This window comes from Lemur catta, chromosome 1 (genome assembly GCF_020740605.2).
Source record: "Lemur catta isolate mLemCat1 chromosome 1, mLemCat1.pri, whole genome shotgun sequence".
Lineage (NCBI taxonomy): Eukaryota > Metazoa > Chordata > Mammalia > Primates > Lemuridae > Lemur > Lemur catta.
Window position 1 is genome coordinate 180,888,835 of NC_059128.1, and position 133,634 is coordinate 181,022,468.

A 133,634-nucleotide genomic window follows, 5' to 3' on the forward strand; every position below is an offset into this window, starting at 1 on the left:
TTTGTTCACTAAAGGTTGGGTTTTCTGCAAACACATTTCCCAGGAAGTGTCCCCAAATGGCATGTGATCTTTCCATTTTAGACAAGCTGCCTTGATCAGGTGTCACCCAACTGACCTGCTTTTTTTTCTGCCTTTATTCTGAACACAATGTTGTCTCTACAGACTATCCACTAAGTCCTGGTTTTTCTTCACTGAATTCCATTCTCAGCCCTATCCCTACACCACACTTGACACATGCACTGGTTGCTAACATACCTTTTATTATTCCCTCTTGATTCTTACTGGGCCTCTGAGCAACCTTGAAATGCTGTGGTCATTTCCCCAGTGTTCTCTTCCAAGACTTAGGCCCTACGGAGCTTGGCTTCCGGTTTGTCATCACCTCATTTACTTTTTTAGTTTCCAGTTGGCTGGGAGCCAGCCCTCTGCTCTCTGCCCCAGGCTTACCTTGCAAGCTACCTATCCAGGTCATGAGTTTTATTTATGTCTCTCACTATTTGCGGGAGTAAATCCAACCCAAAGCAGTGAAGATGAATGACAGGGGAAGAAACTGAACAGGGCTCTAAGATGCTCTTAGACCCTAGATCATAGAGCAGCAGGGGTACTAGATGCCATCTAGTCCAAGTCTATCATTTTATGATGACAGAGTTGGGACCTCAGAATCTAAAGTCATAGGCCATTCAAATGAATTAGTGCAAGAGCTGCAAGGACGAGCATTTCCAAGTGGTTAAAATCTTTGACTTTGGAATCATATAGACCTGTGTTCAAATCCCAAGCCGTGTGGCCTTGTACAATTAATGTAAACCCACTAATCCACAGTATCCTTACCTATCAAAATGGGGATGATAACGACTGTCCTACTGGGTTGTAGAGCTGGATATATGATTGCTATTAATTATTAACTAGAATCCAGCTCTGTTGACTTTTAGTCAGATGCTCTTTACAAGATAATGCTGCTATTATGGTTCTAGTAATAATCTTCCAAGATTCCATTTCTAACCTTTACTAATGGTGGTCTGACTTTGAACAACTTATTTACAAAACTATGCTTCAGCTGATTAATCCATAATATCAAGCTAATAATAATACCTAATATATTGGTAGTTGTAAGGACTAAATAGATAATTCTTATAAATATAGCATTTCACACAGTGTCTGGCATGTAGAAAACAACAAAGCATTGAAGAGTTCTATATAGTCTCAAATGCCCAGAACAAATGCATGAATGATCAGGATATTCTCCTCCCATGTACCCTCAGAAACAGATCCAAGGTTATACACTTGGTTCTCTTTGCCCCACAGTGATCATATTTATTCATTCAAACTGGGCCTTTAAGCAATAGCAAGCATTAGAGCATGTAGAGATGGAAAAAAAGACGTTTACCACCAAAGCAACAGCTATGAGCACAGGATAGAAAGGGGGAGGTGCATGGTGGGTCTCTTAAACGCTAAGGAATTAATTCTGTTTGGTTTCAAAGGCTTTGAATTGGCCTGCCCATCTGCACTTTCATCCCCTCCTTGCTGCTGTCAGAAATAAAATACTAATTTGAACATGGTTACGATCTTTCCAATTGTACTTCTCTTCATCAAATCCAGAATAAAGTCCCAATTCCTAGCACATCCTTCAGGCTTGTCACCATCTCTCCTTGCCTGACTTGCCAGCCTCAACTTCTCTACTCAGCCCACCACCCTCTCTGAGCTACTTGGACTTGTCTGAATCATCTGATTTACTTTCAGCCCTTTGCATGGGCTATTTCCTTGGCCAAAAACACTGTCCTACTTGGCCTTCAAAACTAGTTCAGATTTGCCTGTGGGAAGTCTTTGACACCTTTTGCCTACTCCCAACACTCCTCTCCACTCATGAGCAGAATTCCTCCTCGGAGGTCCTGTAGCATCCTGTGTTTACCTCAAGCACGGCTAGTAAAGCACAGGTTTACATGTTTGCATCTCTCTCCCTTAGAAGACAAGTTCCCTGTCCACAGAGGCTGGGTCTTTTAAAGAACCTACCATGGCCAAGCACTGTTGTAGGAACTAGAAAACAAAGGACAAGAGACACAAAGTCTCTGATGTCTTGGAGCTTACAGTCCAGTGCAGTAAGACAAACAATTAAAAAATAGATAAATGAATAAATAAATACTTTCAGATAGTGACAACTGCTATGAAGATAATAAAATGGTGTAGTGTCCAAAGAGTAGTGAGTGCTGGGAGGCCAAGGTGGGAGGATCATGTGAGGTCAGGAGTTCGAGACCAGCCTGAGCAAGAGCGAGACCCCATCTCTACTGAAAATAGAAAAAATCAGCCAGATGTGGTGGTGCACACCTGTAGTCCCAGCTACTCGAGAGGCTGAGGCAGGAGGATCGCTTGAGCCCAGGAGGCTGAGGTTGCTGTGAGCTAGGCCGACACCATGGCACTCTAGCCCAGACAAATGAGTGAGACTCCATCTCAAAATAAATATATAAAGAGTAGTAAGTGAGGGGAAGGACAACACAGGGTAAAATGGTCTAATCACAGCAGAGAACTGAGGAGGAGCCAGCCAGGCCTGGGAATACCAAGGGCAAGACAGTTTGAGACTAAGGGAACAGTAAGAGCTTATAAATATTTGTTGAAGGCAGGAGGGGATTGGTTGGGATCTAATTCAAGGATGTAAAGGGGACTCAACCTCCTCCCATTTAGAAACCAGGAGTACAGTAACTTTTCAGTCCAGGAATATAAAGCAGAGAAAAGCACCAAAATTATCAGGTCTATTTCAGATTTGGGACCTTGGGAAGGGTGGTCAGAACTGGTGATCTTAGGACAAAACAGGTTTACATAAGCCAAGACTGCTTGAAGAATGTTCCCGAAACACTGGACTAGACCCTGAAGTTGTCATGAAGTCTCAGTTTGGGAAATACTGCTCTTCCAACCCCCACGCCACCATCACGGGCACTCACGATGCACATTTGCATATTAAAGGCTCTGAATATCTTGGCTTTAGGAAAACCTGGTTAACTTTTATTTTCCAAATTAATTTGACCACCATATGCTTTTTGGTTTGTTTGTTTTGTTTTGTTTGAACACAACACTGTCTTAATCCTGTGAGCCAGTATTTTGTAAAACACACTTTTGGAAGCTCTGGTCCAAATTCCTCTCCACAACCCACAAGCCTCACTGTGGTAATTTCTACCTTCCAGTTCCATTTTGCTCAGTGGAAGCATTAAAACAAATAAGGTGATAGGATTTTTAAAAAGATATAATAGTTTGGTTTGCATGTGTGAAAGTAAAAGGTGCAAGAGTCCCAGTATCTCATTTCACCACATTTATACACCTTAAAATAATTTCAACAGAATTAAAAATGGTTAATACCTGTAAAGATAAATATGTATAAATATATACTAATATAAGTTCTATGAAAAAAGAAATTTAATTACTAAAGGTTAAAATCCAATTTGAATGCATTTTTATGCACTGCAGATTAATCAGATTTTTTAAATTAAAATTAATAATTTCTGCTCAACCAAGTGCAAAACAAATTAAGTTTATTCATCACAAACCCATCTTATTTTGATTAAACCATTTTAAATGGCAGAACTATTAGGCACTGTAAGATTAATTTTTAAAAATCAAATACATTAGACTTCATAATAATATAAATACTTAATAGAGAGAAAAAAATTCCATGTCAAAGGCTAATTAATACAACTGACACTTTCCCAGTAGCTAAAAATAAGACTAATAGCAAGTTTCTCCAGTATCAGGGTATATTATAATAAATTTAAAGTCCATTTGGAAATTTACTTTATACTCCTTTTATTAGAATAAATCTAACCATACAAGATGGTTGTTCTAACCATTCAAAAATGTTGAATTTCAATCATAAAGTTCACATATATGAATGATAATGTATATCATTAGAATATATGGAACCCACTTCCTAAGTAAGTTTTGATTATAACCCATCATTGTCACATAACTTTTCATAAGTTTCCATTTTTTTAATACTTTTAAAATTATGAGTCATTTCAAATAAAGTTACCTCAAAATAAGCCACTGAGAGAATGAATGCTAGTAGTGTAGTAGCAACAAATGTTAATAGTGTAATTTATCCTAGAGCCAAGTTTTCTGGTAAATATCAAATATTTGGCCTGGCATCCCTGTAATTCCAGCACTCTGGTAGGCCAAGGTGGGAGGATCACTTGAGAGCAGGAGTTCCAGATCAGCCTGGGCAACATATGGAGACCCCAACCTCCCACCCCCCCACCCCATCTCTACCAAAAAAATTTTTTTAACTAGCCAGGCATGGTGACTTGAGCCTGTAGTCCCAGCTATTTGGGAAGCTGAGGCAGGAGGGAGAATCACTTGAGCCCAGGAGTTGGAGGCTGCAGTGAGCTGTGACTGTGCCACTGCACCCCAGCCTGGGCCACAGAGTGAAACCCTGTCTCTAAAAAAGAAAAAAAAATCAAATAATTTGCTACACTCTCCAAACTGGTCTTCAAAATATAAAACAGTAGCTTAATTATTCAGCTGATTAATATACATCTAATAAAATAAGATCAACATCACTGTTAACTAGAATTACCCTAAGCCCCCTCAAAAATATTGATTTATGCAAGCTTGCAGTCCAAATTCACTTTTTAGAATCTACCTTTTATTTGCCTTATAACAGTCAATTCAGAATTGTAACTAAGAATTTTATCATATTTTAATAAATACTTGGTTGTTTTCAGCATTTTGATACTTATTCTTTATAAAGTACTTTAGCACTCATTTCAGTAGTATCTCTTCTTTTTTCTTTTTGTCACTCAAGCCAAATATCAAGGGAAAATAAATAAGAAAATATTCAACTAAAAATCTCCCTTGACTGGTTAAATGTCACATCTAGGTGATGGAATACCATGGACCCCTTAAAACTCACATCGTATGAGGAGAGAATGGTCTTTCCAATAAATGATAACAGGTTGATTAGACAAACATATGAAAAATGATTGTGATTTCTACCTCAAATGATACATAAAAATCAATTTTAGATGTATTGTAGATCTAAATGTGAAAGGTAAGATAATATGACTTTTAGAATAAAACATAAGAGAATATTTTCATGTCCTTAAAATAGGCAAAGATTTCTCAAACAGAACACAGAAAGCATTAATCACAAAAAAGAAAATATTGATAAATTGGACTACATTAAAATTAAGAACTTCTATTACATGAGAAGTTACTATTAAGAGTGAAAAGGCAAGCCACAGAGTAGGAAAAGATATTTCCACTGCACATTTGGCAAAGGACTCATCCAGAATATATAAAAAGCTCCTGTAAGTCAATATGAAAAACAGAAAACTCCATAGAAATATAAAAAAAAGACTTCAACAGGCGTTTCAACAAAACAAGATATCCAAATGACTGATAAACATACCAAATGGAAATTACAGCCCCGATGGGAGCCACTACTTACCCACAAAAGTAACCAAAAATTTCCTAGATTTAAGTACATATATCACATTATAATTTTTAAAAATATATATTATCTATATGCTCCTGCTTATGCAAAAGGAACAAATATATGTACTTTGTCTGTCTAGGTAAAAAAAATAATTTCAAGCAATTACCTTCAATGGCCTGGCCTTTTTAGACTGAAAATACCAAGTGTTAGCAAGAATATAAAACAACTAAAACTCAAACATTACTAGTAAGAGTGTAAAATTGGTGTAACTACTTTGGAAAATGTTTGGCATTATCTATTAAAACTAAACATATGTTTACTACATAACCTAGCACTCCCTTTCCTAGGAAAGAAAGGAGTACATATCTCCACTAGAAGATATGTATAAAGATGTTCATAGCAGCACCATTTATGATAGCTCAGGATGTGCAAACAACACAAGTGCTCATTAAAAATGGAATGGTTAAATAAATTTTGTTATATTCATACAATGGAATACTAAAGAACAATGAAAAGGAACCATACACAAAAACTGAGTGACTCTCACAATCATGATGAGAGAATTTAGACCAAAAAAAAAAAAAAAAACCACACTGCATACTATATGATTCCATTTTTTTTTTTTTTTTTGAGACAGAGTCTCGCTTTGTTGCCCAGGCTAGAGTGCCGTGGTGTCAGCCTAACTCACAGCAACCTCAAACTCCTGGGCTTAAGCCATCCTACTGCCTCAGCCTCCTGAGTAACTGGGACTACAGGCATGCGCCACCATGCCTGGCTAATTTTTTCTACATATATTTTTAGTTGGCCAGATAATTTCTTTCTATTTTTAGTAGAGACGGGTTCTCACTCTTGCTCAGGCTGTTCTCGAACTCCTGACCTCGAGCGATCCACCCGCCTCGGCCTCCCAGAGTGCTAGGATTACAGGCATGAGCCACCATGCCTGGCCTATGATTCCATTTATATATATTACAAAACCAGAGGGGGATATCTACACTTTAAAAGTCAAGATAGTGGTAACACTTTCTTGCATAGCACCTGGAAGGGGGCATGAGGGAGCCTTTTGGGGTGTTGTTATGTTCTACTTCTGGGGTGCTGTTCTATTCCATTGGTTACATGGGTGTGCTCACTTTGTGGCAGTTTATTTATGTTATACTGCAATAAAATTTGTATTTTAAAAATCCTGTTATACATATTCCTTTGTATAACATATTTTATTTTCTTTTTTGTACTTTTCTATAATATATTTCCTAGATTTCCTTAAGTGAACATATCATCATTGTATTTAAAAAGATAAATATTATCTATATGCTCTTGCCAGGATTTATACAAAGAGAATAAATTAATCAGATTTATCACCATATAGGTCTTGCCTGCCTAGGCAAAAGAAAAAGTTTTAAGCTATTTCCCTCAATAGCCTGGAAAACTGAGTCAAAACATCAAATTGATATGAAATACATCTCATATGAAATGTATTATTGACGAGCTGTAAAGTAAACTTGGATAAATATGGCCAAAAAATAACCGTCTCTTCAACATCAGGAACTTCCTACTTTGGGAAGCATCTGAAAAATGACCTCATTTTGCCCATAAAATTCTAACATGTCAATAGTTCATATACCAATTGGACATTTTAAATACTTCACCAGAAGTCCAATGAAATGCATTTTAATGAAATAAATCACAGGATACCCCAGCCTTTCTTCTAACATATGAAATAAATGAAAGAGCAAATGTGTCCTCATTCTTTCCTTCTCTTCTCCCTCTTTGCTTGTCTCTTCTCTCTCTCCCCTTCTTCCTCTTCCTAGGACTGCCTTGGCAGCTCCTGTTTTTCCTTCCTTACTCTATTTGATCTCAGTCTTGAGTGTGCCAATGAGGCTGGAAGGTCTTAAGCTTAGTTCTCCTAGTGTTTGAAACACAAGCTGAAGTGGAGGCCCCTGTTATAGCTGGGAGATTTGCCGCTAGCCTATCTAAAACTGGAAGTGCAAAGAGAGAAGGGAAAGTGAACAATTATCTGTTTCTTCTCCCCTCTCCAGCTCCCGCCCCTCCCCCTCAGTTCCCCAGCCCAGGCCTAACTATAGGTCAAAACGAATGCAGCTGGCAACACTGTGACGCGAGCTTGTTCACACTGACTGACACTTTTCTCTCGTTCACGTGGTAGGTCACAGAGCAGTAGGGGAAAGGGAAGTGGTGATGCAATATCTAATAGCCATGCTAGGGATGGGGGACCAGAAAGTTGTTAGGAAAAAACCTAACTTCGAACAGTGAAATGGAGCTTGTATCAATCACAGTGGAAGAGAGTAGCCCTTCTCACCTACAGTCGTAGAAAGAGCAAACCAGGCACTACCCGCATTACAAAAGAACAATAAAAAAACTGCACAAATGAAATAATGTATTTCCAAGTTATTTGAAAACCCCGAAATTCTCCAAATAGCACAGATTAATTACAGTTATAATGCTAAATGCTTTAGGGACTTTCAGAGCGCAACTTGTATATTTAAAAGGGGATAGAAAAACTCCAAAATTAATAGACATCCTAGAAAGTCCCCCCAACAGAAACTCTGAAACCTGCATCTAGACTTTCCATATCACAGGACAGGAAAGGTAGGGGTAGGGGGTAGGGGGGTTTCCACTGGGTCGGACAGAAGAGAGCAGAAAGGTCACCTCTTCCCAATCTGTGAGTATCTGAAATCCCCTTAGGGAGGATTGTGATACGAGGTTGGAAGACTCAGGGCACCTAGGAGGAGACCTCAGGCCAGAGCCAGGAGGTCGCTGACAAATGACCTGTGGAAGCTGCTTTTCTGGTGCTCCTGGCAGCACCAACCCCCAGAACAGCAGTGCTGAGGCAAGGTGGGTGGTGGGGTGAGAAAATGTCCTGAGGGTGCTGACTAGATTGGACCATTTGCTGTCTGAGGGGGATTTGCCGTGAGGCAGAGAACACAATGACTTGATACAAAAACCATAAAGGCAAATGAAAGACACAAGCTAGAAGAGGGAATGCTAACTAGAGGAAAGCGATTGTGGGTAGGTTGAGAGATAGGCACAGGGACAAAAAAAAAAAAAAAAGGAAAGTGGTTAATGTTTGAGGGGTAGGAGGAAATCATTCTCAGAGGACCAGAACTCACTTCTATCTAAAGCTCATATCTGAAATAGATTCACACATTGTTCAGGCCCAAGAGTTGTGGTTTAGGTGCCATTACTATATTGGGCTCAGAGGGTTTTTTGTTTTTTGTTTTTTTTTTAATAAATTTACCATAAATGATCCAAAAAATTCTTAAAAACTTTTTATTATTAAAAATCAAACATACAAAAAAGTAAGCAGAATATAATGACCTTCGTTTGCCCAGTACTCTGATCCAAAAATTGTCAAATCCTGGTCAACATGCCATTCAACCACATCTATTTTCTTCCTTCTCGTATTATTTTTTTTAAAATTATTGTGGTTAGATATATTCTCATAGTAGTCCAAAGCACATTCCAGATACTATATCATTCCATCCATAAATATTACAGTATACATTATGCATCTCTCTGAGGATACAGGGATAAACAAACTCAGTTTCTCCTACTATACTCTCACAGCACGTTTTTGACATCAGATGTGTGTCCTCTAATTCCAGTCAATTCTGACAGTATCTACCTGGAGATAGAATCAGATCCCACAGGCTGAGGGCTCGGTCCCCAAGACTTACCCCCTTTCCCAACTTCCGATACCAATTGCCAGCCCCAGATTTTTCACCTGTGTTTCTGACTGACCGGCTATAAATCGAGGTTCTCATGACCCCATCCCCGGGCTTGATTAATTTGTTAGAGCAGCTCACAGAACTCAGGGAAAATAAATAATAAATTACGTTTACCAGTTTATTGTAAAGGATATTACAAAGGATACAGATGAAGAGATGCACAGAGAAGGACATGTGGGAAGGGGTGCAGATCTCCCATGACCTCTCTGGGCACACTACCCTCCAGGGACCTCTATATGTTCAGCTATCCAGAAGCTGTCTGGAACCCTTTCCTTTTGGGTTTTTATGAAGGCTTCATTACATAGGTGTGAATGATTAAATCATTGGCCATTGGTGATCAACTTAACCTTCAGCCCTTCTCCCCTCCCCCAGAGGTTGGGGGATGGGGCTGCAAAGTCCCAACCCTCTAATCATGCTTTGATTTTTCCGGTGACCAGTCCCCATCCTGAAGCTACCAAGGGCCTGCCAGCCCTCTATCAACTCATTAGCATAAAAAGACACTTATTACTTTGAAGATTCCAGACATTTTAATTGTATGCCAGGAAATGGGGACAAAGACCAAATATATATTTCATAATATCACAGTCTCTAAAAGATAATCATTCCTTTTATATTTTTACAAAATAACCATAATATCATTATACCTAAAAAGTGATGTCTTACTATCATTAAACATTGGGGAATATTTTAAAGGCATTTCTACATTAAAGCCTCCCTGTTGCTGTACCCAAAATTGCTTGTGCATTTGAGAAGACCTTAAATGGGTGAGAGAAGGGACCAGGAGATGAAGCTGCATCGGGAATCCTGGGTAGGGCAAAGACCCAGCAAGAGAGGCTGTATCCCATGGTTAGCCACAGAATAAGGCTGTGGAGTGTAGGACAAGCATCTTGCAGGACTCCATACTTGGCTCTAGACAAGTCTGCAGCAATCGGTAGACATCAAAAAGCCAACCTTGGAGCTGCTCTCACTGAAAGCAGAGAATTAGGGGACCTATTTTATGGGGAAAAGGATGTTTTCTGTTCTGTCCACGCCCTCTCCAAATCTGTTGTATTAATATGTGTACCATAAAATATTTTAAAAGATATCATTTACAGATACAATTAAAAAATAGAAATAAAGTTCTCATATTTTTCCCACACACTAATAAATCACTGTGGGCCCTTCACTTTGGAGACCACAGAGCTTGTTTGTCACAGTTTATCCCAAGAGCAGTATTTAAATGGGTGACAGGGAAGGCAGGTTTGGCAGGTTGACAAAGAGCCTGGGGATACCTGTGGAAAGGACAGTAGAGCTCAGTGGTCTCAACGCTGATGTACATTAGAGTCAGCCTGGGAAGGAGGTTTTAAGAAATGTGAACACTCAGGCCCCACCTCATACCAATCAAATCAGTGATTCTGTGGTGAAGTCTGCATTGGCATTTTTTTTAAAGTTCCCCGGGTGATTCTAATGTGCAGGCAGAGTTGAAAAACCACGGGTATGGGTATCTAAAAAAAATCAGTTGCTTAACGTGAGAATATTAGTTCTGACTTAAAAGCATTTTATTCTACTACTTTCTCATCTAAAAGAGGGGAAAATGTTTCACTCTCTTATAAAGAAAGGATGTAGGAAAATGAGAGGAAAAAAAGGACAGAAAAACTTTAAAGTAAAAATCATACCTAATAGAATAGTGATATTCTCTCAGAAAAGGATGGTTTTCATTTCCATATTCCAGGTTCTAACTTACTATATCTTACACTGATCCAAAATTTTGACAGACTTTATTTTCACTCAACCAAAAGCACTTATCCTATTAGATTATTCAAATTACCTAATGACTATTTCATATGGCAATCATATGTTATTTCATATGTCAAAATAATTAATTCTGGCTACTTAAATGTTTTCTTTTTTATCATGTTTATCTCTCAATTGGGAAAAATAACAAATCTGATCTTTAAAAAATAGAAATACATGTTATATATCTGAGGAACTGACTTCATCAAATTATCCTGGAGGGAAAAGCCAGTCTAAAAATGTGAACTACAGGCAGCTGGAAAGCAAAATTCTCCACAATGAATGACACACCAAATCCTGCAGGGAAATATGCACCACAATACATTGTTTCCTGTGGTTTCCTGCCTGAGGAACACTAAAGAACAGTAAAAATTCTTCTAGAAATGATTTCCTCAGCTGTCTCATAGATGGATTTAGCATAGCTATTTGGTCAAAATGTTAAATCACTGTCAAATCCAAACATGTATATTTATAAATGTTTACACATGTAATCATAAGTTCCTACAAATGAAGGTTAAAAGAAACTTGAACTGGATTCCATTTTATCACAAGCCTGGAATGCTGAAAATGCTGTGGCAAAGTCATCAATTCATTCATCTAAGTGAAAGCCTATGAAAACACAGGCATCTTTAGCCACATCCTTAAATTTCAACATTTTACCAATTCCCCAAAAGATATATTGACATTATCTTTCGTGCTAGAAGCAAAGTTAATTGTCTTCTGCAGGATACTTAAAATAAAATGGGCAATCTAAGTTGATTTTATGCTGTTTAAAGAGGCTAAAATGAGCTTGTTCCACAAATAGCCTTTGTAATAAATCCTGAGAAGTCACAAGAGGACTGAGTGATGGCAGCACATACCTACCATAGATGGCATTGTGCGTTAGCTTGGCCACAGGGAAGTATTTATTAAACTGGGGGTGGGTTGTCACAACAGACTCTAAGCTAGGGCAGCTAATTAACATCAATAATTAATATCTTTTTCAGATTTTACATGGTACTTTACATTTTTAAGTGATTTATAATTACTTATCATCCCTCCTTGACATGTTTATTGCCATAACTCAGGACCTCAGTGTCTCTTACCTGGACTCCTGACTAGTCTCTCATCTCACTCCAGCCCATCCTCTCTGTCAACAGTGTTCCTTTGACAATGCATCTTGGAACCTGTCACTCCTGTTACCATTCTATGGGATGTTCCAACCCTCATTTCTTGTTTCTTTCCTCCTATTATCTCCCCACATTCACTCCTTACCCCAACTACATGGAGCTTCCAGCTAGTCCCCAAACATAGCATTTGGTTCTAAACTCTGTTTCTTTGCTACTCTTCACAAAGATCTTCAAGGTCTCCTTTGCCTGACTGATAAACTCTCACTGTTTGAGATTAAGCTAAAACTTCACCTCTTCTATGGAAGCCTTTTTGGAAAGCTCTGGGCTTTCTAGCTTTTGTGTTATCTTAACCCTTGTACATACTTTTATTGTCATTCTTATCACCATTGTCTCCAAATCTGGGTCCCTCTCTCTCCAGTATCCCCCCTAACTAAAAATGAGCTCCTCCAGGGCAGCTCCCCTGTCACAGTCATTGCGGCATCCCCAGAGTCCCGCAGGTACTCAATTCAAGAAACTAATGCATTCAATTGATGAATTATTGAAAGAATTTTTGTTCATGTTTGAGGTAGAGAAAATGGATTGATACAAAGTAGACACTTAATGTTATTTCACAAAGGTTAAGGCTGAGAAATCTATTTCACTGTAAGCCAATTATGGAAAATTAAAAATGTTCACTGGCTGCTTTTTAAAAAATATATAAAATGAAAATGTTTTTATCAAATTAAAGAATTTCAATGTGAAAATAGGCATTTCCTGTTATAGGCACTACAGTTAATACCTGAGCAGATTTCAGAAGTAGTAACATAGTTTCCTGATCTTAGATCCTGAAATCCATTTCAGGAAGTATCACAAAGCCAAGAAGTGGCAGGTTGCTCTTCATCAACCAGGATCATTTATTCTTGGCATCAAGTCTTGGCACTTGGATTATGGAGGAACACAGGACCACATAAGTCCTTGTTCCTTGAGGAGGCCTTTCTTCAAAGGCTGACTTTTCTTTGCCATCCTCTCTCTACAAGGGCCTCTTCAGCCTCTCTATCTTAGCTTTCCTCCCCCTTCTCCATTTCTGTGAGCCAGGTTGATACTTAGCAAAGCAAAAAAAAAAAAAAAATTAAAGTTGTTCTTTAGCAGCCTCACACAAATAACACCCTAGGGGAAATGCCTGTATCTGTGAATAGTTGTTTATATACTATGATTCACAGGGTCTCAAGGGGTTATGTAGCAATTTGGGAGACTGGTTAGATGGGGCATGTTTTGACTATTCCATCATCTGTAGGCCTTGAGCATTTCTGAAGTCTTCTCACAGTATTAGGTCAACATAACAACAGTCAAGTTGTGTCTACAGGACGTCAAAAAAGCTATCTAATTCGAACAAGTCAATTATTTTTAAAGCATATCTACCTAGGATAGGAAAACTAGGTTGTTTTGTATTATGTGAAAGGTGAAACAAGTAGATATTTAAATATATATTTTAATTATCTACCTCATTGTATTAGACTAATTCTCTATTCTATATATATTTTTTTAAATCTTTCTCTGATCGTATTATACATCATCCTAATACAATTCAAATGATTACTGCTCTGAACCTGTGAGATTACTACCTCCGAGAGGAGAGACCTGATATTTTGAAGTATCTACCAAGCACTTTATAAATATAATTTCATTTAATCAATCAGTACTGCTATGAGGTGGATATCACATAGCCCCATTATACAGATGAGGAAATTGAAGATTGATTAAGAGAGGTTAGGTAACTTTTCTGAGGTCACATAAATGCATATGATTGAGCAGGCATTTGACCATAGGCCTGTGTGTCTACAAATCGAGTGCCCTGTCCACACCATACCTCTGCCAGAGGCCCACAGAGTTAAAAGGAATCCAGAAGATGAGCCAGGGCAATGCATGTGGCCTTACTCCACAACTGTACATAAACCATGCCAGAATGCCAAATGTGGACTGCTGGTCCCATGTGGTTCCAGGAAGGGAAATGCCTCAACTGTTTAGAAACTCCAGTGCAGCAGTCCTTACCAAAACACAGCATCGAACCAAAATCTTGACTTTACAAATACAACAAGCAGTTGTCATCACCCTGAGAAAAGACTAATTTCCTCACATTTGGAAATTATTAGGTCACCCCTTAATAACTATATTTTTATGTAGTTAAATAATTTGATTTCTTTTTGTCTTAATAAAGTTATACAGGCACATAAAGGATTCAGTTATAAGGTTTAATGTGAAAAATAGTGGTCCCTTGTGCCTCCCCCAGGTGCATTTCTCACCACTCCAAAGGCAACCACGTTCAACATTTTTAGGGATCTGGTTTCATTTGATTGGTTGATTGGTGTTTTGGGTGTTTGCTTCCACAAATTTTTTATGATATATCTGCTTATGTTTTTAATTCTATTTTTAAAGTAGGCATTTTCCATGACTTCTCACTGGGGAATATAAGGGCATAGCTTTCTTTCACTGCCCTTTCCCTCCCCATCCCACACATACACCCTTCCCATCTCTTCATCCACTCAAACTACCATAATTTTGATTAGATTAATGCTTAGTATTTACATTATAGTTATACAAGTGTTATTTATAGCTAAGCTCTGTAGTATAGGTACTATAATTCTTCTTCTTTTCCTTTTGGCTCAAACTTTTGTTTCCCTAGAGTTGGTTTTTATTTGTTTTTCCAAATATTCTGTGTGCGATCACTAATTTAACCCCAAACTCTCCATAAACTGTTTAACCTTTTTCTTTCTCTTTTTTTAGAGACAGGGTCTCACTATATTGCCCAGGCTGGAGGGCAGTGGATCTTCAGCTATTCACAGGTGCAATCATAGCTCACTGCGGCCTTGAACGCTGGGACTGAAGTGATCCTCCTATCTCAGCCTCCCAAGTAGCTAGGATTACAGGTGTATGCCACCATACTCTATTTCTTAAAATATGCAAACACATCAAGAATTCTTTCATTTTCCTCTTCTTGAAAAAAAAAAATCTCTCCTCACACCTCATAACATGTATTGACTGAACAGATGGCCCTGGACGCCAGATGCACACTTGCCACCCAGGCTCTCCCTTCCTTATGCCTAGGAACTCCCTTTGCCTGTCTCCTGTGTTCATTGTCTTCCTCTGCCTTGCTTCATTTCCTCATTTTGATGGAGTACATCCTTGAGTAGCTTCTGAGAATATGAGAGGTAAAAACTGGAGACATTACCTGACTAAAATTCCACTTATTTTCTTTGTTATCATGTTCCAAAATTTCTAACCTTCAACTATTTTCTATATCCTCTAAGTCTCGTCAAATTTGTTACAAATCTCTTAAACTGGTAGGCCTGAAATTGACCAAAGTATTCCAGCAATAGTCTGAAGAATGTAATACAATAATTACTTTGTGACTCCTGATTTTGGTAATTTGGTATTGTAAGTTCTTTCCTGCCACAGTTGCATATTGCAGTTATCATACATTTGTCTTTTCTCCTACATGTGTTCCTATTTAGGATTAACACCTCTCAATTTTTCCAGGGTCATTTTGAATTCCATTCTTGTATTCTGAAGTGCTCATAACCCTGTCTCTTCACATCGGCCACACTGAGCTTCATAAACATCATACAAATTACTGATACAGTGTACAATGTACGTCTAGACCCTCAAACTTGCTGTTATCACTTCTAATGGATAATTTAAAATGATTCCAAACTATTAAATAATGGGAAAGCTTGACACATATTACAAAATGGTTTCTTCATAAACAAAAGAATGCTTTGGTGATTGAGTATTGAGGTATCTGAGTTCTGGGAAATTTATCCTGGTGTTTTTGCAAGGGTGTCCAGCATCTACCTTTCAAAGGTAATCTCTTCCCTTATTTAAAAAATTATGCAGTACCAGTACATAATTCTTTTTCCAGAATTCAAGCATCCATCCTGTTAACACTAAACAGGAATAATTACAGAGGCAGTAAGGCATACTGCGAGAGCACTTGCTCAAAGGGTAACAAGACTAATACTACAAATTCTTATTTGTGACCCAATATTTGCTGGATCTGCTAATAATCCAATATTTACTAATCCATCAAATATGTATTGAGCACCTATTGTGTGCTAGGTACTATACTAGGCACTGGTCCTATAGAATGAAAAAGATAGACAGTACTTGTTTAATGGGACTACAGATACTGAGCAACTGATAACAAGTTGATCATTATAACCTAACCTCCATGAGACTCAGTTTTCTCGTGTGTAAAATAAAGAAAATAATAATACCACCTCATAGGTTGAAATGAGGTCACATTGCAGAAAAAAAGCCTCTATAAGCTCTCTTTTTCCAGATAAACTACAAGCATCTTCTACCAGCTTTCGATTTTCCAGGGCCACAGAACATATCTTACTCATCTTTGTAACCTCAGCAAGTGAGTCCAGTGCTTGTCAAATTAGCAGGAACTCAACATGTATCTGCTGAGCAAGCAACAACTCCAAAAGAAGACAAATTTCTATTTTCTTAAAATTAAGACTTTTCATTTTCTTGCCAAGATTATCTACCCATTCATGAACTTATGAACCTTATGCAGTAGAAAAGCATAAGGTAAGACTACAGTAAGATGTCTATAGTTAGTATGTATTCGTCATGAAGGTGTTTATGTTGAATAACTGAAATAATGTTTAAATTTTCATCTATTTGATATCACATCACAAGAAATTGATCCCCAAAATAAACTTTGAGGGTGGAATGTAATTTTTGGAGTGTTTGACAAAATTATTTGTGGTTTAAAAAGTACCTAAAATATTCTAACATTTAGTCTTGTTTAAAACAAAAGAAAGAAAGAAAAAGCCACCTAAATAGAATGTCCAAAACAAGTTATTATATTTATTTTAAATTTCAACATGAGATATAAAAATAAAATTGAATTAACTCCTAGCAAAGTTTCACCCTACAGAAAAATTTTCTAACAATGCTAAAACACAGTCAAATAAGTGTATGGGAGTCCCAACAGACCTGCTTCCTAGCAAGTCTACAGGATAGGTGAATTTTAAATCTTTGAAACACTATAATTTATACAGCAGACAGACCTTTATCATGGAAGATCACTGTTTTTGGTTTTGTACCCCCTAGAGGGCTTAAGGGATAAACTGTAATTTCTTTTCTCTTCATAGAAGACTGGACGGGGGTCTAGAATTGTCCAGTTCAGCCTCCTTATTTTTCAGAGGAGGAAAAACAGAGGCCCAGAGAGGTGAGGTGACCTGCCAGTTGCAGAGTTGGGGCTAGAACCAAAGTGTCCTCTTCTCTAGGACAGGAAGCAGTAACAGCCTACCGCAAACATTGCCTGGTATCCCGGGAATTTGCTTGTCTGCTGTGTGGAGATAATCTGACCCTGGAGAGTCTAATTCCAAGACAGTTACACATACATTCCAGATAAAAATGCATCTTCATTTGAATTGAAATAGAATGACAGACCAACATAACCCCCTTTTTTAGGAATAAAAAAGCAAAATTTCTTTACCTAATATTATAAAATCTCCACTCCTTAATATAAGGGAGCAGGAAAATCCTCCAGAGATCTTCATCCAACCACAGGAGCAGTTCCCAACATACCAGCATAGTTAACTGGTATACCCCAAAGCCTGCACTGGTCCATTGCTTCTTTCACTTGGCAAGCAGCTACTTTCTGCTTACTTTATTCCTTAGTCAAGAACCTCACTATCAGCTGCCCTTCTTCTCACATTCATCCACATCAGGTATATCACTCAGATCCTGTTCAAATGTGGCTCTAATTATAAACTCTAAGGAAATCCTCAATCTCTTGGAAGTTCAATTTCTTTATCTCTAAACTAGAGATAATAACGCTTACCCCACAGAGTTGTTGCAGAGATTAAATGAAGACACACTGCCTGGCTCATGTTAGACACCCATTCCTTTCCATTTTTCTCTGCCGCTTCCTTTTGCTCCTGGTTCTAGGAAACGAGCTGAACACACAAGTATTGTCATTTATTATGCAATTCTCTCTACTTTTATACATATTTGATAATTTCCATTATAATAAAAAAGTAAAAATAAAATAATTTGGAATGATCATTTTCTGACATTAATGATGTTTAGTAAATATAAATAATCTTTCAATCACATGCATTTGGGTAACATTTTAAATAACAAACAATGATTCAAAAGCTAGGGAATGTTTCATTGAAACTGAGACATCATATAAAATATCTGATGTTCTTTAGGCAGTTTATTCTAATATGTAAGTTACATGAAATATTAGTGACAAAGCTGACTACCTCAACTATTGCTTATGCAACATTATTCCAAATATATACATACATTTTGAAAATATTATTTTTATCAAAAATATTACTGATTTCTCTTTTCAGTGTATTTAATTCATAATAATTCTGGGATTAATCACCTCAAAATTGGGCATCTTTTCAAATAAATTGGTTGTCATCCATTGTCATATGTAGCCTGAATATTGATCAATAACTAACAATATCATATTCACTTTGACACAAAATTAATGAGTTCATGGTTCAGAATGAATACTTGATTATATTTTTTAGAAAGCAATATTCTCCACTTATGAGGCAATATTTTGCCCTTTGTAATAAAACCTCATGCTTCTTATCTAAACAATAAAATGTCAACCTTTTAATCCATGGTTCTATGTATTTCTCAGGACCAATGTGATATTAAATGTTTAGGGCCAACTCATTTAGTCTCTCTAAATTTTAGTTTCCCAAGGTAGATAAATAATAAAACCTTACCTTTATAACAATATCTTTCTTTTAAAGAGTTCATAATGCACTGAACTACTCTATTATTAATTCTGAAGCATTCCTATAGACTTACTAGAGGACATCTATTAAACCCACCTTACCAAAAAGGAGCCATGGGCTGAGGTCGTATAGATATAGGGTTATAAAGATTGAATCATATGATACATGGCAAAAGTTTGACAAACATAGAGTGCTACATTTATGCAGTGACCAGAGATATGAACCGATCTGTGATGAGTTTTTACAGTTATTGACTACTATTCTTAATAGTCTTTTCCCTTGACCTTATAGCCAAAACTATAATAATTCATGCCATCAAAATATCTTATAGAAAATAGTGAGAAATAATGAGAACTTGGGAAGTGTACAGAACTCCTTGGAAATATGATGTCATATACATTTTAGGGATGTTAACAGTGACCCTACTATCAAGGTAGCCTGTACAACTCATTTATACATTTATTTTTTTAAAGAAAAAAACAATTAAGTTTGGGATTCTGACCAAACTCTAACTTGGAGATTGACTTTCAATACTTTTGAATCTCTCCTGCTGAGTCCACTAAATTTCCTACTTGGCTGAAAAATTACTGAGAAATCTTTTAGTGCATTTTAAGTACTTGCTACATGATGCCCTTATATAACTACAGAATATCAACAAAACTTGTGTATTATTTTTCCTGATTCTCAGAACTGTTTCAGAGTATAATGAGCTGCTTCAAAGGGGTCTGAAGGCTTCTAGTGAAAGGTGTTTAGGACATGCCAAATACCATGGTTGCTATGAAAATTATCAACCAACTAGAAACATTGGCTATTTTATGCCAAAAAACAGTATTTTAATAATGATTCATTCCTGGTCATTAGCTGATTATCCTGGGTTCTCATTATCCTGAAACTGTATTAGCACCAAGGAAAAATATGTTTCCAAATTTGGTTTCTTTTATGTGATGGTTCCATCTCTCATGTACCAACCATAAATTCTTTGCCTCTGGGACTACAAATGCTTCGGTAGGTAATGGAAAGTTAGTATCACATGGCAAGACATTTGTTCCCATTGCAGACTGAGGCCGCTCTGAAATTCAAACCCTAATGAGAACAAGTATGTAAACAAGAGCAGCCAAACCAAGCAGATGAAGAGAACAAAACCCAAGGAGTCTATAAAAGACATTTTTTAAACCTAGGTATTCATTAATCCATAGTGTTTAGACTCTATGAATTCAAAATAGAGCTTTTTTGCCCCAATAGTTTGTTACTATAGTGACATATCTATAGACCTACGTTTAAAAAACTAAATAAGAACTTTTTACCCTTAAAGTGGCTCTATTTATTATATTTTTCTATGTAAAGGAAATGTCATTTAAACTAGCTATTATACCAAATATTTAAAATATTGCAATGTACCTTGAATTAAACATGATTAAGAATGGCTAGTATTGGCCAGGCATGGTGGCTCAAGCCTGTAATCCCAGTGCTTTGGGAGGCCAAGGAGGGAGGATTGTTTGAGACCAGGAGTTTCAGACCAGCCTGGGCAACATAATGAGACCCTATCTCTACAAAAAATTAAAAAATTAGCCAAGTGTGGTGGTGTGTGCCTGTAGTCCTAGCTACTTGGGAGGCTGAGGGAGGAGGATTGCTTTAGCCCAGGAGTTTAAGGCTGCAGTAAGCTATGATCACACCACTGCACTCTAGCCTGGGCAAAAGAGCAAGACCCTGCTAATGTCAAAGTAACGTGAATTCTTGATCAAAATTTCAATCTTGTACTTTTTTTTTTTTGAGACAGGGTCTAGCTCTGTTGCCCAGACTAGAATACAGTGACGTTATCATAGCTCACTGCAACCTCAAACTCCTGGGCTCAAGCAATCCTCCACCTTGTCCTCCCAAAGTGCTGGGATTATAGGCATGAGCCACCGTGCCCAGCCTCTCAATCTTACACTTTCTAAAGATGATGTATTCTGAAAGACTTCTGCATGATCTAACACATAGCTTTCATATATTCTGAAATTTTGCAAAGAACAAAATGCATCAATAAAATGGTAAAGAAACCACTTTTGTCTAACAATTAAAATGGTCTCTCTCTTTTTTTTTTCCTTTTAAAGACACGTTTACAAAAGTACCTGTCTTTGTAGGGAATTTCCCTTTGTACCCATGTTCCATGATTTTAGGCATGTTTATCACTTTACTCTCATAAATATTGAATGAAAATGTTGTAGGATATTTTAAACATAGAACTTTCATTTATTTACACAATATTTACTGAGATTTCAATATGTGCCAGGTTCTGTTATTGACTCTGGGAATATAAGAACCCTTGCCCTCCGAGAGTAATCCATTTTAGTATGAGAAGATAGACAACAAACAAAATAAGTAAATAATATAGTATATTAGAAGGTGATAAGCGCTATAGAGAAAAATAAAGCAGGAAAGAGGGATGGATTGCAGTTTTAAATAGTGTAGTTAGGGGTAGGCCTCACTGAAAAGGTGACATGTGAGCAAAGACTTGAAGGAGGTGAGGGAATTACCCATGTAAATATCTTAGAGAATAAGCAGAAGGTGCAGCAAATACAAATGTCCTATATCAGGAGGGTATTCAGTAATTTTTCAGCCAAGTAGGAAATTTAGTGGACTCAGTAGGACAGAATAGCAAAGAGACAATAGTGTATGGAGCAGAGTAAGCACAGCACAAATGGCATACGTTATTGTCAGAACTTTCACTCTTAGTAAGATGGAAAATTATGGCTTTGAGCAAAGTTGTAGGAATCAGAAAAATTTAAATCACTTGTATATGTTCACCTAGTCCTGGCAGGAAATTGAAGGCACAGTTCAATGGGGATTTTGAGGACAAACTAATAAAAAGAACAATTACAGAAAAATGCACAGAGTTAAGAGACCCAACAAGGAATACTGAGGCATCATGGGCTAGTACATTGGGATGCTGTTACCACACTTGGATCTGAAGGAGCCCATTGAGAGTTGGAGCCATGGAAGGGGATCTGATAGGAGCTATAGTTATAGAAGAATACCATCACTACCAGAATCCCAGCCCAGCTGAAAAAGAGTGGGGAAGAAATACCCGGAGCTCTCTCTTCTACTGCCTCTGATCTCCCACCAGCAGCTCTCATTGGCTGAACTCAACTAGAAGCCAGAGGACAAGGGATCCCTTGTGGTTAGGGCCATAGCACCCCATTCCTGGAATGCAGGGAAGTGCATGGAAGAACAAGGAAAGGATAAAGATGAGAAAGGAGGCAACAACCAGCACACTTGAGTGTTACCAAAGCTGAGGCAAAGACATTTTGCGAACCCATTTATACGTTGACTGTTACATACAAAACCAAGAATCCAAACTTGTTCTTTGCAAACCTATTAATAGATTCTCCAAATCTTAGCAATAAAAATAATCATCTCCTTAGTCAATCCTTTTATTTTACAGTTAAAGAAACTGAGACCCAGAGAGGATATGACCTGTTCAAGGACGCACAGCTAAACAGAATGCTGCAGAGCCTGCAACAGAACAAAGGTTTCCTGATGTCCCATTTTCTCTCAACTTTGCTTGTTCATATTTTAATTCTTTTTCTGTCCTTTATGTCCTTGTTATTCCTTTCTAAATTCCCTTTGTATTTCATAAACTAACTCAAAAGTTTCTCTGCATTAGTTAGATTCAACTGAAAAGACACTAATTATTCCTCATATTATCTTTGATGGCGTTCAAATACATACTATTCTTAGGGGCAATTTATCTTTGGATAGCATTTATGAAGTGTCACCTATCACATCTCAATAACTAAAACTATAGTCTTGTCTGTTGTTATAACTTTACAGTTACTTTGGGTCTAGACTAGAGTCTGTGGGTACCTTTAATATATAAAAGTAATACATTTAGATAAAATAATGTGATTGTTGTAGAAAATTTGAAAAATATAAAAATATATAAAGCAAAAAAGCCTACAATCCCATCACTCAGGGATAGCAATTATTAAAATCAGGATGTATTTACCCCCAAATTCTTTTCCTATGCATCATGTAATTTTCTTTTAAAGATGAGATACAATTTTAATTTTTTTAACTTGGTATTCTACCATATTTAGCATTTTTTAAAAATTTCATCAAATGATGGCATATGTTTATCTTCAAAATGGTTAAGATTTTTGAAACTAGAAGTCATAATGGGTGCTAATGTAAAGTAATATGATAATATTTATAAGCTTTAAAATTAAGTTGTAAAATAATCTAAGAGTTTTAGGATGATATTTAACAAAAATGCAACACTGGAACATATGTATGCCTTTTAAAGAATTTGTGCAATAACTTTGGCATGCTACCCTTTTCTTTTAGTCTTAATGCTTTATAATCATATCTTATTAATTCCATCAAATAATAATCAATAAATTTCAAACGAATTGGATAAGATAAGCAAACTTTCTTCTTCTTTTTTTTTTTTTTTTGGAATTTATACGAGCCTGTTCACATTTACATTGGAGCCTACGGTACTAAAAATCTAGGTATTTCTTCTCCCACATTCAGTTAAGAAAACAGATTACCTTTGTGTGCTCCAGAGAAAGTAATAATGGCCCATCTCAAGTGAAGTTTTCCGACATCGTGGCTCTATTTTAAATTTTACCTTGGTATGAGAAAATTAAACCTTCACACATATAGGTCTGAAATTGGGAGAGATAAAGGAAGAGTGAAGAAAACGACCAGGCCAGATGTCCCCACTGGTGCACCAGAGTGTAACCTTACTAATAAGAAATAGCCCATGAAACAGAATAGAAATCACCCACTGTTCAATTGCACCTTACAAGGAAAAAAAAGTAGTTTTTAAAAGAAAAGTAACCCACCAATACCAAAATGCATGGCCTTGCCACCTGCCACTTCCAGACAGATCCCTCCTTCTATGGCCCTTTTCTGACTTGACTGCTTAAACTCTTCAAAATGTTCCTAGACTTGCCTATGTGTATTTTTTATCTCATTGAAAAAATAAGTCTCAGCTCCGAGCCTCCCTAAAATTAGTTCTACTTGTTGGAAGTTCTCTTTGTCAGGTGGTTCTATCACAACTAATAATTACATTTAAACAAAATGACTTCTTTTTCACAGTTTGTTCAGAGTTTTTGTTTTATTTTAAGTGAGGCATTTCAAGTGTCTCTTTAGTAATCAAAATCACTGCTCTCTTAGCCAGACGTGGTAGCACACACCTATAGTCCCAGCTACTGGGGAGGCTGAAGCAGGATTGCTTGAGTCCAGGAGTTTGAGGTTGCAGTGAGCTGTGATGACGCCACTGCACTCCAGCCTGGGTGACAGAGGGAGACCCTATCCCGAGAATAAAAAATAATTAAAAAATTTTTTTTTAAATCACTGCCCTTAATTTAGAGTTTTATTTAGAAAAAGATTTCTCTTAATTAGTTGTTGTGCTACAAAGCTATTAAATCTCTATGTAAGAATTGTCATATATAGATTGTTAAATATTTCCATCATTTTGTTATGACACAAATATTATGGCTCTATAAAAAGAAACTTATCTTTGATCATGTAAGAAAAGTTATTTTTAGGTCTTTCTAAACATAATACACAATGTATTCTAAACTATTAGAGCTTACTAAGACTAAAAAACATTTCTTTTTAAATGTAAATCAGATCATGTTAATCCTCTGCTTATAACCCTCCTGTGGTACATTTAAAATAAAATACATGTTCCTTCACTTAGTCAACAAAGTCCACATGATGGTCTTTGCCTACTTCTCAGATTCCCCCAGCTCCCTCCCTGCCACACACTGGTTTCCACAAGGCCATTGTCCTCACCTGTCTCCCTTCCTAAAATGTTCTTCCCTTTGATATTGATGAGCTTCTCTCAGGCTCAAAGAGCCCTTCCTCACGCTCACCTGCAGGACATCTATCTAAGTAAGGTACACTGCCCCCCAAACCTTGCACTGGTTTTTGTTGTGAATATGTGAAATTACCACAATTTTTTGTTTATTTTTTTGATGTGTCTCCCCTACTAAAATATAAGACCTAGTAGAACAAGGACTTTCCTTTTCTTACCCAGTTCATAACTGTCTTCCCCAAGTCCAGCAAAAAGGCCAACATAGCTTCTAAACACATGTTGAATGAATGAACAAGCAGAGCTGGTATTATTATATTCGGAACTGTTTGTTCAAGACACAGTCTTCATTCTACTATGAGAAATTATTTTCTTACACCAAAATAAAATATATCAAATGAAATATTAATACATAAAATTATTCTAAACACAGTAGTTAAGCTTAAAGAAATTCGGTGGTGAATACTTAAATAATATGAATGAATCATCACCACATAATTTATCTTTCTTATAATTATGCACTGCTGTGGGAGGAGTTGATTTTTTTTTCCTTATGGGGTAGAATCATTGGATTGGTGGAGTATCAATAAAATGAGCAAAAATGAAATGTTCATAAGCTAAAAATCTAGAATTAGATCAGTTGTTGAATGAACATATATAAAATGCAAATAAGAAAGATTAGTATAAAAATCCAGAAAAAATTAAGAAGGATAAAAATTCTGAACATCTGAAGATGAAAATATATTTACATTTAGTCAATTGAGTTTAACAATAGGTAAATGCCACAAAATGGGTGTCAAAACAATACTGTTGCTATTATTCATTAGGGATTTGATGGCCAAAATTGCAACAAACCTCTGGTTAACTTTTCACCTTGATTTTGCAGTTCTCTCCTTTGTCTTTAGTGACTTCCTTCTCCTTTAAAAATCCCAGGTTAAGGATGGGGGAAGGGAGTGAGTATTAATTTGCAGAGAAGCAGTTCATTACATGACCATTTTAAGCAACACCCAAATCCTTATGCAAACACAAATCATAGGTTGGGCTTTTAATGAGTATGAATGCTTTCAAAGTGGGATTTCAAGTATTCTAAAGTTAAATGTTAAAAATGTTTTGTTTCCAGTGACTAAAGAGCTGGTTATTTTGGAATTATAACTAGGAATGCAAGGTAGTCAAGATTCTATCTGTGTCTTTCAACCCTTGGCTCCTATGAATTAAAAGTAGTCTAATCAACCAGGTTAGAATGACCCTCAGATTATTAATCAAGAACATTTAGGGCCGGGGGCGGTGGCTCACGCCTGTAATCCTAGCACTCTGGGAGGCCGAGGCGGGTGGATTGCTCGAGGTCAGGAGTTTGAGACCAGCCTGAGCAAGAGTGAGACCCCGTCTCTACTAAAAATAGAAAGAAATTATATGGCCAACTAAAAATCTATATAGAAAAAATTAGCCGGGCATAGTGGCGCATGCCTGTAGTCCCAGCTACTCGGGAGGCTGAGGCAGTAGGATCGCTTAAGCCGAGGAGTCTGAGGTTGCTGTGAGCTAGGCTGACACCATGGCACTCATTCTAGCCTGGGCAACAAAGCGAGACTCTGTCTCAAAAAAAAAAAAAAAAGAACATTTAGGCCATCTTTCATTATATCTAAATTCAGTTTATACAAGTATCTACACTCCCATGCATTTTTTAAACTTTATAAGCTGATAGTATTAATAGTAACAGAAAGAGGGAATTATAACCCAGAAGTCTAGAAATTGGCAATGATTTTCAATGTTCTTTTGTGAGTATTAAAGTTTTACAAGTTACAATTATGGGTATATTACCACTTTAAGCTATAAACCAAATTCATACACAAGAAAGACAGAATAGATGGCAATGATTCACCTTATCAAAGGATGTGCCATTGAATGTAAAGAACTAGCTCATTCATGACAGAATATTGCATCTTCATAAAATCATAGCTGTCTAGTCACTGCTTTCATTTTTATTAGCAAATGGTATTGAAAATGGTTTTGCCAATAGTATCACATTGAGTGGCTTGATAGATTTGTCAGCAAAACAGGTTTATAGCAAAACTGGAGTTTACTCTTGATCTCTCTCATTAGGAAATGCAGATTTTTAAAATTTTATCTCAAGTACCCACATAAAATGTTAAATAAAAAAAGAAATAGTCTTTTATAGATTGTCTATGTTGCCCTACATTGTAGCACATAAACTAGACTGTACAACTACAGAACTAATATTTTAGATTCTAAATTAAATTCCATAATAAAATAAAACAGGATTTAATAGGACATTATATCTATTATTAGTTCAAAATGCACCATTTTCTTTCTCCAAATTGCTATGTTTTGCCTGAACTTCAAAGGTCTTTGGTACTCAAGGAAATCTTCACTATTAAAAAAAAAAGATATCATCGTTTTATAGTATATCAAACTCTAAAAGAGCATCTAATAGAAGTTCTTTTTTTAATGTGGAAATCTTAAACATCTCATTCTCAAGTAAGAATTTATGCATCTCAAATTATGTGCATCTCACATTATGTTTTCCTTTATAAAAGTATTCCTGAAATTTCATTACCTTTAGTCCTTTTTCATTGCATTATTTTCTCCTTTTTGGATAATATCACACAATGGTCTCACTGCAAGAGTTTATTAATATGATATATTCCAGAAATGGAACCCCAGGAAAATCATAGAAATAAATGAAGTACTACTTGTTTAGACAACTGATATTTATTTCTAAATGCTTTTTGGAACCTGCAAACTATTCCTCCATTTTATATTTTTCTAATAATTTGATGATAAAAACATAGAAAATAAACATAAGCTATTTCTAAATCTCAGGAAAACTTGTTGGCTGGGATACAAGCTGTCCGATTCTTAACGTACACAGGGAATGTTTAATAAATGTGTCTAGCTTATAGTCTTAATGCTAAAGGGTTTCTTCTCTTAGCATAGGCAGTTACTTAATTTTTTACATAAAGTATAATTTTCTTTACTCTATCCCAGAATGTTTAGATTAATGTGTCATTATTATTTTAAGTATAATACACATTAATTGAAAAAAAAGTCAGGTTTTTGTATCTGCAGTTTACATTCCAGGATCTTGTGACTGCAAAATAATTCACCATCTGGTACTGATATGGTTAGATAATAACCTAGTAAAATTTGGGGTATGATGTTTACAAATAATAAAAACATCTTGCTGCAGCAGGTTTTTTTTTTTTTTATCAGTAGAAACAGTCTTTAGTTTTTAAAGGCTTTTTTTATCCCTGCATTGTTCTTCCTAAATGCACTTCCCATACATTGCTGTAATTTGAAATCTTTGAGCAAAATACCATGTATAGCAGCGGTCTCCAACCTTTTTGGCACCAGGGACTGGTTTCACGGAAGACAATGTTTCCACAGATGGAGGTAGGGATGATTTCTGACTAATTTAAGCACATTTATTGTGCAGGCAAACCTCTCTGCTAATAACAATCTGTATTTGCAGCCACTCCCCAATGCTAGCATCACCACCTCAGCTCCACCTCAGATCAGCAGGCATTAGATTCTCATAAGGAGGGCAACCTAGATCTCTCCCATGTGCCATTTACAGTAGGGTTCACACTTCTGTGAGAATCTAATGCCACCAATGATCTGACAGGAGGCAGAGCTCAGGCAGTGATGCAAGGGATGGGGAGCGGCTGTAAATACAGATGAAGCTTCGCTCACTCACCACTGCTCACTTCCTGCTGTGGGGCTGGTTCCTAACAGGCCACGGACCAGTACTCACCAGTAGCCCGGGTGTTGGGGCCACAGATGTATAGGACAGTCAAATTGGAGGCTCTTAGAAGTAGTTAAGGATTCACACAGCCTCCATGTATTGTTTCTGGGTGCAGGCATGGAACCAGATAACTGCATTGACTCCTAGTCTTGAAGTTTGGGACTCCAGGGACCTCTTCATTCTAGTGAGTTAGACGACCATGTTACTTAATAACTCCCCATACACAGAGAGTATGTACTAGCACAATATCTCCTGCTTTCTATTATCTTAATAAGTTATTTAAAGGCTTTTAATTCTTTGTGGACCGATTTATGAATTACATAGATTTTTATCATTTGGATATACTTATATCAATTTCTGTCCTCTGTACATTAATTTCAGACTTACTTGCAACAATCAGATTTCTTATTATTTCTTCATAGCTGTTTGATGCAATAAATTCTCCATATCTTTTAAGGGCAAATGTATAAAAATAGCTAGGGCCTTTAAACTTTTGGAAAACATTACTTTTAAGAGAACACATACAAATCCTTAACCATCTAAATGAAACATTTTAATTTTATAAAGCATATTTTTTTAAAGATGTCTTTTAACATCTTTAACCTACTTCTTACCATTTAGCCCAATTCTTGATCTCTTCTAAATTATCTTTCCCTATTTTCATTTCACAATAAATCCTTTATATATTCTTTAAGGAGAAATGGCCTTACAGACTACTTCAAGATTTTTCCTTGAAATGTGTGATTTAAGAGTATCATAACAGGCTGGGCACGGTGGCTCACTCCTTTAATCCTAGCAATCTGGGAGGCCGAGGTGGGAGGATCGTTTGAGCTTGGGAGTTCAAGACCAGCCTGAGCAAGAGCGAGACCCCGTTTCTACTAAAAAAATATAGAAAGAAATTAGCTGGACAACTAAAAATATATAGAGAAAAAATTAGCCGGGCATGGTGGCGCATGCCTGTAGTCCCAGCTACTCGGGAGGCTGAGGCAGGAGTATTGCTTGAGCCCAGGAGTTTGAGGTTGCTGTGAGCTAGGCTGATGCCACAGCACTCTAGCCTGGGCAACAGAGTGAGACTCTGTCTCCAAAAAAAAAGAGTATCATAAGTAATTTAGAAGTTTATGTGGTAAGATAACATAAAGGGATAAGCAGGCATACCATACTTATTTCCCCAAAGGCCACACTATCAACACCACCCATTGATAACCATTTTAAACAATCTGGTAAATCAATCCAAAATTAAATTAATCTTTTATAAATTCATACTGGATTTAACAAGTTGATCCAATTTCTTGATGGAAAACTGTCTCTAACAATTACTGAAATTTCAGATTTAGAAGATAATGAAACATTCCATTAGCTATCTCTTGCCACAATAGCAGCATAATGTTACACTTTGTTCCTTTACTTTATCCCACCCCCTTAATAAACAGGGATGTTATGTGGTCTTATTTCACATCCTGACCTCATTCACTTGGGTTTGGAGAACATGGTTTTTACTAAGGTTAAAAGACCTACCTCTATATATTGCTTACAACTAAGCACCTAAACAATTCTCTGCAAATTTTAATTCTCAAAACATCTTTTGGGATAAAAAGTATTTCTTGTCTTCAAAGATTAGAGAACTGAGTAGAACGATTTACTGATTCAGGTCATCATGATGTGACTGCTAAAGCGGCAGTAAACATGAAATCTGGATTTCCACTAAGACTTCTTAGATTTAACCTAAATGATGACTTCTTTAGTCTGTCAAAGTTCAAGAGCCCACCCTCAATTTGTTAACTGTTTAAAAGAATGGCCTTACCATTTTCTTTGGCCAGAAAGTAGCTACAAGATGATAAATTTGCCAGTACTTTCATAGCTGCTTTTTGTATTAGGACAGGAAAGGGTGCTTTCTGACTTTATGGTTGTTCATGGCCCAATCCAAACCATATCACACCTTGGCTCCAACTAAGAGTTTTAGAATAAACAAAAGGAAGAACTATAACTATTTAACGCAGTAGGTTCTACATTTATGGAGCCTGTAAGCTGATTTCGTGCTGAAAGTAAAAACAGTCCAAGAGTTTAAATGAACTCTTCGATCCTGCAATCACAGCAAATTCGGGAAATTTAGGAATATGTTGGTAACCCCTAATCTTTTTCTAAACCGACTTCACTCTGGGCAAGTAACTATCCTCTGATGCCGTTGTTGGAGACAGCATTTCTGGCTGAAAAATCATTTTTCTGACTCAATCTGGCTTGCTGTTCTTGATTAATCATCCCCACTTCTCTCGACAGTTCACCCCTCTAACTACAGTGGTCAACATTTTTTTTTTCAGGACTTTTTAAGTGATTCGGTTACTCCAGCCGTATCCCTCTTTATTCCATCTAACCCCCCCCCCAGCCCCCATTCCTACCGCCCTCGTTTCACTAAGATTTTGCTAAACATTAGACGCAGCACATGACCTCCCGTCTTCCAGTGTCTCATAACAAACCGATATAAAAACATTTGGTTAGTGCAACTGTAAGCTTCTCTTCGTTTGGAATTTAAAATTGTCTTTCGCTCTTCAACACTTAAAGAACCTTCAGCGCAAATTTTAAATTTAAAAATTTTAAATAAAGAAACCGCTCCCCTTTTTTAACCTTTAGCCCCGCCCACCGCCTCCCCCCCCTCAAGCCTCCACGCGAAACTGCAGGAAACCAGAGGGGGCGGGGCGCTGACGTCACGACGCCGGTGCGTCACGGAACGGCGGCGGCTGCGGCGCTGGCGGTGGCTGCGGCAGCGGCGGCATTTTAGTCGGCAGCGGCGGCGGCCACGGGGCTGCTGCTCCTCCCAGCATCCCTGGCGCGGCCATTTCAGCCCCATCTTGGCCGAGGGGAGGGAGCTGCAGCCGCCGCTTCAGCAGTTTGAATTTCAGTTTCTCTTGGTACGAATCCGGCGCACCAAGGAGTCGAAGAAGCAACCACCGCTACCTCACACGGCGGAGCGCCTCCGCTCGCTAGCCTGCGGTCTGCCGCCGCCCCTCACTCTCTCGAGAGCGCGAGGGGAGGCCGAGACCGCCGCCGCCGCCCGCGGGGGTGGCTCCCCCTGTAAGGGGAGGACCGAGCCGGCTTTCTCCTCCCCCAGAGCGGGTTTCCGCCAGAGACAGTCGACATGTCCCTGGGGCTGAGCTCCGGCTAGAGCCGGGGAGGGAGGGCCGCCCGCCCGCGCCGCAGCCCCGCCGCCTGCCCGCGGACCTTCAGCCAAGTCGGCCCGCGGTTTCTGGCTGAATTAGGAATCTTCGGCTCCGGACACGCCACTCCTTCCCCTTCTTCCCTCAGTCTGAGAGCTCGGAGCGGACGCCGGCACTGGCCTGAGGAGCCTGAGCGGGGCAGCACCGCCCCTCACGCCGCCGCCGCCTCCTCCTCCCCCTCCCTCCCACTCCCACCCCCAGTCAAGGCCTGCTGACCGCGCGGAGCTGGACTGAACACGGCGGCCCGAGACGGGAGAGGAAGCAGCCGGCCCGCCCCTGAGATCGCGCTCTCGCCGCCACTGAGGGTATTGAATTGAGGCGCCGCGGCTGCGGGAGGTGAAAAGGAGGGAGGAGCCGCCGCGGGACTGAGACGGGGGCAGAGCCGAAGAGACCGACACTGAAGGAAACGGGGAGGAGGATGTCTCACCGCGCGGCCGGGGCCCGAATCAGCCTGTGACTCTTACAGCGGCGGGCCTCACACCCCAGCGCGGACTCGGACTTTGTCTTTGGGGGACCGTGCTCTGCCCTCCCTAGTTTCCGGCAGGATCCCAGAGGAGCCGGCGTGCCTCTCTGCTCTCCAGCCTTCACCATGTCCAAGATGCCGGCCAAGAAGAAGAGCTGCTTTCAGATCACCAGTGTCACCACGGCCCAGGTGGCCACTAGCATCACGGAGGACACCGAAAGCCTGGACGACCCGGACGAGTCACGCACAGAGGACGTCTCCTCAGAGATTTTCGACGTCTCTCGGGCCACGGATTATGGCCCTGAGGAGGTCTGCGAGCGCAGCTCCTCTGAAGAGACGCTCAACAATGTTGGGGATGCAGAGACTCCTGGGACCGTCTCCCCAAATCTACTCCTGGATGGGCAGCTGGCGGCCGCAGCGGCTGCTCCCGCCAACGGAGGAGGAGCCGTTTCAGTCCGGAGTGTGGCTGGGGCGCTCGCCAATACCCTGGCGGCGGCTGCCACCTCAGCCCCCGCCTCCGGAGCACCGGGCGGGGGCCCATCCGCCGGGCCGGGGACTGCAGCCCCGGCTCAGCCTCCCACGACTTGTAGTTCCCGTTTTCGCGTGATCAAGCTGGACCACGGGAGCGGGGAACCCTATCGACGCGGCCGATGGACGTGTATGGAATACTATGAGCGGGATTCAGACAGCAGCGTCCTAACCAGGTCCGGGGATTGCATTAGACACAGCAATACTTTTGACCAGACTGCAGAGCGGGACAGCGGCCTGGGCGCCACCGGAGGGTCGGTGGTGGTAGTGGTGGCCTCCATGCAGGGGGCGCACGGGCCCGACTCGGGAACTGACAGCTCCTTGACTGCTGTGTCACAGCTACCCCCGTCAGAGAAAATGAGCCAGCCCACTCCGGCCCAGCCGCAGAGTTTTAGCGTTGGGCAGCCACAGCCGCCGCCGCCCGTAGGTGGGGCTGTGGCTCAAAGCTCGGCTCCACCACCGCCGTTCTCGGGAGCCGCGGCCGGGCCTCAGCCAATGATGACAGCCGCGCAACTAAGCCAGCCCCAGGGAACGGGGCCGGGTGGACAGGGTCTGCCGCCGACGAATGTAACCCTGGCGCAGCCGGCCATGCCCCTGCCTTCGCAGCAGGGCCTGACCGTCGGCGCTTCTGCAACGCAGCAGCCCCAGCAGTTTGCGTATCCCCAGCCGCAGATACCGCCGGGACATTTGCTGCCCGTCCAGCCCTCCGGCCAAAGTGAGTATCTGCAGCAGCACGTGGCCGGCCTGCAGCCGCCAAGCCCCGCACAGCCCTCGTCCACGGGTGCCGGAGCGAGCCCTGCCTCGGCGGCCAGCCTTCCCGTGGGCACCGGCCAGAATGTCTCCTCAGCGGGCGCGCAGATAATGGGCGCGTCTTCCCTGCCCAGTGAAGCCGTAGCCCCGGGGCCAGGACCAGCGCAAGGCGGACAGGCGGCGCCTTGTCAGCCGGCTGGAGTGCCCCCAGCTGCTGTGGGAGGCGTGGTGCAGCCTTGCTTGGGTCCTACAGGGGCAGGGCAGCCCCAGTCCGTGCCTCCGCCGCAGTTGGGTGGCAGTGGTCAGCTGCCAGCCGTACCTGGTGGCCCTCACGCCATGGTGCCCGGAGTTCCAAACGTGCCTGCAGCCGTGCCCGCTCCAAGCGTGCCTAGTGTGTCTACCGCTTCTGTTACTATGCCAAATGTACCCGCGCCTCTGGCCCAGTCGCAACAGCAGAGCAGCCATACACCGGTTAGCAGGAGCAGCAGCATAATCCAGCATGTTGGGCTGCCCTTAGTGCAAGGCACACACAGTGCACCAACAAGTCTACCACAGTCTGACCTAAGCCAGTTTCAGACTCAGACTCAGCCTTTAGTCGGGCAAGTTGACGATACTAGAAGAAAATCAGAACCCCTACCTCAACCACCACTTTCTCTCATTGCTGAAAATAAGCCTGTTGTGAAGCCTCCTGTTGCAGATGCCCTGGCAAACCCCCTTCAGTTAACACCTATGAACAGTCTGGCCACCTCTGTGTTCGGCATAGCTATTCCCGTTGATGGTGATGAAGACAGGTATGGAAATCTTTATTTTAAATATTTGTTAGAAATGCTTGGCCTATGTTGTTGTTTAGGTTGCAACTTTAGGGAGATTTCTTTTTTCAATTGAGGCCCTTAGCATTTTTAAATATAAAACTTAGTTTGTGTATGGTAAAATTGATTTAGGTTGCTGATATAAAAGTGTAATGAGAGAATTGGTCTTGTCACAGTTGTTTAAAAGCACTAAAATGGGTAGGGATGCATTGTGTATCCAAAAGGTGAATTTTAGCTTAATCCTTATCATTTAAAGGTGGCAGCTAGTATGTTATGCTTCCATAGGATTGTCCATTTCTTAGATATTAATCACACTTGACCACTTAAGGGCAGAGAGTTTTATCAGTGTGAGTTTTGAGGCTGAGACATAAAATTATTTACAAATTTTCCATTCTGGAAAACCAGAAGGACCTCTAGTGAAGAGATCCGTGTAAGGAATCTCCTCCAGTGTGGCTGGAAAGGCTGGAGAGATAATGGTGAAATGTCAAATCCAGCTTTGAAGATCATGCTTAGTTCAGCCTTTTAATAAAAAGGGGCAGAAGGTCATGAGGCTTCCCAAGATATTACTTTTTTTTCTTTTGGTTAAGCAAAAAAATGTATTGGAAAGATGTTCTTATCTCCCACCAGCCATTTTACTATAGGAAAGGGAGGTAGAGATTCTTTGACAGTAGTAAAAGCTGTAGTTCTTGAAATTGAGTAACTTTACAATAAAAGTATAAATGTCAATAATTGGCTCCCTGTATTTAGGGATGCTTTTTTAAGGGTTTAAGTGAAAATTAGTGTTTTGCTGCACCAGTTCTACAACAGTTGATGTATGGTTTGATGAGAAATTTTAGTGATTTTTAAGGAAATGTCACATGGATATTCTGTGTGTGTGTATGAATATATAGCAAATTTTTGAAAGCTGACTTGTTACAGTGTTTTTAAATTACATTTAAAAATTACAGAAAACGTTTCAGGTATTTTACTAGACATTTATTTGCTAGGGTTTTTGTTTTGTGAGTGGTTAATTTTAGGTGTTTTTAAAAGATCAAAATTAATGTTATGGATTTCTAGAGTAATTGATATGTAGAAGAATACAATGAGATAACTATGTTAAAGCTTTTTCTTTCTCTGTTTCTTCTGAGTTCCTTCACATTTTTTTAACTTCGCATTTCTTGTATTTTTGTTGTATACTTCTATTGGTTTGAAAGATGTTCACTGAAATTCATTTATCCTCAAAGTTCATCTTTTATTGTAGGCGACTTGTTTATGGGGAGTCTTTCTTCCACTTGAGAATGCTTAGAGAATACCACGTGTCCATAAGTGAGCTCAGCTAGCCAGTCATTGAGAAATTTTTTATGGATGGGACTACCAAGTAAAGAAACTGACTCCACAGGCCACTCAGGAAAATCCCTCTACTTTTATAGTTGGTCCCATTTTCACACATAGGGGCACACTTGAAATGCAGATTGAGTTTATTTTTTCACCTTTGGTAATAGTCAACGGGCATCTTCCCTTCTGTAGCTGCCAGAAGCCAATTTTCTGAGGAGTTGGTAAATAACCTTTTCCTTACCTCTCTCTTCCTGTATACTGCCCCATATCTCTTCAAGAAATGATGACTGGTTTCCCGACCTCCCACCCTTTCCATACACACACACACACACACACACACACACACACACACACACACACGCAGGCATGCACACGTGAATGAAGAATACATTTTCCCTCCTCTTCACACCTCAGTTTACAGTGTACGTAATTACATTCTTCAGAACTTAAGTATGATGATACAGCGTGAAGTAGAGAGTTCTGTAGGTAAATGGAAACTCTGAGATATATTCTTTAGAGTATGACCTCAAAGATGCATTTATTTCTCCTCTTCGGTAATCCTAAAAATCTCATTTCCAAACTTATTAATATTTGAACTACAGATACTACTGTATCAGTGTTCTTATCAATTGCAACAGTTAATTAATCCAGGGCAGGGGTTTTGATGTTTGTGTAGTCCCATTTTAAACATGGTACTTCCTTCCCTTACCCTAATCTTGTAAAATCTACATTGTTTATCAAATGTGCATTTCTAATTTTTGTTATAGTCTTTCATTGGTTTTTTATTTAACATGCTGGTTTCCAAGATGTAATTTTACACATTTGACTGTTTTGTCACTGGACCAACATACCTGGTGAAGGAATAAATCCATTAAGTAGAAACAGTATTTTGTTGTTTTTTTGTTGTTTTTTTTTTTTTTTTTTTTTTTTTTTTAGTGGAAAGCCTTTGTAAAAGAGAGCATTTTGAAGTTTTATGTTGGAAATTAAATAACACAGTTTTCCAGGCATATGTTTAAATTACCGAGATGAGTACTTTTGAGGAGATAGTACTAACAAAAAATCTTAATTTTAATATGATGATTTTGAGTTGCCTTGCTTAGGTAAAATCTGAATGCAGTTTTATATGCAGTCATTCATAAGTGAAATAAAACAAATTGGAGTGAGAGGTCTTGAGTAATTAAAGACTTAAACTTTGTGAATAGGTTGATAAATTTGAGATCCTAAGGAAATATTTGTAAAAAATCTTTGCTTTTGAAAAAAATTTAAGACTTCAGTAAATAGTCTATTTCTTTGAGAAAAGGGAGGAGAGTGGAAGATTAACAAAGGGATTGAGGTGATTTAGGTTGATATATTGAAAACTCTTATCTTGTGATTTTGGTTACATTCCCTAGTACAAGGCTCTATATTGGTTCAATTTTGAGATTGTTTATATTAAAAAACAAGCAATATATTAATAATGCATCTCAATATTATCACACCTTTAAAAGAGTTGTTGGTTGTATATGCAAAAAGTCCTCAATTATCATTACCTATTGACCCTAAAATATTAGTTACCATAGAGTTTATACATCTTTCTAGCCATTTTCCTTAGAAAGGTTAATGGTCAGTTGTTGAGACTCTTCAAATTGATTTTGTATAAACCGGTGGATATAATGATGGTCGAAAATATAGTTCATTAAAAAAATGTGTAGCCACTTTTACAGTGAACATTACAAAATTTGTTTAAACTACCTACACACTTAACAGATTCCTTTTCTGTTAATGAGGGGAGGTGCAAAATGTTACTGTCCCTTTTGGAAAAGGAACACAGTACAGATTGCTTTCCATAGATAGCTGACCAATGTGAACTCTGTAGGCCACATTCCAGGAACTCTTATGAATGGCTGCAATTGTGATCTGCAGTAAAAGACTAAACCTGATTTTAAGGATCCTTTGGTGGCAAATATCTCTATATCATCCTGTTAATGGTTTTATTTGTGTAGTTTGCTAATGACTTCTGATAAAGAAAATTGTGACTGTTCAGTGGTGTGTCCTGGTATATGCTATAAATACGAATTTTATTTGTACATTTTTTTATATATGTATTTTAAATGAAATTCTCCTTTTTTTTTTTTTTACTTAAAGTTTAAGTGAGAAGATTATGTAAATGTATACCAGGAGTCAGAACTGTTAATCTTTGCTGTAAAACCTATAGGTAATTCTTAGAGCTCTGTTGTTATTTAATACATGAAAGTCTCACTGCATTTAAATGTTTAAAAATGAAAGATCCTTACTTGAATTTGTATTTCTTGAGAGCTTACATTGATCTCTTGAATTGTGGAGGTAATTTAGGTCTTTCCCCTATTACACTTGATGTGTCAATCACACGGTAGGTACCAGCTTATGCTTATCTAAGCCCTTGAGAGAGAATATTCTTATGGAGGAGTTAGTAATCAAAATGTAAAATCATATATATGTGACATTATTGTTTAGTATAAAAACTGATATTGGTGCATTCATCAGTGATGCCACACTAATTACTAAAATATACTTTATCCATAAACATGGCTCTAAAGGAAATTAAATATTTCCAAAAAGGCTTATGATTTTCCAAAATACCTGAAAGGCCCAAAATTGAAAGCTGTATTAGTAGGAGCATGGCCATTAATATTCACAGTGACATGTTGTTTATAATTTTATGTGAACTGAATCATATAGGCCAAACACTGGTTAATTTTTTTAGGAAAACATAGGTGCTTATGTGTCATGGATAATACAGATTCCAAGTAGCTATTTGAGTAGCACTTGTATTTTCTCTGTAGGGGAAGAGATGGTATGAGATTACAAGTCTTGAACTAATCATCATCTTTATGAGAAGTCATTTTATATAAGACTGGTAGTAGGGATATATATATTCGCTACTTCTTGAGGATAAATGTAACACCAATCCATTTGTTCTTCTAGAATTCTGTTAGCACTAATTTGGGAATAGTAAAATATGGCACTGGATTTATGGATGTGGTACTTGGTAATTTGGAATGGGAGTTTATCTTCTCTGTACTAGAAAAGATTGGAAGCAGCCATGGCTCTCTTGTGTCCTCCAGTAAAGAAGAGCAGCCCCACCAGTCAGAATGTAAAGATACTAAAATGAATCTCTTTCTTCATAGAGGAATGATAGTTAGGAGAGTATAAAAGGATTCCGACTTTCCTGTCCTAAAATGGCCGGAGTTGAGGGAAGTGTAGAGTGATAGCAGGTAACCAAGAAGAAAATACAGTAGAATAACATGAAATGTGGTCTCAGAAGGAACAGGAACACTTCTTAATGGTGAGGAACAGTGTTCTAGTTCCTTCTTGGAATAATTGTTTTAGACCAATATGTATTTTCTGTAGAGATATTGTTTATTTTTTCATTGCATTACTCTTTAAATACTTAAGTATGAGGAAGGAGAGGGTCTATAAAAGCAGGTCTGCTGGTTAAATGTAGCCTGATTAATGTTCCCTAAGTAACTATTAATGGGAAGAGCAGATTTTTAATAAATATTAATCGTTGACAGTATTTAAGGAGTATGTATGCAAAACTCCTGAATGGGAATAAATTCTTTAAGCTTATGGTTTTTCTTTATACTAAACCTGTGGGCTTGTGATTTGAGACTACTATTTTAGATGGTATAATACTAATTACTGCATCCACAAAAAATATGCATATCTGAATCATTGGTATAATGTCTTTCCCATAGCAATTCTTGAACATACCAAATTATTCAATATTTGTTATATTAATCTGGCATTGGTTAGGGCAAAAATTGGGTCTGTCTCATAAAGATTTAGGAACAGTAGCCAGTTTGCATCATTCCAGTACATCACTTCATGACTTGACTTTGATGTGTACACTTCAAATTTGGTATTATTAAAGGTATAGTCATAGGCTACTTTATCTCTAAAAAATATGCGCACAATTTCTACTTTTAAATCAGGTGGATTAAATTTCAACTGTGCTGTTCTGGATTGCTTTTCAAATTTAAAAGTCCAGATCAGATTTAAGTCTTTAGGTTTATTCATTGTACCCAACCTGACATCTGTTTAAAGAAAAAAAAGTAAGCTCTCATCCTTTTATAGATTGTATATCTATATAGGATCGTTAAGTGAAAATTCTGCAGATAACTGAGGGGGGTTCTTGATCAAATAAAACTAGTAATGTTTTTAATTATGTCCTAACTTATCGTATGAGTGACCATTACAGATGGTGGAGTCAGACATACGTTGTCTAAATTCCAACCATGCTGCCTAGTAGAGGCATTTGACCTTGAGCTAGTTGCTTAGTTCTCTTGTTTACTCATGGAAAATGGAGGTAAAACTACCTTGGAGAGTTTTAAAGGATTAAAAGAGAGATATACAAGCAATTTGTGAACAGTGCATAACGTAAGACAATATGTATGGCAAACTGTATCACAGAAATGTTAGTATTTCAGTGTCCAAACTGCTCTCCCAAGTCACTCCTTTGCATGCTATAAATCATACTAGGAGTCTTTGATTTTAATCTGAAAATGTAATTGTATAGTATGGATGTAGTCAGAGAAAAGATTAGGCCAGAGATTAGTAAGAAATATGGCATATTGTGTTCTACTTCTAGTTTTCCTACCCCTTAGCTGATTTCTTAGATCAGGTCGTTTAACTTCTGTTTTTCTCATTGGTAAAATTAGATTTTAAGACATGGTCAAATTTTAAGGTTCCTTCTAGCTCTATGTGTATGAGTTCATATGTTCAGACGTACTTTGTGAGAGAGCTGCCAACTTAAACCTTCCTCTTGTCAAACCCCTTTCCTGCCATGGACTATTGTGTGACAATAAATGAAATTCACAAGTACTCATTAAGTAGGTTGAGTGCCCTAGAAAACATTTAAAACAACAGTGTGTCAGTCATTCAGCTTTTATTGTACTCTCCAAGTAGTGAGCAGTGGCATACAGAAATAAGACTACCCTGCCCTCCAAGGCCAGGCTATATGAAAATGATGATCAAATGTATACTTTGATATATATTGTAGGCCATGATAAAGTAAATATAAAATACTAGTGGGAACAATTGGGATATCAAATCAGATTGGGGTTGGGAGGTAGTAGTTAGACTGACTTCTGTTTAAAAATTCTCTGTGTAGATGATATACAGTTAAAAACTGAAGATATATAAAAGTATAAAATGAAAGCCTCTCTGCCCCCTCTGTCTTCCAGCCACCCAGTTTCTGTCCTCAGAAGCAACCCATTATTACTTATGCATTCTTTGAGGCTAAATCTTAAACTGAATCTTAAGAGGGTCATTCACATTAGGTCACTGATAAAAGAAAGGGATGGTTGTCCAAGCAGAGGTGGAAGGCACTTTATATAATGAGTGGAAGAGTGAAAAACTATTACATTATCATATTTGGAAAATGATGTGATTAATTTGATAGGAACCAGAGTGAAGGGCTAAGAAATTTAGATTTTTATAGTAAATTTATTTTATTATTAAAGGTGTTTTTTGAAGCTTTCATTGTCAAAGTAATATGTACCTTGGAACCGTTTCAGTACCTTTTTCAGTGATTATTGTGGAATTATAATCTTATGACAAAGTTGTGTTTGGGGAACACCTAGGGGAGCACCGAGTCCCCAAAATCAGAATTGTAATCCAATGAAATGTGCTAAATAGTTTGATACCCTTAGCTCTAAGTTTAAGTATTCTGTTTGTCTCAATATATTACCTTGATGATGATGACAAAACATTGGATACATGTTAAGGTCTCTACCAAAATTTGATTATTATGCAGCATAATATGGAAACTATAATCCTGTATTAAACACAAACTAAGCTTATGTCAGGCCCTGTAAATATATAATCTCATTAGATTTTTTTAAGTAACCTGTAAGGAAGTGTTTTTTTCCCCTTTTTTATTGATTAAAGAAACTGAGGCTCTGAGAATTTGAGTCACATAGCTATTATAAGTGACCAAGTGTAGACTTACATTCAGACCTTTGATCCCAAAGCCAATGCTCTTGAATATTCTCAGGATTAGAAGTCTGTTTTATTACTTGGCAGACAGTAAGATGGGAGGAAGGAAAAGCCACTATAGCCACTGATTTGTTGTATGGTAACCTTTTATCTAAAGGATATTTTTAATCACTTAAAATCTCCAGATAATAATATTGGAGATGGCCTTTGGTGATCTGTTTATTGTATTTCCCTGGTTTCTAATTAGAGATCTCTGAAGCTGAATTTTGCCATAGACAAGAAAAAGAGGTGTCCACTGAGTTCAGAACTCACATCCGTCTTGCTTTAAGCTTGGACAGTTTTTAGGTTAGTTTTGAAGTATGGGGTGTATGTGTGTTTTTCCTCCCTGTTATGCTTAGTTACCCTACAAAGATAGTATCTTGCTAAAGCAAGTAGACATACCAACAACATGCTTTGAGTCACTTTCTGATGTGCTGCTTTCATATACTTGGAAATTAACAGACTGTTTAGTATATAAAGTCAGGGAGAAAGAATATTTTTTTTCAGTGATTTTGAAAAATGTCTAAAGATAAGAAAACCGCATTTTCATTTAGTTGGCTGAAATAAATTTAGTATAAACCATACCTCAGTCTTCCTAAGAGTTGCTTCATTGACTCTATATTTAGACTGGTAGTTTATATTAACATCAAATAAATTGTTAGAAAACTGGCTTAAAATTTTATTTTTTGTGCAGAAGAGAATTTGTGACCAAAGCTGCATAAAATTTAGTATTTCCTTCTGATAAAATTTTGAATTTCAGTTGCCTCTTGATACCTTCAGGTTTCATTGACTATAACCTTGAAATTATCCCATTAAGAGCGTTTTTCTTGGGCTCTTAATCTCAATTTTATGCAATTCCAAAATTGAAGTCTCTGATGATCAGGTCTTTCAGTATTTACAAATGGCTCTTTTCACCTCTACCTCCTTGATGAGCTAGTTTTTCACAGACTTGACTCCTTTAATCTATGCCTGTTAATCTATGTTTTGAGACTATTGTTGCTATTTGCTAAAAATCCCTAAGTTTAAGGATAACATCCCAGTTGAAGTATTCCAGAAACAAAAAAATTCGTATCTTATAATAAGACTGTCTAAATTTTTATCCTTCGAATCTAGACTGTTTAAAATTCTCAATAGTACATTGTATAACTCCAAGTGGTTTCTTCATTTTGAGTATATGTAGAAAGAGTGATTGTTAATTGTCAGTTTTTGCAACTTAAGTGTATTCTAGTATGTTCCAAAAACTTTAGGTCCATTTATAGTATTTTATTTCACAGGTTTTTGCACATTCCAAGATTTACTACTAACTGCAGATATGTTATCTTTTTCGCTTATGGGAAATATTTCACTATTATGCTATAAAAATGCTGGTTTCATAGCTTAAATCATATGACTTCATTTGAAACTAATTTATTTGGCATATGAATTTGATTCAAATTAAATATTTATATTTCCAGAGTCAGAGGATTTAAAAGTTCTTTTAAAGAATGTCATCCTTAAAATATATTGTGAATACTTTTTAATGAATATTTAATTCCAGACTTGCAGAATAGCTTCCAAGTTTACCTTTTGTTATTCTCATGTATTTTATTACCTTCCTTTTTGAGTCACTCAGTTTAAACCTGATGTCTCCAAACAGACCTGTGAGGATAGCAAACTAGTTCCCATATGGTCCTAGGCAGGCCTGGTTTAAAAAAAAAAAAAAAAAAGCCAGATTGAATTTTCAGTTGATTCAGTTGGTTTTCTTTTTATTTGGCAGGTTGATCTCTAAGTACAATGAAAAAAGTGGCTTGACACATTCTTAAGAGGATGTAAGCTGTTTAAATAAACTGTAGTTAAAAGCCCCTTAAGCTTTTTTTGTTATTAGCAGGTCTAACCAGCACCTTTGATTGCCTTAGACCTAGTTAAGAGAAAAGTAGAGAAAGGGTTAAAAGAATAGAAAGGAGTTGAAGTAGGGCTTTTGGATTATCTAAGAGGTACCTACTGGTTAAAATTAAAAATGCCTTCTAAAAAATGATACTTAAAAATTTGATATAACAACTTAATGACTCTCAATTTGAGTTTTGAAATCATGGAATTCTATCGTGTATTTGTTTTGTTTGATATCATTGATATTTGATTGCTGTTCCAGTAGACCCTGGAAATAGTTCTCTTATTGTACTAATGTAGCAACATTAAGGCACTTATTAGGGCCTCAGAATTGTCATGTTGCATCTAAATTTTGCTTTGTAGATAAAAATCATAGCTAAGGAGCACTGACTGTATGCTAGGAGCTTTACATAAAGTCTCAATTCTTCAACCATCTACCAGGCTAGATAGTAATATCACCATTTAACAGATAAAGAGACAGACCTAGAGAGGTCGAAATTTAACTCTGCTATATGTTTAGTATAGTAGTATTAGAGCATAAACTCTGGGACCAGATTGCCATCTACTAACTCTGTGACATAAGGCAAGTTACTTATGTCTCAGCCAGTTTTTTCATCTGTGAGATGGGAATAATAATGGCACCTACCTCTTAGGGCTGTTGTCAGAATTGACTTAATAAATGTAAAGCACTTAGAATAGTGTGTGTGGTACATAATCAAAACTTATATTCTTAGCTGATGCTATTATCCTGCTATAGCATGGGCTAAGAATTTTAAAAGTGTGTGGCAAGTTTTTGTTAGGCCCCAAAGGTACAGGTTGATGGTGGGGGGGAAACTAGAAGTGTGGTGAGGAGGAAGGAAAACTGTTTAGGAAGCAGCTTTGTCAAAAGTTTAGTTCCCTATGAAACCATTCCTGAGGTGTGAGGTGAATCATACATACTGGAAGCTTGCCCAGATAAGCCCATCAGTTAAGAGTCTATGATGATTGCCCTAGGGAATGGTAGAAATGAATGATAATTATGTTAAATAGGCTTTTACCCCTTTAAGGGGCACTGTGCTAATACAAGAAGTCAGAAAGCTGCTATGCAATTGCTGTGCCGTTTTTTTTGGCCTGGGAGAGAAACCACACATAAATAAATGGATTCTGAAGGTGAAAATATGTCACGGCCAACCCAGGGAAGAACTCTTCAATGTTCATTTTGAAACCCTTTTCACTTATAACAGAGCCTAAGAATATACCTTTATGTTGTGAAGGTATAGTTTATTTTACGTGAATACTATGAGAACAGCTTTGTTATACTGCTAAGCCAATAGATATTTATAAAGGCATCTGATACAGAATAGTGTTGATTAGGCTATGAATTAGTCATATTCATGTGCACACAAAAAATTGGATGCTACTTAGTATTTAATTTTATCTGTATTACCACTTTATTTTAGAACTGTGATCCTGCGTTATTGGGATCTTCTGGATTTCATCCAGTTTTTAATTTCTTTAAAAGTGTTGTTTTAAATAAGCTTATATGGTTTTTTTTCCTCTTTTTTTATTAAAGCTGTTACACTGTATTAGAAATCTAAAATCTTCCATTTTTTTTTTTAAAAGTAGTGATTTACTGTATATTCTCAACCTCATTTCCATTTGATTCTTGGATCTCACAGGAATCCTTCAACTGCTTTCTACCAAGCGTTCCATTTGAACACGTTTCAGGAATCAAAGAGCCTCTGGGATAGGTATGAATACTTACATATGGAATGCATACATGCAAAAGTGTATGCATGAATTGCCTTGCACTGTACTGGTTTCTCGTCATTAAAACTGATCTTTATTTGTTATTTTGGAGGGGGGATCATGTGGTATCTAGCATGGGACAAAGCAGCAAAATAAACCAAAAGGACCATCTAGATTTTATATAGAAAAGAAAATGCTTTTCTTTTTACTGTATTTTGTGCACCTTAAATATGTTTATATTTTGAAGGATTTACATATTCTACTTTTATAATATGAAATAATGACTCCCCCAGTGTATTTTAATGCAAAAATATGGTATATAACATAAACTATCCACAGTTATTTTAATTTTTGTGCTGTTTTATGTGGTTTCTCTGTAAAAGCCATAGTGACTCAAAGCAAAATGTTATTTCAAATTAAGAAATTGAAGGAGGGACAAAACCAAGGTATCAAAGTAGTCATTGTTTAATTTTTGGCAAGAAACTTCAACATCAAGTTTGTTTACTAGAATACATTAGATCTGCATTACTGGTTTGTAAGCCCCTAAAACAGTTTGCTTTCTCACAGAAATGTAGTATAGATTTTATTTTTAACTTTTCAAATATAGAATGAAGTCTTGGAGTTCATTTATGGCAAAAGATACTTTGGTTTATCTTTCTGCTTAACACACATTTTAAGCAGCATATGCTCTGTTCAGTTATTTTGCTGAATATTTATTAGCACTCCATCATTTTGTGTTTAATTAATAGAACTTGAGCACAAACAGTGTTTCTAAAATTCACACAAAGCTTGTTAGATTCTTTTAACTCTGCCTGGCAACGCATTTGTGTCTTCTGGCATAGTTTTGGATTATGCTCATGAACTCAACTCTGTCTCTTTCTTTAGAAAAGAGTACTGCTAAGTGCATGTACATGTCATATTAAGACATGATCTACGTTGCCTAGAATGCTAAAACAGTCTTAATTCTTAGGCTTGATTTGCTTGTGTGTCACTCTAGAGAAATTTTCTAACAAAGTATCTTTTAGATGGTGTGTCCCTTAACCAAAAATGTTTTAAAATAATTACTTTTAGAATAAGAAGTTTTAAAATGTGTAGTACCATGATTATACATTTTTAAATAGTTCTATAGTAATATAAATTATTATGTAAATGTAAATTATGACATGAAACAAGCATGAAGTTTTAATCATTCAAATAGCTTACCAAATGTAGCCAGAATGTGAGCACTTTGGGATATGCTTTATACTTTCCCCATAGAAAAAGGAAAAAATAGCACTCCAGAAATGTAATTAAGAGTAGTTTTCAAATTCAAATGTATGGTAATTTATTTCAAATAGCTAACTTTTGTGAGCTGACCTGATACCAATATGAATGATCAAAACAGTATAGAAAGGTTTGAGCTTTATTTTTTATAATTTGGATCTAATATTAAAGGTTTCTTTTGTTTCATTATAAGGCAACTATAGACATTGCCTGCACATCATTTGTTGTTTCACCTAAAATACTCCTTATCTGTTTTCTTTTTTAGATACCAGAAACTTTTTAAGGTATCAGAAATGAGGCAAGTTGCTGTATCTGTAGTTTCTCATGGGTTGAAAATATTTTCACTTCTTCTTGGAGGCTGTTGTCCAGAGCCAAAGAAGTTAACGGATACATGTCTATAGTATGTTAATGCCAAAATATAATCAGAACTTAATATTCTAGATCAGTCATTCTTTACTGTAACAGGACCAAGGTGACAAGCCAAACCCAGAAGAAACAGACTAATGGCTTCCTTTGAACTTTTTAACTAGTTTATTAAATTTTCAATTGAAAGGAGCAATAATGGCTAGCTTTATTAATATCTACAGAGTTGTTAAAAAGTGTATCAACTAATAAAGTGTTGTGGGACTGTTTATTCATTGCAGACAGGGGTTGAAACTTTGCGTGTGTTAAGCTTTAAAAAATATTAAATATAACTTCTGACCTTGTTTTAGACCTCACCAAATTACCTTGTTCATTTTTGACTATTACAAATTTAGGATTATTTTTTTTACCATTAATTTGGCAAGTATTTTGCAAGGGTGATTCTACTTTTCAATAGAAGCATTCAGGAGTTTAAGGGACTATAAGTCCCTTACATCTGCGGACCACCCACCCCCCACCCCCTGCCCATGGAAAAATTATCTTCCGTGAAGCCAGTCCCTGGTGCCAAAAAGGTTGGGGACTGCTGCCTTACATAATCTACTGCATTATCAAGTTACTTTGAGGCATAAATTTGCCTCAGTGTTGCTAAATACCATATTCCAGGCTCCTATTTATGAAATGTTGGAAATCATTTTCAGTAGAGGGAGCTTCTGTTCCCTACTCCAATTTTCATTAAACCTGCCCTAAATAGCTGAAGATCCCTGATTTTGCCTTACTTGAAAGACTGGACTTTCCAGGGAAATTCTTTCAGTTTAGCAGAATATCTTTTAATCAAAATTTAAGTAACTAATATACTTTTCTCATATTGACTTAAAGTTCTCTAATGGCCCATTTGTTTCCTTCCATATTTAAATTAGAATTAGCAAGGCGAAAGACTTTACCAACCTCTGAAAATAGTCTGTCTCTGCCTGTATTTAGATATTCTCTCCTTTTACTGATAGCCAGTATTCTACTCAGTTATTGTAATAAAATTGAGCTACTCTCAAACCTTCCTTTCCCTTTTCCTGTAGGTCCCATCATGGTTTCTGTCTTCTTTATTTGTTTGCAGAGTCCTCAAGGAATCAGTCAGCTAAAACCATCTTCAAATAAGGAGAGTAGATACTAATCGCTCAAATATTTTCTTCAGAAGCCCAAACTGTTTAACTGTTCATTAAAATGAATAATGTAGCTTTCCTCATCCACTTTCTAGGAGATTATCTTATTATGAAGAAGTTAATTTTTAGTAATGTCTTAGCCTATTGGCATTTCAGAGTTAGTAACTTTAAATTTTAACTTCCTTTTATTTAAAGAACAGCTTTCCAAAGTTAATTCTTGGTATTGCTTTGTTAAATGGACAGATTTAGTTTAGAAACCTATCCTGATGATCACTGGGGAGCAGGTTGTCATTGGAGTCCTTTTTTGCAAAAGCTCAACATAAGAATTGGTAGCAAACAATTTTACTCTCTTCTAAATATCAGGTCAGTAAACTAAAGGAGTACGAGAGAGAAGAAACTTTAGTTCACATAAACTAAAAGAAGGGATCAGATAACTTATAAAGATTTAACCTCATTAATAAGCACTTATGTTTTTGTCTTCATACAGAAAATATATAAATGAGAGTAACAGTTGCTAGGTGCACTATCCCTTTCAGTCTGCTTGTCTTTTTTTATGATGGCTCCAATATTTAAAGAGAAATTAATAAAGAAAGTAATAGACATGGGTCATTGATTTAAAATGAATGTCTAAGTTTATCAGACATGTTTTACTAGATGATGATTTCTGTCTTTTTTTTTTTTTTTTTTTGAGAGAGAGTCTCACTCTGTTGCCTGGATTGGAGTGAGTGCCGTGGCGTCAGCCTAGCTCACAGCAACCTCAAACTCCTGGGCTTAAGCGATCCTACTGCCTCAGCCTCCCAAGTAGCTGGGACTACAGGCATGTGCCACCATGCCCGGTTAATTTTTTTCTATATATATTTTTAGTTGGCCAGATCATTTCTTTCTACTTTTAGTAGAGACGGGGTCTCACTCTTGCTCAGGCTGGCCTCAGCCTCCCAGAGTGCTAGGATTACAGGCGTGAGCCACCGCGCCCGGCTGATTTCTGTCAATTTTTTTGCAGTAATTATTCACTTACATCTAGTTTAAAAATTATTGGATAAAAAATGTGTTCTTATTTAAATAACCTCAAGTGTTTTGTGTTAGAAAAGACTTCCAGTGTTTCCTCTCAACGTGCCTGGTGAGATTTTATTTTTGAGGCTAGGAGTAAGTTAGAACTAAGCCGCCTATGAATACTGTGGGTACCATATGAGACAATTTATTTTGTTTTACTTATCCCCTAAGAGGCTTGGGTCTATCATTAGCATCTACCAGTACTTGTTAACCTGAATGGTAAGATTTAGGTTTTGCAACTTGGCTGATCTAGTTTTTGAATGCTCAGTGATAGGATTTTTAGAAAATTTTTTAATTGAAATATAATTTGTATCAGAAAAGTACACCATTCATAAATATACAGCTAAAACTGAACACACTTGTGCAAGCAGCACCCAGATCCCAAATCAAGACATAGAATATTATAAGCTTCCTTTATGACCTTTTTCAGACCCCTTGCCATTGACTTCCTCTCCCTATCCTAATTTCTCATATTTGATATAAGTAGAACCGTTTACTATGTATTTTGGGTCTGGCCTTTTTCACCCAATACTATGTTTTAGATACATCTGTGTGGCCCTGCATAGTTGTAGATCTGAACTATGTAATTTGAAAGAATCACTATAGAGTATTACTTGGAGATTGGTACTGATTAAATGTTCTCTCCTAATAATTATATATAAGTACCTTGAATATATGTACCCTAGCCATTGTGAAACCAACCCAAATATGTTACTTAATAATTTGTACCTAGTACTTACATAATTTATTATCTGATTACATTTTAACCTATTCCATTTAAGGACTTCTAGTAGAGGATAAAGAAGCTAAAAATTAGAGTATAGCTTTTTAATGACCTGTCACCTTTTAAGACTGTTTCTTTTTTTCCACCTCCTGTCCTCCTTTCCTTTCCCTTCCCTCTTTCTTTCTTTCCTTCCTCTCTTCCTTTTTTTAAATTTTGAAATAATTTTAGATTTAAAGTTTCAAAAATAATGCTGAGGATTCTTATATATCCTTTACCTAACTTTCCTTAATGTTAACATTGTGTACAACCTTAGTACAATTACCAAAGTTCAGAAGTTAACATTGGTACAGTACTATTAACTAAACTACAGATCTTATTTGAATTTTACTAAGTTTTCCACTTTTTTAAGTGTCCTTTTTCTGTTCCGGGATCTAATTCAAGATCCCACATTGCATTTAGTCATTATGTCTCCCATGTTAATCTGTAACATAGGACTGTTACTTTTCTTTTTTTTTAAGAGACAGGGTCTTGGTGTTGCCCAGGCTGGAGTACAGTAGCATGATCATAGCTCACTGCAGCCTCAAACTCCTGCGCTTAAGCGATCTTCCTACCCCCGCCTCCCGTGTAGCTGGGACTACAGGTGCGCATCACCAAGCCCACCTAATTAGTTTTTGTAGAGATGGGGTCTCACCATGTTCCCCAGCTGGTCTTGAACTCCTAGGCTCAAGTGATCCTCCTGCCTCAGCCTCCCAAAGTGCTGGGATTACAGGCATGAGTCACCATGCCCAGCCCAGCACTATTTCTTTATTGAACATATTTGAGTGTACCAAGTCTGGTCTTACTGGTATGGAGATGCAGTTAACTAAAGTTGCCTCCAAATTTTCACCATTTCTTGAAGTGCTTACTACAGTTGCTACCCTCACTGGACTGTTTTGTATCACAGTATATAAATATTTTCATCAGTAGCTTAATCTATAGTTCTTAATGGGGGATGGGCCAAGGTAGAGGGGCAGGTAATCCATGGTACTTTGAGGATCAAAGGAAAGCTATGTATATTCTCTCCAAAGCTCACCTTTGGATCCCAGATTTTGATGAAAACCAAGGACATGGTCACGGTCAGATGACATTAAAGCAGGGAAGTGATAGGTATTATTTGATGACAGCAGTTATAAATTTAACCGTCTAAAGCATGTACAGAAATGGAGAAATTGGTGGGGCATGTTGGCTCATGCCTGTAATCCCAGCACTTTGGGAGGCCCCGAGGCAAGAGGATTGCTTGAGGCCAGGAGTTTGAGACCAGCCCTGGCAACATAGCAAGACCCTATCTCAACAAAATTTTTTTTTTAAAATTGAGAAATTGAAAGAACTTATGTATAAATCAGGGAGGTTGAAACCAAGGTTGAGTAGATACAGTTAAAAATACCTACATGTGTTAATTGACTGCATTTATAGTATTGGTTAGAAAGTTACAGGGCTGCCACCAATGCTAATGTAATTTTAGGCAGTGTTTATAGAACTAGAGTAAGCAGGAAATGATGGTGACAGGCCTGTTGTACTCCATTTCTACAGAATTGGTACTCTAGATATTAATACAAAACTAACTGGATACTCCACCTGGACTTCAAAATGTGGATATTTCAACAGGCAGGCTTGAGCTTACTGAAAGTAAATGAACCCCCTGAGAAATGGTCTTGCCATCACTAGAAATAATAAAGCTATCTTCATGTCTATATTAATCAGGGATAATGACTTTGAGTGAAATTTAGGTTCTCAGTTTACTTTTAAAATGCCTACTTTGTGGAGTTTTTATTCCCCCCACTTAGTTCTAAATGGAAAAGAAAAGAGATAAGTACAAGTTTTGCAACTGGGCTCCTTCTGTTTTCTCATTATTAGCAAACCTTAAAGAGCTATGTATTTGCTTAAGGAATGGAAGGCTAGCGAACTGACAGAAGAATTTAAGAAGGTTAACTTCATTCAGAAATCATGGACTATACGTATATGGGCATCAGTCTAGGTCATAGTCAAAGGACCATGGGGAAAACAGGTCCTCAAAGTTTCTAAAAGCTGCAGTGTGTGGTTATGAAATTGATGCTCTAAAAGTGTAAGTCAAATTGTCGATGTAGAAATAAGAGTACTATGTAGGAAAGAAATACAATTGTATGTAAAGTGTAGTGAATGTAGGTCATTGGGGTTTTAGGGAAAGATTAAAGAAGGCCACGTGAAACTCTTTGAAACCCATGCCTAAAATGATCTGAAAAGCTATTAAGGAATTTCAGTAAAGTATTAGATAGTTGATCATATTATAAAGTAGTCTCTTTAATACTGTATGTCTGTCTCAAATTATAGATGCTTGCCATTTAAGGGATTTTCCTGTTGCTGTTTTAAGTGGTCCTTTCAGAGATCACCTTTCCTAACCAAAAGACTAAAGCCTGAAAATTTGACTTTTGTATGGTAGCTCAGAATGAAACTAAGGGAAAATGTCAGAAAAATTTGTAATTGCTTGCCTCAGCAAAAGCTTATTGACTGTCTCCTATAAATAAATACTGGAAGAAAGATCAGTAAAATTTAGTGCCTACTTCTAATGAGCTTGGTCTTAATATGGAAAAAGGTGAGTTAATACATTATCACATCACTGAAAGTGATAACTATCATAAAATTCAAGCACTTTATTTCACTAAAGTATAGCTGGAGGGATTGGTCAGAACTTCTTCAGGAGGGGGCTTTTCAAAAAGTTGAAAACTGAAAGGTGGGTAGAATTTGGTCATGCAGAATTAGAGAACTGAGGAAAAGAGAACATTCCAGTTAGCAGAAATACTGTGAACCACTATGAAGCTACAGGGTTTATATGATAAGGATAGTTAAATTTGACTGGTGCATAACATACTTGAAGACAACAGAGAAGAGAGATTAGATTGGATAGAGATCAAGATACTAGAAAGTTATTGAAAAGTCCTGAATTAGGTAGTAGAGATGAGGAAGAAATGGTTATCAGAAAGTAGGAATTACAAGATTTTACAACTGACTGGACGTGACTCCAAAGTGTCAAACCTAATTGAGGGAATGCTGGGCCTGTTAGGAAGTATTAGTGAAAGAATTGGTTTGGAAAGGAGAAAGTAGTGATGAGGGTTTTGTTTTAGCTATTTCTTGGATGAGTTGGTGAGCTAGCAGAAAGTTAAGGTGGATCTGTTCACAGTGCAGCTGGCACTGCAGACTTGCAGCTTGGTAGAGATATTAAGGGTAGGAAGAGACTGAAGAATCTTTTATTATGCATTTATTTTTAGAATTAAAGCTTTAGGAAAGGCCAAGGTGCCGAGCAGAGTTAGGGTGAAAGAGTCAAGCTAGGACCTTGGGCAATACTGCCTACATTTAGAGAACAGGAGAAAGTCTGAACAGATGAGTGGTTTTAGAGATTAGAACATTCTGAGAATATTATTTTCTAACCAAAAAGATAAAATGTTTGAATCTTCATTTTGAAATAATTTTGAGTTTACAGAAAAATTACAAGAATATTACAAAGAATTCCAATAATCTTCTCACCAAGGTCCAATGTTTGTTAACATTTTGTCATATTTGCTTTATCATCTTAACGTATTAATAAGGCTACTTAAGAGTATGCTGCAAATATATTTATTTGCAAGTATATTTATTTAAGATCAAATTTTTTAGCATATGCTTCCTAACATGATTATTCTCTTACATACCAACAGCATAATTACCAAATTCAGGACATTTAATATTGATGTGCCATTATCTAATATGGTTAGTTCATATTCAGATTTTGCCAGTTGTCCTGATACTGTCCTTCATAACCATCTTTTATGTAATCCAAGAGCCAACACAGGATCACACATTATATTTAATTATTGTAAATAGCTGTCTTTTTTTTTCTCCTGTCTTTTATAAATGTACAAGTACTTCACTTACATTAGTCTCATGTAAGATTGTTTAAAATGTAAATATTCACAAAAAAAGGCAATAATAAGGTTCTGGATAAAATACTAGAAAAAGATACACCTGTTTAGCTAGTTTGTATTATTGGGGGGATTGGAAGGCCAGGGAGTACTGCCTGAAATTCGACTGAAACAACTAACTAGGATTGGGGATGTTTTATAAGGGGAGGTTTAGATATTAGTGTATGTCGCTTAGACTAGAAATTGAAGTATATTTGTATATTTTTTTATATACAAATATATGTGATTTTATACATATATGTTAGGTTGGGGTTTTAATTATCTTGGGTTGGAAAAAGTATAATTTGAAGGCATGTTTATATCATCACTGGGATTTACAAATAATGTATTGCTATCTTTTAGAATCTCTTGTATCCGCTTAGTTTTATTCTGATAGTTGTGTTAGGCAGCTTGTCTACTGCCAGATTAAGGGAGTAAAAATGTTTTTGCTACATGGAGCACTTTTGTAATGCTTGAGTCAGGGCTATAAGTGTGCCCATCGCCCAGATAGTGTTCATTGTACCCGTTAGGTAGGTATTTGCCCCTTCTCGCCTCCTCTCTCCCCCCTGCTTGATTTCCAAATGACTCTATGCACATATGTGCCCATAGATTAGTTCCAATTTATCAGAGAGTACATGTGGTATTTGTTTTTCCGTTCTTGAGATACTTTGCTTAGGATAATGGTCTCCAATTCATTCCAAATTGCTACAGAAGGCCTTAATTCATCCTTTTTTATGGCTGAGTAGTACTCTGTGGTATACATATACCACATTTTATTAATCTACTCATGAATTAATGGGCACTTGGGTTGATTCCAGATCTTTGCAATTGTGAATGCTGCCAGATTTTTAACCACCAATCTGTAGCTCATTGTTTGAAGTCGTGTTTCACTAGATCCTAAATGTTTCTTTTCTTCTCTTAGCTTTTCTATGGCTAGCCACAGTGGGACACCTGACACACTGACATCTGTTTTCATTACAAGACTTCAGAATTGGCAATGAGAAATTATTTCTTAACTGTTCACTCACCATTATATTTGTTTCTGCTCATGTGTTTACCACCATCCTCTTTAGTTATTTAATAAATTTCTCAACCTAAATCACTGCAGCCTACTGTGAAAGGTTATGGTAATTATTTTCAGGGTGAAATTTGAGAAATAGTTGAAAAGTTAGGAAGAGCTGGTAAAGTCTCTTTACTGTTTTTTTCTTTTCACCAAATGAATTTAAATTCTTTGAATAGAACAGAAAATTGTGTGTGTGCACATATAAACTAATTTGTTAAACTCAGTTTATTTTTTTTCTACAGAATCTAGAACTCTGTAGCAAAGTTTTTTAAGGAAGAAGACTCTTACAAGTTCAGTTTAAACAAGAAGGAAGTATAACCTCAAATTGTTAAACTGGGATAAACATAGAACATCTTTTGTTGTTGTTGTATTAAATTTTTGTGATTGATAGAGAGCTTTTAAGTGCCTTAGCTTCCCCCAAATTAAGCTTCTGTGTTGAGGCTTTTAGTTGGCTACTTCTGAAATATTTTTCATATTTGACAGAAATAAATTTAAACAAGTGGTAATTTAGGATATGTTTCTATTGGTAAATATCCTCAAGAAATAACATTTCTATGCCAGTTTATTTTCTGATTGTTTTCAAAGTTTGAAAATCCTTGGTTATAAATACTAAAAGATATGTAAGGTTCTGTTATATTTTTTAGTTTTAAATTCTGTGATATTTGGCCCATAGATAGCGGTGTCCTCAGTAGGTTAAAGTATATATGCAGGCAGCATGGGTGTCACTGTTCAGTTACTTAAAGACACATATTGAGCATTTTTTCCTAACTTCTTCAATAATGATGGTATTCACAGTAGATAAGTATTTTCTGCCGTTAGCAAGGTGTTCAGAATATATGTACCCTTTGTCCTAGAAGACATATTTTCCCTGGTCTTACACACTGTTGGAAGGGGAACAAGGAGGGAAATGAGTTGTAGTGTCTGACTAATCCCACTCCTTTTGTTCACAGTGACTGTTAGTTAACCACTGGTGTTCCAAAATTTCTGTGTTTATTTGCTGTAGCTGTTTTTATTTTAGATATTGTTAACTTAGTCCAGAAAATGATGATAAATGTATTTTTAGATGGTCATAACATACTGTGTTTTAAGCAATAAGAGGTATCAGTTCTCAAAAGCATAATATGTGTTGGTATCTTAAGTTATATTTCCTTTATGTTGGTGGTTATTAATAAGCCCAGATGGCCAAGTATGGTGGCTCGTGCCTGTATCCCAGTACTTTGGGAGGCCAAGACAGGAGGATCGCTTGATGCCAAGAGTTCAAGACCAGGTTGGGCAACATAGTGAGACCCTGTCTCTTTGCAAAAAATTTTTTTTAAAAATTGCTGGGCATGGTGGCACACATCTGCAGCTACTCAGGAGACTGAGGCAAGAGGATCATTTGATCCCCAGGAGTTTGAAGCTGCAATGAGTTATGGTTGTATGATTGCACTCTATTCTCCAAGCTGGACAACAGAGTGAAACCTTGTCTCCAAAAAAACAAACAAACAAACAAACAAACAAAGCTCAGAGTCAAATATGCAGTTTTCTGTTAAAGCATGCAGGTCCTCATTACATATATTTGACTATTATATAACTGGCTTTCACTTACTTTGATTTTCCATTTTTATCTTTCCCCCCAACTTCAATTTCAATATCTTTTTATTTTCTTTGTATCCATTAGAAGCTGTTTCTGCTTCTTTTAAGTATAAATTATTGAGAATAAACATATGTTAAAAATACCAATAACTTATCTTCTTAGAGCCGTTTTTCAAAGCTGTATTAATGAAATTCTTTAAGCTATGTATTTTGCATTTCTTCCACCAATAGGTGCATTTAATACAATGCATAACATGCTAAACATGTTATATATATACTTTGATATATATATACTTTATATATATATTAGCATAGCTAATCTTTGTCTTAAATTATATCTTGGATCTACCACTCATATTTTAATTTCTTGGAACCTACTGTCTTTCCAGCATTTTTATCCTATTAGGTACATTTGGACTCATTTTTTAAAATAAGTTTATCTTTGATATTTCTAAGCTCATTTCCTCAATACATAATCTGTGAAACAACTATATATAATTTATTGGGAGCATATAGGGTTGCATTATTTTCTCCTTTCTCCATAAGCATTTCTGACCAAGCATTGGTTTATCGTGGCTAGATTTCTCAAAACAGTGTAGTGAACTTTTTTGAACAGCAGGGTGAAAATATGGCTAGTGTTTAGAATTTTTTAAAGAGATGTGGTTTATTCTTGAAAGTGAAATTTTGTATCAGACAAAGTTAAGCACATTCATTCAAAAAGCAAGTTCCTTTAGGAATTTTTATAGGCTTTTTTAACGTAGCATTTCAGTTTTCAAATAATTACTTGGAAATTGCAAATCATCCTCCTTTTTGTCCCGCTGCTCACTACTTCTTTCTGTTGGACTATAAGAACTTTTAATAGCACATTCTCAGTTAAATGGGAGTTTTCCTCTCACAAAATGAAATGATAAATAACTATAGGAAGTATTCAGGATTTGTTTGGATAGCAATATTGCCAGAGATTCAAGATTGTGACGATATATCAGTATAGCTTTCTGAGTAAATATTAGGTCTTGGGAAGAATTCTAATTTTAAGTTAAATTTTAAAGGATATCTGATTAGCCAACTGTGTTCATCTATAATAAAACATTTCAGTTACCCAGTTTCATTTTAGGTTTTTCATAAGGATCTCCTACATGTTGGGAATGAATGACTTAAACTCTTCAAATACGACCTTGTACTTGGTGATAACTAATTTTGAAAATGCATTCTTGGGAAAATTTTGATATAGAAGTTTTATGTCTTTTAAAATATATATAGCTCATAAGTCCTAAGCTTACTATACATATGTATAATACACAAACCTTTTAAAATTTTTTTCTGTGAGCTTCATGGTAAAATAATTGAATTTGTTTTATATGGCTGGTTTAATTCTGTCTTCCAAAAAGGCTTTCCAGGCATTTACCATTACAATACTTGTTTGTTGGCAGGCCCTTTAGCTAAGGGTCAAGCTGTCTGCCCTTTAAATAACTAGTTCATCAAACCCTTGCAGACAAGCAAATTACCAGCATTATAGATACGTGTTTCAGGAACTATTTACTTTACTAAATATGGCTACATATTGTACCTTCTCATAGGATTTGTCCCACAAAAAAGTAAATCATTAAAATTAAACATTTTTTAAAAAAATTATGGTATTTTGGTTGATAGGAAATAAGAGTTGTATTAAAACTTTCTAAAAACATTTGATAATATGTTAATGACAACAGTTTTAAACTATTATTATTTATCCTTATAAATATGGATTTTTGCCTTCACCAGGTGGTTACGTTATAAGACTGTGCTTTGACAAAAGACAAAGTAAAGTTGTATGATTTTATTGAAGTCAAATGTGTTATGAGATTACATTTGGAAAGAATATATTTGTAAATTGGAGAAGTCCTAATAGTTTTTCAGACTGTGTGAGAGACTTTTAAGTGACCATCTGTAATAGAAAAGTTCCATTGAAAGTTAAAATCTGTAATAGCATAACCCAACCCATACGTTTGGGTCAAGTATCTCTTGAGATAGCTGCAGAGTTTCCTTTATAATGCTCTCTTTGAGTTTCCTATAGCTTTGTACATATTGATCTTCCTCAATAATGGCCTCTTTCTTTCCTCCTCCCCTTTGCCCTATTATATTGTTTTATTTAGGGGGTTAATTTAGATAAAACTATGCCCAGAAATCTATGGGTTGCCTCTTCTTTGTATTACTGGCAACTAAAACTGTAAGTGTATATTTTTAACAGACAGAAAATGTTATTAATGATATTACCCTTCAAGGATTAAACTAGATGCCCAATTGAAAGCTTTCTGGTAAAAATTTAATAAATTTAAGATGATATTTTTAATGAAGTGATTTTTGCCATTATTAAATCTTCCTACCCCTAGTTTTCTTCTGTGCCTATACCACAGATAAGCAGTAAAGACCACTGCTGAATAGGATACATTGTTATGACTGTTACATAAAGCACATAATAAAATTTTATTCTTGCCATCATGTTGTCTTATTTTTCAAATCGGGGGTAGTGGAGACAGACTAAGATTTAGGTATAAAAATTGAATGCTGTCTTAAGCATTTAAATTATTGGTAATGGATTGTTCTTGATCCAGCCACCTGTGCTATAAGTCTAGAAACTCGTTTATGGATGGTGGGCCAAACAATAGAACTCAAATGCCATTCTACAGGACTACAAAGCTGTCTATATCAGGGTATGGTGTTAAATCATAATTTCTGGATCATGACCTTAAACCTTTAATTGGTTCCATTTCTACTTGACTCTTTACTAAGAAGTATTCCTGATGGCCTGAAAGTCCATGTTGGAATTTAAAGTTTGAAGTATCCAGATCAAATATGAAATTATTTTATATTTTTTAAAAAAGTACAAAATATCAGTTGTGTAATCATGGTAAAACATAAAATTTTGCTATAAACAATTTTTAAAGGCTATTTGATTAAAACACTTATTTACTTAAACTCTTTGCTAGAATTTTTTTTAGAATTCAGCATCGGAGGAGGAATGTGACATAATAATGATCGAAAGCCGAAAGTTTAAAAGTTGTGATGCCCTCACATGGTTGGAGGGTTATTCTAGCTTCTAAGGACTGAATGTTGTCCACAAGAGTGTCTCATCAGGTCATAAATTGGTAAGACTTAATGGATTAGATTTTATGTATTATACCTGATGTTATTGTATTGAGATGAATATTTATGAACAAAATGAGCACATTGTATAACTAAGAGTATAGTATTAAATATAAGTTGAAACCTGGAATTTTAAATACTTGGAGTATGTAAGCCTTTCAAAGTCTCATGAGGCTAAAGGCCATATCTTTGCAGTGGTGTTTAATAAATACATCAATTTAAAAAAGAAAGTGCCCAAATACTTTCTAGTTACTGTGCCAGGAGATAGTTGAGAAATAATGTATCAATCCTCTCTTTAAAAACAAAACAAAACTTACATCCATTTTCTTCATAAAACAGAGTTTAAATTAATTTTACTGCTTTTGGGGATCTTATTTTCTTAATAAAAGGCATTTTCCTTCTAAATGTCTCTAAAGTAAAGCCAAGAAAATTTTCTCAGTTCTTACATTGAGAACACCTAAGATGCCAATATCATATGAAAATGATGCATTAGAAGTCAGTATACATTTTTTGTATACCCTGAAAATTAATTTTCTTTCAGAATTTTATTCTGCTTAGAAAAAAATTAACTTATTTTGTGTACCTGCTTATTTTGCTTTGTTTTACACAGCTGTATTTTGTAGGGGGGACTATTAGAATAATAGAATGTAGCTCAGAATAAGATCTTAAAATTTCCAATCTGAAAGTCATATTTTGCAGATGAAGAAAAGGAAATCTGGGTTAAGTTATATGTCCAAGGTCATACAGTTGTAGAATTAAGATTTTCATTAAAATGTGGTACATATATCCTGTAAGTCTATCAAAAATTATTTGAAATTATTTATTTTCCTAAAAAGTAAAAGGATATGGGTTGATACCAACTAAGCAGACCACTATATCTATTTCCAACTTTATCTTTAACCGGAGACATGTTATTTTCTCCCTTACACATCAGTGTGCACCCATACACACTCACTCGTGCCCATTCTATCTTTCGAATAATATTGTAAATTGTTTCTGATATTATATTGCATGACTTTGTGTTCATCATATCCTATAAGCTTAAGTTTCTTAAACTAGTAATTGTGACCAATGGTAGTCTGGAAGGAAATACAACAAACTAATAATAGTTATCTCTTATTGTATATACTTTCCTATTTTCTTCATTTTCTATAAGTCTATATAACTTTGGTAATCAATAAAATTTCTAATTTCTATAGTATAGGATATCCATATTTAGTAGTCAATAGTTAGACTTCAGGGGATCATGAACCCTGTGGAATTTTGAGTAGAATTTTTTGTATGTTCAGTTTTCTGTGAAAGGTTCAGAACATTTGACAGATTTTCAAAAATAGTTAAATATCATTGCTAGTGAATGTTTTATGTCTAAAGGACAAGTCTTGTTAGAGACTGAAGTATGTGACTTACAAAAGAAATATTTCACAAGTACGTTGATCCTGTAACTCTTAACTGGTACTTATTCAAGGCTAGTTTATTATAAATGCCACGAGACTGATGGGACAAATCAGAATCTAGGTGCATTTAGTTTAGGAATTTCCTGTTGTCAGTCTCTCTGCTCCTGTTGATTGGATTTCACCACAGAGTAGTTGTGTTTTTGTTACTGAGTGGTTATTATGTGTCAGGCACTATACTAAATATTTTTTGGCACATTATCTTATTTGATTTTCACAGTAGTCATATATAGATATTATCAATATCCTCACTTTACAGAAAAGGAAATTGAAAGCTTAGAGAAGTTAAGTACCTTGCTGAAGTCACAGCCACTTAACGGTGGAGGCAGGATTCAAATTTTTTTTTTTTTTTTTTTTTTTTAACTGGAACCTGGGCTCTTGATCAGTGTACTGACATGGAGAATAACCCCTAAAAACTTAAAGGTTAAGATAAAGGAGAATTTTATATTGTATGAAGATGTGAGTGCATAAATTTGACTTTGAACTAAAGTAGCAATGAGTTAAAGCATTTGCCAAAAAATAAATGTTGGAAGTTGCTTACTATCTAAAATAAAGTATTTATTGCATTAGAATATAAATTCTGTTCAAATTTAATGCTTATGATCATAAGCAAATATATGCATGTTATATATATTGTTTTTTAGAAAAGACTTAGTACTTATTAGGATAGTATTATATTAAGTGTAATCAGTAAAGAATTCACCCTTTACTATTTAAGATTCATAAACAGCAAATACTAGGAGACATTTTAAAAAGCTGCTTTGAGTTACAAATGTTTCTTGGGGTAGTGGGATACATCACATGTAAAACCTCCTATTAAATGCCCTTAGTTGCAAATAATTCTATTGAGAAACCTCTTTCATGCCTACTTTTAAAACATTTTTTAGGCAAAACTTACTGGCTATAGGGTTTTTTTCCATCCAGTACCTACTTTGTGCATATCCTTTTGGTTATGCTTTTTCTCTCAGATGAGCACCAAACCTTATATCCTTTTCCCTATTTTTAAGTATTTATTATAAAGTTCCTGTGTGTCTAAATATGGCTTAAAGTTAAAGCCACAATAATATTACTGCTTAAGACAAAAACAAATTAAAACTATAAGAACTTGTTTACTCTTCAGTTAAATTTAAATAGTCTGCAGATCAAGTGTAAACTTTATTTCCTCAGCACCGCTGTTTAAAACATGCAAACAACTTGATAGATCATCAGAATATGAGACTCCTGTCTTAAAAGTCTTTTTGGTAATATATTTGTACCCCAACTTCTTTAGAAGTAATATATTTACCTTTTAAAAATTAAAACTCTGGAAAGTTTGGAAAACAGAATAAGAACAGTCATACTTAATCCAAGTTTTTAACATAATTACTCTCTGTGTTTGCATATTCCCTTCCTGACTTTGAGTACTTACATATTAATAGTTGGAATCATGGTGAATAAGTAGCTTTTCATAGTTTTAAACTGTTTAAAAACTAAAGCTAATACTGATATGTGATAGGTTTTGAATTTTGGATTGATATTTAATATCTTGACTTCTGTGGTACTATCCCTTTCTGGTTTTTTTCCTACCTCAATGGTTGTTTTTTCTCAGACCCCTTGGCAAGCTTTCCTTTGTTTCTGTCATTTTAAATATTGTTGGAGTCTTCAGGATGCTGTTCAGACCCTCTTCTCACATTCTTTTTTTTTTTTTTTTTTTTTGAGACAGAGTCTCGCTCTGTTGCCTGAGCTAGAGTGCTGTGGTGTCAGCCTAGCTCACAGCAACTTCACGCTCCCGGGCTTAAGCAATCCTTCTGCCTCAGCCTCCCAAATAGCTGGGACTACAGGCATGTGCCACCATGCCCGGCTAATTTTTTTCTATATATATTTTTAGCTGTCAGATCATTTCTTTCTGGGTTTTTTTTTTTTTTTTTTTAGTAGAGATGGGGTCTTGCTCTTGCTCAGGCTGGTCTTAAAATCCTGACCTCGAGCGATCCTCCCGCCTCGGCCTCCCAGAGTGCTAGGATTACAGGCGTGAGCCACCGTGCCCAGCCTCTTCTCACATTCTTCATCATGCTAAGAGAATATCAATAGCTTTGTGTTTCATCTTTAGGCTGTAGGAAGCCCACCTGTATGCTCTAAGGCAGTGAAACCTGTTACCTTCAGCCTAGGCATCTCTCCTTACATTCAGACTTCCCTGATCTCTCATAGCCAGTTAATCACAAAGTACTTCCATGTCTACCTTCCTGAGTGTTTCTTCAGCCTGTCCATCTCTCTTGTCCCCATTAAGGGTGCTATTCTTTATTCTGTGAAAATGCAACAACCTTCTAACTGGTCTTTGTTATTTGAATTTTCTAATGTGGCTGCCTACACTTACTATTCTTTTTATTTGGAACATTTGTTGTATGTGTGTATCCATTTCTTCTCCACCCAACTGTGCCGCTTCCTCTGTGTTCTTTCCTGACCAAAGATCTTGATTATGTGCCCCCAAAACATCCTCTAAAATCTTGCTTAGCACTTATCACATCTATAATTTGAATATCTCCTGCGCTAAACTGCAAATTCATAAACTCTGGAATTATGTTTATTTGACATTGTATCCCTAGTATATGATAAATGTTTAAAAGTCCATTAAAATCGCTCTGGAATATGGCATTACAAAATTTGGTATCTGAAAAGAGTATTAGAAATTATTACATACGATTAGAGGCAAAAATGAAATGTAGAGACCAGATTGTCTAACTTGTTTAAGTCAGTGCTGCTTGTATTTCATGATATTTGGATTTTGGCCACTGTGAACTACTAATCTAAGTTATAAGGTAACATGGTGTTTACCATGTACCAGATATTAATGCATTATCTCACTGAATCCCAGTACCTGGTTCTTTTATTTTTTGGAGAGGCAAAATAGCTTGTCAGAAGTCATATATTAAAAGTGTTAGAGTTGAGATTCAAACCTGGGTATGACTCCAGAATCACAGCTCTTTTATTCAATACCAGCTCTCAGAGTCTGAGTCTAGAATTATAAATCTGAGTTGGTAGGGAATTTGGTGGTCGTTTATTCCAAGAGTGAAGTATATCTGAATTTCTTTGGACTCCTGGATCTAGACTTCCACTTGTTGGCCAGGGGTGGTGGCTCACACCTGTAATCCCAGTACTTTGGGAGGCCAAGGCAGGAGAATCACTTGAGGCCAGGAGTTCAAGATCAGCCTGGGCAAAATCGTGAGATTGCAACACTACAAAAAATTTAAAAATTAAAAAAAAAAAAGGACTTCCACTTGTTCATGAGGCATGCGTAAACCATGACAATTTGAATTGTCTTCTTTATCTGACCAAAACCTTTTGGTTTGTTTTACTACTTCTCTTTAGATTTAATTCTGATTGAATGGAGAGTGAGATTGGTCAGTTGAGAGAACCCATACATAGGTATTTATGAGGCATGATTATACAATTAAACCGTTCAGTAGGTCTACAAATGGTTTCTCCCTGATTCTAATCCATGATTCTTATATACAAAGGTCTTTGTCAAGGTTTTTATGCAAAAGATGATTAAGAGTTTTTAAAGTCAACTTTATCTGCCCTGATGTCTTGTATGACTTTGTCAATCACCATGATCAGTATATGGAGTTGCTTAGTTTCACTGGCCATGGCAGCAGTAAGGTGAAAATCTATAGAGCTCTAGCTCTGTTTCTCAAACTGAAGCAGTTTTTCTGTTTGCTTGTTTCCCATATCATAAAAACTGCTACAGTTTCTTCTTTTTCAGTAGGTAACAACCAGATGCAAGGAACATCAAAAAATGTTTCTTAGCTTTTTATTTAACCTATCTTTATTAGGGAGGCAATACCCTTCTAATTAGTTTCTAATGGTTTAAATAACTTTTTAATTTCTTAGATCTTTGTCCTGGAATGAGAAGCCCAACATAACATCAGTTCATGTTGAACTTATAAAATATATTGAATACTGTCTGGTGTATTCTCTCTTTTTCTTTGAGTAATATGTTTAATATCAGTTATATGCATGGTATTGTAATAAGCAGGCCTTTGAGATGGACAGTCCCTGCCTTTAAGGTTTAATTCAAAAGAGAAGAACATTTGATAAAGGCAACAAAAACAAAATTATTTATGGAAGAATCAGAGAAGAACCTGTTGGCCAGAAAGAAAGAGGGCTTAAAGGATTCGTAGTAGGTAGGTCATCCCATTTCAGATGACAGTCTTATCTCTGGAATCTAAATTAGATTTAACAAATATTAGGTCATGATATAAGTCTAGAACTCATCATAAAAAATACTACACAAACTGATGTGTACAAATTGCCATAAAATTCTTTCATTCACCATATGTTTATTGTAGAATTGTTATTGCCTAGAAGAATTGAAAGACAGGGATCTGCATTGAAATGAGAAAAGTTGTTAGCTGTTAAAAACTTTGTCACTGAAAATGTACCTATTTGAATGAAAAAAAATTTTAGATTTTATAGTAGTACTATTTTATACTTTTATTTAATTCTATACCAGAATCCTTTTTTCAACTAAGGTAATATGTGATTTAAAAGCAAAATAACACTTTGTCCCACTGTTCTTATTTGCTTTTAGTACTATTGTTGAAATTTCCTATAACACTAAAGGAAGTTCTGGCTATTTTTAGTTAAACACTTTTTTGGAAATTTCTATGTTGAATAAAATTAACTCAGTTATAATTCAGTGGTCTTTGGAAAAATTTCCCACAGTAAGTTAAGATTATTTTATTCTAAATAATGAAACATTGAGATCCTAAAGAAGATCATTAAGAGCTTTATTAATGTTCAGTCTACAGGAATGTTGTGTATAATAAACAATTGTAAATTTAAATCTCAAATTTTATTAGCATATATTTTGGGACTGCATTATGCAACATTTGACTAATTGAATACAAAGAAATCAAGTAAATTTATTAAGGCATAACTAGGATTGTCTCATTCTTTTGGGTGAGATATAGATATAAAACTTGCCTCTCAATACTAATCACAATTGATTTTTATTTATACTTCCCTGCCTCAGGGAGCTTAACTCTTATTTAATTTGTAATTTAAGTTATACTTGGAAAGTAGACCTTATAAAGTATCAAAGTCCAAATTGATCCAAACAATAGCAGGAACTAACTGGGTTGGGGTTTTTTTTAAGTGTGTGCTATTGTGAACAGTCTCATGTAATCCTTAAAGACAGGTACAACTGTGACCCTATTTTACTGATGAGGAAACTAGTTTCAGTGTGTTAACTTGGCAGGATCACCCCACTAGTAAGTAGGTAGAGTTTGGATTTAAAAGTGGCTAGTCTAATTTTAAAACCTGTGCTCTTAAACCACTTTATAATTCTTTGAGAATTCAGTTTTTGGTATTCTGAGAGAATTCTGAACTGATGAGAGAGAAGCTGTCTTACCTCCCAGGATGTCTAACCCTAGAATGACCTAGAGAGCAAAAGGGACTTAAGCCAATGGTAGTAAAGGGATAACCTAGACAATTGTAACCCTTCAGGACATATATATATCCTCAGAACTGTCTTTGTATGTTTTGAAGGTGAAAATTTTAATTCTTTGCTCAAACCCAAGCCAATAAAAAATTTTTTAAACATCCCAAATGCAAAACACTCATTGATTTATTAAAGTAAAACAAAGACTAGGTTCCCCACCTCCCAAATACAATATTCTGTTCATTTCATTAAGGAGTAATGACCATGCTCGGTGCTGTCCATTTAGACTAAATTAGAATCAAGCAACTGTCTCTTAAAAACCTCATGATACTCTTATTCTTCTGAGTTAAGCTCTATTTTGAAACAGTTTCTCAATAACCTTAATTTTATTTATTACACCTGGATTTTGGGGGCTAGATTAGGAAGGGACATAAGGCAACAAAGGAAAATTAGTTAATAACCTAGGAACAAAAGCTGGGTTTTGGTCATGTGGTCCTAGTGGCTAGCCTAAATATAATTTTACTTTATCAAATATATTGTCCATAGAATTATATTTTTTCTGTAAAGAAAGTTATTCTAAATAACATCTCTGCACCTTCAAGAAATGGGCATAAATGAAAAGATTATCTATCAGATGAACAAAAATTATCTATGTGCTTTTCACTAGTATTTGGCCCTTGGTGTACAAGGGGATGTTGTCATTTTCACTTGGTCAAGCCTCATTGTAGAAATGGGATTGAGATGATTTATTCAAGAATGGCTGTTTAGTTGAAAGAAATATGTAGAAATGGTTGAGAAAGAAGAGGCAAATACAGTGCCATTAGATGAAAGGAATAAGTAGCATTCCTAAGAAGATTAGTTTTTTCCCAAGCCCATCTTCTTCCATAACTCTTCATGTTGGTGTTTTCCAGTGTTTTGGCCCCACTTACCTTCTCACTGTTTAAGCAAGCTCATCTTCTCCCACAGTTTGAACTACTGCTACATTCTGACAACTCTCAAATCTAGACTTCTAGGCTGGAGATTACTCTGGAGTTCTACATACCTATTTCCAGCAGCCTTCTTTCTGTATTTCTCCACTAAGTATCTACACTGTGTATGTCTCAAAATTCAGTAGTCCCAAGGGAAACTGAATTTATTTTCTCATCTTTATTCATAGGTTCCTCCACCCCTCAAAAATCTAGCTGCCTTCCTGTGACATACCAGTTACCAACTCTTAGTTGCTCCAAGCAAACCCCCCATCATTTTTCACATTCTCTTTGTCATAGATTAGTCCTCTTCCCTTATTATCTCTCTGATCTCTCACATGTTCTCTTTTTCAGTTGTAAAAACTATTTCATTTTATTTTTATATTCTGTACGTTTTGATGCCTGTGACCAAGCATTTTACAATGTCCTGTTATCCCTGCTTCCCTCTTGCTTGGGTAACTTTTTCTGAGACATATCTTGAATGTTACTTCTCATCACTACCACCACCAAAAACAAAACAAGGAATAAAAACCCCAATATTTGGGTGGTTCCTTAAAAGTCTAAAACTAATTAATTGATAAAGGAAAAAAATCCAATGAGAGTAATTTGCTTCAGGACACAAGCAAGTTGAAGGGAGGCCAAGCTATAATGTATTTACTAATTCTCCATCTAGTGATCTTCCCATTGATGGACAGTGCCCAACTTCATATTCTTCTAACCAATATTTGTTGAATATTTACCATTATATAGAGAAGACAAAGTGAAATTTTGTCATTTTTTACAAAAGTGTCATCTAGAAAAGTATATGTTACTGAGAGTTGCCTGTATAGGAAGTAAGAGATGAAGTTTGTTCAGGATTTATAATCTATTGCCTCCAAAGGATTTGGATTACCTAAGATGTATGAATTAGATATTAGGCAGTAAGAACATATGGCAAGTTTAGCTTTAGACTAAAAATGAAGAATAAGAATAAGGAATATTCCCCCATTTATTTGTTTTGAGTATAGTTAAAATGATATCCTTACCTATATTCATTAGATACCAAGGACTCCTGTAGAGAAAGTCAGTTTTGCCATTAAGTGCAGGAAATGGCTTTAGAGGTGATCTAATACAGCTACTTCATTTTATAGCTAGAAAAAGAGGCCTCAGGGTCAAAGTAGCAAGTGACATATTTAGGACTCAAATTCCAAGTATACAATTTATGAGTCCAGGCTTCTACAACATATGCATTCTTTAGTACATGTCTGCTAGCCTTGTTGGCACATAGGAGTTTTGTCTGATGGGAGGTAGACTTCAGTTAAACATAGCATATGTGGTTAGTTCCATAAGGGTAGTGTGGGGCATGGCTTACTACATAGAAATACTGTTACTCTGTAAGAGTTAGAAAAGCCTTTACAGAATAGAGAATATTTGAGCTGAGAGCTATAATAATGAATGGTAGAATTTGCACAGAAGTACTGAGGGAGTGAAATCAAGTATGAGCAAATAGAGAAAGAGTAAACCATAGAGAGTCTCAAGGAGGTAAGGATATCCATTTTAAAATTTGAGCAGCCCTTTGGAATTGGGGGAAAGATTGTAAAGGTTAGGATTAGTAATAAATGTAAAATTCCTTCATTAGTAAGCTGGTTACTTGATATTTTTTTTGGCCCATTTTTACATCATTGCTGAAGAATTCTTTTTATGATACCCTACTTCTGAGTGAAAATTTATTCGGTGCTTGTTAGTTTTTGAAATGACACACAAATCTTAACAAAGTTTTACATTTTTGTTTCCTTGATATTCTGTTCTATTCTCCAATTTTGTTCATTTTCAGACAATTACACACCATGACAATTTCTCATGTACCTTGGTTGGTGAAAGTGTTATTATTTCCTCTGAGTCAAAGAAAGGAATGCTATTGTTTACCTTTTAGAAGAGAATTGGCTTGGCCCAGTAGTGTGTGCCTGTAGTCCCAGTTACTCTGGAGGCTGAGGTGGGAGGATCACTTGAGCCCAGGAGTTCAAGTGCAGCATGGGCAAGAAAGAGAGAGAATTGATCTCTACTATGAAATGGCTGTTAAACATACTCCTTTCTTTGGAATGCTTTTTCTTAATCTTTATCCTTTTCCTGACCCATCTGAAGTTATTTGAACTCTGTGTTTTTAATATCTTCATCCAGATAACAATCTTTATTGGATTTATCTCCTTTTTTATTTAAGTTTTGTACTTTCCAGGAAAGAGAGTTCTTTAAAATCATTATTATAAAATAAAGATCTTTTACTTGATTAAGGTGTACTTTAATCACTAAATTCTGATGTTTTTTAGAACTTGATTAATCATCAGCTTCTATCTCAGACCAAAGAAATGGTTTTAGTATATCTAGAATGAATATATGGAGCTACACTTTATTCTTTTTTAGTATAACTACAGTATTTAGGTTACGTGTTCTAAGCTAGAAATCAATTGGCAAAATTTGACATCTTTCTAACCCCCCTCCCCTTTTTTTCTCTCTGATGTACAAAGTATACATCTAAGTCTATTAGTAATTGTCAGTCATACACTATTTTCCTCGTCTTCAGGAAATAATTTAAAGTAGCCAGCATTATAGTGCCATATTTTTAATTTGGGCTTATATCTCTTGGTACGTATCCTTCATTCCCTAGTAATATGCTGTCATCAAATTTACTGTTGCATAAGCACTCCAACATTGGGAAAAATGCCACCCTCCCCCACCCATTTTTCCTACCTTTTTATGGGTCCTACTCCAAGAAAGGAAATAATACTTTCCAATAATATTTTCAAACCTTGCCTAATGTTAATCTAATAAGAAATAACTAGCTAGTGCATAAACTCGTATGATTCTATATTCTTATAACATGTAAATATTTAACTTGAAATAATAGGATATTAATTAAATTTTCTTAGTTCATTTGTACATTTGGATTGTAATAGTGAAATTGCTGTGGAAATTTCACTTTTGTATCAGTCTTCAATTTGTATCTTCTGTCTTGAATGTTTTAATAGAAAGAATCTCAGTTCCAGTTTTAAAATTAAGTTTCCTTAGAGTGGCTGTACAAGAAAAAACTAATTGTATCAGAATTTTACTACCAAATATTAAAATGATCACCTCAAAATATCATAATTTGGAAATGTCAAGAGATCTGGGAAAAGAAGGTCATGTTAATCTTATCTATACCTTCTTTGGAATGCATTTTTAATGTAACATTTTTATTGTGTAAGTTTATGTAGCATATTATATCATGGATGTTTACCACAAAGTTTTACTATTTACTTACCAGATTTACTACTTTTTTTTTTTTTTTTTTTTTAAGAGATGAGGTCTTTCTGTGTTGCTCAGGCAGATCTCAAACTCCAGGCCTCAAGTAGTCCTCCCATGTCAGCCTCCGCAGTAGCTGTGATTATAGGCATGAATAGATTTACTTTGCATAAGCAGAAATAGCTGTACTGGGAGTTATCAACATCATTTACATCATATTCTTAGGTGTTTATAATTTACCATAAACCAAGGAGATGAATTTTACAGCTCACAGATATTTATGTTGATTGTTGTTTTGTATGTTGAATATAGTACCTTATCTCTCAGAATGACACAGTTCCTAGAAAAAGTGGAGTTGGCACCTCTTCCCTCCTTTCACCCTTTTCCTGTTTCTTTTTGTAACTTTTCTTGTCTGCCATCTGTTTGTATCTTAAGTTCATGATGATCATGGTAATAACTCTCCATCATAAGTCATTTTCATTTTGGAAGGTGTTTTTCAGTATTCTTCAAAGTGTAGTGAAAGTAACCTTGCTTCCATCTCTGTCCCCCATCTGCTTGCCTTCCCTAGCAGATAACCACTTTCATAGAATGTATGTATCCTTTTACAGTTTATGCATATATAAGCAGATTTATAGTATCTTCCTTCATGTAAATGATAATATATTGTGCACACATCTGTACCTTTACTTTTAAAGATCTCCAGGATACATTGTTCCCATCTCAGTACATAGAAAAGTATCTTCATGGTTTTTTAATAGATGGCATATTAGTCGATTGAATGGATGGCTATACCAGCATTTATTTAAATAGCTCCCTATTGATAGAAGCCTTGCTGTTATAAACAATGTTGTAATGAGTAGCCTTATAAATATATTATTTCCTGTGTATGTAGAATATCTATAGGATAAATTCCCAGATATAGGACTGCTGGTTCAAAGAGTGAATAAATAAGTGGGGGATGAGGGAGAGAAGAAAGGGAAAGGGAGGGAGAGAAATCTGTTTTGGAAAATGGTATTATTACATTATAGTTTTAATCTGTATTTTTATTATGACTCAGATATTGAGTATTTTTTCATGTCTTATGAACTGTCAATGTGAATTCTCCCCATTATTTTCTGTATTGGGCTTCTGGTCTTAATAGATTCTAGAGATATTTTGTATTTTAGGGAAATCACTGAAGAAGTTTTTTTATTTTTCTTTATTTTCAGGCAGGTAGTTAGATAAGCCTCTTCCACTCCAAAATATTAAAGAAATTTATCCTAACTGGGTTTAAGTTCCCTACTACAAATGTATGATTGACTCTGGACAAAGAGGTTCTGAGATAGGAAAGGGACTTTGTATTGATTGCATACTTTTAAATATATATATACTCTTTGAGGTTCTTTTACCATGTGAATGTAAAAACTTTTATTTTGAAATAATTATAGATTGACAAAAAATTGCAAAAACAGGAAAAAAAGTCATCTCATGTACCCTTCATCCAGTTTCCCCGAATGATAACACATTTGTATGTCTATATTGCAACATCAAAAATCTGGAAACTGACATGGTACTATCCACAGCATGTATCCTTTTTTTCTCTTTTTAAGCATATTTTTCTGGCTAGGAATTTGACCTAAAATTAACAAGATAAAATACTACCATAAAATATGCTGAGGGGATTGGTGAACAAGGTTTTTGTAGACGATGCTAACAACAAATGTCCACCATTGTATAAGTATTTAGCTGAGTTTTTAATAGTTCCTTGGTAAAATCTTTCATCACAGCATTGTAAGACTGGTTACTTGAAAAAAAAAAAACACTTAATTTTGTAAGTAGAAATTTTACCTGCTTGCTCAGAATGAATATAATAGCATTAAAATCATCTATTTTGTGTTACTAATAATAAAAACCTCCATGGGACATTTTATGGGTTTTTTAAATCATGAAATTAAACAGATTATTTGTTTTACATTGGTAGAATTTATGGTCAATAATTAGAATACATAAAATTTTGAGTCCTTAGCTTAATTTACTATTTAAACTTCATCTAATATTTTATTCTTAACCATAGAGGTTTGTGTTTGGCCAGGGATTAAGTCTACATGAATTTTAATTTATTTAGGCTCTTTTGAAAGAATTATTTTCTTTTAAATTAAGTGTTAAGCTGTAAATATTTTTTTAGTCCTCTCTCTCAGAAGAGTGGTGGGTTTTATAAATTATATTTAATCTTCACAGGCTTGCTGAACTGTAGATTCATTAGATGTATTCTTTTGTAATCAGTGACTTACATTTTGATAATTTTATTTCTATAAAACAAAACATGCATTTCTCAGAGAACAGGCAAAATGTTACCCAGGTTAGAATTAATGCATTTTGGTAGTAATGGTGTTATTTTGGGAGGTGGGAGAGGGTAGAATGAAGTTTATAGATGATTTACTGGAAACAGTTTTGATTCATAAGGACTGACCTCCAAGAAAGGTTGTAGCTTCCTTCTACTTGTAAGTTTATGAAGAATCAGTTATAGCTGTTTCGGGAAAGGGGGCCTGAGCATGAAGTATATCAGATTTATCAACTCAAAGGAGTTCTTATTACAAAAATTTAATTCTGTAATTTGGGGAGTTCCTTTACTCGATTTGTAATTGTGATTATGACTCAACACAAAGCTAAAAGGAACTTTGGAACAAAGCAGGGTAACTTTTTTTTTTTAACAGTATTCTACTTACAGATATATATAATTTTAAGATATCTTCAGCTTTCTAACACACCAAAGGAACATTTAAGTTCTTAAGAAATAGGTAAAGTATATTGGCTATGTAAAAGATCATGAGCCAGGTGCTTTTCCAAGAAGTTACCTCCCTTATTCTCAGAGCTGAACCTCCTCTAGGAATGTGCTAGATAAGATAAATGGCATATTATGAACATGGTTTAATCTTTGGATCCATGTTTATAGTTTCACAACTAACATTTGTGCTTAAAGTACATAATATACACAACTCGATTTATTTTAGGTCATTATAGATAGTTGCTTGTTTGCTTTCACAGTCTTACTGTTATGGAAGAAAAGGCATGTGTTTTGACGAGTAACATTAGGTCCAGGTTTGAATCCTCTTCCTAGCATTATGTCTTTGAGAAAATTATTTGGCCTCAGTTTCCTCAACTGTAAAATGAGAATGTTGCTCAGGTTTATTGGAAGGACTTACTAAGATAATGTGTGCCTGCCATAAAGTGAACAGCCATTGTGTTCTTTTCCTGTGCCTTGTTGGTTTATTAATTAGCATTTATATCAAGGGGAGAACAGAAGAAAGACGAAGTAGTCAAAATGTGTCCAGTTTGAAAAAGAGAAGAAATTTGCACTTTTTTTATTTTAAACAAGTAGCCATGATGTCTCTGTCCACATTACTAAAGATAAAGAAAAAAGTTGGTTTCTCGTAAAGAATTTTCTAAAATTATGAGATCAAGTTAGATTACCTTTGCCTTCACCGGTTTTAACTTGTGAAGCTGGAGGTTCTTATCTGGCCTCTTGACTTCCCAGTGATGTTGCAAGTGATCTGTTGTGATAAGTGTAAGGAGATCTGAGAGGAAAAGCTGTTATGGGGACCCAGTTGGGATGAATTAAAAGATGAACAGCATGGAAAGTCAATCTGTCTCACTTGTAGCATTGATAATTTAAGGGAGTTTTGCTTTTCCTGTGAATGTGATTGTGATTGGCTTTGTTTAAACACTAAATTCAAGGTTATTTGGTTCTTTTGGGGTGGCAATTCCAGTAAATAAATAAAACTTTATCATATATATATAGAAGGTCTTTCTTCCTGTGTTTCTATAATTCTGTATTTCTGTTCCTTCCCTTCATAGCCACAATTTTTAATTCATCTGTAAATCTAATCAAGGCTTGATTTTTTTTTTTTTTTTTTTATTCTAAGGAATATTCGCAGCTCTTCATTTCCCCAGTACTTCTACGGTAGCAATTATAACACTTGATTTAAAATTACTTCAGGCCAGGCACAGTATCTCACTCTTATAATCCCTGCACTTTGGGAGGGCCAAGGCCTCAGGATTGCTTGAGGCAAAGAGTTCACAACCAGCCTGAACAATATAGTGAGACCCCATCTCTACCAAAAGAATTAGCCAAACATGGTCACACAGGCCTGTAGTCCTAGCTACTCAAGAGGATTGCTTGAGCCCAGGCACTTGAGGTTACAGTGAGCTGTGGTCATGCCACTGTACTCTAGCCTGGGTGACAGAGCAAGATCCTGTCTCTTAAAAAAAAAAAAATTATTTCAGTTTGAGTATGCATGTACACATAAACACTCCTTAATCTGAAGTATGATTTATTCATACTACCACCATTTTGGGGTATCTAATTGTATACCAGGTATATATATATACATTATGCTGGGAGTACAAAAAAGAAAGACAGGAAGCCTCTCAGGGAGCTTAAGTTCAGAAACTGGTTAACCATCAAAATATGATGTAGCAAACGCAATAATATAAAGAAAACAAGGTATATTATAATACATCACGTGAAGGAAGCAAACTTGAAGAAAATTATTCATTCTGCTTCAGTTGATTTTTCTTATTTTAAAAGATCTCTTCTGGGTATCTGTAGTCAAAAAAAAGATTTAAAAAGATAAAAACAAAAGCACTAGTTAACTCTAAACACAATGGAAAACATCTTAATACCCTCATGAAACAGTATTTTTAAACCATGTGTTGGGGTTTTGAAACAGAATACCCTCTAATTTGCTAAAGACTATCATATTGATACCTTTATTGTAAATCTGTCTATTTAAAGCAGAGCTTCTCAAACTTTAGTGTCTATCAGAATCACCTGGAGAGTTTGTTAAACTAGATTACCTGGCCCTATCCCAAGAGTAATTAATTCTGTAAGGCTAGGGTAGGTCCAAATATTTACATTTCTAACAAGTTCCAAAGTGATACCCATGCTTTTAGTCCAGGGACTGCACTTTGAGAACTGATTTATCTGAACTCAAAAAATTTTAATGGCTTCCTAATGTGAACCTAGTATGAATGGCTTCCTAATTGTTTCAAATCTTATTACTGTCGGTATGTATCTGAGCTCCTATGTGCCAAGCACTGTATTCACTTCTTCACAGAGGTGAAGATATTGAACCTCCCTCAAGGAGCTCAATGTAATAGGATCAACAGTGGTAGTATTAAGTAAAAGTAACCACTGTCATGTATTGCATGCTCAGTGTGCCAAGTATTATTTAAACTCATTTAATCCTCACCGGAGTTTTATGAATTAGGGGCATATAATCTTTATTTTAGATGAAAAAACAGGTCTAGAAAGGTTAAATAGTTTCCCAGAATTCACACAGTGAGTATATGGAAGAGCCAGAATTTGCTATTATGCCTTCTTGCCTTATATTAAAAGTTTGTGAAGATTGGTGGACCACAGGAGGGATGGACTAATTGGCTCTACCTTAGGAAATGAGACAGCATCACAGAAGAGATGACACTGGAACATCTTAAGGAACGAGTGAAAGATAGCCAGAAGAATTGGAACTATGAGCATTTCCACCTGAGGAAGTAGTTTCTGCAAAGCCAAGGAAACCTGAGAGAACATATGTTCCACACACTGTAAATAGAAGACCATAACACAATAGGCCAGATGAAGTATAAGAGGAAAAGAGACCGTATAAAGCAGAGGTCAAGGTCATGGTCATGAAGAATTTTGTATACCAGGTTAAGAAATTTTTAAAATAGAATTAGTTCTTTGTGTTCTTTCTCCTTTCATCTCTGTAAGCCAGTGGTTCTCAAAGCATGGTCACAAGGCAGAATTAGCATCATCCGGGAACTTGTTAGATATGCACATTCCTGGATCCCACCCCACACCTACCGAATAAGAAACTCCAAGATGGAGCCCAGCAATCTGTGTTTTAACAAGACCTCCAGATGACTCCACTGCATGCTAAAGTTTGAGACCACTGCAGTAAGTTGTAGAATTCTCGAATAACAGCCCTCAAAATAGTCAAAGGTCACTATGGTGATAGTAATTTTTTTTACTTAATCCTCAATATGATAGTAACTATAGTAATAGCAATTAGCTCTGTAACTGATTTAATTCTGTTAGAGTACAGTACTCAACAAACTTGAAATATTAATGCCTTTTAAGCGATATATATCTTCAGCATGATCCATTTATACCTTACAAACCTGTTTCCTCTGTTGCCATAAAAGAGGTCTGAGTCAGGACAAGAGTTTGTTAAATCAGCATTCAAAGAGTAGCATGCTAATTATTCTTCCTTAGCTATGGGAATGCTTTGGAAACTTGCTTACTGATTTTAATTATCTAAAAAAAAAAAAGAAAAACAGTACACCCTTTTAAGGTTTTTTTCCCTCCATCTGTTTGTTAATATGTAAAACTGGTATATAAAAGTTATCATTTAAGGTGTTTTATTTAAACCAAGTGTGTTGAAGAAATTAAATGTTTTTGTCATGAAATGACTTAAAGTAATTAAATCTTTCCTTGACATACAACTAGAAACAAGGTATAATCTAGGATTCTCAAGCAAACTCAAAATGCCTGTTACTTTTTTTTTTTTACCAAAATGTGTTCAGTATTTGTGGTGAATATATCTACATCGGATCTGGCACTGGACTTTACACTAAAGGCTTATGGTTTATGTAGTGGTTCTATAGTTTATAATTACATATAGTCATACTTTACACAACTTTATAAGCATTTAAAGCCCAACATATATGAAGTGTTTATTAATGATTTATATATCCTTTGCAGTTTATTAGATATACAGAGACCCTTTTCATCTTAGAAATAGTAGCAGCAAGAAGTGAAGTAGTATGGCGTAATTAATGTTGGTTAATGCTCAAATAAACAGACTTAATGTTTTCCATGTAATGATGCAGGGTTTCAGGGATTTAGAAGTGGAAAGTCTATGGAGACATTGATACCCACCCCTTCATTTTACAGATGGGGAAACTGAGTTAAATAGGTGATTTGGTGATGTCACACAGATAGTGAGTAGCAGAGCCAGGATTATAACCAAGTCTACTTGGATTACAATGTAAAAGACAAACTACGTAGGACAGGATATTTCTGATCTCCAATCAGATATATTATAAAATAGTCTTCACCACCAAAATCTTATCAGGTGGAGTATACTTTATGAAGAGTATTTATTAATGTTTTATATAAAAAAATTCTTTCAGAGACCTCTTTTTATATTGATACAGTCGGCTTAAGTATCAGATGTTTCTTTACAAGAGCAATTTAAAAAGCCTAGTAACTGTTTTTCAAAATTTAAAAAAATACCAAGAAAGGATATGGATTCTTGCTATTCTTACTACTTTAACACATGGGAGGACCGTCAAAGAGGACAATTATTCAACCTTCTGTATAATTATCATACAACTGCTAAGGTGATACTGGAACTTGGGATGTACTTACTAGCTAGACTACTTCCAATTATTTCCAGTAAAAACTGGTCCAAACCACATACCTTATTAGGTAGTTTTTGCCAGCAAGTAACCTACAATCAAAGCATGTAGGTATGCCAGAATGTTGAGTGTCTTGTTAACCAACCCTGCCCAAAAGCCCTCTGAATCAGTTTTAGAATCCAGTTCTAAAAATTTTAAAAAACAGATGTTAAAATATAAAAATTACAAAGAAAAGTCATCTTCTGAATTTTATGCAACAAGTAGGATTTCCACATGAAAAGCAATTAGGATACACAATTGGTTAATGAAGAAGTTTCACTGCTCATTTAAAATATATCCTTTCAAGACCACTGAACTGAGAACTTCTGTATAAAATTGAGGGTTGGTTTTAAAGTAGCATGTGTATATCATAGGCAAATTAGTAATGTTGGAACTACAAAGGATTTTTTTTTTTTAGAAGTCATTAATTTACTGAGACCTTCATTTTAAAAACGAGCTGAGTGCTGAATTATGAGAATAGACTGAAGCTATTTTAAATTACTCTATTTGGTTTTAAGTAAAACACAAATGTATTTTACATTATTTGAAGAATTGGAAGGGAAGTTAAATTTTTTTAGAATAATTTAATGAAATATTCTAATTTTTTCCAGTGCATCTGGGGGAGGTGTTGTAGCCATTGACAACAAAATAGAACAAGCAATGGTAAGTAAGTTTGTGGTTCTCCCATTTCATAGATTGTTGGTTGTATGAAACACTTAGTTTTTCTGAATTCTAGAAAACAAAATTTTTTTAAACCAAAGATGACCAAAGTTTATTTTCTGATAATGAGATTTAGTTGAAGATGCTAGAACATTGAGAACTTTCAGTCTAGAATGGAGTAAATATTTCTCCCATTTGACCATCCCACATTTCATGCATTACCTTTGAAGGGGCAGGGGGGCATACATAATTAAATGTAATATGTTCCCAAAATATTTCAATATTGAAAATAGTTTATAGATAAAAAGTATTAAAGTGAAAACTTCAGCTGGAAATCTGATTCAAGTTTCTTATATAAGATATAAATAAGGACTGTTAGTCTTAAACTAAATCCTAAGATTTTATAGATTTTTTTTTTTTTTTTTTTGAGACAGAGTCTCGCTGTGTTGCCCAGGCTAGAGTGAGTGCCGTGGCGTCAGCCTAGCTCACAGCAACCTCAAACTCCTGGGCTTAAGCGATCCTACTGCCTCAGCCTCCGCAGTAGCTGGGACTACAGGCATGTGCCACCATGCCCGGCTAATTTTTTTCTGTATATATATTTTAGTTGGCCAGATAATTTCTTTCTATTTTTTTAGTGGAGACGGGGTCTCACTGTTGCTGAGGCTGGTCTCAAACTCCTGACCTCAAGCAATCCACCCACCTCGGCCTCCCAGAGTGCTAGGATTTACAGGCGTGAGCCACCGCGCCCGGCCAAAATCCTAAAATTTTAAAGTCAGAAATTGCAAGTCAAGATTGGTCCAAGTGCAGTGGTGTTTACGACTAATTGATCACAGCTAGTTACGTATTCCTTTGTTCCTTCTCTACTCCCACTGCTTCACTTGACCAGACCAGTAAAAAAAAACAAATAAAAACAATAATTAGAATGAAAAAAAAAGAAATTACAAGTCACTTTATCTCTAAAGTAGTACTATGACTAGTTTAACATCAGACAACTTTGGAATATTACTTCTTTGTTCTCTTGATCTAACCTCTAACATGTGATTTTAATTTTTTTTTTTTAATTCTAAGCTTATAACTGACAATGTGAGGAGCTAATATTTTTGGAAATTCCAGACTCTGAAAAGAAAATCATGGGATTGCTCCTCTAGTTGGGAACTGGATTTTTTTCACCCCATCTCTCTTAGGCTCAGTCAAGATATAGCAGAAATATTAAAAAGCAAGAGCAGGAAAATTAATACACCTTGTGTTTATAAGGCACCAAGTAGGCCAGAACCAAATAGCTCCAACTTTCCCTTTCACTCTTTTTTTTTGACATTCCTAATTTTGTTTTTCACAGGATCTGGTGAAAAGCCATTTGATGTATGCAGTAAGAGAAGAAGTGGAAGTTTTAAAGGAACAAATAAAAGAATTAGTTGAAAGAAACTCTTTACTTGAACGAGAAAATGCACTCTTAAAATCTCTTTCAAACAATGATCAATTATCCCAACTCCCGGCCCAACAGGCCAATCCTGGTAGCACTTCTCAACAGCAAGCAGTGATAGCACAGCCTCCGCAGCCAACGCAACCTCCACAGCAGCCGAATGTCTCCTCAGCATAAAGCTTTCTTAAGCCTCATTAAGAAAAAACTGAAAGCAATCTATCCTTGTGTGCCACTGGTGTTCTTTCCACTTTATATGAAAGCAAGTAGCCATGCTTTGGTTGTGTGTTTGGCCTTTTCAGTATTAGACAATCATTCTACAAGAGCTTTTCCTCTTTCTGAGATGTCATGCAGCATTGTTGATGTCCAGTTCTATGTCATCGGGACACAAGGAGAATAAGAGATGGGGTTTATTAAAGCGAGCAAAGTCTGCATTTTACCTGGTGCGCATGAGTGGGGTCTTTAAGAGTTTGGGTGGCTCTCCCACGTTTCCTATTACCCGTGGATTTACCCTGAGCCTTCCTATCACATTATAAATAATAGTTCATCTAAAGAGCCACTTTTCTTTTAATATCAGTAACATTTGCCTATATAAGTTTTCATTTATTTGTGTTTTATTTATTACAGGGCTGCTATTTTCATAATGTACATGAACAATGTCACAGAACTTTTTTAATTTTTTTGAATAATTATCAGTAAAGGAATTGAAAGACAGGATTGCATTTAATAGATAAAACGTTTAGGCAATAATTGAACAAAAGAATCCTGGCATATTTCTAACACTAATGGCAATTTACCTTTGGTATTTATTTTCAGTAGTAAAGACCCAGCTTGAATGTAAATTTTGTATAGTGTAAGTATGAAGAACATAGTGCAACTGTACAGGTAGTCACCAGTTATTGTGATATAATAAATAATTGGGCTATTTTGATGAAGAAAACTTTGTTCATTTGTTTCTACTTTCTAATAGAGAAATTGCCACGATTCCTCTGCTTTTCAACATTTCGTATGACTTTTTTTTTTTTTTTCGGGTGGGAATAAAAAGCTGTGAAATTGTTCAACCTACTTTGTAACCAAAGAAGCAAAGCTGTGTAATGGAGTTTTTTTTTTTATAATGCACATTCTTTATGTATTTTTATTTAGTGTTTTCTTGGTCACAATTTTCTTTGCTGTCTAGCATGATCTGCATGACCTATAATCTTTGAACCACTTTCGTACCTCATGTTTTTAATCCAGCACTCTTATTGTAATATGTACTAGTCTGTGAACAATGTCAAATAAAGAACGAACAGGTAGTATGGTGGAGCTGAGCTAGTGTACAATACACTAGTTGTAAAAAAAAAAAAATTGAAGTGAGCCATCTTTTGTTCATTTAAAATGGTGTTTTGAATTTCGTATGCAGAAAACGTTTTGTTACATTGCAGATTTTAATGTATTTAATAAATGCAACATGCAGATTAAGTGGAGTGTATACTGAGTATTTAAATTAAAATGTACATTTCATAAATACAGTTTCAAGAGGAAGCATCATTTTGTGTATACTAACACATTAAGTGTATGTCAGAAATTGATGTATAAATATATATTTTAACACATTTTCTGAAATTAAACTGCAGTTTTGTTGAAATGTTTGGCTCTATATGTGTTCAAAATTTGACTAGATTTGTATTTTCACAGTTCAAAATATTCCTTAAATGAAAACCTATGTTATTAATGACTTAATGATAGTTCTTAAATTTTGAAAGTAAAATAATTTAAAGAATGCAAAAATAATGAGCAATATTTGTACTCAATATTTATCTTATGTTAATGATACTTAAATAGAAATCCTTGTCTACCAAAACTTTTACTTGAATTCAGAGTGGTGCCTGCAGAAATTGACAGGTGCTGTGTCTGTAGCCAGCTGGCTAATCAGGAGTTAATGAGAACCATTAGTTCTCCATGTTAAAGAGGATAAATGTTCTTTATTTGAAACAAAAACTTAATCAGATTAGCCACAAATAAGAAGCATCAATGTACATGGGCTTACCAAATATTTTATATTCTGGTTGTGCTGCAGGATATGAACAAAATTTTAATATTAATAACATTAGAAATGAAGGAACTGAAGTACACAGGCTTGAGTACACAACCCTAAGAATGTGGAGCAAGTCTAAGTAGAGCCACCACAGGTGAGATAGAATGTGCAACTTTGCTGTTGAAATGTTAACCAAAAGGTTTGCTGGATGTGCCCCCCTCCAGTGCTAATAGTGTTATACAGGCAGGAAAAAACAAGTATTAGAAAATGCTTGGGATTTTTGTGAAAATGGATAAATTTTTGGTTCTGTGGATAGAAAAACAGTTTATAAACAATTTATAAAGTAATAGTACTGTCCAAGGAAATGAATAATATGTTTAAGTTTAAAATGGTAACTAATAGCAATTATTCCTTTTACATTTAAAAAAACAATAGAAAAGGAGAGAAAATGAATAATTCAAAGGAATGGCAGTTTCTCAAGTTTCAACCTCTAGTAACCTAAGAAATGCAAATTAATATTTTTAATGAATTGTTATAACTGTCTTTTAAATAGCAGGACTTAAAGTAGAAAGGCAAGCTTTCCTGTGTATTTCTAGAAAGTAATTTGGCAATATATATCCAGAGCCTTAAATATTATGAAGCTTTTCAGTACAGTGACATGAGAAGATACTCAACTCATGGTGCAATGTTCAAAAATGCAGAATTATTGTAGTGCCTGTCCTCTGTTCTCCCATCATCCCCCTCTTCCCTCAAAGCCCAAACTATGCCCCCCACCACCACCAAAAAAAAAAAAAAAGCTGTGAAAGGAAGCCTTTGCATCCAAACCTACTCCCATGAGGTGCACCCACATTCCAAAGTCAGGAACAAACTTAAGGGAGGGAAAGCTGTTAGACTTTTCAGCCTCAGACAGATTGTATTTGGAAATACCAAGCATTCCCCCAATTGATTGTTTAGAATCTTAAGTAACTTTGTTTAACCTTGAAGACTTTGGGTCTCCTGCTCCAAATATTAATGGAATAATAACTGAACTCTCAATTTGGGGGCACAGTCTTACAGGAATGCCATCTATCTTTAATTTTACTCAGTGCAATGCCCATAGACCAAGGTGCCACCTAAGCTTTCCAGTTTAGCCAACCAGTAAATCATAAGTAAAAATTTTTCTATATGGTCATTGTCTACAATTCAAACCTAACTTGCCCCAAAGAAAATTTATTTTAGGTCCAATATGATCTCATAGCTTGCCACAGCAAAAATAAATAGTAAGGGGTAGGAGGCATTAAATATAATTGTGTGTTCAAAATGGCTAGATTTTTCCAATTCTATTTGTAATGTTCTAAGCTAAGTATTGAAATAAGAATGTTTTAAAGTCGAGCCTCCAGTGATTGATCATCACAACTGCCATTATTCACAAGAGTTATCACAGGTTAGAGATTATATGTTTCTAAATTGGAAACACTATTAACTCCTGGACTTTTTTTTTTTAAGTGTCTTGAATGTAACCATAATACCTCTGTTCTTCATGGAAATTTATCTTTGTAGAACCAGAAACAAAATATTAGCTAGTTTTCTGGAAACAAATTTTTAACACATTAACTGCCATGTGAGTTGTATTTAACTCATGCTAGTTTTGAGCCTGGGGCCTGGTGAAGCCTATGTAACCCACACGACTCTTTACCTTGGGAGCCACGTGAACTATTTTTCAAGTTGTCCATAACTCATGTACAGAAAGCCACAAATTTTTCATTAAAGTAAAAAGGATCATTTTATTTTTGAAGTTTGTATTCCATTTTCTTAATAAAACACTGTGGTCCCAAGAGAAAAATTTTTTTCTAGTGTGGCAGTCAATGCGTTAAGATGATTTGAAGTCATTTTTAAAGAAAACTTTATAGCTCAGTGACTGGCACGTTGTGATGTGACTCAATTCTCTTCAATAATCCTGTTAAAAGGACAAAACCCAGCCCTCAAATTCACAATTTATGGATGTGAGGGTGATCTGGCTGTGACATCTGTCCTACCCCATTGATCGCCACAGTTGATTCGGCTTATCTGGCTGGCTAGACGGGTGCCCCCTTCCTCCCTCACCGCTCCACGTGCGTCCGTCTGAAGCTGTGCTTGTTTGAAGAGGACCTTACCCCCATAGAGGAGCACCGTTCTTCAGTCAAGAGTATACGAGTAGCTGCACTACCCTGCTAGAACCTCCAAACAAGCTCTCTCAAGATTCGCAGTTTAGTTGAGGCTGTAGACAAACTATGGAATGCAACAAGAAACATTTTTATGAACAGTCAAGGGTGGATGGCTTTGTCAGGGTAGGTTTCCTCAGAGGTGACATCTGAGTCTTGAAGGTTACAACAAGGGTTAGCCAAGGGGAAGGACATTCCAGGCACAAGAAAACAGTGCTCAAAAAGACTTAAAGGAGAGCATAAACAAGGTTCCTAGTGTAGCCACAGAATTTCACTGGACACAGGCAGGCAATGACTGTCCCATTGACCTTAGTAGTTGGCATTTAGTCAGAAAGCCAGAATGATTTGTTTAATATTGAACAGTGGGATATCATGCTCAAATTGTGCTGGATATTGTGCACAATTCCGGTGGCAGATGGAAGATTGATCAGGGTGGCTGAAACTAGAAGCTGAGAAATAATTTATGAGGGACAACAATAATCCAAAACATAAATGATGGAAAGGTAAAGTAACATAGCCAATTTTTTGAAGCTCATGAAGAAGCTTGTCTTGGGTCTTTCTGTACCATTTCCCCCTCCACAATGAACATTCCATTCCCAACATCAGGAAAGATCAAAGAGCCCCAACTAATACTTGAAAGTTTGGGTCATTTCCTTTCAGCAGTCATATATATCTCTATGAAATGAAAGTCTTTGTTTCCTACTAAAGAAATTTCAAGAATTTAACAAGAGTTGGGGCGGGGGAGGGAAGAGGAGCCTTTGCTGTCACCTTATGCCTCTGTATCAATTCAGCTCTAAAGGTAAACTAAATTTAATCCTTTTATGGTGACTAGGGTTAACATGATTCCAAAGCCTTTCCCTAAAATGTATCCCTTGCTTGCTGGAAAGGTTCATATGGATTCTGGCCTTGTGGCAGGTACTGACAGCCCAAGTCAGAATAGATTTCCTAGACGTTAGCCTTTCGTTCTGTGACATAGATCAATCCAGCAGACTTCTTTTCTTCTCCAAGTCCCTTGGCTATGCAAAACTGGATCATTTCTCCCACCTCCATCTGCCTCAAGCCTCCTAATAATTTATATTTCTTTCTAGCAATACTAATAGTTTATTACTTAGTGATGTATATTTGCACTTTACCCCTTTTCATCATTCCAGAATACATCCCTGTCTCACATATTTCTGTACCAGATCACAGGATTTCTATAGCAAGATCTCTTTAAATACGTGGATTCCCTTTACAGGTGGAAGGGTTACTTACTAATACAGTGTTATTGTAACTATTTCCTTTGTGTGGGTACAATTAGTATGACATACTGTGTTCACAGATGAAAAATGCTACGTGAAGAACTATACAAAGCAAGTTAAAGTTCACACTGTTTTGTTTTTTAAATGGAATCATCAAATAAGAAAAATGAAGCCGGGTGTGGTGGCTCACGCCTGTAATCCTAGCACTCTGGGAGGCTGAGGTGGGAGGATCGCTCGAGGTCAGGAGTTCAAGACCAGCCTGAGCAAGAGCGAGACCCCCGTCTCTACTAAAAAATAGAAAGAAATTAGCTGGACAACTAAAAATATATAGAAAAAATTAGCCGGGCATGGTGGTGCATGCCTGTAGTCCCAGCTACTCGGGAGGCTGAAACAGAAGGATTGCTTGAGCCCAGGAGTTTGAGGTTGCTGTGAGTTAGGCTGACGCCATGGCACTCACTCTAGCCCGGGCAACAGAGTGAGACTCTGTCTCAAAAAAAAAAAAAAAAAAAAAAAAAAGAAAAGAAAAGAAAAATGAAACAAACTTTCAAGATTGGTGATGGCAAACTAAGAAGCTGGTATTTTGCACTGGCACAGTCCACTTGGTCGTTGAGTTTCTTCAACATACCTGGATGGTGAGTTTGCTTTATTTTTCCTGCTCACCAGGGAAACTGATAGATTAAGGCAGTCTGGGGACTTTCCCCCCATCTATGTCATGGGATCAGAGTATCTAAGTTTACAAACAAACAGTCCACAGAAGCATATTTATCCCTTTCAAGGAGGGAAGGAAAAGGTGTGCTAACTTAGATCATAAAAATAACTGAATTTTAAAACAGGGCAAATGCCGTGGTTCAACTTTGCCATAAAAAAAGTTGAGGTCATCTTTTCATTCTTTTGCATGCCTGTGATATTTCCATATAACAACTGTAAATTGCTCTTGCCTGCTGCAATCCAAAATGCTTTTCAAAGCACAGTTCTTGCCATCATTTCACAGGCAAGCAATATATCTATAGATAAATCATATCTGAGGAAGTCCACGGACAGCAAGGGAACATTTTCCCCACCCTTGGGATTGAAATAATATCAGGTTAGTGTCTAATTCTAGATCTCCTTCTAAAAAGTAATAAATACATATATCACTTGGTCAGGTGGCAGATTTGCATGGACAGAAAAAGATAAATACATATAACTTTGTAAAGTCACAAAAGTGAAGTTTTAATAAATTTGGGTTTTATTTTTTATTTTATAGAAACAATATTGAAATACAATTTAATTCTATTTCAATTTAGGTATTGCATCTTGTACTAGGTGTTTGGGGATAGAAAGGTGAGTGGGACATGATTTGTGTGCTCCAGGAGCTCATGGTCCAATGTAAATGTAAAAGCTAAAGTGCCATATTGTATATTCAGAGTACATGTCACAGTTTATGAACCTCATCTCATTTGTAAAATGGAAGGTTCATATAAATCAAAAGTAATATTGCCATTCCATATAAAATCCTTTGATATTGCCAGGAAACAACTTTAAATCACCAAAAGCTTTAACATCAAATAATACTATTAGAAAGAGGGGAACTGGTGAAAAGCTTCCCACTTTGACATTTAGCCTGTGAGGTATCCCCTAAAAAAGAAGAACTAATCTGAGAAAGAAGTTTACATATTTTTTAATACTCTAAGTTTTTAGATAATGGAACTGATTTAAATCAAATTTAACTAGACTAGGATTCATGTGTCATGAATTATATTGTCTCTTGTCTCATAAGGAACACACTCATTATCTCGGCTGACAAAATCAGCTACCATACAATGAACCAAGTTAAGAATAACTCAGGTGACTAATGCCAAAAATAAATCTCTAATAGAGCTGAGAATCCAGAAACACAAACATATATTAAATAAATGATAAAAGTGATATTTCAAATCAGTAGGGAAAGAATGAGTTATTCAACAAATAGTATTGGGACAGCATAATGATTTAGGAAAATAATAGATCTCTCACAAAAAGTAATTCCAGCTACACTGGCAGGAATTGGTCATACATCCTTTCAGAAATTGAAAGCTTGTATACCTTGTCCCTGTGGAAATGCCCATAAGCATAAGCAAAAAGTTTTATAACTAGGTTATGAAAAGATGCTCAACCTCAGTAAAATAAAGGAAGTGCACATTAAAACACAAGAAACTATCTCAGATCCAATCAGCAAATATTAAAAATATGTACAAATCAAAAGGTGGCAAAGTTGTGGAAAAACAGGAATCCTGCATTGCTGGTGAGTGTACAAATTGGCATGGCTACTCTTAAAGTCAATTGAGTAATCCATTAAATTTTTAAATTCACATATCTTGTGACCCAACAATTCCAATTTTTAATATATGCTCTAAAACTTAAAAAAAGGAAAGAAATAATAAACACCCTAAAGAAACACACATGTGTTCACAAGGTAGCTTGTACAATGATATTAACTGCACCTTTGCTTGTACAGTTAACCTCCATTATCCACAATTTTGCTTTCTGAGGTTTCAGTCACCTGTGTTCAACCCCAGTCTGAAAATATTAAATGAAAATTCCAGAAAGAAACCTAAGTTTTAAATTGTGCACTTTTCTGAGTAGTGTGATAAAAATCTCTTGCTGTCCCTCTCTGCCCTGCCCAGGATGTGAATCATCCCTTTGTCTAGCGCATCCTCACTATATATGCTACTTGCCTGCCCGTTAGTCACTTAATATCCATCCCTATTATCAGATTGAAAAAACATAGTACATACAGGGTTCAGTACTATCTGTGGTTCTACCATCCACTGGGGGTCTTGGCATATATCCCCCACAGATAAGGGGGAACTACTGTAATAATATAAAATTGGAAAAATCAAAATACCCATTAAGAAGATGGAATATGATATACATGATAAGGTATTATGTATCAATGAAAAAAATGAGAGACCACCCTATGTACTATCATGGAAAGATCTCTAGGATACAATGTTAAGTTTGTTAAAAGTTTGGGGGAAAAGATCGAAGGACAATACACATAATGCATATGATACCATTGATGTTAAAACACATGCCACACACATTCACGCACACACAAATACTCCATAGTGTACTTCTGTAAGTACATATTTGTGTATTATATAGAGAGAAAGTCTGGAAGGATACTAACCAAACTGTTAACAGTAGTTTGGTGGTGTGTATTAGCTCTAACTGTAATGTTTGATGTTTTTGAATATGCATTCATGTATTGTTTGTGTAATAACAAATTAATAAATTAGAAATAAAATAAAATAGAAGGTGTTTTCTTGTCTGCTGCTAACATCTGCCCTGGTGCCCTGGGTCTCATGGTCTTCAGCCCTCTCCCCCCCAGGGATGTTTTTCTCTCTCTCCCCCATTTCTTCTACTTTGCTCTCTCCTCTGGCTTCTTCTTATCCATATTTATACAGCCTCAATAAATAATTAAATGATAAATAAGTAACCCTCCCCCTCCAACTGACAGTGTGTCCCCTCTGCTTGCTGTGTCAGCCACCTCCTCTGCCCTCCACTTCCTCTTCTGTTCACAACTCATCTGACACAGTCTGGCTGCTGCTCCCTCCGCCCCACTGAAACAGTTCTTGTCAAGGTCACTGATGATCACTCTGTTGCTAATTTCATCTCATACATTTCACTTATCTGATTGAACTGTTTTACCTAATTTCTTTTTATCATCATTTGATTAGTCTACTATATAGTTTTCTCTCATTTCCCAACTTCATTTTTGTAAGGAGTTTCCCTTGTAAAAAGTATATAGCTGAATTTTTTATTTTTTAACCCAATCTGTCTTTTTAATAGGTGAATTTAATCGATTTCTGTTTACTATCATTACTGGCATATTTGGATGTATTTCTGCCATCTTATTTCGTGTTTTCTCCTTAAAATGCTTACTAGTTTTCCCCTCCCCTTTTTCCCTTTTCCTGGCTTTTATTGAATTGTTTGTTTTCTTATCCATTTTTTACCCCTCTTCTGGTTAGGAAGTCATATATTCTATATGCATTCCTCCAGCGGTTCCTTACAATTTTGTTTATTGTTTTGTTGTAGAAATTTTCAGTCATATACAAAAGTAAAGTAAACAGTATAATAGACTCTCACGTACCTATCACACCTAGCTTAAACAATTATCTACTCATGGCCAACCTTCCATTATTTAGACTCCCATCCATTTCCCCCTTGATCCTCTGGATTATTTTGAAGGAAATCCAAGATATCACAGACTTCATCCATATATGTTATATTTCAGCATGTATCTCTAAAAGATAAGGATTCTTTTTTAAAGAGAAATCATAACCATAATACCATTATCCCATCTCAAAATTGATAATTCCTTAATTTCACTAAAAATCTAGTCAATGTCCACATTTCCCTGATTGTTATAAATTTTTATAGTTAATCCAGATCAAAATAAGATCCATACACTGCAACTGATTGTCATGCCTCTAAAGTCTCTTTTAATCTGTAGGTTTCCCACACTTCCCTTTTTCCCTTGAAATTCTTTAAGAATCTGGTTTGTTTGTCCTATGGCTTTTCCCAAAGTCTGAGTTTTCCTGATTGCATTCCTGTAGACTCCTCCGTCCCCTGTATTGCCTATAAATTGTTATTATTATTTTTTTAAGAGGCGAAGAGTGGCACTCGGCCCCCACCACTATAAATTAGATCTAGAAGATTAATGACATTCAGGTTTATGAAATGATGACTTGTCTTTACTGCTGAGTCTGAGAGTAACTTCCATGGCAAGAGCACCTTGAGGGAACGGGGATAGGAAGCCCATATCTGGACAGAGTGGGGCTGGTTCAGAAGCAGCATCTGCAGCCAGAAAAACCAGGTTGCCCTAAGAATTCCAGGGAGTTAAGAGTTACACAAATGAGCAGTGGATTTTTGTGTGCTACCTTTGTGCCAAATGGAAGCTAGACATATTCTGCTTATAAGCTGACAACGAGCTAGGAAGTTCACTAAAAAAGACAGCATGGGGTAGGTAACATTTAGTACATTGCACATTGAGGAGTGGGGAACCTGCTACCTTAAGGCCAAATTCTTTTATTAAAATGGGTGCAGCAGAGAAAGATGAAGCTTGTCTTGCCTCCTTTGGTGCTTAAAAAAGAACAATCTTAAAATCAGAAGGCCACAGGTTCCCCACCCCAAATCATGGCCCTCCTCTTACCGGCTCCTCTCATCCACCTCCCTCCAGCCAGCGTGTCTCCCTTTCTTCTCCCCTCCCCCCATTCCATCCTGCCCCTAGGAGGCTATTCTTGCTAAAGTACTCACTGAAGAAAATTAAGAAGGAGAAGAAGGAGTCCCTCCCCAGAAATATCAGCCTCCTTTAAAATGGGACTCTCAAACACTGCCCTATGCTGTTCTCTAGAGAGAGTGAACAAGTGGAGACTTGGCAAGGGCTGCGGAAGCACAGCCAGCTCCTGCTTCCAGTGAGCCCGAGTTCCAGACCTGTGAGTCTTAGCTTTATATCCACTGACTTCAGCTTCCAGAACCAGTCTCAGTTCAGCATTAGGTAATGGCTATGATGACAGCTGACTCATGGGGCATGCAGCTTTCCTGGAGGCTTCCTCTGCTCAGATAATCACACCCTGGGAAAAAAATTTTGATTAAAACAAGCTTCTACCGCAGGATGTTCAAGAATGTCAGCCTAGGGTAGGGGATCTTAGGGGGAGGAGGAGAACGTACATAGAGTTCCGGGATCTACGTATGGGAGTTAATGTGAAAAGCCTAGGAAACTTGGGGTGGGAGGGTGCCAGTACTTAGAGGCGGAAGCTGAGTGGCATAAAATTGAATGAGAATCCCCCATTGTGCTTTCATAGCTGGGAAACTTCAAACCAGGCCCCCCTCATAGGGACTTCTACTTTTTTGTTTATAGTTGTATTCCTGGTACCTAGTACAGTCATACATCACTCAACAACAGGACACATTCTGAGAAATGTATCATTAAGTGATTTCCTTGTTGTGCAAACATGGTAGAGTGTACTTAATATAAACCCAGATGTTATAGCCTACTACACGACTAGGACATACGGTCTAGCCTACCGCTCCTGGGCTACGAACCTGTTCGGCATGTTACTATACTGATACTGTAAGCAGTTGTGACATAATGGTAAGTATTTGTGCATCTAAACATATCTAATCATAGAAAAGGTACAGTAAAAATATAGTATAAAAGATTTAAAAAAAAAAAAAGGTACACCTGTATATGGCAATTACCATGAATGGAGCTTGTAGGACTGGAAGTTGCTCTGGGTGAGTCAGTAGGTGGGTGGTGAGCGAATGTGAAGGCCTAGGACATTACCGTACACATAAACACGGTACGCATAGCCTAAATTTATAACAAATATTTTTCTTTCTTCAATAAGTTAACCTTAGCTTACTGTAATTTTTTAACTGTATAAACTTAAAATGTTTTTAACCTTTTTACTCTTTTGTAATAACATTTAGGTTAAAACACAAACACACTGTATAGCTGTAGAAATATATTTTTTCTTTATATCCTTATTCTATAAGTTTTTTAAATTCTTAATTTTTTTTCCACTTTTTAAACTTTTCTGTTAAACAACTAAAACACAAACATACATATGAGCCTAGGCCTACACAGGGTCAGGATCGCCAATATTACTATCTTCCACCTCCGCACCTTGTGCCATGAAAAAGTCTTCAGGGGCAATAACACAAATGAGCTGTCATCGCCTATGATAACAATATTCTTCTGGAACATCTCCTAAAGGAACTGCCTGAGGCTGTTCTACAGTTAAATTTTTTTTTTAATTAGTGGAAAGAGTATGCTATAAAATACTAAAAAATATGGTATAGTCAATATATAAACCAGTAACATAGTTGTTTATTATCAAGTATTATGTGCTGTACATAATTGTATGTGCTATACTTTTACATGACTGGCAGCACTGTAGGCTTGTTTACACCAGCATCACCACAAACACAGGACTAATGGGTTGTGTTATGACTTTACTGATGGCAGTCCACAATTGACCTGAAAGTCTTATTGAATGAATGACGGTTCATACCTATGTTATGCATTCTTTATTCTTGAGCTTTCTGATCTATAAATCTAGCCTGAGATAACCAAATCATAGGTTTGTTATGAGGATTAAATAAGATAAAATATGTAAATCACTTAACTGGGTTGTGGCCCACAGTAAGCATGCAATAAATATTTGCTTTTGCTTTTCTTTTTACCTCTTCCTAAGCATCTGGTTGAAGCCGTATTCACTCTCCTCATTTTTGACCAGAAGCTCTGGAGAAAAACTGGGTGATTTTTAGGCCCTGGAAATAGCACCTATGATAATTCACATCACCTGGATAAGTTAAACCACCTTCTTCAAATAATAACACTACTAAGATTTACAGTGCTTCTGATGAAATCTACTATGCCTCCTTTATCTCTTTAGAACCTCGCAACTACCCTGGCAAGGCTTGGGAAAGCAAGTATCTTGCTCATTTGACAGATACGGAAATAGGTTCAGAGACTCCAGAGAGCCTGCCTGCCACCTGCCCAAGATCTCAGATCCGGTTTGTGGTAGAACTAGATTCCAGGCCGTGGGACTCCATAGTCCATGTTTTTCTCCCCATTGTGCTTAAATGGCTTAGAGGTCACAGTGAGAAAGAAAGAAGTTTTCTGGAACAAATTATGTTGAAGCTCTACCTAATTTATTGCTATTCATTGATTGATCTACTTAATTTCATTAAGCAGCTCTGTGAATCAAAAGATGGCCATAGGGGATGGGCAAAAGGAGAACAATATATGACAACATACCTTCCTTGGAATGAAGAAAGGCAAGTCTCCATCCACAGAACACCAGAGTTCAATCAGAATATCCTCAGTTCAGGAGACAAGTGCTGACTGTTTATTTGTTAGCAATGTGTGTATTTTTTTTACACTCCCTCTGTCTCAAGCAAGGAATGTGTATGTTCTTAACAAGTAGCACAGGCTTATTGAAAAATTCCAAAATAAGGAAGTTTATTTTTTAAAAACAAGGCAAAATCTCCCCTCTCCATTTATCCTCAGTTTTCTCTGCATATAATTGAGATCCACACACATAGTGTGTATTTTTTAACATAAATGGGATCATACTAAACATTCCTTAACTTGCTTTCTCCAAATCTACAGTAATCGTGGACATCTTTCTCTGACAAACATAGAGATTCTCTTTCTTCTTTTAAATATATAGTTGTCAATGGAAAAGAAGCCAAACTCTGTAAAATAATTTAAAGAGGTTTATTATGAGCCAAATTTGAGGATCGTGGCCGGAGCCATGCCCAAGAAACCTTGAACAAATGGACTCGCTGTGGTTGGGTTACAGTTTGATTTTATATATTTCAGGGGGACAGGAGTTACAGGTAAAGTTGTAAATTAATATATGGAAGGTATACATTGGTTTGTCCCAAAAAGGCAGTACATCTTGAAGGGAGGTGGACTTATAGGTTATAGGTGTGTTTAAAGACTCTTTGATTTGTAATTGGTTAAAGAAATGAAGCTTTGTCTAAAGGCTTGGAATGTTTTAAGTTAAGATAAGGAAGTCTGTTAATCAGAGAAAAGCCACTGGACATATACCCAGACTCAAGTGATTTGTTCTGTATATTGAGGACCTGCAGGTTTGTCTTGCATAGCCTTAGGCCTGTTAATGAGTTTTGAAGGATATCTACTAATACAAGAAGGGAGGAGGGCATGATTAGGTGTGTCTGATCCCTCTTCTCGTGGCTGACAACTCAATTTTAGGGTATCCCCTTGGCCAAGAGGGGGTCCATTTAGGCAGCCAGTAGTGGGAGCCTTAATATTTTATTTTAGTTTATATAGTGCTGTCCGGGTGTGGTGGCTCATACCTGTAATCCCAGCACTTTGGGAGACCAAGGCAGGAGGATCGCTTGAGCCCAGGAATTTGAGGCCAGCCTGGGCAACACAGAGAGACCCCATCTCTACAAAAAAAAAAAAAAAGGTAGATGTGGTGGTGCATGGCCTGTAATCCTAGCTACTTGAGAGGCTAAAGCAGGAGGATCGCTTGAGCCCAAGAGTTCAAGCCTGCAGTGAAGTGATTGCACCCCTGCGGGCCGACCTGGGTAACACAATGAGATCCTGTATCTAAAAAAAACCATATATATATATATATATATGGTGTTATATAATAAGTTATACCATGACTCTCCCCTACTCATAGACATTTAGATGGCATTTGATTTTTTTCCTATAATCAAAATTGTTTCTCCATACATCTTTACTTAGTTCCATGAGAATTTCTTTAGAAAAAGAGTGGCTAACATTTCTTGAGTCGTGTGCCTTCACATCATGTGGATAAGACAAGATGGCTGAGCCACGCGTAAGTCATTTCATTGTGGAAACATGGGGAACTGAGGGTCACAAATGGTAAAGCTAGGGGTTTTTTGTTATGTAATTAGAGTAGAAACTCAGTTCCCTAGCTCCAAAATCCAGATTCCTTTTATCCTTCAAATATATTGATATTCTAATAATATGTGAAATAAGGAATTCAAAACCTAAGATGTTGGAACTTTAAAATACTTTGAGCCTTTAGGGAATGTGATTATGGGACCTGAGTTACATGAACAGGCAGCTATAACCTAGCTGCCGTCACCTTTGTTTATCTGATCATAGATTAGCCTTCTTCCTTACCTACATGGTTTTGTAAAATCTTGTAGATGACTAAAGGGAGCCAGGAAGACCCCTTCTTCCTTCTTCACTTTTAATCTTCATTATAGATGAACTTCCCTCTTTCCTTTCTCACACAAAAACTTCATGCCTATCACATTGTCTAATATGGAATGTTAACTATACTCTTTTGAATTGGAAAGGAAATGAATACAAGCTGTAACTAATTAAATTGTTGTAACTCATAAACCAGCCTTGTATAGAAAATGTTATAATCTGACTAAATTCCTTTGTCTTCTGCCGATATAACAAGACCTTTAACTTCAGAGGACTCTATTTCTTTGGAGTCCGTGTTTTTTGGATGTCTATTCCTAGCTTTGGGCTCAAATAAATTCTATACTTAATCATATTTTCTGGCTGGGCACAGGGGTTCACGCCTGTAATCCTAGCATTCTGGGAGGCCAAGGTGGGAGGATCCCTTAAGCTCAGGAGTTTGAGACCAGCCTGAGCAAGAGTAAGACCCTGTCTGTACCAAAAAATGCTAGGCGTGGTGGCGTGTACCTGTGGTCCCAGCTACTCAGGAGGCTGAGGCAGGAGGACCACTTAAGCCCAGGAGTTTGAGGCTGCAGTGAGCTATGATGATGCCACTGCACTCTAGCTGGGGCGACAGAGTGAGACTGTCTCAGAAAAAAACAAAAAACAAATCATATTTTCTGAATCTCATTATTTAAGTTTGACAATATCAAAGGGCTGTGTTTCTTTTATTTGAACCCTCTGTACCCCTGTGTTCACTTAGTTAAAAAACTACTTACCTCCAGGTGAAAAGCTGAGTGGATAAAAAACCAAAAATGGTTAGACTCTAGATGATCCAAGGAGACTAATCAAAGCAGAGAAATACTATTTAAAATATCCTTTTAGTATACATGTTTTTCTTTCAGTATACTTTAATCAACTTTATTGAGGTATAACTTATACACTAAAATGTACATTTTAATTTAGTTTGATGAGTTTTGACAAACGTATATAGCCATGTAACCACTACCATAGCCAAGATGAAGAATATTTCTATTACCTCAAAAAGTTTCCTCCTGCCCCTTTTCAGTTCAGACCCAACCATCCTCTACCCTAGGCTGTTTTTTTCTCTTTCTTTCTTTTTTTTTTTTTTTCTGATACTTTAAGTTTCTATTTTCTTCAATTTCCTATAAATGGAATCATGCAGAATTAATCTTTTGGATCTGGCTTTAGTGCAGTACAATATTTTTGGATATTCATACATGTTGTATATATCAGTAATTTATTTCTTTGTATTGCTGAGTGGTATTTCATTGTAGAGAAGTACCATAATTTATCCATCAGTGCTGATGAACATTTGGGTTGCTTCCAATTTGGGCCTATTATGCATAAAGTTGCACGAACATTCAGATACAAGTCTTTGTGTGGACATACTGTTTTCATTTCTCTTGGATAAGAGAATGGGAATGGTCTATATGGTAAACATATAGTTAACTTTATAAAAAATGTTTTCCAAAGTGCTTATATATATTTTATATTCTTGCTGAGAGTTCAAGTTGCTTCACAATCCTGCTAGGACTGGGTATTGTCACCCTTTAATTTTACACTTTAAAGGAGTGTATATTCAGCAGACATGAATGGGGAAAAAAATAAAAAGAAAAAAAAAGAAAGAAAAAAAAATAAAGGAGTGTATAGCGGTATCTTGTGATTTTATTTTGTATTTCCCTTATTATTAATCATGTTGAGCATCTTTTCATGTGCTTATGGGCCATTAATATATCTTCTTTTGTGAAGTATCTGCTCAAATCTTTGGTTGTCTGATTTTTACTAACTAGTTACAAAATGTCTTCAAAGATCCACTATACCCTTTGTCAGATATACATATTGCAAATATTTTCCCTGAGTCTGTGACTTGCCTTTTTGTTTTGAACAAAAAGTTTTCATGTGACGAATTTCAATTTATCAAATTTTTCTTTTATGATTCATGTTCTTTGAATAGAATCTAAGAAGAAATCTTTGCCTATCCCAAGGTTATAAAGATTTTCTCTTATGTTCTCATCTAGAAATTTTATATATTTAGCTTTTACATATAAGTCCATAATCCCTTTTGAGTAAATTTTTGTATATAGCATGAAGTAAGAGTATGAATTTATCCTTTTGTGTATAGATGTCCAATTGATCTAGAATTATTTGTTGAAAAGATTATCCTTTTCCTATTGAACTGTTTTGGTACCTTTGTCAAAAATGGATTAACTATAAATGTAAAACCCTTACAATGTAAATGTAAACCCTGTTTCTTTCAATTCTGTTCCATCAAGCTATATGCCTATCTTTATGCCAATATAACAGTGTCCTGATTTCTGTAGCTTCACAGCAAGTTTTGAAATCATATAGTGTAAATCCTCAAATTTATTCTTCTTTTTAAAAATTGCCTTAGCTATTGTGAGTTCTTTGCATTTCCATTTAAAATTTCATTTGTTGATTTCTTTCTTTTCTTCTTTTTTTTTTTTTAATACCTCTTATAGAGCTCTTCTTATAGTTTGGTGATTTCTCCAAAAAAAAGTCTGAAGAGATTTCGGTAGGAATTATGTTGAATCTCTTGCTCAATCTAGGGATAATTGCCATCTTAGTTTTGACTCTTCTAATCCATGAACATGGAATTCCTCACCATTTATTTAGATCTCTAACTTCTCTCATCAATATTTTATAATTTTTAGCATACAATTCTGTATTTCTCTTGTTAAATGTATTCTAATTATTTTATTCTTTGTGAGATTTTTGTGAATGAAATTTTTAAAGTTTATTTTTGGATGGTTATACCCTGTAACCTCATTGAATTCATTTATTCGAGTAGTGTGTGTGTGTGTGTGTGTGTGTGTGTGTGTGTGTGTGTGTGTGTGTGTATTGCAGGGCAAGGGGGTTCCTTAGGATTTTCTACATACAGAATTATGAGAATTATGTTATCTGTGAATAGACAGGTTTTACTTCTGCCTTTCTGCTCCAGATGGCTTTAATTAATTAGTTAATTAATATTATTTTCTTTATCCTACTGAGAAGAAGCTCTAGTAAAATGTTGAACAGAAGTATCAAGAGTGGACATCTTCGTCTTGTTTGGGATCTTAGGAGTGTTAAAGTAAGTTTAGCCTAAAGCTGCCTTTTTACATATTTTAAGTCCAGGCGACAGGTTTCTCTGTACATAGTGAACTGTAACCTAAGTAGGTATGTAAACAGACTGTAACCAACTCTTCTACCAATCACCAAGTTTCAGCCTATCAAAGGCAGCCAACTGCTCAAACTATGTTCAAATAAGGCCAACACTGGGCTGTAACCAATCCGGCTGTTTCTGTACCTCACTTCCATTTTCTGTGCATCACTTTCCTTTTTCTGTCCATAATTTTTCCCCGGTCACGAGGCAGCACCAGAATCTCTCTGAATCTATTCTGGTTCAGGGGCTGCTCACTTCATGAATCATTTTTTGCTTGTGGGGGTGAGGGGAAACTTCCCCTTTCCCCTGAAAGTTCACTAAAAGATCAATTCACAATTAAGGTAGATTAATAAGAAGAAGAGGTTTATTTACCGTGCACAAGGAGGAGAATCACAGATGATTACCCAATATCCCAGTGGGATCCACATTAGTTTTATATACTCCTTTCAGAGGGTAGGGGAAGATGAGGAATACAGGTGATTCTGTTTAGGGGGTAATAAGTGGTTGCTAGGGAGGATGAATGGATGGAGAAAAGAGATTTACTTGTAAATTACCCTGAGAGACAGGTAGTATGTATTTGGGCCAGGTCTGGTTGCATTCTTGATTTTCTTTCCTGCAATATATTGAGATAACAGGGAGGGGAAGGGAAGTCAGTTGTTCTTTCGATAGGTGCATCTGGTTTATGCAGTTAGAGGGAAATCTCCTTCCAAGGGCCTGTTGATCTCTAAGGGCCTTTAATTCAAAATACTCTTTATATCAAGGAGTTATATTTTGGGGTGAAATTTCTTGAGCTCCTTCAATTAATTAAACTCTGTTGAATTTAATTTGTTTGAAGTTTTACTTTTAACATATGGTGTCAGAAATGGGATCTGAAGTAGAGCTTCTAGTGACCCCCAGGAGCGTGAAATGACCAAGCAAGTTACCTGCCTGACTCATTTTATCCATTGCTCTGTCACAGCAACTGGGGATTGTGGGTAAATTCTCTCTTGGATTCTGAAGCTCCACAGATTTGTATTTTGAGCTATCTGAATTTGTTTGGGCAAATTTTTTATCCTAACTGGATTCAGAAGTCATGCCAGAAACTGGACTGGTCCAGGCTCAGATTGGATCCAATAATTAACTGGCCTGGATCCAGTTATAAGCCTTGGATGTCTCTGGGTCAGGCAGAAACTTGCAGTAAGTGGTACTACTACAAGGGGTGCAAACTTCAGCTTTCAGAAATTTTCAGGGATTTTTGTGTTCTATCCTCTTTCCTGTTTTTTCTCGCATGCTTGCGTAGAGAAAAATCATTGACTACGTTGATCAAGGGGATCTGAGAGCCAAAGCCAAGAGACAATGTAAAAAGGGGATCCTTAATTTTTGAAGAACTGAGTACTCTACCTTCTGGCTATGCCCACATTTATATGTATAAGTATCAGGTCCAGGAAGCAGCAGATGCTTACAAAAATGGCAAAATCTTACTAAAGGTAATTTAAAATTACAGTGGAACATTCCAAATGAACAATAATGCACTTTAAGAAGTGCATTTGAAAATGAGGGCTCTGAAATTAGACTCAGGGATGCCTACTGATGTGCAGAAGCTTCTAAAAATATTTCAATATCTTTATTCCCTTTTTTAAAAGATTCTTTACAAAAGGCAAATAAAAAGCTTAAGCAACTAATTGATAAGAAAAATCAAATCTCCTAACCTTTTGACTTAGTTACTATCTTGCCCCAAAAATGGGGGGGAAAGCTGGATAAAGTGTTTATAAAAGGTAGGCCCTGAGGTAAAGTCGGTGTGCTTCTTCTTTAGAGCTCTCCATGCTGCACCAGGCACAGAGAATGCTTTCTTTGCCCTATTCCTTAAAGGGCTCCACCCTGAAGTCAGTAATCTAGTCAAGAAACAAGGTTAGACTGAAACAAAACCCACACCTTTCACCTCTCACAAAAATCAAATCACAGTGAATAACAGACTTAAACCTAAGGTGTGAAACTATTAGAATTCTAGAAGAAAATGTGGGAAAAAGTCTTATAGACATTGGCCTAGGCAAAGAATTTATGAAGAAGACCCCAAAGGCAATCACAGCAACAACAAAAATAAATAAATGGGACCTGATTAAATTAAAAAGTTTCTGCACAGCCAAAGAAACTTTCATGAGAGCAGATAGCCTACAGAATGGGAAAAAATTTTCTCATGTTACACATCCGATAAAGGGCTGATAATTGGGATCTATTTAGAACTCAGGAAAATCAGCAAGAAAAACCAAACAACCCTATCAAAAAGTGGGCAAAAGACATGAATAGAAACTTTTCAAAAGAAGACAGAAGAATGGCCAACAAACATATGAAAAAATGCTCAACATCTCTAATCATCAGGGAAATGCAAATCAAAACCACAATGAGGTATCACTTATCTCCAATGAGAATGGGCTTTATCCAAAATTCCCAAAACAATAAATGTTGGCTTGGAGGCGGAGAGATAGGAACACTCATACACTGCTGGTGGGACTGAAAACTAGTACAGCCTCTGTGGAAAGCAACATGGAGATACCTTAAACAGATACAAGTAGACCTACCATTTGATCCAGCAATCCCATTATTGGGCATCTACACAAAAGAACAAAAGACATTCTGTAAAAAAGACATCTGCACCCAAATGTTTATAGCCGCACAATTCACAATTGCAAAGATGTGGAAACAACCCATGTGCCCATCAATACATGAGTAGATTAATAAAATGTGGTATATGTATACCATGGAGTATTACTCAGCTATAAGAAATAATGAGGGCCGGGCGTGGTGGCTCACGCCTGTAATCTTAGAACTCTGGGAGGCCGAGGAGGGCGGATCGTTTGAGCTCAGGAGTTTGAGACCAGCCTGAGCAAGAGTGAGACCCCATCTCTACTAAACATAGAAAGAAATTATACAGACAGCTAAAAATATATATAGAAAAATTATCCGGGCATGGTGGCGCATGCCTGTAGTCCCAGCTACTCGGGAGGCTGAGGCAGGAGGATTGCCTGAGCCCAGGAGTCTGAGGTTGCTGTGAGCAAGGCTGATGCCATGGCACTCACTCTAGCCTGGGCAACAGAATAAGACTCTGTCTCAAAAACAAAAAGAAAGAAAGAAATAATGAGGATATAGAACCTCTTATGTTCTCCTGGATAGAGTTGGAACCCGTTCTACTAAGTGAAGTATCCCAAGAATGGAAAAATAAGCACCACATGTACTCACCATCAATTGGTTTCACTGATCATTACCTAAGAGCACATTCGGGAATAACATTAATCAAGTTCCAGGCAGATGTGGGGGGCGGGATGGGTGTATACATACATAATGAGTGCATGAGTGCAATGCGCACTGTCTAGGGGATGGACACACTTGAAGCTCTGATGGGGGGGAAGGGCAATATACGTAACCTAAACTTTTGTACGCCCATAATATGCCGAAATAAATAAATAAATAAAGGATGAAATTATTACCTTTACACTTAAAAAAAAAAAAAAAAGAAACAAGCTATGTTAGAAACACCACCTAACTAAATTGGTCTCCAAAACACTTTCTCCTGTTTAGCTAGCTACTTTGAAACTCTTTGAAAAACAAAATTAAAGTTATAAATGAAATTTCCATTTGTAAGGACATCTCCCTCCCTGCACCTAAACCACTAGAAACTTTTAGGATGGAGAAGATGTTGACTTAAATTTTCATAAAAACCTTACCTTTGTTTAAGATACTTTTCCTGGCAATCTTGTTTTGACAGGGCTTTTTCCTTAAGCCTTTATTTTGTCTCAGCAAAAAATGATGTTTAGAACTAAGTTCTATACCTTTGAGATGAAAATTTTCCCCTAAAAAGTTATGTCTTTGATACAAATTTCAAATTGTCTAGCTAATACTCATTTAGGGCTTGATAGTCTACAATGAGGAAAAAACTATTTAAAACCTGGAAAATTAAAAACCTTATAAAGCTATAAAATCTACTTCTGTCTGTGTGCCTGTATATCTATATGTTTATATGTATCATGTGTGATATTTCACTACCAAAGTATATAAAAGTATGACTCTGAGTTACTATGTGGTGTCATTTCTTTTCAGTCTGAAGCACTTTCTTTATCATTTCTTCAAAGCAGGTCTGCTAGCAAAGGATTCTCTCAAATGTTTGTTTACCTGAGAATTTATTTTTATTTTAATATTATTATTATTTTGAGATAGTCTCACTCTCACCTGGGTAGAGTGCCGTGGCGTCATTGTAGCTCACTGCACCTCAGACTCCTGGGCTTAAGAGATCCTCCTGCCTCAGCCTCCCAAGTAGCTGGGACTACAGGCATGCACCGCAGAACCCAGCTAATTTTTCTATTTTTAGTAGAGATGGGGTCTTGCTCTTGCTCAGACTGCTCTTGAACTCCTGGCCTCAAGTAATCCTCCTGCCTCAGCCTTCCAGAGTGCTAGGATTACGGACGTGAACCACCAGGCCTGGCCTTTTTCCTTTATTTTTGAAAAATAATTTTGCTGAATATAGAATTCTTGGTTAACATATTGTTTTCCCCAGTACTTTAATAGGTCATATCTCTGCCTTCAGGCCTCCATTGTTTCTGACAAAAAGTCAGCCATAAGTCATATTGCTTTCTCCTATAAATAAGGAATCATTTCTTTTGTTGCAGTAATCTTATCTGTGTTAAAATGTTCTCTTTACCACTGTTTTATTAGCAATATGATCATAATGTACCTTGATATGGTTTTCTGTGTTTTTATCCTGCTTTATATACATTAAATTTCTTGGGTCTGTGAAATTGGAAATATTTCAGCCATTATTTCTTGAAATATTTTTCTGTCTTCCTTCCCCTACTTCTGGGAATCCAGTTGTATGTGTGTTTTATTGTTTATATTGTTCCACAAATCACTGAGGCCTATTCATTTTTTCAGCTTTTTTCTCTTTGTAGTTCATCTTGAATAACTTCTATTGTTATATTTTCAAGTTCAGTGATCTTTTCTTCTACTGTATGTCTCATCTACTGTTAAGCCCATCCAGTAAGACTTCCATTTTAAATATTTTATTTTTTATATATAAAAGTTCCATTTGATTTTTTAAATATTTTCCAGTTCTCTCTTCATTTTGTTAATATACTCTTTTAAATCCTTGAGTATATTTATGATATTTATAATAGATATTTTAAAGTTCTTTGCTGTTAATTTCATCATCTATCATTTTGGGATGTGTTTCTATTTACTTATTTATCTCCTGATTAAGGATCATATTATCCTGCTTTTTCTTGGATGCTAGACATGCAAATTTTGCTTTATTGAGTACCAGATCTTGTTGATTTCCTTAAAAAAGTACCAGGGTTTGGGGCTCACCCCTGTAATCCTAGCACTTTGGGAGGCCAAAGCAGGAGGATTGCTTGAGGTCAGAAGTTTGAGACCAGCCTGAGCAAGAGCGAGACCCCATCTCTACACAAAATAAAAAAATTAGCCAGGTGTGGTGGTGCACACTTGTGGTCCCAGCTACTCAGGAAGTTGAGACAAGAGAATAGCTTGAGCCCAGGAGCTGGAGGTTGCAATGAGCTATGATGATGCCACTGCACTCTAGCCTGGGTGACAGAGCGAGACTCTGTCTCAGAAAAAAAGAGCTATCAGACTTTGTTCTGATAGTCACTTAAGCAAACTAATAATCAGCTTGATCTTTTCTTCATTATTTGTACAAATTTATGGGGTACATGTGAAATTTTGTTATATATATAAAAATATAAATATACATGTAAAAATATATATATATATAAAATGCATAGTGATCGATTCAGGGTATTTATGGTATCCACCTCCTGAATACAAATGTTTTGTTTAACTGTAGTCACCCTACTCTACAACCAAACATTGAATTTATTCCCTCTCATTAGATGTTTGTATCCTTTAATCCACTTCTCTTCCTCCTCCCTAGGACCCCTCCCCCAGTCACCCTTTCAGTCTGTTTCTGAGGCTTGTTTTTGTGCTTTTTAAAGGTCATCTCTAGAACAGCCTTTATTCTGGACCTAGTTTAGCTCAATTTCTAGGTGTGAGTCCTCTGTGGTCTCTACAGAAGGCCTGAGTGTTTGGTAAGGTTTGTACTCTCGGGGTAATTGGAATTCAAAATGAGCTCTGGGGTGTTTATCTTTCAGCTCCTGGTAGTTCTTTGCCTAGCCTCAGGCAGGCAAGTGTGCAACTTGGTATTGAGCAACATATTTAAGGGGACTCCTGTGTAATTTTCTCGAGCTGTTTCTCCATCCAGCTCCTTCCTCTCCAGCACTCTGTCCTGCAAATTCCGGCCACCTTGGCTTTCCCAAACTCTAATTTCAGTCTTTGCATTTCACTGAGACTGCTGCACAATACCAGAGTTTCACCTCCCTGCACGCTGGCCTAGCAGTCATCTCTGGGTGGAAAGCTAGGGTTATCATAGGGCTCTTCTCATTTATTTTCCTACTTTCAGGGACCAGTTCTGTATTGTCTTTTGTCCAGTGTTTAGAAACATTTGCTTCATCCCTTTTATCCAGTTTTCTACTTGTTTATAGCAGAAGGTTAAGTCTGGCGTCAGTTAATCCATCATTGCCAGAGCAGAAATTCTACTTGTTTATTTTAAAAATGTATAAACTTTTCCAAAACTAAAACTCACATAGGCCCATTACTCAGTTATCAAGATTTTGCTTTCCATTCTGTAGAGGGTCGAATGGTGGCTCCCAAAAAGACATGTCCACATCCTGATCTCTAGAACCTGAGAATAATATTGCTTATATGACAAAAGAGTTAACATTATCTTATTTGGCAAAAGATGTGATTAAGTTATAGATATTATGAGGAGGTGCTTAGCTTACCTTATCCAGGTGAACCCTAAATGCATTCACATGTATCCTTATAAGAAAGAAGTAGAAGGAGTTTTGACAGAAAAGAAGAGGAGGTGATGTGACCAGAAGCAGAGATTGGAAGTTACTTCCCTTGGAAACATGAGTAGAATTTCTTCTTTCTCTATTCACCCCAGAATGTTTTACTGCCAACCACTAACCTAACAAAGGGGAACTGGGCTCAGGGTTTATTCCCTGGTCTGATACCCAAGGACCAGATGCGATTATTTCAAAATGACAGTTATTTTGTGTTACAAAGAAAGTGCACTAGATTAATAGTGAAAAGGCCTAGATTCAAGCCCTGGCTCTGACTCTCTGTGGCTTAAAATGGTTTTAGGAGCAGTTACCACATGGTGTAGGCCAGGGCTCACCCCTATGTGGGATGACTTTAGCTATGCAGACATTTGCCCAGCAAAAAATAACATTAACTCACATGGGAAGTTATTCAAATTTCCATTAACTTTCAATTTACCTCATTAAGTCAAGGTAGCCACCTAAATTTTGTGTTATTGTGCCTTTTACATCTGTCTTAACATTGGTTATTCTTTTAAGAAAAATTGTGGTAAAAAACACAACACAAAATTTACCATGTTAACTATTTTTAAGTCTACAGTTCAGCAGCATTAAGTACATTTACATTGTTGTGCTACCATCATCATCACCATCATCATCCACATCATCATCATCCACAGAACTCTTCCCATCTTGTAAAACTGAAACTCCATACCCGTGAAACAAATAACTCCACACTACTCCCTTCCCCTAGCCCCTGGCAACCACCACTCTACTTTCTGTCTCTGTGAATTTGACTATTCTATGTACTTCATATAAGTGGAATCATGCAGTATTTGTCCTTCTGTCACTGGCTTATTTCACTTAGCATAGTGTTCTTAAAGTTTCATCCATGTTGCAGTATGTGTCAGAATTTTCTTCTGTTTAAGGCTGAATAATTATGTGTATATAACCATCATATTTTGTCTGTCCATTCATCCATTGATGGAAATTTGGGTTGCCTCCACCTGTTAGCTGTTGCAGATAATGCTGTTGTGAACATCAATACAACATCGGCTAGTCTTCCTTGAATGAGGCGATAGTGAGGTTCAGGCCTGTCTTCAGCAGGCTCTTCAGCATCTAGCTGGAATTTAATAACCTTTAAGGGCATTGTCTTGTTTTGATTATATTGGTTTTTATGGTTTTATTTTTATGATAAATATACTAGTGTATCAGGGCTGCCATAACAAAGTACCATAACCTCAGTGGCTTTAAAAAAGGAAACTTATTGCCTCACAGTTCTGGAGGCTGGAAGTCCAAAATTAGGGTGATGGGAGGGCCCTACTCCCTCTGAGACTCTGGGTAGAATCCTGCTTTCCCTTTTCCTAACTTCCTGTGGTGACCAGCAATCCTTGACATACTTTGGCTCATAGTTGCTTTGGTCCAATCTCTGCCTCTGTCATCACATGCCAATGCCATCTTTATGTCGTCCTCCCTCTGTCCATTTTTGTGTCTAAATTTCCCCTTTTTATATGGACACCAGTCATATCGGATTAGGATCCAACCTAATGACTTCACTTTGACTTGATTACTTCTGTAAAAAGCCTATTTCCAAATAAGGTTACATTTTGGGGTAATGGGAGTTAGAACCTCAATATATCTTTTTTATAGAAACACAATTCAACTCATAATAGCAAGGATAACTGGTTTTCCATTTAAAGCAGTGATTGTCAAGCTTTTTTTTTTTTTGCTTGCATACTCTTAAAAGAATTTTGAATGACTACGTACCCCTTTACGTATTTTTAAGTTGGCAAAAAAAGGTAATATAAATGTTAGTAGATGCAAAGAATGTAATGTTTAGACTATTATAAAAATTAGTATCTTTAAGTAGAAATGTTATATCAGCACTCTACTATATATATCATACACCTCAATTAAAAAGAAGAAAAAGAAGAAATATCACATCACACTTTTAAACTTAGCCGATAGAATCTAAATCCCATAGTGGCTAGATACTTATTATCATCCAAAAATGAGCAAGCTCTGTGTTAATAGGCCAATGATTCCTTTTCTCCTTGAATTTCCATTTTCTATTCTGTTCCCCTGCAGAATTTTAACCTATTGCAGTAGTTCCCAACCATGGGTGATTTTGATCCAAAGGAGACTTTTTGCAATACAATAGACACATTTTTGGTTGTCATAACTTGGTGGTGAGGGTGCTGGTATGTGTGTGCTACTTGTGTCTAGTTGGTAGAGGCCAGGAAAGCTGCTAATCATCCTTAAGAACACAGAACAACCCACCCCCTCACTGCCCAACAACAATAGAATTATCTGCCCCATAACATATTGAGGTTAAGAAACCTGGACCCCATGTCATACATTCTTAAGCCTGAAAGTCTTCTTTTATTGGTATAGCCTTTGTATACTCATTGCAAGAAAAATATGCTTATAAATAAAAATACAGTTTATTACCCATGAGCATAAAGTTCAAGGTGTTAAAAATGTTTTCTCAATTAAGTTATCATTATAGTTACATCAGTATAAAATTGGTCAAAAAACTTAAATACATTAAAAATTGTGACACATAATTTTTAAACTTGAAAAGCTATACCAAAAACACATATCTTAAGATGAATATGGCTGATAATTTTTAAAAGTTAATTCATGTCCACAGATGACTATTACTTACTGGTGAATAAGACAGATTAAGCATCAATTCTATTTCTATTTTTCATTTTTATAGGTGTTGGCTTTGAAAAGCCTTGTTGACTTCAGTAGATTAGAATGGGAGTTTTGTTATGCCAACATCAGTCTTTGAATTCATTTGGGTTCTATGACAAAATTCACACAGTGATCTCTCACTGGATATTATTTTTAGGGGTCAACATGCAGAAAACTCAATTAGGTCTTTCTTCAATTTTGCTGAAATCAAAACCTGAGAAATTCCTGCCTTGTAAAAGGACTTGTTACTCAGTCAATAAGAGCTGATATTTCAAGTTGTCCATTTGTTTGAACACCAGAGATTTTTATACCCCTGGCAAGTCTGCACAGTAAGAACAGGACGGGAGAGGAAAGAAGGGAAGGGTGCACTCTCCGCAGATCTGTGCTAGGGAAAAGTACCTATGGGAGGTGAAGATATGAAAAGTGATTGCCTTAAAACTATTCTTGCCTGGTTTCCTTTGTAAAGTCTTTGTACCCCACTTTGGAGATCACTAATATAAACTTTTCTTTTAAAATATGTTTATGTAAAAACCGAAAAAAAAGAGTCAATTAAAAAATATATCTTCACCAAGCAATAAATCGGTGGTACAAAACAGCAAAAGTCTTAATGGTGTGCAAATGACCGAAGCGTGGGGAATCCTGCCATGGTGAATAAAGTACACAGCTTTAACATGAAACAAATACAAATTTGAATTCTAGGGACGATGCACAAGTCACTTTACCACTGTGAGCCTCAGTTTCCTCATCTGTAAAATGGCAATAATATCTACTTCACAGGGCGTTTTTAAGGACTAAATAGAATAATATATAGAAAAATCCTTCTGTAGATTAAAAAACAAAGTTATAAAGCCTTGTTGACAGTTAGGTAAGGGTATTTCCTCCCTCCCCCCAGTATTAATTGAATTGGTAGTAGACATCTCAACAAAGAAATATCCTCCCTTGGACCTGAGTCCTGGGCCAAATAATGCAGATTTGAGTTTAAGTCTGATACCAGAAAAAATCTGACCCCAAAATTAAATCTGTAGCATTTTATCAGTATTTATTTATTCCCTTGCTAAATATAACAAGTGTGTCTCACACCATAAAGCTTCAGAGAATACTAAGTTTGCCTCCTCTGCCAGGCAACTGAAGGAGAAAAATACCTCATACAAAAGTGCATGACTGTTTCCCAAGTGCACCCATGCCGGGGAAGCACACACCGCTGTCTCATTGCACATCCTTTGCTGGGTGATGCCTCCATTGCTGGCTGTCTTATTTCATAATTGCTGCATGCATTGAGGGTTGTTATTTGATGTTTAAGGTTTTATTAAACACTTATAAGATACAAATTTGCTCCTCATGGATCTCAGGCTGAAAGAAGAAAGTCTTCAGTGAAAAATAGTCTTGTAGTTCAAAAGCTGTGTGTAAATTAAAAGAGGAAAATGGTTGAAAAGCTCAACATAAAAATGAATGATGGTACCCATCTGTTTCTAGAAAAATCAGCAGGAAGCTATGAAAAAGGATATAATTAAGGATTTTTAGAATATGTAAATCAAGAATACATGGGCCGGGCGCGGTGGCTCACGCCTGTAATCCCAGCACTCTGGGAGGCCGAGGCGGGCGGATCGTTTGAGCTCAGGAGTTCGAGACCAGCCTGAGCAAGAGTGAGACCCCCGTCTCTACTAAAAATAGAAATAAATTCTATGGACAGCTAAAATATATATAGAAAAATTAGCCAGGCATGGGACACATGCCTGTAGTCCCAGCTACTTGGGAGGCTGAGGCAAAAGGATCGCTTGAGCCCAGGAGTTTGAGACCAGCCTGAGCAAGAGCAAGACCCTGTCTCTACTAAAAATAGAAAGAAATGATTTGGACAGCTAAAAATATATATAGAAAAAAATTAGCCAGGCATGGTGGCGCATGCCTGTAGTCCCAGCTACTCGGGAGGCTGAGGCAGTAGGATCGTTTAAGCCCAGGAGTTTGAGGTTGCTGTGAGCTAGGCTGACACCACAGCACTCTAGCCCAGGCAACAAAGTGAGACTCTGTCTCAAAAAAAAAAAAAAAAAAAAAAAGAATACATGGAGGCTGGGCGCAATGGCTCACGCTTGTAATCCTAGCACTCTGGGAGGCCGAGGCAGGCAGATTGTTTGAGCTCAGGAGTTCAAGACCAGTTTGAGCAAGAGCGAGACCCCGTCTCTACTAAAAATAGAAATAAATTCTATGGACAGCTAAAAGATATATAGAAAAATTAGCCGGGCATGGGGACACATGCCTATAGTGCCAGCTACTTGGGAGGCTGAGGCAGAAGGATCGCTTGAGCCCAGGAGTTTGAGGTTGCTGTGAGCTAGGCTGACAGACACCACAGCACTCTAGCCCAAGCACCAGAGTGAGACTCTGTCTCAAAAAAAAAAAAAAAAAAAAAAAAGGAATACATGGAGATCATAAGATATTTGTACTCTGTTCATGCCCTTTCCTTTGTTATAGTGTTCTTGTATAAAAATAAGATTTTTGTATATTATTCTGTGATGACAGAACATACAGCAACAAATCTGATGTTCTAACACACAGAAGACTTTTACTTCAAAACAATATTGCAGTTATTAAGCTATGTGATAAAATGACCCCAAAATACAACCAAAAGCTAAGAGAGTTCATGACCATCCAAACCTGTCTTACAAGAAACACTAAAGGGAATTCTTCAATTTGAAATAAAAGGATGCTAAACAGCAACATAAAAGCATGTGAAGGTACAAAGCTCACTAGTAATAGTAAATTTATAGACAAATGCAGAATACTATCATAGTGTAATTGTGGTAAGTCATCTTTAATATAAAAGACAAAACTATTAAAAATCATTATAAATACAAAGTTTGTTAAGTAGATATACAATACAAAAAGATGTAAAGTATGACACCAATAACAAAGTATGGGGAGAAGTTAAATTGTAGCTTTTATATGAAAGTGAAGCTATCAGCTTAAAATAGAAAGTTATAAGATGGTTTATATAAATTTTGTGGCAACCACTAAAAAAATACCAATAGTAGATACAAAAAAAAAAAGAAATCAAAGCATATCACTATTTATAAAATCAATAAATCACAAAGGAATATAGTAAGAGAGAAAAAGAGGGGAAAAAGAACTACAGAAAAGAAAACAAAATGGCAGTACTAAGTCCTTACCTATTGATAATTACTTTAAACCTAAATAAACTAAACTCTCCAATTAAAAGTCAGAGTAGCCAAATGGACAAAAAAATAAGATCCAATTACTTACGGTCTATAAGAGACTCACTTAAGAATCAAAGACCCACCTAGGTGGAAAGTGAAGGGTTGGAAAAAATGATTTTATATAAATGGTACCCAGAAGAGAACAGTACTGGCTGTATTTATATCAGACAAAATAGACATTAAGTCAAAAACTGTCACAAAAGACAAAGAAGATCATTATATAATGATAAAGGGGACAGTTCATCAGAAAGATATACAATTATATATGCACTCAACATCAGAGCACCTAAATATATAAAGCAAGTTCGGGAGGCTGAGGCAGTAGGATTGCTTGAGCCCAGGAGTTTGAGGTTGCTGTGAGCTAGGCTGATGCTACGGCACTCTAGCATGGGTAACAGAGCAATACTCTGTCTCAAAAAAAAAAAAAAAAAATCCATTGTTTGAGTATTTCTGGTATTTAGATTCTCAGCTGAATAATATGCACATTTCATATAGTAATATAATACTGAGTGTTGAAATGGCTTTATAGTCATTGACAGACCTGAATAAACAATAATACAATAATAGTAGGAAACCTCAATACCCAACTTCCAATAATAGATAGAACATCCAAACAGAAAATCAATAAAGAAACAGCAGAAATGAACACTATATACCAAATGAACCTAACATTTGACAGGGGAATATGACACCCAATGACAGCAGAACACACATTCTCCTCAAGCACACTTGAGACATACTCCAGCTCACAGATTAGGTCACAAAACAAGTCTCAACAAATTTAAGAAGATTGAAATCATATCATGTGTCTTTTCCAACCATAATAGAATAAAACTAGAAATCAATAGCAGAGGAAAAACTGAAAAATTGATGCATATGTGAAAATTAAACAATTTCAATTTATTCTTTTAAATAACCACTGAGTCAAAGAAGAAATCAAAAGGGAAATTAGAATATATATTGAGAAAAATGAAAATGAAAACACAACATGCCAAAATTTATTAAATTTAGCAAAAGCGTACTAAGATTGAAGTTTACAGCAATAAACACTTACATGAAAAAAAGAAGAAAGATTTCAAACAACCTAACTTTATGCCTCAAGGAACTAAAAAAAAAAAGAACTAAGGGCAAAACTATCAGAAGGAAGGAAATAACAAAGATTAGAGCAGAAATAAATGACATAGAGAAAAGAAAGACAATAGAAAAAAAATCAGTGAAAGTAGCAGTTGGATTTTTTAAAAGATAAACAAAATTGAAAAATCTTTAGTTGGACTAAGAAAAAAAGAGAGAACTCAAATTAATAAAATCAGAAATTAAAGAGGAGACATTATTGTGACTGATGCCACAGAAATAGTCATAAGAGAAAATATGAACAATTATATGTAAACACATTGGATAACCTAGAAGAAATGGATAAATTCCTAGAAACATACAACCTACCAAGACTTAATCATGAAGAAATAGAAAACTTGAACAGACCTGTGATGAATAAGGATATCAAATCGGTAATCAAAAACCTTCCAAAACTGAAAAACCCACAGCCAGGCAGCTTTGCTGGTGAATTCTACCAAACATTTAAGGAAGAATTAACCTCAATCCTTCCTAAACTCTTCCAAAAAATTGAGGAAGAAGGAATACATCCAAACTTATTTTATGAAGCCAGTATTACCCTGATATCAAAGCCAGACAAAGACTTCACAAGAAAACTACAAGCCAATGTGTCTAATGAACATAGATGTAAAAATCCTCAACAAAAATACTAGCAAACTGAATTCAACAGCACATTAAAGCATCATACAATGTGATTAAGTGGGATTTATCCCTAGGATGGCTAGTTCAACATACACAGTTCAATAAATGTGATTAAAAAAACATTAACAGAATAAACAATAAAAATCACATGATCATCTCTATAGATGCAGAAAAAGCATTTGATAAAATTCAACACCCAGCCTAAATACTAGTAAAGTTTAATATTTTTCCTTACATTTTAAATGGAAAGATGTAAGTAAAGGTTCTAACATTTCTTCCAGCTTCCCATTGGATCAGCTTGCACATGCCCCAGCAATGTGTGCTCCACACTTAAGACTCAAGACACAGAGAGAGGTTGCATGAGCAGTCCAAGGTCACACAGCTAGCTTCCAGTGAGACCATTTTATTTTTGTTTTAATACTTGAAAAAAGTAAGTAGGTGAGCTTCAAGTCAGTGACAAGTTAAAAAAAAAAAAAGATAGGCCCATCATGGTGGCTCATGCCTGTAATCCTAGCATTCTGGGAGGCCAAGGTGGGAGGACTGCTTGAGGCCAGGAGTTCAAGACCAGCCTGAGCAAGAGGGAGACCCTGCATCTACAAAAAACAGAAAAATTAGCCAGGTAGTGGCACATTCCTGTAGTATCAGCTACTTGGGAGGCTGAGGAAGGAGTATTGCTTGAGCCCAGGAGTTTGAGGTTGCTGTGAGCTATGATGACACCACTACAATCTCTAGCCAGGGTGACACAGTGAGACTCTGTCTCCAATCTCCAAAAAAAAAAGTAGATACTTGTTAAATAACAAGACAACGTTGGCTTTTTTCTGTTCCATTTTTTTTATCCCCAAGTGTTATAGGACAAAATGTGAATATCATTGCCTTTTTATCAAAAGGCTACCAACTTTCATATAATGTAATTTTACAGAAGTTTCAAATGTGGTAAATAGTAGTGATTCACAGCACCTATGAATTTTTCTAAAACAGGCTAGTTTCAATACTCCCTTTACTTTCTAGTTACAAAGACAACTGTGCCAGCCATTTCATCTGAACAACAAGACCCTCATGGAGAAGTTCAGCTCATTACTGAAATCTGGCTCCTTATTTCACTGCATCCAGTTCCTGGTAGATAATGAGAAGTGAGCTACAAACATGGGGCCATTTCCCCTTCTTTGTAGTGGGCTATAGTGACTGAAACTTTTGGATCCTTCAAGAGGCAGAACAGGGTCTGCTGTTACACTGTGTTTACAGAGGGGAAATTTTGTCTTTGTTCCTATCATAGAACATCTTCACAAGGCTCTAATTAGACACATAGGCACGTGACTGCTAGCATACACTCGACAGTAAGTTTGATTGTCAGTAAGGTTCAGAACAGTTACATGGCCACTAGAATTATTATAACTTCCAAATATTATAAAATGAGAAATTCCTAACTTAAAAAAAATAAAATAAAAATAGTTACCTGACTGCTTGTAAATATTAGCTCTCTAGCCCCCAAAGATAGCACTTCTAAAGTTACAAAGAGGGAACTTAAAAACCTCAAGTGATTCTTTTACATAGGGTGGGAAAATCTTTCAACTTTGGTGAAAAGAGAAATCTTCATTTTAAAATTAAACTTTGAAGTTTGCAAATAAAAGCAGACCTAATTCCTAGTTCAGAAAGGGGATGGTTGGAGGTTAATCAGCCTTTGAAAGAGCTCTGTGGGATTGCTGACCCGGATACACTCAGTGCACATGGACAAGAAGGATCAAAACCACGCTGGCCCCATAAGAGACGACCAGACTTGGCTCCGTCTCTGTGGGTCTATCTCACACGCTAGCTCAGCCTTCAACCACTTGGTGTTTCACTTTGTGTGTGCCTGTCTGTGTCTGTCTGCTTTTCTTTCTTCCTCTTTCTTCTTTTTTTTCCTGTTTCTTTTCTCTATTTCATCTTATGCATCTTCTAATTGGCTATAATGTAGCCTGGACATATATTTAATTCTGTTAAATTTATTTAAAATGTACATGTTTCCTGATTTTAATTTAATTTGATTTTTTTTTTTTTTTTTTTTAGATACAGGGTCTTGCTTTGTCACCCAGGCTGGAGTGCAGTGGCACGATTTATAGCTCACTGCAACTTCAAACTCCTGGACTCAAGTGATCCTTCTGCCTCAGCCTCTTGAGTAGCTAGGATTACACACGCCCACCACCAGACCTGGCTAATTTTTTTTTTAATTTTTTGTAGAGACTCTCTATGTTGCCCAGGCTGGTTTCAAACTCCTAGCCTCAATTAATCCTCCTGCCTTGGCCTCCCAAAGGGCTGGGATTATACGAGTGAGCCACCATGCCCAACCCCAATTTTAACTTTAAAAGTCATTGATTTGAACACATTATGGTTCTCTAAAAAGACTGTGTTCTTTGATTTATGAGGCTTTTTGCTGTATGAGGTCAGTGGCTCACTCACAAGAGAAAGTAAATTCTCCCTATCCCTGATTTAGATTAAGGAATTGTTCAAACTCAGTATAAAGCACTAACTATGGGAAATACTTTACTTTTGTTTGGTCTCCACCTGGTGGTTGAAAATCAGAGCACAAGCCCTTAATGGAAACTGGCAAAAAATATTCATTTCCAGTTCAGTTTCTCTCATACATATATGTGATCAAACTCTTCAATTAGAAAATGTTTCAAACTAGAAAAAAGTAATTATTATAAAAAATTTAGAAGATCGGCCTATTCCTTTCTTATTTTGCTTCTTTGAAGGAACCACGAATGGAGAAAGCATCTTAATTTTCTAACTTAATTCCATTATTATTTTCTAGCAGGGTCTGGGATATTTTCCCAAACCTCCTATCTTTATCTACCACAGCAGAAAGTCCCCCCGGACTCTTACTTTGTTAAAAACACAAACACTTGAACAAATAAATAATACCCAGCAGGACCCATGGAAGACCATCACACCTTGAGCTACCTACTGCATAATGAGAATTCAGTGCTAATTTCTCCCCTCATCTCTTTATTCTTTTTTCCTGATACGCAGTATTTTTCACTCTACAAATATGTTGAATGAATACTATCTTAAATATAGAACCTTATAATTCTTCTATAGAAACTTTTATAATTGAATAATTAATTGAATAATTACAGTTCTTGTTATTCTTGGTAGTTATGTTCTATGAAGTTGCAAATACTCAATTAGCAAATAGTGAGCCACTGCTCTTAGGGGAAATACAGGGTTAGATCCTGCGACCTTTTGGTCACATTTTCATCAACTGATCAATATATCACCTTGTTTTATCTGTGTTTCCTTTAAAGACATCTTGTTTAATACATATTGTTGATTCATAAACAATGAAATCCTGGCCAATTCGTGCCTTAACAAAGTTTATTTAACACACGTATTTCCTCCAAAAGGCCCTCTTGTGCCCAGGAACACTAGACACTTTAGCACTATGCTTGGGGGTCATTTTAAACAGTGAAATCACCAAAAAAAAGCACAAAAATGAGAAAAACTTGGCACTAAATAGACCACAAAAAGTATGTTTGTTACAGTATGAGCTGAAACAGGAAGGCAGGGTGTCATCGTGTTCAGCCTCAGCTGGGAATGTGCACAATGGACTATACAAATTTTTGCTGCTCTGCACATGTCTATAAATGACCGCAAAAGTGCTACAAGGATTGATTTTGAGGTTACAAATAAATTTTAGCAAGTAGACTCCTTTGGACTGAATTGTATCCTCCCAAAATTCCTGTGTTGAATCCCTAACTCCCAATGTGACTGTACTCGGAATAGGGCCTTTAGGAAGGTGATTAGAGTTAAATGAGGTCATCAGGGTGGACTCTATTCTGACAGAACTGGTATCCTTATAAGAAGAGAAAGACCAGATCCCCCCCTTCCCCATCCTCCCTCCCTTCTTTTCTGCCTCTCCTCTTTTCTCTCCCTGCCTCCACCTCTCTCCTTCCCTCTGCACATGGCCAATGGTGAGAAGGAAGCCATCTGCAGGTCAGAAACAGAGGCCTCACCAGAAACCAAATTTCCCAGCACCTTGATCTTGGACTAACAGCCCCCAGAACTGTGAGAAAATATATTTCTGTTGTTTGAGCCACCCAATCTATGGTATTTTGTTATAGCAGCCCTGGTAGACTCGTCCACAGGCAAATTCACAAATACAAAATCCAAAAATAATGAGTGACTATATTTCTTTAATATCAGTCTCCCTGCTGAATTGTAAGCTACATGAGGGCAGGAACTGTGGAATTGCTTGTTCACCACTTTTTCCTCAGAAGGTACTGCCTTACCTATGGTCAGTACTCAACAAATATATCATGAATGAATAAGTAAGTGCAAGCGCTGTATACAGTTTTATTTCATATATCTTTCCTTGCCTTCCTATTGTCTTGCTCTTTTATTTTTGTTTTTGTTTTTATTTTATTTTATTTTTTTGAGACAGGGTCTTGCTCTGTCACCCAGGTTTGAGTGCCATGGCATTACCTTAGCTCACAGCAACCTCAAACTCCTGGGCTCAAGCAATCCTCCTGCCTCAGCCTCCAAGTAGCTGGGGCTATAGGCAGAGGCCACCAAGCCCAGCTAATTTTTTCTATTTTTTTTTTAGTAGAGATGGGGGTCTTACTTTTGCTCAGGCTGGTCGCAAACTCCTGGCCTCAATCGATCCTCCCGCCTCTGCCTCCAAGAGTGCTAGATTACAGATGTGAGCCACCCCACAGCAGGCCAATGTCTTGCTCTTTTAAATATATCATGTTTCATAACTCTACTGCTTCCATGTTTTAATGTTGCAGAGGAATCAGGATGAGTCATACAATCTGATGGTGTCCTGTGTTTACTGTTGGCCAAGCAGTAGCTGTGATATAGTTGTCATCGCCTGTGCCATCATGAATTTGGTCATGGCTATTCATATTATCTTTACTTCTGTTGAGTTATGTGCACTGTTGCTATTGGATGTGTTAAGCTTAATTGCTTTTTTAAATGTCTTCAAAAATTTTACAGTATAATTCAATATTGAAACAAAAAGTCAAGCATACAAAGAAAGGCCTAATAACAAAGGTGGGAACATAATTGATTATTTGTAAAGCAAATATTCTTTTTTGGAGGAATTACTGTAACTCTATGTTTTCTTGTAAAGCAACAGGCAAGTACTTTATGAGATCTAAGAAAGGAAGGTACCCATGAGTAGATGAAGAGGAGTGACATTTTGTTAAGGAGATGTATGTAAAGATTGCCTGTCACCTTGCTGCTTAATGATTGGTCCACAACCAGCATCATCATCATCACCTGTGAGCTTATTAGACATGTAGAATTTCAGGCCCATCCCAGACCTACTGAATCAGAATCTGCATTGTTAACAAGACTCCCAGGTAATTCACGTGTCCTGTCAAATTCGAGAAGCACTGGCATGTCACATCACATTCACATGAATGAATTTGGAGATCTTACCAAATTCCTCAGAATAGATGAAGGATTCATCAAAGCAATGAGAGGTTAGCATAACCAATTACTGCATATGGATTACAGCTGAGACACTGTATCATCTTTTAATTGGCAGCATTAAACTAATGATACGTAACAGTCCTTCCTACAGAGGCATCTTACATTTGACGAAGTACAGTGGTATAGGCCCAAGACCTTTCTTCTACTCTAAATTGTCATGGTCATAGATGTGGATACCAAAGAGGAGCTCATTTGTCACATGTGCAGTCATTAAGCAACAAACTTTCAACTCTGTTTTTCAGTTTCAACTCTTGGAAAAGCCCAGATTAAAACATAATGGAGCAGAGAGAGAGAGAGAGATACACACAAAAAGGGCCCTTCTTCAGGGAGAAAAAAGCAATAAACCACATTTTCACATGTGATCAAAGTGAATGAAATAAATATTACTATGACTGAAAATTGATGGGGATTCAAAAGAAATGAAAGAAGAGGAATACTTTTCATTTTGAGAGATAAATCTTCTTTAAGTTTTCTAATTTTTTTTTTTTTAGAGACAGTGTGTCACTTTACCACCCAGGCTGGAGTGCAGTGGCCTGATAGCTCACTGCAGCCTCAAAATCCTGGGCTCAAGCAATCCTCCTGCCTCAGCCTCCAAAGTAGCTGGGACTATTGGCATGCACCACTATGCCCAGCTAATTATTTTTTTGTGTAGAGAAAGGGGTCTTGCTATATTGCCCAGGTTGGTCTCGAACTCCTGGCCTCAAGCAATCCTCCCCCCTTAATCTCTAAAAGTGCTAAGGTGTGAGCCTTACAGGTGTGAGCCACCCTGCCCAGCCTAAATTTTCCAATTAAAAAAACTTTGTAACATTCCTCATTCTTCATAATTCTGGTCCCCAATTGGGGACAGTTAGTGAAAATTAATAGAATTGGGGAGGAAATGCAACAATTGGCTTAATATTAACAACTCATTTTTCTTAAGCATTTCTGAGTTTTTATAAGTTCATACACAAGCAAATGCAAAATATATGCAAATATACTTATTTCACACCCTCGAATGTGTTACATTATATTATAGAGGTAAGTTTAAACCTATCGGTTCTGAAACTGACCAACAAGGTTCATAATCCAGCATCAGCACTTAGTTGCAATATGACTTTGGGAAAGATAGTTAAGCTCTCTATGACTCAGTTTCCTCATTTGAAAATAAGAAAGACAGGTTTTGAAAAAATAAAATGAGTAAAGCACTTAAAAATAGTGTCTTGTTGCTTATAGTAAGTGACCAACAACTATGAGATATGGTTCTTTCTCATTTTAATGTTATTACCTTTGGCACTAATTCTCTAAGTGTAGTGCCTGGACCAGCAGCGTTAACATCACCTGAGAAGTCGTTAGAAATGCAAATTCCCTGGGCCCAACCCAGAACTACTCAATCAGAAAATCTAGGAGTCAGGCATAGCAATAATTTGTTTTAACAAGTCCTTCAGGTGATTCTGATAAGGGCTAAAGTTTGAGAATATCTGCCTTAGGGGAATAGCCCTTTAGTAGTGGTGATCTAAAGTTTAGGTTCCAAACTCTTTAGCTTCCTTTTCCTTAGCATTATGGAGAGAGCCAGTAGAGGCACCAAGTCAATGTAGAAGATTGTGCAGGCTAAAGTGGAAGGTCTGATAACAGTACTTAAGCTGGAATGAGCAAGCAGGCCATGGTAAGGATCAGGCTACAGGAAGAAAAGCCAAATGAAGAGGAAACCAAAGTCCCAAAGTACTTACAGGATAGGATGATAATAATGGCAGCTAGAGGAGGAGCTTGGAGAGCAAGGTTTTAATAATGATACGTGAACCTACTACAGTGAATAATCAGTTAAGAAAAAGGTGGCAAAATGAGCCAGAGAAAAGATGAACTGGTCAGAGATGTCAAGGTAGCAGAGTTGTGAAACACGATACTTGGCCAGGGTGCAGCGAGACACTGAGCCCTACTGTGAATTTTGTTTAGTTACTCCTTGGGGACGGATGCCTTTAAAATCTAAGTTACTGACAATCAAGATATTGACAAGGTCGGAGTCTGTGGCTGACCACCGAGGCTGCTGCATTTGTTGTCTTCTGGGGTCAAATTCCCTGATGGAAATTTGAAGCTAGTTTAATCAGTTGGACCAGGGGTGCCTAGGCATTGGCTGCCATCCTTCTGATGCATCTGATTTTTGTTTGTTCCCATTGGCAATGATGAAGGATGCTCACTAGAGGTACCACAGTGCTGCAAAGCATTGTTCACTAACCTTTATATATTGCTGAGGAGTAGATTAGGAACTCAAAATCATGTGGCCAAATGCTGCTTTTTCATTTTAGTTAGAGAAAATTTTGATTTGTAACATGTCAAATTCACTAAAGGGAGTTAAGATGACTCTTCTGACTCCTCTCTCTCATTCCCTTCCACTGCCCGCAGGTCATGAACAACCCTGTCACCTTATCTCCTATTGGATCTGGAGGTTTCACTGTCCTACGCAGGGCATTGAACTGAATATAAATCCTCAAAGGACTATCATGATGCTTGCTTGGTTAAACCCATCACATAGCACTTTGCAAACATGCAGTATTACACAATGTCTCAACGAGAAAGAAATGGCACTTCTGATAAATGGCTATATTTGAAGCTGTCATGTAGCTCTTTATTCTGAATTGTCCCAGATTAGCCAAGTGGTTCATATTTAACTGGACAGTGAGCACAAAACAGCAAGGGTATATACAAAGAGGGTAATACAAGTGATCGGAAGGTCACAAAGTCTAAGACAATGTACTAGAGGAGACTTTCTTCTAAGACTGTATAGCTGCTTAGAATAAATACACATTGAAGGGGCCCATGATCCTTTTTCTATTTATTTTTCCTTTAAATGAATGTTGTCCTCAAATCACGAAAGTATTCTTTATAGCAAAAATCATTCAAAAACCCATAAAGCAGAAGCATCCCAAGTGACAAAATGCAGTATGTACATACAATGGAATAGTATGCTGCCTTAAAATATGATATATACACATAATAGAATATTATGCAGCCTTAAAAAGGAAGGAAATTCTGACACATGCTACTAAATGAAATAAGCCAGTCACAAAAAAGACAAATACTGTATAATTCCACTTACATTAGGTACCTAAAGTAGTCAAATTCATAGAAATAGAAAGTAGAATGGTGGTTACCAGAGGACGGGGGGTGGGCGGGGGTGGGGAAAGAGAGGTGATTGTTCAATGGGTATAGAGTTTCAGTTCCGCAAGATAAAAAAGTTCTGGAGATCTGTTCCATAACAATGTAAATATACTTAACCCCACTGAACTGTGCACTTAAAAATTATTAGAATGGCAAATTTTACGTTATATTTTTACCCCAATTTTTAAAATTAAGCTTCCTTTTAAAAGTGGGTAACATGGGCTAACAGTTTAGTTGGGAGATTGACGTCAGTGAGCGGCCGACCAGAAGTCCCTCGCACTTGCGTCCACCACAAAGACAGCCAAACCAACGAACAATTACATTTTAAGAAAAATAACTAAAAGATAGCACCACAGTACATCAGAGGAGTGACAGAAACTCAGGTGAGCACTGAAACTGAGGACAGCCACACAGAGAATGGAAGGGAACACGGGGACTCCCCCACCCCATGCCCCACCTGGGATCATCTGGGAACGAGAGAAACTTCTCCCTGTGGCGAGAAGGTAGCAAGAGCACCCCAGCAGCCCCCACCGACAGCTTAGCCGCCGCGAGTGCTCGCCCCTGGGGTCCTCTGCAGTCTGCACTCAGCCCAGCTGAGGGAGCTGCCTGGCGTCCACACGCTGTGCTGCCCCTAGAGAAGGAGCTGCCACCGTGCCCCGCCCCGGTGGCCCTCGTGGCTACTGCACTATACCGTCTTGAACTGGAACTAATGCTGGACAGTGTCTTGCTCTGGGGGCGAGTAGCCATGGCACCCCTCCATCCCTAAGACTAAGCCATCCAACCACCCTCACTGGTGGCCCAACATCCCCAAGCAGAGTTGCAAGCAGCTGTTACACCCTCCCTTGTGGGGCCAAAGCTGCACAGTTCCTCCTGGGGAAATGGGACTTCAACAGAACCACTCTATCTTCCGGTGTGGCTGTGCCCTGCCCCCTTGGGCTGGAGCTGAAGTGCCACACTCCCTCCTGGGGAAACGGTGCCTTGGCAGAGCTGCTCCGCCCACCCCTCATAGGTGCTGCCACCGCTGCTGCTCCCTGCGCCTGCGCACTGCAGCTAAAGCAGTGCACTCGCTCCTGGGGAAACAGTACTGAGGCGGAGCTCTTCCATCTGTGTCTCCCAGCCACTGCTGTGCCCTGTCCCTCAGGGCCCAAATTAAAGCTGTACACTCTCTTGGAGGAGTTGTTCCACCTTCCCTTCCAAGTTGATGTTGCACCCTAACCCTAGGGGCATGAGCTAAAGCTGCACACTACCATCCAAGAGTTGTTTTATAGCAGCTCTGCCAAGGCACTGTTTCCCCAGGAGCTGCTCCAAAAACCCCTCCCGGTCGCTGCTGCCTCCTGCCCCACAGGACTCTAACTGAAGCCTCCTAAGGAAACGGTGCTTTGGTGGAGCCACTCCATTTACCCCTCCTAGTCACTGCTGTGCCCTGCCCCTGTGCCAGAGCTGAAGCAACACCAGTCATTCCAGGAAAATGGTGTCTTGGCTGACCAGAGCAGTTACACCTGCCCAGTGCCAAAGTTGAGCAGAGCCCTCTTTCCCAGGAAACTGTGCCTTGGTCTAGTTTGCCAGGACAGTCATGCACCCTAGTAAATATGCTGAAGCAGTGCCTTCATCCCAGGTAAATGGAGTCTGGGCCATCCAGAATAGTCACATCCCCAGGCCTGAGCTGAACTGGCTCATCATCCCTGGAGAATCAGTGTCTTGGCTAAACGGAGCAGTTGCACATCCTGGGGCTGAGCTGACATAGTACCCCATGTTCCAGGGAAATGGAACAGTGGTTGAACTGAGACACCCTATCCTAGAGGCCAAACAATTCTAGCACCCTGTTTCCCTGGAGCTGAACTAGCCCTCTAGAATAGGAGAACTGAGACATCCCTTTCCCCAGGGATGTCTGTGCTGTTCCCTGCCCCGCAATGTCCAAATAACAGTTGTATTACACCATTCTGGGGTACTTGCTGCTGCTTCTGCACCTGGCCTCAGAGAGTCTAAGATACTGCTGAGCCCCACCAACCCAAGGTCTAGAGTCACCACTACATAGTGGCTCATTTCCTGGAATGTGAATTGCCACTGCACCCTACTGGCTCAGGTTTCCAAATTGCAGCCCTCCCTCCCCCAAGGCCCAAGCCTCCACCACACCCCTTCTTCCTCAAAATTGAGCCAAGGCTGAGCTGAAGATTTCAACGAATGAGATAAAGAAATAAAATAGAAACCTTCCACAGTAGACTCAGAAGAAAGAATCTCTGCACTTGAATATAGGTCATTTGAAATTATCCAATCAGAAAAAAAAAAGAAATTGAAATGAAGAACAGTGAAAAAAGCCTACAAGACTTATGGGACACTATTAAGTGAACAAATATTCACATTATGGGAATGTCAGAAGTAGAAGAGATGTGAAAATGTGTAGAAAATCTAATGAAGTAGATTAAAATCTTATGGGACCACCATTATATATGCAGTCTGACATTGACAGAAACATCATTATGCAGTACATGACTGTAATTCCTTTTCTTTCTTTATCCCCCACTCCCACTCCCAAATTTGGCTCCATCAATTCAGCAAAAGATAGAGGAAAGAAATGCCATATTTTTTCCCACTATGAAGGTAAAGAAATGACCATGTCTTCTCTGAAAAATTACTATAAAATTCAAGGTAATAAGAACATTTAGAAATAGTAAAAAACATTATTGGGTGTCTCTAATGGAAAACTAAGCACTATTAAGAGCCCACCCTTCCCATTATCTGATTCTACCCTTCTATTGCCTTGGAGCTATTAATATTTTACAATTCTGTAAGTTGTGGATAAGTAATAATGAAAAGTAAGTCTTGTTTATAGGCAGGCAAATACATTTTGTTATATGGAGGTCCAATTTTCTCCTCTCTGTGAAACAACCCAGTTTCTCTATTCATGTGTAAAATTATTTCAGCATTCCTTTACTCCATAAAAAATTGTGCTTCTTTGACAGAATTGGTTCCTTTGAACTGGCTGTTTAACATCTTACTGGTTCCTTCATTAATAATGATTTAAATCAAATCTTTAACACATGTTCATTTTATATTTGTATAGTCATGATTTTACCCCTTTTTGAAAATCATCCTTTAACAAGGTCAAGCCTTCCAATTAATTCCAATACGAGGACTAGGAAATTCTACCCTTCCATTCAAGAGATTGCTAAATAAAATATAACAATAATCCCCTTAAGTGAGTAGCAAAACTCACAACTTGTAAAGAAGAATCTCCAAATGCCAGAGTGAAGAAGGAATGGAAAACTGGGCGCAGAAGGTAATCCTGTGGCTGTCCTAGAAGCTACAAAGGGACTAGAGAAAAAACCTTGGATCCACAAGAGTTAGGGAGGTGAGGTGAATAAATTAAGATCTTTGAGTGAAAAAGTGAGCCAGAATGAAATGTGTCCACCAAGTTAGGAGATGCCAAGGAAGCTTATCTTTGCTGTTCTGGACAGTTTAGAGAAAAAGTAAAAAAAAAAAAAAAAAAAAAAAAGTGTTGTTAGTTTTCCTGCTGTGACCACTTCACCTCCAGTAAATTGATGTTTTGAATAATTCTATGCCCTATAATTATCATGGATTATGCATAAATCCCTAGTTTTGACTAGTCTGTGTGCTGATCAGAGTCTTAAGGGAGGCAGAAATCTGCATTTGATATTACAGAGCGTGGGTTTGTTTTCATATTTTAGTAGCTTGTGGCTTTTTTTTACTACTTTTGATATCGCATACATTCCTTTCATAAATTTATGTTGTCACCTCAAAGAAATCAACAAAAAGGCATATCCAAATAGTTTTGACAAATTGAATTTGAATGTAGTTGCAGGAACTGAACACTGGGTGGCACCCAATCATAAAAATATTAATAGTTTACAATTTTTTTTTTTTTTTTTTTTTTTTTTTTTTTTTTTACTTATTGTGAACGGAAAATTTCACAAACAGAAGAGATTTTTAAAGATCCTTTGCTAAATATGGACTTTAAAATTCTTTATTTGGAAATACTTTCAAAGTTATAAAATGTTGCAAAAATAAAAATAGTACCAAAACCAGCCATATACCCAGATTTACCTATTGTCAACATTTTATACTATTCACTTTCTCTCTCTCTCTGGATATAATTATTTTCTTGAACCATTTGTAGGTAAGTTACCTACATCATGGGTATTTGCCCGTAAATATTTTGGTGTGTATATCCCAATGACAGGGTTAGTCAAAAAAGTCTATCTTTTGATGGTAAGCATTATAGAGAATATTTTTACAGTACAAAAGATCATGATAAATTTTTTTTTCTCAAAGTCTATATGGTAAGCTGCAGTTTTGTGTACTTTATGTAACCTTAAATTATGATTCATAAATTTTTAAAAATTCGTAATAATTCCTACAAATTAAGTCTTTCTCAAATTACCCATAAGCTGAGGAAGGGGAAGGAACTACTACAGAAAAGATGGTCTCCTCTAATTTCTGAAATAGAAGAGCCACAGGTAAAAATCGTAATAAAAAAAATGTCATGCTGATGAGATATATTTTACTCTTTAAAAAACCCCTAGAAATCCCAAATCCCAATCAATCCAATAGAAGAAAATTAAAAATAAGCAAAATATAATAATAAGAGCCAAAATAGATGGTAAACAGAAAGCAAGAAATATGACTGTAGAAATGTCTCAAAACATCACTAATTATAATATATTTAAATGAACTAAACACAGTATTTTTTTTTGAGACAGAGTCTCACTCTGTTGCCCAGGCTAGAGTGCCGTGGCGTCAGCCTAGCTCACAGCAACCTCAAACTCCTGGGCTCAAGCAATCCTCCTGCCTCAGCCTCCCGAGTAGCTGGGACTACAAGCATGCGCCACCATGCCCGGCTAATTTTTTTTTTTATATATATTTTTAGCTGTCCATATAATTTATTTCTATTTTTAGTAGAGATGGGGTCTCGCTCTTGCTCAGGCTGGTCTCGAACTCCTGAGCTCAAACAATCCACCCGCCTCGGCCTCCCAGAGTGCTAGGATTACAGGCGTGAGCCACCGCGCCCGGCCAAAACACAGTATTTTTAAACTACATAAAAATAATCAAAATCTAGATATTTATACTAGACACTTAAAACATAAGGACATAATAGAAAGATTCAACATAAACGGATAGAAAAAGACACTGCATAACTGCATCCAAAAGAAAGGTGAATATATACATATACTTATTATATATACTATTTGAATATATAAATATTTATATTAGAATGCATATTTGAGTATATATATTTGAATATGTTTTTCAATATATTTAGGATTTATATATTTTTGAATATATAAAGTCATCCCGATATCCCCTGATGGAGGCTTATTTCCAGAACCCCTGAGGATACCAGAATTTGTGGATGCTTAAGTCCTTTATTTAAAATGGCATAGTATTTGCATATAACCTACTCACATTCTCTCATATATTTTAAATCATCTCTAGATTACTTATAATACCTAATACAATGCCCACATATTACTTTATTCATGTGGACTCAATATGGTATTTGGCACAGCAAATTCAAGTTTTGCTTTTTGGAACTTTCTGGAATGTTTTTTCTGAATATTTTCAATGTGAGGGTTGGCTGAATCCACAGATGTGGAACCCACAGATATGGAGGGCCAACTGTACACATAAAGATTATATATATAACTGTACATATAAAAATTATATATAAAGATTACATAAATCTCAACATCAAATATAATAGACTGTAAGTGAAGAAGATTGGGATGAATATTACATAATGAAAAAGAAATAATCCAACAGAAAAATGTCCCTGATCTTGAATATATCTAACAGAGCCTTAAAATATTTAAAGCAAAAATTTATGGAAATATTAGAAGAAATTTATAAGCCCATAAACCTTTTTCAAAAAGTTAAAAACTGATAAGAATCTTGATTTAAACAACATAATTAACAACTTGAACAAAGATCACAGAACTGGCACCAAAACTAGAGAATACACATTATTTTTATTGATCACATCAGTACATAATAAAAAGTAACCACATAGGGATACTGGCAATCTCATACATTGCTGATGGGAATATAAAATAGAACAACCTCAATGGAAGGGAATTTGATAATACGTAACTGCACTTATCCTTTGACTCAGAAATTTCACTTCTAAGAATTTATCCCAAAAATACACATTCAAAAATATGAAAAGATATAATGCATAAGGCAATTTATCCTAGTTCTATTTGTAATGGCAAAAGACTGTAAAATAAATGTCCATCAATAGTGACTGGTTGAATAAATGGCACATCCTGATCATGCAGCTATACAAAGAAGTGAGGAATATCTCTGTACACTGATAGGGGCTAATACCCAGGGTATATGTTTTTTGCTTTTGTTTTCCAGGATATATTTTAAGTGGAAAAATGGAAAAAGCAAAGTGAAGAAAATAGCATCTGTGCTATCATTTATCTAAGAAACCAAATATTTATATATCCACATTCATATCTATCTACTTACCTATCTCTAAATGAAAGAATAAAACAAAATCTTTCTTTAAAAGGTTATCTATATAATCAAGATTCCTGCAGAAATTTTTAAAATTTTAAAAAGGGGGGTGGGGAAAAATAAATAAATAAATAAATAAAATAAAATTTTAAAAAGGAATTAAACCCAGCAATTCTTCTCTGCAGTATATACCCAAGGAAAAAAAAACATGTGTCCAACACAAAAATTTGTACATTAATGTTCATGGCAGCATTATTCATAATAGCCAAAAAATGGAAACCCAAATGTCCATCAACTGATGAATGGGTAAGCAAATAAAAAGGGATATAGTATTAATTGATGCTATAAAATGAACCCTGAAATATTTTAAGTAAAAGAAGTCAATCACAAAAGATCACATATTATATTATTCCATTTATATGAAAAGTCCTGAATACGCAAATCTAGAGAGAAAGAAAGTAGAATAGTGACTGCCATTCCCAGAGGCTGGCGGGGAGGAGGAAATGAATGCTAATGGCTATAGGTAGGGAGTGATGGATATGAAGTTTTTTTTTTTTTAGGGAGATGAACTATTCTGTAATTAGATAGTGATGAGGCTTACAAAGCTTTGTAAACATACTAAAACCCACCAAATGTACACTTTAAAAGGGTGAGTGTTATGGTATATTAATTACATCTCAAAAAACATTTTTAGCCCTATCAATAGGAAGAGACAACAAAGTAGAAAGAACAGGAATAGGAACTAGATTTCTCTGGATATACCTGGTTTAATAGATTTGATATTAGACTTATGTAAATATGATAGTTATGAAATTAAATTGCTTTCTATTTTTTATTTTTATTTTATTTACTTACTTATTTATTTTGAGACAGTCTCACTCTGTTGCCCTGAGTAGAGTGCGGTGGCGTCAGCCTAGCTCATAACAACCTCAAACTCCTAGGCTTAAGTGATCCTCCTGCCGCAGCCTCCGGAGTAGCTGGGACTACAGACACACCCCATGACGCCTGGCTAATTTCTTTCTATTTTTAGTAGAGAGGGGTCTCACTCTTGCTCAGGCTGGTCTTGAACTCCTGAGCTCAAGAGATCCTCCTGCCTCAGCCTCCCAGAGTGCTAGGATTACAGGCATATAAAATTAAATTGAATTAAAATTAAAAAGCAAATCCTAAGGTTCTACTTCTGGTAATGTGAGGACCTCTGTGGACCTATTGCACAGTGCCATTGGTGAAAATTATTTTTTAAAAAATTTTAATTCTCTAGAAATCATCTTAAGGCCATACAGCTAACGAAGAAACGTTTATTCAAGAAAACCTACTAAAACTAGGTAGGGACAGCAAGTCTGTGGCATCAGAGTCATGATCCATTTCCCTCCTCTATACTCGGAGTGATAGAAACTCTACTCTGGATGGACGAAGCCAAGAACGCAGGGCTCCCTCTGCTCTCAACTGGAGGGCTACAATATCTTCCCAGGAGGAGCAGGATGTCTGCATTTCTCAACCTGCTCCCAGCTACCTGTTACAAAGGGTAAGTTCTGAGGAGTATGGCCAATAGCTGGGGTTCCCTTCTTCTACCTAGCCCCCATGCATGCGATAGAGTATCTACTTAGACTACTGGGTCCAATTTCCCTCACCCAAGCTCATTCACAAAGCAAAGCTTCTATTCTAAGAAAGACAAGCCAAGAATACCAAGAGCTATAGAGCAGAAATTAAAGAAATTGAGAATAAAAAGACAACAGAGAGAATTAATAAACCCAAAAGTCTTTTCTTTGAAAAGAACCACAAAGTCAATAAAGCTTTAGCTACACCAAAAAGAGAAGGCTCAAATGAAAGAGGGGATATTATTACTGATGATACTGAAATTAAAAGGATTACAAAGGAATACCGTGAATAATTGTTTGCCAATAAATTAGAGAACTTAGACAAAATGGACAAATTCCTAAAATGACACAAACTACTAAAACTGAGTCAAGAAGAAATAGAAAATCTGAATAGACCTCTAATAAGTAAAGAGATTAAATTTGTAACAAAACAACTATCCACAAAGAAAAGCCCTGGCCCAGATGGCTTTACTGGTGAATTCTACCAAATACTTAAAGAAGAATTAATGCCAATTCTTCATATACTCTTCTAAGAAATAGCAAAGAAGGGAAAAATTCCTGATTTATCCCATGAGGCCAGTATTACCCTAATGCCAAAACCTACATCTCAAAAAATGAAACCTATACCAAGATCTCTTATGAACATAGATGCAGAAATCTTCAACAAGATACTAGCAAACCAAAATCTTTACCCAAAAAAAGGCATCTACAAAAAACCCACAGCTAACATCATACTTAATGGTGAAAGGACTGAATGTCTTCTTAAGATCAGGAACAAAACAAAGATGTTCACTCTTGCCAGTTCTATTGAATATTGTACTGGAGGTTCTAGCCAGAGTAATTAGACAAGAAAATGAAATAGAAGTCATTCAGATTAGAAAGGAAAGAAGTAAAACTATCTCTATTTGCAGATAACATAATCTCGCATGTGGAAAATCCTAAGGAATACATTAAAAAACTATTAGAACAAATAAATGAGCTCAGTAAAGTTGCAGGACACAAGATCAATATACAAAAACAAATTGTATTTCTACACATTATCAATAAAAATTCTGAAAATGAAATTAAGAAAACAATTCCATTTATAATGGAATCAAAAAGAATAAAGTACTTAGAAATAAATTTAACAAAAAGTGTAAAACTTACACACCGAAAACTACAAGACATTGTTCAATGAAATGAAAGAATATCTAAATAAATGAAAGACAAGCATGTTCGTAGATTGGAAGACTTAATATTGTTAAAATGGCAGTGCTCCCCAAATTGATCTACAGATTCAACACAATCCCTATTAGAATACCAGCTGACTTTGTAGAAATTGGCAAGCTGATCCTAAAATTCATACAGAAACTTGAGGGACCCAGAATATAGATAAAACAATCTTGAAAAAGAACAACATTGGATGACTTACACTTCCTGATTTTAAAACTTACTACAAAGTAAGAGTAATCAAGACATTGTGGTACTGAAAGAAGGCTAGACATATTGATCCATAAACTATAATAAAGAATTTGGAAATATACCTATGTATAAATGGTCAACTGATTTTCAACAAGGATGCCAAGACAATTCAATGGTGGAAAAATAGTCTTCAACAAGTTGTGCTGGGACAACTGGATAGCCATACACAAAAGAATAAAATTGGACACTTAGCTCACACCATATACAAAAGTAAGTCAAAATGGATCAAAGACTTATAAATGTAAGAGCCAAAACTATAAAACTATAAAAGAAAATATAGGAGTAAATCTTCATGACCTTGGATTTGGCAATGGATTAGTAGATGTGATACTCAAAGCACAAGCAACAAAAGAAAAATACATATAAATTAGACTTCATCTAAATTAAAAAATTTTATGATTCAAAGGACACTCTCTAGAAGGTGAAAAGATAATCCACAGACTGGGAGAAAATACTTTCAAATCATATATCTGATAAAGGATTTGTATTTAGACTATATAAAGAATGGTTACAACTCAATAACAAGATATAAATAACTCAATTTTTAAAATGGGCAAAGGATCTGCACAGACATTTCGCCAAAGTTATACAAATGGCCAACAAGCATATGAAAATCATTAGACATCAGGGAAATCCAAATCAAAACCACAATGAGATACCATTTCACACTCACTAAGATGGCTAGACTAAAAAAGACAGATAATAACATGTTAATAAGGATGTAGAAAAATTGGAACCTTCATACAGTGCTGATGGAAATGTGAAATGGTGCAGCCACTTTGAAAAACAGTCTGGCAGTCCTCAGAAAGTTAAACATAGAGTTACCATTCGACCCAGCAATTCTAATCCTAGGTGTATACCCCAAAGAAATAAAAACATATGTCCACACAAAAACTTGTACATGAATGTTAATAGCAAATTACTCATAATAATCAAAGGTGGAAACCACCCAAATCTTCATCAATTGATGGATGGATCCACAAAATATGATATATCTGCATTCAATCAAAAAAAGGAATGAAATACTGTTACATGCTATAACATGGAGGAACAAACAAAGAATTTTATGTTGGGGGCTAAATAGTTGAATATTACTCACAGTCCTATAAGTTTTGAGAGTCATTCAGAAGGTAAAACTTTGGAAAGATATAAGTTATCATTTGAGATTTATAAATAGCAAGTGATCCTAAGAGGGTGGGTGACTTTCTGCCAGGTCAAATATGAAGCCTATGATTCCTTTTTGTGCTCAGTAAGGAAGGCTTCACTCTATCAGAGATCTCTTTGTTTTTGCGGTTTACAAAGTCAGTGGTATCTTATTTGCATAGAATATTTCTAACTTTTCAAAGCATTTTTACCATGATTAGATTTCATAACAGTTGTGTGAGGTAAGAGGGTGTTTTCTTTTTCTCAGATAAAGAAAACGAAGCCCAAAGAGGTTGTGGGATTTAAGACTTGTAACTAGTTAGCTCTAGAGCTGGAGCTAGAACTCAGGGCTCTTTTAAATACTTCTCAAAGTTTCATTTGGAAACAGATCATCTGAGGATCCTGTGAAATGCAGATTCTGATTCAGTGGGTCTTGGGTGGGGCCCAAGATACTGCACTTCTAACAGGCTTCCAGGTAACTGCTGGTCCCCAGCCTATACTCTTGAGTAGTAGATTAGACCAGGCTGGATATTAAACTCCCCTGGTCAGCTTTCCCTGCACGTACTTGGCAACACCAATGGATTTTAATGGAATGTTTACAAAAAGAAAGGTGTCCGGCCTTGAAAAATATCTTGATACTGTTCTCAAGAACAAATTACTTTCCAGATGGTTTTTATTCTCTGTGGTACCTTGTTTTCACGTAATCCATTCATAACAGGCAGATTGTGCACTAGTAACCAAGGCTGGAGCTAGATGGAAATATACTTGGATATTCCCACTGTTTGTCATTATGATTTAGGCTTTACAGAAATTATAACGTATCTCAATCCTGGATGTGTTTGCATTTTGGAATCTGCAATTGTGCATTTATTAGTGCCACACACATCAAACAGAAAACAAACATCCAGCACCTCTGTGGCTCTGCCCTGGTCTCATGGCACTCCTGGATGTCAGGAGCTAAGCGTGCTGCAAGTTGGGCACTCCTCGTGGTCTGGTAGATGAAAGTTTCCCAAAAGAACCCTGGAAGTCTCCTTTGCCCAATGCATGAGATCTGGTCTGATAACCACACCATATTCTAAATGATAGTCAACATGGTGTGGCCTTGCTGTAGGGAATTCCTTTGCAAGAAGAACAAGCTATTTCTTCTCAAGGGCTGAATTTTGTGTGGGGTACACCTGCCGGATTTGCACAGGTCTGGCACTGAGAAGGGCACACCTGTGTGGTGTCCTTGCCCCTTCCTCCACTCTAAGATAGGGCTAGGACAAAGGGCGGCTGATAGCCCACAGGCACCTGCTCTAAACAGCAAGCATGGCTATTTGACTTTTTCATAACCAGACTGACTGGTTACAGCTTTCTTTGATAAAGCACTTTTTCACTTTCTCAATGACACTTATTATGAATGCTTCTCAAATATGACTGAAGGGCAAATATCACACTGTTGATGTGTTTCCAAGTATCAATCCTATCCTGGATGAGTTTATTTCAAGGGTAAAGAAACTGAATTCTGGTGCTGAACCCAGCTATCATCCAGAGGTCACCAAGTTTGGAAGTAGTCGGATGACTGTTATACTAGAGTTAGAGGATTTTACAAAAAGACACATTCCTTAAAGATTATTCTGATGTCATAAGGCATTTGTTGTTCTTTTTCATTTTATCATTCA

General features: G+C 36.6%; 1 protein-coding gene across 2 annotated transcripts; it reads left to right on the forward strand.

The window, feature by feature from the left end:
- Positions 1-31,097: 31,097 nt before the first annotated feature.
- On the forward strand, positions 31,098-81,516 carry TSC22D2 (TSC22 domain family member 2). 2 transcript variants are annotated; one of them, XM_045539460.1, is made up of 4 exons: positions 31,098-34,097; positions 44,951-45,022; positions 78,424-78,475; positions 79,809-81,516. In XM_045539460.1, the coding sequence occupies exons 1-4, from the start codon at positions 32,155-32,157 to the stop codon at positions 80,067-80,069; spliced, it is 2,328 nt and encodes a 775-aa protein (XP_045395416.1). In that variant the 5' UTR covers positions 31,098-32,154; the 3' UTR covers positions 80,070-81,516. The 2 variants fall into 2 exon arrangements, with proteins under 2 accessions (XP_045395416.1, XP_045395417.1); XM_045539461.1 differs by lacking the exon at positions 44,951-45,022.
- Positions 81,517-133,634: the final 52,118 nt, after the last annotated feature.

Coding starts and splice junctions, on each gene's coding strand:
- TSC22D2 (XM_045539460.1), top strand. CDS start 32,155: ATGTCCAAGATGCCGGCCAAGAAGAAGAGCTGCTTTCAGATCACCAGT. Junction 34,098..44,950: donor GTTGATGGTGATGAAGACAG/GTATGGAAATCT, acceptor TGGATCTCACAG/GAATCCTTCAACTGCTTTCT. Junction 45,023..78,423: donor TCAAAGAGCCTCTGGGATAG/GTATGAATACTT, acceptor AATTTTTTCCAG/TGCATCTGGGGGAGGTGTTG.